General features: G+C 38.9%; 2 protein-coding genes across 2 annotated transcripts; both read right to left on the reverse strand.

The window, feature by feature from the left end:
* Positions 1–4996: 4996 nt before the first annotated feature.
* Positions 4997–10344, reverse strand: ctsla (cathepsin La). Its single transcript, XM_053326091.1, has 8 exons — positions 10257–10344; positions 9106–9240; positions 8858–8980; positions 8219–8371; positions 6706–6930; positions 6179–6347; positions 5930–6047; positions 4997–5467 (listed from the first exon to the last, which is right to left on the reverse strand). Exons 2-8 carry the CDS (start codon positions 9226–9228, stop codon positions 5368–5370), a joined length of 1011 nt encoding a protein of 336 aa, XP_053182066.1. The 5' UTR covers positions 9229–9240; positions 10257–10344; the 3' UTR covers positions 4997–5367.
* Positions 10345–21807: 11463 nt separating this feature from the next.
* Positions 21808–116342, reverse strand: dapk1 (death-associated protein kinase 1). Its single transcript, XM_053326092.1, has 25 exons — positions 116227–116342; positions 81865–82086; positions 73995–74133; positions 69546–69675; positions 68402–68450; positions 68218–68244; positions 61795–61947; positions 57441–57486; positions 56674–56763; positions 55152–55244; positions 51695–51814; positions 50056–50154; positions 48793–48891; positions 46437–46535; positions 46118–46315; positions 45102–45299; positions 41910–42008; positions 35794–35871; positions 31369–31588; positions 26826–27011; positions 26452–26649; positions 25371–25509; positions 24943–25063; positions 23992–24180; positions 21808–23112 (listed from the first exon to the last, which is right to left on the reverse strand). Exons 1-25 carry the CDS (start codon positions 116286–116288, stop codon positions 21817–21819), a joined length of 4350 nt encoding a protein of 1449 aa, XP_053182067.1. The 5' UTR covers positions 116289–116342; the 3' UTR covers positions 21808–21816.
* Positions 116343–125751: the final 9409 nt, after the last annotated feature.

A 125751-nucleotide genomic window follows, 5' to 3' on the forward strand; every position in this document is an offset into this window, starting at 1 on the left:
GTCAGTACATTGAAGCCTCCTCTGAGAAATGTTAATATTTTGCACTGACCACCTTAGTAACAACTGCTAGAGCAAAACCTTTGAATGAGTCCTCCAGCTTTGCATATTTTAAAGAAGGCATGTTGTCCTTCAAAGTATCCTTGCACCTACTGAGTCCTGCCTCCTACTCCTTAGTTGTTTGAGAAGTTACATGATCCTGTTTGTGGCTCCCCAAGCTCCACTATTGGTTCTTTGACCACAGGAATTGAAATCCTAATTTAACCTGCTATGACCATAGAAAACCTCTGTTATTGATTTGACAACGACCACTCCTGGGATCAATTTTTTAAAAATGTCGTCACCTTCTGAGAGACGATTAGCAGCAAACTGCTTGAATCAAGTCAAGCTGCTGCCTAACTAGTCTCCTCCCAGCTGCAGTCCTTCTGGTCTGCTGATACCTGTATGTTAGCTCCTCCTCACCTCACCTGTCTGCTAGCCGTTCTCCTCCTCTGCTAAAAACATCCTCGACAAAGCCCCTGCCTCTCGTTTTGACTAACTGTAGCCTCTTCTATCGTCTCCCAAGTCCACTAAAAGCTGTAGCCTCATGAAACCTTCGAAACGTTTCTTCCACTGCTTGATTATATCTGCAGTCACTGTTCCTGCTTGTAGCCTCATGAAACCATTTAAAAGGTCTACTCCAAGGTAGATCAAGCAGACTATTCCTTTAAAAAATGTATTAAACAAACAAAAAATATTTAATACGTATGTGTCTCCACGGCCCTGACTCTTATTGATCAGTCTTCTGACTGACTGTGGCATCCTCAAGCTCCTCTCCTCCTCTAAAACACTATAGTTGCCTACTGAAATATAACCAAAGCATGGCCTTAACTAGCTCTAAAAGCCCTGATTATCTACTGCTGTGTTCCTCCTTCCAGTCAGTACATTGAAGCCTCCTCTGAGAAATGTTAATATTTTGCACTGACCACCTTAGTAACAACCGCTAGAGCAAAAACTTTGAATGAGTCCTCCAGCTTTGCATATTTTAAAGAAGGCATGTTGTCCTTCAAAGTATCCTTGCACCTACTGAGTCCTGCCTCCCACTCCTTAGTTGTTTGAGAGTGACCCCTCCACCTCTGCATTGTCCATTGATGACATTTTGACCTCCGAAATGTTCCTTCCACTGCTTGATCATATCTGCAGTCACTGTTCCTGCTTGTAGCCTCACGAAACCATTTAAAACTGCTCCTGGACAGCTACTACCCTGCATGTTTTAGGTTTCTCCCCACTCTAACACACCTGATTCTAATAATGAACTCATTATCGGGCAGACGCAGCTTGTCAAAGGCTTAATAATGAGTTTATTATCAGGTCTGTTTAGAGTGGGGAGAAACCTAAAACATGCAGGGTAGTAGCTCTCCAGGAGCGGGGTTGGAGACCACTGTTTTAAATGGTTTCATGAGGCTACAAGCAGGAACAGTGACTGCAGATATGATCTAGCAGTGGAAGGAACATTTCGAAGGTCAAGATGTCATCAATGGACAATGCAGAGGTGGAGGGGCCACTCTCAAACAACCAAGGAGTGGGAGGCAGGACTCAGTAGGTGCAAGGATACTATGAAGGACAACATGCCTTCTTTTAAATATGCAAAGCTGGAGGACGGTTACTAAGGTGGTCAGTGCAAAATATTAACATTTCTCAGAGGAGGCTTCAATGTACTGACTGGAAGGAGGAACACTACAGTAGATAATCAGGGCTTTTAGAGTTAGTCATGCTTTAGTTATGTTTCAGCACGCAACTAGGACTACAGTTTTTTTAGAGGAGGAGAAGAGCTTGAGGATGCCACAGTCAGTCAGAAGACTGCTCATTAGATATATAGTTGCTGCTCGACTACATAGTTATCAGTAGTTCTCCTCCCCTACTGAGCTCAGCCTCGACTAAGAGATGTGTTTTTTTTACTTTACTTTGAGAGGAAACTTTGGATGACTAATGCTGTAATACTCATCTATAGTTCAGTAAATTGAAGCCTCCACAGAGGAATTTGAAGATTTTAAAAACTTTGTGAGGAAAATTGTAATGTTTTGGACTGCAGACTCCTGTATCTTGAGAGTAGTATATTGCTTCTTAGTCCACTTCACTGATGGCCCATTTGATCTAAATCTCACTGCTAACACTAGAAAACAACATCTTGCTTGAGTATTTTTTACTTTGTAATCTGTTGTTGAGGTCAGTTGTTCTCCTGAAATCAGCCTCAGTTGTTTGCTTGAAACTATTTGATCCTTCTCCACTCCAGCGTTTGCAACCATAGTAGCTGCAGATATACAAGTCTTCCAGTCTAAAACCTAAACTAAGCCTCCCTCTATAACATGAAAACGTCCTTTAATGCTGGTGTTGCCCTGCAGGTTCATGGACTGATATGTTGAATGCTGTTATATTGATAAGCGATATGTTAAATAACCTTGTAGCCAAAGATTTTAAGTTACATTATTGAGACCTTATAGCAGAATGTGAACATGGGCTAACTTTGTGTTGAAAATAAGATGTTCCAAAGCCATTTAAGATTACAGGTGACGGCCTGCAGAGAGCAGCGACCATAAGACGATGATGCTAAATGCTGCAGACACACCGCTGTCTTCATCGGGTTTCTGGGTGTCTAAATCTCAGACGAGCTCTCCTGGACATGCAACTCCTCCAAAAAGGCCCGACAGCAGCTCTCCATCCTGAGAAGAGTGGAGGAGAGAGTCTGCCTGTCGTCATGATGTTAATGATTGAAATGATTCTAATTATTAATGATGATAATACAAATAAATCACAACAGAAATTATATTAATGTTTGATGTTCTTCTTCATATTTAATCAGTGTACATTTTATTCCTACTTTTATGGTGTAAGTTAAAAAGATGTTAACATTGCTCATATTTGCATAACTTCAATCAAACTGCTTATAAATAATAAATAGGGACACTTAAAGTAAAATATTATGCTTTTTATAGCAGGAAACATCCATTCAAGTGTCCAAGGAAGACATACTGGTGTACCATTAACACTTAAACCTGCTACATTATAATTTGTTATAAACCATTAACCATCAAGCTAATCTTAAACACTGCATGCATCTATCTCATAGTCTCATACAGATGGGGAATAAATGACTGAACAAACATAATACATGTAGTTTACTGACCCTTAAATATCACCCACTCTCTCTCTCTACCTCGGTCACTCGGTCTCTGTCCTGTTTTTAGGTTGCACAACACATTCCTCTTGCTGCTCAGACTGTTGGCTCTACGTGTCAGTCTGCACTGAGCTGAGAGGCGAAGTAAATATATTACAGGAACACACACACACACACACACACACACATATCAGGTCACGGTCACTTTTTGGCACATTACATAGATTTAAATTAATTTCCAGATAGCTTTTTTCCTAATTGGGGACATCGCTTTTTGTCTTCAGTTGGACAAATCATCTCCAATTAACTGAAATGTGTCCTCAGAAGTAGCCTGAGATAGACCACACACACACACACACACACACACACACACACACACACACACTTTTGGTGTATTTACATAGACTTACATTCATTTCCTGGAGACTAACCCCAAGCCCAACTATAACCACTACTTAACTAAACAGGTTAGTTTAGTTAACCTTAACCCCAAAGTTTACCAATTGGGGCCCCCAATCAACTAGTCTTAAGTCTGGTTGGTGTCCCTGAAAGTGACGTAAGTCATACAGACACACATATACCTTTAACCTGAGCAGCATTACTGTTAATACATGACACTTTAATGCTGTGATGTGGGTCAGTCTGCAAGCCACATCTGACCTACAATAACCTAACACGAAACCATCACTGAGATTTAATCTATTTTCCAATAATTCAGACTCATTTTTATGTACATTAAGTACTTACAGTGTGTTTTCTTGATAGGTAATGCTTTACTCTTTCTATCTCATAAAAAAAGTGAGTTTCTAAACATGCTGGCAACCAAAAGTATTACAAAATTAAATCTGATTACTGCACCATTTTCAAGACTTCCTGCTTTTAAATGTAATTGAATCACATTACGCATGTTCACCTAATTAAAGTGACACCTCTGGACAGAAATGGACTTTTTCATTATTTTACAGACTTAATGATCAACTCTCATCCCAGTTAGTCAACACGTACAGTTTCAGAATGAGGACACTTTCAGTAAACAAGCTTATCTTTCATCTTTATGGTCTTACATACAGTTTGTATTAGGTCATTGACCACTTTTCCCAGCAGCCTCAGTTTCCTTATGAATCAACACCATTGTAAAAGAATCAATAATCCTATAAGATCCCAATGCCACACTTTACTGAGCACGACTGCTTTCTCCTTTCATTTCACAGATCATATGACTCGTCTTTGCTCCGTGTGACTAACAGCAGTTTAACTGAACCCTCATGGAGAGGATATGCTCGGAAAAACTATACTTTGTTTGGATAAAAGTGTGATTAATGTCTTCCAGGAAGAGCTGGAGCTATTAGGTGGTCATATTGATCCATTAAAGTGCTGAGGAGGAAGTTGAAGAGGATGATTTGGTTTTACAAAAACACTCAATGATTAGTGCCGATAGAACTCTGAATGAAACATTGCTTCGATTTACATTGTCTTTAAAAAAAAAAAAAAAAAAGGGAGGAACAAGATAAGGGTTTGGACTTTAAGCTCCTTTTAAAAACTATTATAAACACACAACCAGCATTTGGTAACCACTTTGCCATGAAACATTTGGAAGTTAACTTTAAATCCATATTTGTGTCAATTTCTCTCACTTTTGCTAGAGAAACAGAACTAAATTGGCTTTACTCTGTTTTAAGTGCATATTAACAGTGTTATGTGCATAGAGTCGCTGTTCAGTGAGAGTTTTGACTAATAAAAAGTTATACATTTGGAGATAAGGTTTTCAGTGTGTATGATCCAAAAACGACTGAGACGTGTTCAAAATACTAACGTAAATCTTCACAAAGTCCAAAAAACCCCATGTAGTGTTTCACAACTTTAATTGATCACAGTAAAAATAGAAAAAAAAATCATTTACAATGATGAAGCGTTTTGTAAACGCTTTACTCACCAAGTAGCATACACATATTTACAAAGAATGAACACCAAACTAAAATCTTAAAAAAAACAAAAAAACAAATAAAAGTGGCATAAAACCAGTCAGAACAAAAACGGCGCCATTTTCCCTAAAATCAGTGTTTCTCCATAAAACATTGCAGAATCTCCTGTCAATGAGTCGCAGTGACTGAGGCTTTCTCCTGCTTCTTTTACTCCATCCTCTCCAGCCAAACTATTGCAATAAAAAAACACTATGGTGCTGCAGAGCGGTGCTGCAGGGCGGAGCTGTGCGGCTGTTACACCAAAGGATAACTGGCTGCTGTTGCAATGCCGCAGTGGTTCTTTCTGTCTTTGGCCATGTAGATGTAGCCTTTGTCTCCCCACTTTTCACTCCAGCTGCAAGAAGAAACAGTCAGGAGTTAGTTTATTGGATTAATGAATTAGCTTTTTTGTGTATCTGCAATTTTACGGGATCTTAACTTAAGAGAAATGTCATTGTTGCTCATCATTCAGAGAGGTTCATTCAATTTAAGGAGTTGTAATTTCTCTTGAATTGAAATAAATAAACTTGAAACTCCATGTGAAATAAGCAAAATGGAAAAAAAATCCAGTATGTGACTGAAAATAGAGTCAACCTGTAAATAATTCAACAATCTGGCAAAATTAAATAGATTAAAAGCACTAAAACTCTTTAAATAGTGTTGTACAAACTATAGCTAAGATCCAATGATCCTCTCATAATACTTGACAATTTAATTATAGGCTCAGTTTATCTTTACAGGCTGAAATGTAAACTTATTGTACCTCAAATAAAAACATGTCACCATGTAAGAGCTAAGTTTAACATGTCTGACTGACCTGTTTTTGACAATCCAGTATTTCTTTCCGTCCACGTCTTCTCCCTCGAAGCCATAACCCACCACCAGCACGCCATGGTCCAGCTCCTCACTGCTGCAGTCCTTCTCGTAGTAGATTCCTAAATAAATACAAAACCATCCAAACATTGAGTCAGCCTCATGTAAACTCTTATAAACACAGCTGGTGAAATATAACAAAGGTAAAAAAAACCCCCCAAAAAACTGATTCTTAATAAAACTGAGAGCTGACCTGATTGGTAGAACTGGAAAGACTCGTGACCGGCGTCGATGGCAACGGACACGGGTCCCACAGCGGCCACAGCCTTCATCAGAGCGCGCTCCTTACCGCTGGGGACGTCGACGAAACCGGTGTCGTTGGCAGAGTTGTAGTTGGGGTCGTAGTGACATGGCTGGTCATCCTGGAAGAAGAGGAAGGAGAAAAAGATGATGAGTGGGAAGCCAAGATTTTAATAATTGAATGTGGAAGTTATTTAAAAAACAGCAATAACATCAATGAAGGTGATTTTAAGCTAATTTCATAACTATCCAAGTAAAATTTGACAGTTTCACAGACTTTTTAATCTTCAAAATGAGACTTCATTCTGCCCTTTACGAAGGAAGATAAGTTAAATATCACAACTGGATGCAAAAAGTTGGATAGAAGAATCTTTGGATTTACCAGAATGAATAAAACCTAAACCTAAACCTTTATACTTAAAAGTGGATCCAAATCCATATAAAAGGCCTTTAAATGTGATGAGCCCAAAAGTCACGTACCGTTCCCAGGTAAGGGTAGGAGTCCTCAGAGTCCAGGCCCTGGTTGTCCTTGACGTACTGGAAGGCCTGGTCCATCAGACCGCCGTTGCAGCCCTCGTTGCCCTCGGGTCTGGAGCAGTCCACCAGGTTCTGCTCGCTCAGGGACACCAGCTTGCCGCTCTTCCTGAAGTGCTGACCCTCCAGAGCTCCGGTGGTGCTGAAGGCCCAGCAGGAACCGCACTGACCCTGAAGAAGAACAGAGTGGAGGGGTTACATTAAAAGCTGCTGAATTGCATTTCTGCTTTTTTTTTTGAAGTTGAGGATTATTAGTCAAGATATGACTCAATGTGTCATTTATTTCTGCTTTTTGTGGGTTTCTGACACTGTCTGATGTCATTATATTGCTGTAATTCTGAAGTTAAATACAGTAAGTAGAGTTTAATCTATTTCAAATGCAGATATTTTAAAATTCAGTTCATTTGGGGATCCATTTTTTTTTGTTTAGGCCTTTTAGTTGTTTATGTATCCAGCTGACTTGTTTGTCATTATAGCTGCAGGCTATAAATAGAGTCTACATGTTATTTTTATGCTGTTTTCTTATTGCACTCTGTTTCTTGTTATTGCTCCTTGTTTCACTAGCTCAGGAATGCACATTGCCACTATAAATAAAAGCTGTATTGTATGTTGAGCTCCGCCTCTTTGACCCAATGTATAAGATCCACCCTGGCCTACTTTGAAGCTTTACAGTGAGTATAAGGGCTGGTCGGACCGGTTTCATTTTACAGCCTTAATCTATGCCAGAAAGGGGGAGGAGAGGACAAACTGTGCTGTCACAGAAGAGAAGGAGGAGGAGGTGTATGTGGGGCACACAGATAACAAAAACAAACAACAAGTGGCTCTCTTATCTTTGTGTTCAAGTTAAACATTTACTACAGCAGACCAAGTGGTAATGATGCAGCTGTTCAGAAGCTGCATCATTACGTCAGCGTGTTTACTGCAGTCTGAATGTTAGATCAGCTCACAACAACAACACAGTGATTAAGAAAAGAGCTTCTAACAACCAGCTTGGCTCTTTTACCTTCATTAAAATGTTAATTTGTATGACAGGAGTTAAAAACTTAACTGTTTAAAATAACCCTTACATACTGTTCAGGCTCAAATTTGACTTATTTTTTATGATATGAGTCAGAGTATGAACAGTATGTGAGGATTAAGCTTTATAGAAGTTACCAAACTCCTCCAGTAAGTCTTTAGTTGATACTTATGAAACACTGCAAGAAGAACTACTAAATGTGTTTATAGGTTGCATGTTCACCACAATCCCCCAAAACTCTTCACTTGTGTCTGAACATCCCTGCGATGTTATTGCCACATCATTTCAACACTTTAAAATCACATGACTGCCTCCAAGAATATCAATATGTCATCACACCTTGATATTTCATGTCAGGTGTGGCTGCCAGAGAGAAAGAGCCTCGAGGCAATTTGAGATAACCGTGCACCAGAGGGGAAAAAAAACAAAACAAGTAGTTACCTGGTCCTTAACGGGAGTAACGTATCCCTTATCCCTCCAGTCCAGGGAACGAGGGGCCTCCAGGAAGTTGGGCTCCATGAACAACGATCCCTTGAACTTTCTCTGTGCTTTGAGCTTGTAACCGTTCATGAGCTGCCTGAACTCCTCGTGTGTCTGCAGGAAAAACAAACAAAAGTAAATCAATAAAAAAGGTTAGGGTTTCTAGCATGGCTCAAATACGGGAACAATAAGACTTGAAGATCAAATGGTAACAAGCAGAAGTGAGTAGTGTGTGGTTTCTAAGCTGCAGAGACTCATGGATCAGTAGGTGATTTAGGGAAAATGGACATTTGAGTGCATATGGAAATTTTCTTCTTTGTATTTTGAGTTGACTTATTTAGATGTAATTTCTATTTATAGCAACTATTTGCACAGATATGAAGATTTTAGGTTTTTTTCCTCTCTATTTTCTGCATAATTGTTATATTTGCATGTTGTTATGGTGACAGAATGGACTCAAAACACTGCTAATAACTTCATACATCCCTAATGTATGGTTACACTTAACTATTGTTTTTGCTAAAACTTTCTATACTCTTGATTTTTCCACATGAAACAGGGTGTAACGTGGGTTTGCGTGCTGAAGCTGTGGATCTTTACCATGTCTCCGAAGTGGTTCATGCTCAGGCGGTAAGAGTGCGTGCCCAAGGAGTGCTCCAGGTTGTGCAGCTCGATCTTTCTCAAGTTTTTCTCCCAAACCATTCTCCTCCATCCCTCCTCCTTCTGCAAGAAAAAAAAAAAAAAAAGACAAAACAAGACAGTCAGACCTTTCATAAGGAACTGGCAGAACAGAATAAAAAAGTAGGTTAGCATGAATGAAAGAAGAAAAAAAAAAAACAATACTCTACCTCATGGTACTTTTTACTGTGCCAGCTCTTCCACAGATTCCAGTGATCATCTAGTTGTGGGTCCAAAATTGGAGATGAGAGGCTTGCAGTGAGGCACACTGCCAAAACAGCTAGAGGCAGCATTATGGCTTCCTACTGTTGGAAAAAACAACAACACATACATTAAGTTATGACTCATTCCCTTTAAGTAAGCCTGTTAATCATTTAAAGGAGGCCGGAAGTTCTCCACACAAAAAAACACTGCAGCTGGTGTTTCTGCAGACCAGACTCCATTACATGCACTGGCCTAAAAAACATTTCTTTCATGGGAAAATCGTTCAGTAAGAGTAATTTTCCATCGAAATTCCTTCTCATACGATGTCCTGATCTTGTTACTCATCTTGCACCGCCTTCACCCTGCGTAGTACACTTTGTACACAAGTGCAATGATTCATGCATTAAAAAGCTGCACAGTCATTCCCGATTTACAAGAGAGAGAAAAACACCGGGATTAAACGCCAAATGAGCTGAAATAAAATGCTATTTTGTGGATTACGTGCAAGGAATTGATTGATATTGAGAATTTAAGGTTGTTTTTCGTCGTTTTGGGAGGTGGGAGGTGGAAGCTATAAACTATGCAACAAGGAGAAGAAGAAGAAAGCTGATCCTGTTGTTTTGTTCGGAGTCACGGGATCTGGAGCTGCAGCTGAGCCAAGAAAACAAGGCCAGGAGAGCATCGAAACCACTGACCAGGAAAACGAAAAGAAAACCAAAACTTTAACCAGGCAAGTGCCAAAAATAAATAGCAGCCATATATATCCATCATGATCAACCTAATAGATAAAGATAAACCAATAGAGGTAGCTAAAAAAAAAAAAAAGGACGACGACGACAAAGGGTAGCATGATTTAAACAAGATAGCTAAAAGGTTAGCAGATGAAGAATAAACATCTTGATATATTTTTCACTTTTAAGAAAACACATACAAATGAGATTTAAAGCTAAGTAGATAATTTTAAATCTGACTGTGGTCCATTTAAATGACAAAAAAAACCCACAAACAAAGAGCTATCATCAATATTTCTGCTTTAAATATTACATTTAGGTTTCAAATTCGACTATCCTCGTGTTATAAAGCAAGAAAAACGAGTAATAAATGCAAAACAACTTACTGTATCTTATAAATGTTCGCTAGTGCAGGATGGAGGAGAACATAAAGCACTGAGCGAGCTACACAAAGTTTATAAGGCCTGTCCGCCATATGAGTGACAGCCCACCGAGCTCTCTGATTGGTCCATTCCTTGTTTATGAGCGCTGAAGCCCCGCCCCCTTAGTGTGAGGTCACCATGGATACACGTGATCCACCCTTCCCCCCCCTCCCCCTCCTCCTCTTCTCTATCCAGCAGGACATAGTGTTTGATTCACAGGCTTGTTTGTTGCTAAAACAGCGGAAAAAAAGCCAATTCATTAACTCAGGGTTGTTTTTTTCATCTTATTTCAAATGTAACAATGTGCCAGTAGAGAAAATATATGTTACTGGATTTGTGTTTGGCGATTTCAACCCCCCACCCCCCCCATGTAAACATAAATAAACACATACCAGACATGTGTTGACTTCTATTTAAAGGGGGGGGGGGGGGGCACAACAGTCAGGTGCCAAATGAACACTGGAGCATGTTTTTCTTGCTGTAATCATGTCCTCATAATTCATTCACAATGTAAAGTGATAGAGGACCAAATCCACACTCCTTCTCTGCAAAACATGTATTTAACCCTCACATACTGTTAGAGTATTTCCTCACATTATTAGTCTCTATACCACATTTCTGAACCACAAATCATTCATAAAGAGCTCATCAGTCACAGATAAACATGATTTATCCTTAGTGAAGCGTTCAGCGAGCAGAGAGCGTTTATTCTTTTGTTTTTATGAGAAAAAACCTACATAGCCTATGTGTTAAATGAAACATGAGAGCTATTTCAGGGAATTATATTACATGTGAAGAATGAACATTCTTGAAATTTTGGATGAATATATATTTCCTTTTTTTGTATATTCTGGGTCACAATAGGGGAAGACATCAAAATGCAGGCTAAAAGAAAAAGTATTTTTTACAGCTGTCAGGTGAAAAAATGGGTCAAATTTGACCATGAACATTATGTAAGGGTTAAAAGTTTATCTGAAGCTTCTATGAAGCAAATGCAAGGGAATTATGTATTTTTAGCTCATGGTATATAGGTGTGAAACCACAACAGACATTCATGCCCTTTATACCATCTGTCCTAAAGCAACAGTCAGGTGTTCACATGAACACTGAAACTGGTTTTTCTTGCCATAATAATTCCTGTTCATTCAACCATCCATTCACAATGCACTTATAATGTAAAATGATTAAGGACAAAATCCACAGTCCTCTTTCTGTATAAACATGTATTTCAAAGTTCATCTGAAGCTAATACGAAGCTTCAGTCGTCCAAATGAGTCAAATCAGGTAGCTATATTTATACGTTACAGTCTTTTAGTGCCAAAGTCTCTTTTTGTTACTATACTTCCACCACAGCTCAGCAGGGAAACACACAGAGGGAATTTGATGCTGTAAAGATTGTAAATATGGCAGATATCCACTTATAATGACTAACTCAGACTGCTGAAGCGTCACATGCTTCAGATAAACGTTTTAATGCATTTTTGTATAAATTCTTGTGGATTCTGGCCTCCATCACTTCCACTGAAAGCACATGAAGGCCAGTCTGAACAGGAGGAACACAGTGTTCATATGGACACCTGACTGAAGGTTGTGAACCTGTTGACACATTACAGTCTTTCCTCTGCAGTAATTTGATTTATTTAAGGTTGCTTATATAAGAAATGTGGTTTCCTTACTGGGGTAGGTGATTTTTTCAAGCTTCACCTGAAGAAAGACGATTTTTGGGCCATGCATGAGAGTAACCAAGGTTTGTAATCAGCTTTTTACATTCGCACATGTTCATGACAAAGACTTTAAGACTGTGTAAATATCGCTGTGACAGCAGAGCGAAGGTATGAAGAAAGGAGGAAGAACAACTGCAGCTGAAAGTCACACATACTATAGTAGACTCTATAGGTCCAGATAAGTTAGTTTCCAGCATTTACATTTTTGTCTATTTGTAGATTTTCACACATGGCACAGAAGCCATGTTACTAAAAGCGTCTGAGTAAGCTTGGTTTCCTTGTATGCATCATGTCATGGCTTTTTATGGCAGCTACAGTGTGTTTACACAGCAAACGAACAGCTAAGATACTGTGAGTCAACATTTTTTCAGCATGACATATTTAAACCGTTACAGTTTATGGGCTACAATAATTGAATCTTATCTGATGAAGTTTCAGGTGCAGGATCTGCAGCGATAGTGCTCTACTTCCAGCACTCCTATTAATATCCCCTAATCATCTTTAGTCATCTTAAATAATTTAATCTCTTTGTGGATGGTGTGGTCCTTGCTAGAGAAGAGACATCATTACATGGTTCCTTACACTACTGCCTCTGCATCAAATCAATCCTCAACTCAGTCTTTACTGTAATATTAAGTATTAACCAATATTAAGTTAATTTGTTGTTCATTTTAGATTAATTTATTATAAGTCCTGGCAGGAAGTGTTGCAAATGAGATAGACAACCTCTCTCCATATCTATCTCCAACATGAGAAAAATACAGTTTACATTTAGCGGTATAGTTTTTAACCAAGAGCAAGACTTTTGAGTTCAAATGAATCTGGAAAAAGTTGATAAAAAAGACTCAAACTGACTTCATGAGTGCAAGACTAGCTGTGATTTTTATCCACCGTCAGAGAAACTTAAGTATTTGTCCTCAAGTTCACTCTACTCTGTTTGGATTATGACTGCTGGACTCTAAACAAGGAATTGCTGCAATACTTTCTGACCATTTTGTAACCTTATATATTTAATTATGTGACAATTGTAAAGTCACACACAGACAAAAAAAGAGGAACATTGATCATCTAGTGAATCTTTCTTCTTCACACATTGACAGTTATTGTCTGACTTAACATGTATTTAACATACAGTGTGATCTATAAAGGATAGATAAGATACATAATGCTATCACCGACGGTCAATGTTTTTATTATCACAGCAGTGGAGGAGGATATGAATATGCATCATGGCAGGACTTCCACGAACTGTCGGCACAAAGTCTGAGTTAATCAGGGTCGACGCTCATGTGACTGATAACATTGTGAAACACTGAACAGGCAGAGTTGTATCACAGTTTCAGGAGCAAACCTCTTGTTCTTGTACTTGTATTGCTTCTTGTTATTGACAGTGATGTACTGTAGGAGTGTAAAGGAAACTTAAGTGCAATTTACTTCACTTTAATATGTCCTTTTCTTGGCACTTTATACTTCTACTCTTCTGCATTTCAGAGTGAAATATTGTTTTTTTTTTACTCACCTACATTCATTTGACACCTTAAGTTACTTTGCAGGTTCAGATTCTATATAAAACATATGATCCACAAAAATATGATATGACTCAAGATAATAAAGATTAAAAAGAAGTTAAGAGTAGCTCCATCTCAACCAGCTATGACATTCATTAGTTGTTAATGTAATCATGATGAACTAATATGATAGAAGACTCTGAAAGGAGCTGTTCTGTATTATGAGTTTGCTTTTGATACTTTACATTTTATTTGCTGATAATATTTATGTACTTAAGTAAAACATGTTGGAGTCCAGATCTTCACCTCAGTATTTTGCATCATTTGCATCAGTATCATTGCCTTTTAAAACCAACATGTTAGTGTTTGCATGATGTAATGCTGAAACTCAGTCTTCACTCCTATAAATGGACAGATCTGTTGCTATGTGGGCAAATAGAAATGTATTGTATATTATGTATATTATCTTGCAATCACTAGTCTTTTTCTTTTTCTTGTCATGTTATGTGTTATATGTACTGTAGCAGCCCGTATGGTCCAAGACAAATTTCCTTCGGGACTAAATAAAGAAATCTTGAATCTTGAAAATGGAGCAACCAGAATTTTTTTAACTACTAAAAAATACATGAACAAGTCCCCTTAATGCCACCTCAGTCTCAGAAAAGTCTGACCTGTGAACTTATTTTTTAAATATTTTGATTTTCAGTGTTTCCCTGTTGAGCTGTTGAGGAAGTATTATGACAAAAAGACGGACTTCGGCACTAAAAAGACTGTAACATTGAAATATATCTACTTGATTTGACTCAATTGGACAAAGTTGAAGCTTCATATTAGCGTCAGATGAACTTTTAAATACGTTTTTTGCACAGAATGAGGACACAGAATTTTACATTTACATTGCAAATTCATTATGACGGGATAAATGAATGGGAATGATTATGGCAAGAAAAATCTGCTTCAGTGTTCACAAGAGCACCTGACTGCTGCTTTGGGACAGACTTAATTTAAAACCGACTATGACATACAGGACATGATTCATCTGCGGCTGTTCATCTATTGTCACGTGATGTTGTGGTCAAGTTAACATGGCATCAAACCTATATACAGTAAGCTGAAAATACATCATTTCCTTGCATTTGCAGAAAGCAGAAAGCGTCCCGAGCAGCTGACGTGTGTGACTGGATCCTGTTGCTCAAACACAGCGACACATGACAATGATTGACTGAGCATTTTCTGTATGAGCAAGTCTGCACAATTACCAAACCATCGGAGTCATCTGAAAAACCAGGATGACTGCAGTGGATGTAGTCAGCAGTAGTAGAGGAAGTTCTCACGTTATTAGCTTAAATTAATATATATAAGCAGAAGTGTAAAGTTGTTCAGTCTTAATGGTAAAAGTTATGCAGAATATTCAATTATTAAGTATTTTTTGCTGAATCATCAATATGTAAGGAGAAATATTATGTTGCAGCAAATTGAGTCGGTGTCACGTTTAAGTACTTTGTGTACTGTTGGCTTCTTTAATTCATAATAATGCATCATATTTTATTAACTGATCATGTGTTTTGTAAGTAAAATCATCTACAATGTGACAACTATGGAGAAAAAGAAATGTGTATAAAATATAAAGTAAACTGTAAAAATACAATTACTTAATTTGATCATAACAGGGGTTTCAAACTTTTTAAAGGTCCTTAATTACTCCTTAAATGGACAAATATTGGGTTTTTAATTAATTATTTGCATGTTTTTAAGGGGACACCTTAAGTCAAACATTTAAAGGCCTTAATTTGCTAATTAAGGGGATATTTAGGTTTGCAGCAAATGAATGTGTACATCAAGGGGAAAGTCATGCAACATACTTCATTTGATATGAAGCACTACTAATACGAATCACTCCTTTAATTGATAACTAAGGGATTTTTAATGGATTATGTGCATGGTTTTAAGTGTGTGTGTGTGTGTGTGTGGGGGGGGGGGGGGGGCGCAACACACACCACCCCTTAAATTTGAAGTAAATGAATGTATAAATTAATGGAAAGCCATGCACTCTACTTAATTTGATAAGAACACCTTAATTACTTCTTAAATTGGAAAATAGGAGATTATACGCCCTTTAAATTGTTCTTGGCTTTTTAATGGAGGTGTTATAAGGGCTTTGGGTTTGTAAATTAATGAACAAATTTATTGATACCGGTTTTACCCTAATCTCAGATTAAGGAGCGTTTGGTGTTTTCGGGGTTAATTAAGAAGTAAGGGTCAGACTCATTTCCTGTCCACAGCTATCTGTTTTTTAATGAATATTCACTTTATCTAGCTGTATTGAAGGCCTGGCAGTGTACTCTGTGAACCATTAACACATTTTTAAAAAGGTTTCTCAGATTAGGTCACTGCTTAGCCACCTTAGACAGTAGCTGAGCAAGGTTATCAGCCACTAGTCTGGTCTGTCCATCTCAGACACAAAGGTTAACAGACGGGGGTCTCCATCCCTCCAACATGTTGTTTTCTTACATAACAGCCTCCATTGAGACGTTTCTTAACAGTATTGATCTGGTCACGTAACCCTGTGATGGAGTCCTTTACACAATGATAATAAACATTGTCATACCTCCGCAAATATTAAGGAAAAGCTCCACTTTGTTGTCAACAGACTCTTTTACAGTTCTTGGGCTGATAAGAATGAAACTCAACCGGTTTGTCAATAGATTGAGTCCTCTCCCCCGTCTCCACGTGATGTGACACAAGTTGAACCACAAGCATGTACAGAATATTTACGATGAGGAAGTTTGACACAATAAGCAATACTTTAACTACATTTAGCATTGTGCTGCATCATACTAATATTGACATTTTATTAATATATATATGGATATTATTACACAGATTTATATTAGATGTGCTATATTTTTTTATCGTTCTCACATCATTATCATTTGATTGTAGTAGAGCTTTTAAATGTTCCTGTATCATGTTACTAAGAGACTCCCTCTGGGACAAATAAAGTGGTTTAAATTGAATTATTAAAACTTTTAGCACTTTCACTTTGCTGTATTTGTACTTTTTCCTCAAGTAAAGGATCTAAATACATTTTACAAAACTGGATTTCAGGTTTAATTGTATTTGCTTACATGCACCAGAGTGTATTAAAGGTGTTTCCATATATCCATTAGTGACGTATCACACTGTACTGTGTAATATTTTAGAATTGATTCGAAATGGAGGAAAAGGTTTTTGCATTTTGAAGTGAATTGCTAAGTTTGAAGATAAATAAATCTTGAAAGTGTGATCAAATATAAAAAAAGTTCAGTTTTCAGACTTTCATTGAGGTTATTACACCAATTGTTTGATATAATAATTGTGGTACATGTTAATTTAATCTAGTTTTAAATATACCTTAGACTTTGTACCTAAAGCTGACATTACAAAGTGTTACATGTGGAAGTGGTCTGTAATTAAAGCTTTCATAAAAACTACTAATATTTAAACATTTCACCAGATCTATGATTTCAATTCTGTTGTTTACAGATTGAGACTCCCCCTGTTTCAACCTTCATGACTTCTGCTCCATTAATCTCTCTCTGTACAAATATTTTTGAAACGACACTCAACACAGTCAGCAGTTGCGGGCAAGTTAAGACAAACCCAGCGTGCTTTAGATCATGTGAGTGTGTGAGTGTGTGAGTGCGTGGGTGTGTTTGTGTGTGTCTATGGGTGTCGACGTTCCCACAGCTGAAGCTCCACAATGAAGCCAGAGAAGTGTGAATAACACAGCCTGGAATCTGACAGAGGAAGGACAAGAAAGAGACACCAACGTCTGTCCCTGCTGTCCTCATTTAGATACAACACATGAATGAGTCATTTCAAAATAAAAGCATTCTAAGACAATTTACTGCATTTATGAATGGAGAGGTGTTTATGAGTGAAAAATAGATTTGTGGCTGAAAAGTTCAGTTTAGAGGCTCATTATGAGGGGATATCGTGAAGCATCAGAATATGAACAGTATGTAAAGGTTAAAGTTTCAATGTTTGTCTGTGTAGAATTCCTGTATAGAATTAAAAACTGCTTCTTTATCCTACATTAAAAAAATTGTTGAGTCACCGTTTTTATGTTTTGGGTCATGGGGATGTAATTTATGGAAGAGCAGCTACTACTACATTGAATTCACTGGATTCTGCAAACCACTCAGCTTTGAGGTTTATAACCAACCATCCCTACTGTATCCACCACTGTACTCTCTACCAAACAGTTGGCTGGCCATCCCTGGTAGAGAGGAGAGATCAGTATTGGTTTTTATTCATATTTAAAGCTTTATTACTGTTACTGCCTTCCTATATTCATATTGGTACTCGATCACAGAACTGGTTGTTGCTCTATACTCTATTAGTCAGAACTGAAATAGGATAAATGTCTTTCTGTCAATCTGCAAAAGGCCTTAAAGATGTTTTTTAAACATCAATACAGCTGTTCAAAAGCTTCATCTCAGACCTTGTTTTAATTTATTGCAAAAGTTTTTTTTTACTTTACCGTAATCTTATACGTTTACTTATATTTAGTCATTTTCTTTTCTTTCTTTCTTTCTTTTTTATTCTCTTTTACCAAAGATTCTTTCTCAATGATCCTAATAAAGGGTTAGGGTTCATGTACTCCTTCGACGCTACTTCAGGAACCTTTAAAATGTTCAGTTTTTTTGTGCATCAATTCCAACAGAGACAATAACTTTAGGTAAAGAATTTATTATAAAATGTATTACACTATAAAGTGTCAGAAGTACTAAGAACATGGCATTCCAAGACATGCTGAAAGAAGTAACATAAATAGCGACAAAAAGACTTGTGCAATGCGGCGATTGGACCGGAGTCTCTCAGAGAGAGGAAAGTTTGACTCAAAAATAATGTTGAGCTCATATTTCCTCTTCGAATAGAGACATACAGTGAAGAAAAAAAAAAAAAAGGGTCTGAGATCACCTTTAAAATCCACTCGTTTCAGTCCGAGTCGCAGTTGAAACCATCCGGAGGAAAAAAGACACCAAGATGGAGACAAACTGGATAATATTATAGTATTATAGAGTGATTCCCAGCTTTTCCAAAAAAAAAAAAAGTGCCTCTTCTTGATCCAAGAGAAACATAAAAGTTCACTTCCCTTTCTGAAACGTCACTTTTCAGCTTGTATACTGTACAAGGCAATAAGAGAGGAATGAATGAATGTGTGTGTGTATCTGTGTGTGTGTGTGTGTTTTTTTAGGCACACACAAAATTGGCAATGATTATACAACATCTGCAACAACAGCCTCAATAAAATAAAACAAGAAAAAAAAAAGGACTGAAACTCATATTTTTGGAGAAGTTTGGGACGTTTCATTTCATCACATCTTTTCACACATGTTGTTTTATCACCATACCTTTGATTTTGATTTTCCTTGTCAACATATTCTTAGGAAAGTTTGTGTAGTACATTCATTTTGCCTTGTTGCAACCAACATATTTGGACCCAAAAAAAAAAAAAAAAAGAAAGATAGAAAAAGAAAAAAAGCTTTAAGTGAGCTGGAAATAAACAGAAAAGTGACCATAAAGTCGAGGAAACGGGCCTCGAGTATTTACATCACAGCTCGAAGTTCGCTGTTTGGTTGGCAAGTTCAGGCTTGAGCCAAGAGTAGTGAAGAGAAGTACATCATTTACAAGAGTTTTAAAGTTTAGTTTTTATCTCTGTGAACAGATGGTAACACTGGGGGAAGTAAAGCAGACAGGAAATACTGCGCTCTGGCACTGAGCTTATTTTTTTGACATCGTGCCCTGAAAAAGACTCTTTACACCCAACTTTTTTTCTTTTTTTTTTTTAGGAATGAAATACTCTTTTCCCAACACCAACAACCCACATATTGAAAAGAAAGCATTTTTCTGGTTCAAAGTTCGGACATAAACATTATAAAATATCAGCTTACACAAAGTGAAAATGTCCAAAAATGTCTAAATATGGTTTTTCTCAGGACATTTCTGTCACCAGCAGCCTTTGGCCTTTTTTTCAAACTAACAATATCGACTTCACGCCATCGTTTCCCTGCTTTTGCTGACCGAGCCGGGCTGAGCTTCATGTTATAACACAAAAAGAAAAGAAGACAAACTGAAAGAAGATGTTGTGAAGCCAGGCACGGCCGACAGCGATACTGGGAGAAGCTCAAATTCAACTCTACAGAAGCGGCGTTGATGCCACTGTGCAAAAAAAATCTGACACTGTGGACAGAAACGTGATTGTTTGCGTCCTTCTGCTGGTCAGTAATGCAGAAAACCTGTCGAGGAGGCGTTAAAAAGCTGCAGTGTCAGCGTTTTTTACTGTGACTGACAGCTGTGTGTATCATAAATGACCCTTTAGGTTATTAGAAAATGTTAGAAACCAACCAATTTACAAAATTTACCCTTTTTTTAATCATCTTGGTGGCACTTTCTATTCAAAGTGAGCAGTGTGAGTGCACAGACCGTCTACTGCAAATGCTTTTTGTAGCTGAGAGGATCAAAATCCTTCAATAAGACACTGTACTTCAGGATAAAAACTCTCCTTTTCTCTGTGAAAATGGCTCAAGTTCCCTTTTTTAAATGGAAAATGACTGACAGGCTTCTTAAGAGAAAACATTAATAGTGACACCTCATTTTACAGGTCTCTAAAATCTCCTGGAAAGCATCTTGTGCCCCTGTAAACGTATTTCTAAGAGGGTTTCTGGGAGGGAACAATGTAATGTGATACTAAAAAAGCTGCAATAATAGATCTTATTGGTCACTTGGGGGCTGTTAACACAACATTTGATATATTATCGCCTTATAAAGTTGTTGAAGTAAAACCTTTTAGCAAACCACTGACTATCTACACATCCATTAGACACTGAGGAACATCAGCATTCATATTTAGTCTCCTTTTTGCTCTCTATCAACCGGCTTTTCAGCTGTTAAATGCTCCACTATGTTCACCAGCTTCGTCTTGAACATAGCGCAAACTACTTAAACAGAGCTTTTTAGCTGTAAAAGGGGTCGATGAGGTGAAACTGCACCCTGAAAATATTACATTTGTCTTCAGGCAAGCATACAACTCAGCAAATCTGGAGAATAAAGTTTCGAATAACTACTGAAAGATGGATCTCTGTGGGTTTCTTTAGTCATTATGATTTATTTAGCTATTCTTTCAGAAAAAAGGTCTCTGGATATCAATAACTGCTTATAAACTCAACTGACTAAACTGTCTTTGTACCAAATTACAAAGTTCTCACCAGGAAGTTCTGCGACCTGTAAAATAAAAGCATCACCAAAAAAAATTAGTCTATTAAATAGTTCTGCTGTTGGATAAATGAAGGGCTGATACTTGAAGGGGAAGAGCTGTAATAATTGGCTTTACGTTGACTCTCGTGCTCTGATGTTGAAACACAAAGCAGAACAAGGCAGAAATCTAATCTTTTTTTTTTCTTGCAAAATTCAGAGATTTTCTTTTTGCTTTCCTCATTAATTGTTTCTTGTCTAAAAATGTAAGATAGCCTTTGAGAAACAGACAGCCCGCCTGCTCATTAGGCCTGATTGAAATTCATTTTTTTACCCATTTGTGTCAAAAAGGCACAGTTCTTCAAATGTTTGAAAAAAACGTCGGTTTTATATTAACAAGACTATTTGTGCTCTTGAGGGAGGTAGAAGGCCGCAAAGGCACTCTGAAAAAAAAGAAATGCTGTTATTTTGAACGCCCACATGTCACATCAGTAAAACAGAAGCAAGGATGACGGTATCATTAAATGTAACTGTGACGGACGGACAGCCTCCGACATGTACCCATAATAAAATAATAAAGTCCTCAGTTTCGTACTGGAGGACGGATATGGATGAAGGTCCAAACGTGAGGCCGCCGTCTTTTTAAAACCATGTTCACTCCTGCAAGAAATGACTCTTTTCCAAACTTTCTGACTGCTCGCTGTAAGAAGAGTTAGAGGGGAGGATGAGAGGGAAAGAGGAGAGAGGGATTTTAAAAAAGCAGCACAACAAGATTGAGAACAAAACTCTTTCTTTGGAGCTCGGGACAATCAGCTCTTTCACAACATTCATAGTGGAAGGAAAGATCAGCTGTACAGATGTGGAGAGCACAAACACAACATCTGCTGGTTCGAAAAAAACACCGACTTCATGGAGCGATTAAGAGACGAGCAGCTGGACTCTGGTAGGATTGCACTTCAAGTCTGTGGCTGTTCCTGTGTCGGAGAAAACGCCACATCAGACTAAACTGTTCCGACGGTTTTTGGCGAGGACAGAAAGCCGACCCGGTTTAGTTCAACGGGAAATGACGGAGCTGATGGAGTTGTACGACGTGCCTCCGTTGCAGGTGGGCGGATAGCTGTTGGCAGCCCCCACCACCGCCTCCATGTTGACTCTGAAAACAGGAGAAGCTTTGAGCAGGAAGTCCGCAGCGTCTCGGCGGCCGAGCTCCCTCAGCTTGGCCATCAGGACGCCCACCGTGCTGTCGGGTCGCCCGCTCCACTCCTGCAGCAGCGCCGCTGTCGGGCTGGGCTGCTGCGTGGCCTGCTGGGAGTCCGGGCCTGAGTCCAGCTCAGGGGTGCCGTTGGGAGTCCCGTTGCTGTATTTGGCCACTAAGTCTGTGAGTCCGAGATTCATGGCCAGCAGGCACCAGTCTTTCCCCAGAGCGTCCGGAGGGTCCAGCATGCGGCAGAGCTTCCTACGAGCCAGCAGGGGGACGTCTGATATGTGGATGTCCGTCCCCAGACTCCCCTGCTGGTAAACCTCAGCGCAACCGAACACCAGGATGCTGCTGAAGCTCTCCCGGTAGCCGCCCATGGTGTTGGTGAGCGAGGTTTCCCGCTGGACTTGGGCCCGTAAGAAATCTTTGGGTTGGTAGATCATGATGGGGGCGTGATGTTCCCGCAGCTGCTGAGGACTCAGGTAGTATTTGGCTGTGAGCAGTCCGGGGAGTGTGGAGGCCAGCAGGTTCTCCGTTATACTACAGATGGTGTCCAAGAGAGTGTAGCACTTGGCCCGCTCTGACTCGTGACCACGCACCTGAATCTCCACCCCTTGGCCGTGGTTCACCAGCAGGATCATGGCCTCGACCGCCGCCTGGCTCACCTTGGCTCCGTTGGTCCACAGGTGGATATCTCCGTCGATGTCCTCTCCACCTTCCTCCTCGGGCTTCTGCTGGTGACTCCAGCGACACAGGTTCACCTGCAGCTTGTGGAACAAGCCACAGGGGAAGGGGGTAAGGTGCTCTGCAGGGACGAGTCGGACCCCTCCGTAGATCAGCGATTCTTCCTCTTCCTCTTCGGTCCAGGAGCGGTGGAGGCCGTTAGTCTTGATGAGGGCGGGGACGTCGACCATGGAGGGGTTGGTGGCGTCACGGGCGCAGACGTCCATGGCATCCAGAATCTGCAGCAGCTCATCCACGTCACTTTCGGGTGCCAGTGCTTGCACCTCCTCCAGCCTGTAGCGCCCCCTGTAGTGGTGGATGGCCTTGGGCGTCTCCACGGACAGCAGCTTGCCGAGGACGTTGCTGCAGAGCCAGCGAGGCTCCAGCAGAACCACATCCTGCACGGTCTCGCTCTGCATGATGTTGATCTGCGGAGGGACGGAGGAAGGAGACACAGAGGGAGGAGAAGAAGAAAAAGTGGTGAGAGAGGGAGTAACATCAGGAGAACGTTTGAGAAAGAGTGGAGAAACAATGAGAGAGTAATCAGAAAGGACCAGGAGGATAAATGATAACTGGAAAAAGTGAAGAGGAGTAAATATGGTGAAATATATCGACATTGAAACAAAATTGTGGAAAAACTGATTGAGAGAGTAAAAAAACTAAGATCCTGAAAAAAGAAAGAAAGGATGAAGTGCTGCAATAACTGCACATTTTTTAAGAACAAATTTAGTGACTTTTAAAACCTCTTTAAAGGAAACAAAAAACATTGCTGAGGCATTTAATAATGTAAAAGCAGGATTTAACTGTTGTAGTGGATTGAAATGGAGCTAATTTTGAAGTCTTCCTATTAAGACTTTTTGAATAACACAGCAGCAGTTGTGCTATACAAATATAAATGAATGAAATACAGTGTATAAATAACTTCTTGAAGACAGAAATAGAACAGATATAATTATGTTCATTTACTCTGCCACAGCTCAAATCAAATTTGATGCTTTAACTCCTACATTTCCAGACATTTTAAGACTTTTTAACTGAGACAGTGGAGACCCTGGCAGCAATGTAAAATAGGACACTCAGTATGTTTCATGAGGAGACAACAGCAAATCCATAAAACTTCTTTCAAAACTCGGGTGTGAATTCCTGAGCTGAGTCATTCTGGTAAATAAGCTGCAGAGTAATTCTGAGTGATTGCTTACAGCTGAGAACCAAACGTTGTGTGTTAAGTTTATTCATGAAGAAACAGCGAACCCTGGTGGCCGTCTGCTAAACTCACAGTCTGAATGTAGAGAAAAACCAACTCTCACCTCCCCCATGCTGTGAAGCTGCTGGGCCAGCGTGCGGAGGTGATCCTGGCTGACCAGTGGATTGATGTGCTCCTGAACGTCACTGACAAACTGTTGCCATGACGTCAGCTGGTTGGGTCCGCTCAGCTTCCTCCAGGCCGGCAGGGTGGTTAGCAAACGCTCTGACAGCAGTGTCATCGGACTACACCTCTGCACCGAAGGAGAAAGAGGAGAGGCCATACATCAGTGAATATTATCATTTCTTTAACATTAACTGACAGTTTTAAGCAGCTAAACTGAGTCTAGATTCAGTGATGAAAACTTTAAATGTAGATGAAAAATTTAATTGTAACACTGTGTACACCAGTCTGTATTAGTACCCTCATTGGTTCCTGGGCACTGAAGGTGATGTTCACCCTGCCTTCTGATAATTAACTTATATTCCAACCTCCTCTTCTTCATGTTTAGCCTTTTTACCAAAAGGCTACTTACTTACAGGACATTTTTTGGTGGGCTTTTGGTTACTGCCGGAGCTACATGATATTTTTTCCCACTTCTGCTAATCAATCATCACTTTCTCAGTCATCAAATTGACAAATGAAACAATCAATCAAACAATCAATCACAAAGTTTAGTTTAACTTTCTTGAAAACAACTTTTATTTTATTCCAATTGGATAACGCTGCTGTTGGGTGGAAACCTTGTAACTCCATATTTTGTTTAATTATCAACATTAAGAGAATGAGTAATGCCTTGAATCGCATTTCTGTGGAGCACCCAAATTGTCCATATGGTAGATCCGGACATGCATGCACATATCCTATATGAGGAATATATATTAAAGGTTAATGATGTCAAACACACACAGGAAGTCAGAATGGGAAAGACAAACTCTGTATGAGTGTGTGTGTGTGTGTGTGTGTGTGTGTGTGTGTGTTCGTGAGTGTGTGTTTGTGTGTGTGTGGGGCTCACAGAGATGATGTTGGTGCGAAGTTCTTGAAGATGAATCCTCAGCAGCTTCATGTCTCTGGAGTTTGAAGCTCCAGCGTCCATAACAAACAGTTTGTCGCTGACCTGCAGGTCATTTCCGAACCTGAAGACAAAACACACCATTGTTTTTCACAATAAAAGGCGACACGACTTCACAAGTTCTGTGCGATGAAGAACCATTGACTCTATTAGAATGTATATGATTTAATTAAACCCTGAGGAGGAACTTTTCTCTGCTTCCTTCACTATGAAATGAGAGTTTGTTGAGTAATTTTGTCATGAAAAGCAAACTTTTAAATTTACTGGTTTACTTCCAATCTTAAACAGCCCCAAACCACTCTTAATATTTGTTACACTTGCATCTGCATAACCAAACATTTACTGTATTTGCTATAAACAAAAGTCCCAACCTGTTCCTGACTTCCTTAAGCAGCGCTCTCTCCTTGTCGTAGCAGAATTCTCCAGAGAAAGCTCGGGGCACGTCGGCGAGGTCAGCGTGTGTCGCTACCAGGACGACGATAAGAGGCTGCTGGATTCGACCCCCGAAAGCTGCAGAGACACAGACACACACAGTCAGAACAGGAGTCCTTTGCCTCAGAGCTGGAAACGAACACAACTTATCAAACCATACGGTTATCTTTAAATATGCAGCAATGTGACGCCTGCCAGCAGATTCAGCTGTCAAAACATAATGTATATATAAATTAAAAAACGTATCAATTATATTTCTGAGTATTGTTTAGTGAAATTCTTTGACTCAAAATGACCATATTAAACATGACATAATACAACTTAGGTACGATATTTACATCTGTTTATGTCAGTGAATTGATCCACATGTTGTTCCTGTCTAGTACTACTACCATTATACTTCCAATTTCCTTAATTTTTCTAAAGTTAAAGGCATTTTTTAAGATGGTAAAGATGGTTTAAAGTCTCAACTATGTAGTCCTTTTGCCAGGGGTCTGTCAGGTGGTTCCTGGGGATCCCAAGTAAAAAGGGGAATGATTTATTTTCACTATAATGCCATCTTTAAGTAACATTATGGCAGGTATATATGACTAGTTTGGTCGTGGGTTTCATACACTTTGTGTACTAAAACATCTGAAAGCAAAAATCTTATCAGATGTTGTGTAATTTGTGTTAATTTAGGGGTCTTCGATGTGAAAAGGTTTGCGAAACACTGCTTTAACTGATCTAAAACATGAATAAATAAACTTAGAAATAATCCTTTTTTCATAATTGTACCAGCCATCTATAACTGAGCTCCTGTTTGATTCACTGTAATATAATTAAGATAATAATCAGTGTCTTGCTCAGTTTGTTTGACCTTGATTACATTACAAATCATCTTTTTATGGGTATAAATTACCTCAATTATCTGAGCTAAGTAATTATTATGATACATCCTATCTAAAAATGTAATTACAGATTCATCTATTCATAACTAAGTTGGTGTCATCCTTCCTCTCCTCTCCTGTCTGCCCTCACCGATGTTGTCCTGTGGCAGCGTGAGGGCCTTCAGCAGGTTGAGCCAGTAGGTGATGTGGCCCAGCTGGGTCTCGTACGGCTCCTCCAGGCTGAACAGGACCACGTGGATCGCCGTCACGTCGTTGGCAGCAAAATAATCATAGGAGCAGTAATAAACTGGATTCCCCGAAAACTCCCACACGCTGAAATCTCCAACTCCTACAGGGATGGAAACGCCACAATGTGTTAGCATTGATGTCCAGTTTGTTATTCAAGATGTTCTCCAGCAGGGGAGAATATGTCCTTAAAGTTTTATCTCTTTCTTACAGAGCAATATTTAATTAATCAACAATCATCTGAATTCAGAAGCATCTCCACATATCTTCTTCTCTCACCGTGGATGCTGGCATGCTGGATGTCGACGGCCTTCGTGGCCTGTTCGTCAGCTGCGGACAGAGCGTTGTGGACGGGAGAGAAGACTTCCAGGACGCCTTTGGTCAGACTGGGCTCAAACATCATGCTGCGACTCCTCACGCTCACGTTCTCACAGCCGGGATACAGGTTGGAAATGCTCACAGACACTAAACAAAAGAGGAAGAGAGGGATGAAATTTAGTGAACTTGACTGTATATTTGGATGATATTGACCTTGTGTGAAAAAAATGGCATCAAAAACTGACAATTAGATGTGTTTTTTTAATTAAAATTTAACCTGAAATTGATTTAATGCATCATTTGAGGATAAAACTCAACAATAGCATGAATAAACATTACTTAATATTATTAATGTTTTATTTTCCTCATCTGTGATTACAGTGGACCGATTTTTAAGGCTTTTCCACTGTGTTTAGAAATATAAAAGTCAAACGGTCAAAACTAAAATAGCCATTGGGGATTCATTAAAAGGCTTTCTATGAGCCAGGAGGATGTTGTTTTCTACTCTGTATGGAGGAGAAACTTCACACAGATAACAACACAGCGAACAAAATAGCATCAATCAATAACAGGAAGAATGCTGCTTGGAAAATATGATCAATTCTTAACTGATTAAATATGATGCAAGAGCAAAGATTAACAAATCTAAACTGCAACAAAGGTTTCAATAAATACTCGAATGTAGATATATTTCAGAATATTTTATGGCAGGTCTGTCTATTTTGGATCCACATCTACAGTACAAGCAGGTTTACCCAATAATTACACACTTTCTAACACACGAGGGCGCTGTTTGATACAAAATAAATCCACTGTGCAGACATAACATTTTGGCTTCTTTGACACTCTGAGGAACCACACCTACATTTTGTTTTGTTCTGTTTGAAACCACAGTTCAATTAAATGTCTTTTTTTGGCTGTATATTTGTGTTTGAGTTGTTCAAGTGTGACATAATCATAGCTGCGAGGTAAAAGGTCACAAAAATCCATGAATAGTTTGTTTACAGGTCAGTTTCTGGTAACCTTTCGTCATACAAAGTTTGGTCATTTTGGCAGTACAAAGCTGTTTAAGGAATCTTTGGTTATGCAATATCGAAATCCATCTGCAAAACCTGATGTTCTCAGTATGAACCAATAGCCGTTCAGCTTTCTGAGATAAACAGGCCAGGATTTAAAAAAGACATATTGTTCGAATATTCGAATATTCGAATTGTGAATAATCAATAATGTGTTTAACCCTTACATACTGCTCATATTCTGACTCATAATTAGTCTCGACACCATTTCACATTCATAAATTCCCCCATCAGTCATTAATACATGTTTGATTAATCCTTCGGTTTGATTAATGTCATGGATAAAAGACATTCATAATCACTACTTTATTGTCCAGTAGAACATTTTATAGAATATGATGAATACAACAGGTCAAATTTTGACATATGCATATACAAAAATGTGTATCAGCTGCATTTTATTTCCATGTTTTGTATAATGTGGGAAAAGTAATGTGTATAGCGTGTTGTTACAGCTCTCGAATGGGTTCAATTTGATTCGAAGGTAGCAGCAGACACAATATTACACTGCAGAACTGTTTGGCTGAGATAAGTTAAGATTGTGCTTTAGTTTAAATACCTCCAGCTATGGTGAAAATTAGTTGAGCAAAGTCTCAAACCCTAACCCTAACCCTAACCCTAACCCCTAACCCTAACCCTAACCCCTAACCCTAACATCCTTTTGTGATTAAATGCACAGTAACAACAGTACAATGACTAACTGTTTACTGTAAAGACAGTGAGGAGTGGTCAATCAACGCCTTTTTCCTGCTGATCTGAAAAGGGATGTGAAACTATCTTACAGTGCATGAGAAATGATTTATTGCCTAGTTTTAGGTCACACTAAAGCTTTTTTTAAACTAATAACAGCTGATGTAGGTTTTGACTTCAGGGATGCAAAGCTGCTCATACGTCTGTGTCAACGCTGGTTTCACCTCGTGTCGGGTCTAAACATCTGACAGGAAAGTGTGATTTATCAATGTCAAAAAAAAGAAAGAAGAAAACTCAAGCTTCAACATCGTTCTCTTCTGTGTATTCTACTAATAAATCATGAATGAACAAAAAACTGAATCAAGTAACTGAAGCATAAACAAAATGAAAAGGGCCAAAAATCAATGCAAGAGTACTCAGGTGTCAAGTTGTGTTTTTTTGACCTTAACGTTACAAATATTGATACCAAACTAAAGTAAATTTAAAAAAAGATGTACTTTAGCTTTTGACGTGCATTCAAAAGCAAAGAATTGATGATGTGTCTAGTTTACATGAATAGAAATCTATAAAAAAGGTAGAAGAACGACAGCACTCGTTCCCTCCCCAGCTCTGCTTCTTTTGTGTTTGGCTGTAGACTCTTGTCACGTATCGCTGCAGATATAACACTCAGTCGATAGGCTATCACTGAATTCAGCTAGAGTAGAAAGAACAAGAAAGAAAGAAAGAAAAAAAAGCCACCATCCCTCCCTCACTTCAGCTCTGACAGAGGCCACAGATTTCCAGATAGTATAGAGGCATGGATCGGTAACTCTATACGGATCACGTAACTGACCATTATCAGAGCGAGCATCACGTCTGTCTGGGAAGGTAATGGCTCTGAGCGCCACGAAATAGAGTGTTTAAAGGCACAACAATGGTATGTATGTGTGTGAGTGAGTGACTGAGTGAGGGCAGATAGAGTGCAAACACTGCGAGAGAGAGACTCCAAGTGTGTGTGTGTGTGTGTGTGTGTGTGTGTGTGTTTGTGTGTGTGTGCTCGGCTGTGCTTTTTACACTACGCTGAACACGTCAGGGAGTCTTACCGCAGACCTGTCGCTGTGTGCAGGGGCTGACCTCTTTAAGAACAGCTATTCTAGAGGTTGAAAGCAAAGTAACATATTGACCGCTATTCGTTGTAACACACCAGTTAAGAGTTTATTGGAGTAATGGAGTTAAATAACGAGGTTACTGGAAGTATGTTGAGGAGTTACTGGGATGAGAGGCAAGGCCAGTAGGTGTGTTGTGGTGCTTTTCATTGAGTGGATTTATGGGGTGAATTGTGGTTTAAATATACTCTTAATGTGATCTTTAAATTATTATTATGACTTATGTTTTTATTTTTAGAAAAATGACACAAACTGATCAAAATTAGCGCCATCTTTGCGTTGCTGTCAGCTCATTTATTTTAAGATTTGTGTAATTTGCTGCCTCGTGAAGCACTTAACTAACTTGGATTTTGAGTCCCTTGCTCAGATCTATGGTGGGATTTGGTGTGTATTAGTGCACATTGCTGCCTGCCACAGCGTCTTTTTAGAAACTCCCTCTAGGGGTCACTAAAGTCACAATATTTTAAAATCCTACATATAGGATCTTTAATATATAAGTCTGAAGATATTCTATGTTCTTATAATTACAAAAAAAAATCCCTTAAAAAGACAAAAGAAATCCCCCAGCAATGAACTGATACTCCGAGCCAAAATCCTGATATCCAGAAACTATGAAAACACACAAAGAAGCTGCAGTGTTGCATCGACTAACACGTTCCCTCCATAACCATGAACATAAGCACTGCGGTTTATTTTCAATCAATCCCACATACATGGTCCTGCTGTCATAAATACTCACTGGAGCATCGAATCCACAGCTGAAAATAGACCATAACAATGTCTATTGAATGTAGACAATACAACTAGGAAAAGCAAACAACTGGAAATATGAATCTCTGGATTAACTGCATGAGTTGAAATGCACTATATCATCATATATTGCAATATAAAACAACATATGATAGATCCAGACCAAACTAGCTGTGAGGCTCGATGATTCCCCTGCTTCACACATCAAGAACAAAAAAAAAAAAACATCTTAGATGCGGCGGCTGCTGAACAACTCTGTTATAAAAACTTGATGCTGCGTGTCGTGCTCGGGGGCATTTTGACAGAAGCTGCAGGGGGAAGATGTGAACATGCACCTTCAGGAGTTTTTTCCAGGATGCTGCTGCTGCTGAGAAATGGTGCTAAACAAGCATCTGATTTTCAATTTGGGCTTGACACAAAAATCGGCAGCAGCTAAATATTTACAAATTATCCTGCTGGTTTTAATTTTCCAGTTTTCCTTGAGGATTACTTTAAATGATATTTTTGAGGTTTTTCTAGCATTTTTCATACTGAAATACTGGATTCACCAATTTGCTCCATCTCACATGTGTTTGGCAGTGTTTCACCAACTAATTTAGCTAAAATGATCCCAAATCAAAATCTCTTCAAATTAAACTGATGCATGTCTTAACGAATGTCTCAAAAATAGAAAAAAAAGCACAAAATAAACACCGTCGATCTACTCTGAACAGAGTGACAGATTTATTATTCTAGCCGATTTTTTTGGCAGAATAATTAACTCTAGTTGTCTTTGGCAGGTGAGCTGAAAGCCTAATCTCGTGCAGGATTAGAGCAGCTTCCTCAGAGCCGTCTGTCACTTACCAGCAGGTTTGGAGTTGATGGGGGAGTTCGGGTGGCGGGCCGTGTTCGTCATGCGTGTCGTCCTCCTCCTCCTGAAGAAGCTGCGCAGGATGCCGCATTTCAGAGACTCCAGCAGGGTGCTCTTCCCTGAGGCGGAGTTTCCGAAAAGCTTCAGCTTGATCCTGGGCTGGACGGTCTGGGTGGGGCGCAGCTGCTGGATGTAGTTCAGCTTGTGGTTGTCCTGACCCCACAAAAAAAAACACAACACAGAGGAAGATGAGGATTTATTAAAAAGCACTGACAGTTCAGGTCACATTGAGATACCTGTGTGTCTGACTGTATGGCTTGTTTCATTTCAAAGAGCCCCAAAAATCTAATTACTTGAATTTATCAGATTTTGTCCCATAAACATAAACTGCATCTCTTGTTCTTAGATTTAACGACATATAACACTTTACAGGCCTGTAGGAGGGGAAATAGTGAAGGGAAAGGAACCTATAATTAAAATAACTATTAATTATACTGATTATTAGTGCAGTGTTAAAAAAAACCCTCTACATTTACAAAGTTTGTTCTGGATCGACTGAGGAGACGCAGATGATAAGTAGAGGAATATTACATCTTTTATCTATCATAACTGATCTGAAGTATCTGAAGTTCACTCGATCATGGGATTGTGAGGTTGTGGCTGTAGGTAATGATAATCATGTGCTGGTAACAAACTAGTTCAAAAGCAGTCTCTGGTTGTTTTGGGTCATGAAAGGACAAATTAAGGAAAAGATGCAGCACAGACAAACTGTTTAAAGTTGGATTACGGTCATTATTACAAAAAAACAGCCTATAAAGTTAAAGGGAACCATGAACTCTGTTGTATCTCTCTGCCTGGTTTCCAGTTTCCACTTCTGTCCCTGTTTAAAGAAGGCAGAAAAAGTGTATAATTCTTAAATAGATGTTTTTTCCGTATCATATGCCTCCTCACAGCCTGGTAGCAAATGTTCCGCGTCTCTGTACCGGTCCACACTCCACAGGTTGGGCACGCTGCTGTGTTAGATGGTATATTAATACCAGTGGAGTGCTTTTTTAAAATGTATTAGTCTACAAGGATGATAAGGGTTTTACTTGGAGTAAAGTTGACTATTTAATTCAGTATCTTTAAAGTATATACAGTATATATATATATACACATATATATATATTTTTGTTTTATAAGTAAGATTTTGGGGTATTTTAGCACTTGTAAGTTTCCTGTGCATAGTTAGAGATGTGTTTTATGTTATGTGTGGCTGTTTTAACTGTGGCTGTAGCTGCTGTAACCAAATAATTTCCTATGAAGGATTAATAAAGTATCTATTTATCTATCTATGTTGAAACAATTTGACATTAAAAGTTTAGTAAAAATGCAGTTTTGTTGGCGTACCCCTGCAGCCAGCTGGTTGAGACACATGCCATACTGTTAAAATCTGGCTGCAGACCCTTATTGACTCATCACTCTCCCTTCAATTCCTGTTTAAAGAAGGCAGAAAAAGTGTATAACTCTTAAATAGTCGTTAATCTGAATCATATGCCTCCTCACAACCTGGTAGCATATGTTCCCTGTCTGGTCCACAGTCCACAGGTTGGACACCGCTGGGTTAGATGGTCTCACAGTGGGTTTTTTTTTTTTAAATGTATCAGGCTATAAGGGTGATTTGTGTTTTATTGAGAGTTGAGTATTTTAATTCAGTATCTTTACACTTCAGACTGAAATAATTTGACATTAAGAGTATAATTTAGATTTAATACAGTATATAATTTGACATCTGAGTATGACCACGACATCCACAGTTGAAATCTGGCTGCAGGCCCTTATTGACTCATCTCTTCCTGTCATCTCTCCACTGTCCCTATAATAAAAGCACCTCCCTCCCTTCCCTCCATGGTAGGCACAGAGCACAAACAACACAAGCGACTCACTAGTTGAGTGGTTTATATGTGTGTTATTTGTAATGTTTTGTAGCTTGTGTAACTTAATAATTACAGTGTCATGCTTAAGCACCTGAACTACCTTAAACCATAAAAAGAAAAGTCCACACATAATGGGAATAATGTTCAAGATAACAAAAAAACAAATCCTCTCCAGGATAATGTATTATTTGTGTCCTCAGCTTTAGGTACCAATCATCTTTATAGCATCTTTATAGTAACGACACATCAAACTAATCACACTTAAAAAAAATAAAATAGGGCATGCTGTACACTCAGGCATGTAAACAATAAAAGCCATTTCCAAAGACGGCTGCCTCCTCTTTACCCTGCAGTAAATCTGCCAATTCAACACATAAAGCGTGTTAACATGTAAGACACTCAGATGATTCATACATCAGAAGTGGCCTCGGATACTGCGAGTGGTTGTGTGGGTTGTGAAAGCACTCCATACTCCCACATGGGCTGTGCTAACGGATTTAATAAATAAAGTTTCTAATTCCAATAAGTGTGAATCACATCTAAGCAGAAAACCACATCTCTCGTTTCAATTGAAATTATGCTGAACTTCCAAGTTTTCAGAGAGTTTTTGGTCTTTTTTGGGTTCTTGGAAAGTCAGTCTTTTCTCTAAAACTGGCATCAATGTGTTAATGTGTCTTAAATTAGCTCAGCATATGCAGAGGATGACTGTTTTCACAGTTGCTGCTTTCATGTTTTCACGCTCTGTGCTGAAATCTCAGCAGGTTTTCTGGAAAAATGGATCAGGAGAGACGTCGGTAACATTTAGCTTCAGGTTAAAAAAACTCTGCGTGTGTTCTGGTGGATGTGACTGGATTCAGACTGGGAACACTGGACTCAAATCCTCATGTGCCTCTTAATGAAACCCTATAGAAAGGAACTGCTGGATGTCTTTTAATTTCAGCTTTGATGACTGTTGTATGTCGGGTTGAAGTGCGTTGACACCAAGCTAGTTACTCCAGTACAATCATAAACTGTATAAAAGAAATGGACGTAACATCTGTGACATCACCCATTGGTTTGTGGACTGCTGCTCGGAAGTCAATAGTTTCGATTCTAGGCAGCGCCAACTTGAAAATTCAGGTGCATGCTGGGAAAAATAAAAACACAGATTCTACTTCTTTGGGCATGAGGCGGAGCCTTGGGCGGAGCCTTGGGTGGAGTGGGGAGGTTGCTATGGTTGCGAGGGCTGGATCTCAAGGACATTGATCAATCAACCTGTCAATCAGGACGTAGCCACGCCCTAATGCATACCCTGCTTTATCGTCAAATATAAAATCAGGGAGGCCAAAATGTCCCAAATGAACATCATACTGCATTGAAGAAGGCTTTAAACTAGCGATTGAGACCATAAGCACATTTTGAAAACGTTTACTGAGGTTAGAAATCAAGTGAGAAGTTGGTGAATTCTCCATTGACTTGTATGGAGACGGAAGTCCTTTTGACACCAAAACGGTCGCCCCCTGGTGGCCTTTTGATAGAATGCAGCTCTAAGTTACTTCCCCGTTGGCCTCATTTCAGAGGACCAGAACTCCCCGCCTGAGTACAATGCATGTTTTATGAAGTCTCTGTTTCCTGTTTCCTGTTTGGCAGCTGAATTCAACTGAGCTCCTGACTCTTCAGTCACTTTTTTATAACATTTTTTGATTTGAAAGCTTTTAATGTAATGTGATACTGGACTCTTTAGAACAAGCTACGTCTCTCTTTTGACATTTCTAAAAAATGTTCCTCCCATCAAAATTAGGTCCTATGTTTCCTCAGGCCTACATTCCCACAGCACAGATATGGCCATTCCCTAATGCACATAAGATGTTGTATGAAAATGCCTGAAAGACAGGTAAGATTCTTTATTTTAGTACTAGACTGCGGGAACATAGGCCTGTGGGAAAATAGGGGAGTGGGAACATAGACACGCTCCCATTTTATTCTTTGATTGATGTAACCCTTATATTGAAGAGTGCGTAGATTAAGCCATACTTACATTTGTTATATGTATTTAATCTATATTACTTGTATATGTGTAAACTAATAAAAATCTAAAAATTCAAAAAATGTTGCTTTGAATGAAACTGACTCAAATGCGACATGAATAAAAGCACAAAGCAATTGACTACTGAGTCAAACCTAAAAAAAAAGATTATTAGTGTCTGCTTATTGTTAAACCAGTTAGATAAAAGACCTTCAAATGTTCTTATAGTATTGTACGATGGTGTATTACAATCTATACCTGTGTGTGTATGTGGAGTTACATGCTGCGATAAAGTCTTAAATTGGCAGGATGCTAAAAATGTAACAGTTGGAAACGCGTCTCTCCACACCTCTGCACTGAAATAGACCAAGTGTGAGGAGTGTTTGTGAAACCTGGTTTTCTATCAAACAGAGTTGGTATTTTCTCGGTTATAAATGTAAGTAATGAATCTCATATGATAAGGGTGTGCATGATGTGTGGCCTTTTTTTTGTCTTACCTTTTTGAGCTTGCACAACAATCCAACTATATGTTCGTGTTGATCAGTAGAAGCCAAATCCTCTGCTGTCTTTCCATCCTGAGAGAGAGAGAAAGAGAGAGAGAGAGAGAGAGAGATGTATAAATATATTCATGAGAAATAGTGAGCAAACATAAAATCCCCTTTACATTTCCTTCGGCTGTTTGAATTAAATACGCACTGCAGTGTTTCTGATACACATTTAGTTGACATTTCATTTAGGGAAGCCAAACATGTCATCTTATTTTCTGCCACCGCTCCAGAACAAACAGAAGGATACAGGTAGCAGTGATTAAACTACTCATGCACATCCAGCTATCAATCTCACATCTCTGTATCTGTGAACCAAAAACATCTGATAGTATCTTTTTTTTGTTCAATTACTTATCATGTGGACCATCATTTCAGACTCGCTGCTACACCAAGAAGCTGCAGAGATCATAAATGAATTATCTAAACACACAATACATGAAGTTTCTACATATTTAACCCTCCTGTCATCCTCGAGTCAAGGAAGGAAGTTAGGAAGAAGAAGAAGTAGGAAGGAAAGGAGGGTGGAAGGGAGGAAGAAGGAAGGAAAGGAGGGAGGAGGGAGAAAGAAGGAAGGAAAGGAGCAAGGAAGGAAGGAAAGGAGGGAGGGAGGAAGGAAGGAAGGAGGGAGGGAGGAAGGAAGGAAAGGAGGGAGGGAGGAAGGGAGGGAAGGAAGGAAGGTAGGTGGGGAGGAAAGAAGAAAGGAGGGAGTGAAGGAAGGAATGAAGGAGGGAGGGAGGGAAGGAAGGAAAGAGAGAAGGAGGGAGGGAGGGAGGAAAGAAGGACAGAAGGAAGGAAGGAGGGAAGGAAAGAAGGACAGAAAAAAGGAAGGAAAAGAGGGAGGAAGAAGGAAGGAAAAGAGGGAGGAGGGAGAAAGAAGGAAGGAAAAGAGGAAGGAAGGAAGGAAAGGAGGGAGGGAGGAAGGAAAGAGAGGAGGGAGGAAGGAAGGGAGGAAGAAGGAAGGAAAGTAGGGAGGAGGGAGTGAAGGAAGGAAGGAAAGAGAGAAGGAGGGAGGGAGGGAGGAAAGAAGGACAGAAGGAAGGAAGGAGGGAAGGAAAGAAGGACAGAAGAAAAGAAGGAAGGATGGAAGGAAAGAAGAACAGAAGGAAGGAAGGAAGGAAGGAAGGAAGGAAGGAAAGGAAGAAAAAAGGGACAGTCAAAACAGATGGGGTCAATTTGACCCGGGAGGACGACAGGAGGGTTGAAACCACAGATGCTTTCACACACATCTGACAATATAAAGCTTCTCACAGTGAGCTGTATTTGTACTGAAACAGAAACCCTCATTTTGAATACAACAGTAAACCATTTACATAAATTTGGAAGCAACAGATATGATCAAAGGCTAAATCTTTCCAACAGATGTAGAATAATAAGATGTGGCACTCTGTGTGAAAGAGACACAGCTCAGGCTTGTTTTCATTGGCTTGCTAGTGAAATCCAAGAGCTAGAAACTATTTTCCACAGTAGGAGGTTCTCCAAAAGTCCAGGAACCAAAGAACCTTATTTACATTTCAACAAGAGCAACCAGAGTTTAAATTTAACCCCTCTGACACAAAACTGTCCCTGTATTACTTTCTAAAACTCCAGTACTTAGAATGAAACAATATTATTAGCAGATATTGATATGTTTTAAGGTGATTTAGAAATGAATGTAATGTTACACAACACACTACTCTACATAATGTTTATTATAATGAAGTATTTCAGTACATTTATCATACTTTTGAAGTTTCTCAGTACTGCATTTGTACATATTTGAGCTCAATTTGATATGTATTTTTTATATTTGTGCTGTTCTTTATAGTCTTATACTTTAAACTGGTTTAGTCCCAGCTCAATACATACATTGTTACCATTCTTGAATGACCATATGCAATTTACCCAAAATTGGACAAAAAAGGGTAAAAGACTACACTTATTTGTCTCAAACATTGATAACTGTATGAGTCTCAGAGAGGCTTTAAATGTATCATTATTGAAGTGACCTCTATTTATATATTACACAGTTAAGCTCTGCACTCTCACAGCTGATTCCAGTAGATTACATCCACACACAAACACATACACACACACACACACACACACACACACACACACACAAACACATACACAAACACACACACACACACACACACACACACACACACACACACTCACACACACACACTCTCCTTCTTCATCCTCTCTCTACAGCTACCCTAATTTGTCACTCTCTCCATCTCACCCCCCACCTCTTTCAACACACTGACACAGAAACACTACAGTCGCGACAAGTTTTGTGTCTCTTTCACTAACTCAGCCATCTGTCACTGTCCGCCGCTGCGAGGGTAAAAACTGCCTCGACAGCCTGAAACGCCCACAGAGAGCTTCCTACAGACCTCTACAGGGGACCATGATCCAGCTGGGTTTGCTCCGAAATGATCCTGGTCACTGAAAATCACTAAAAAGGAATTATGGCTTTTAATTTAAAACCTTGCTTATATTGCTTTCGTATACATGCCTCTCCTACAAGCTCATATAATATTACAAGAGCAACAAAACCTCAACCTTTAAGTTGCCTTGATCAGCTAAATCTCAAAAATGTGAATGCAACTGAAGATTGAACACTTTATGTGATTTAACCCTTAAATATTGATTGGGTCAAATTTGACTGATTTTGACATTTGACAGCTGACATTTGATGACTTTTCCTAAAGTGGCCCAACATGCATGAAAATGAAAATATTTTAAAATGTAAAAATTTTGTATAGGTGCTACAAATGTTTGTCCATTGAGGCTGCTCTATTGACATGTCTTCATGTTAAATGAATAGTTCATAGTTTTTCATAGTTATGAGGATTTCTTTTTATTATGTAGCAGTGAAGACCGATGGCTCTAATGGTTTTACAATAAACCTCACAGAGCTCCATAAAGTTCTTGTCATTTTCACTTTCAATAAAATAACATTTAAGTCATTATTGCTATGTTATATTTTCATGTCTTTCTGTAAAATATGACATGATATTTTGTGATAGTAGCTGCTTTTTTCTCTCCAAAAATGACCTAAAACACACTCTCTCTGCTCTCTGAAATATTAATCAAGGTTTAATCAGCCATTTATTGATCAGTCAGATCGACTATTGATGCTTTCTAAACAGATCTGTGGTTCAAATTTTGGTATAGACACTTTTTATGAGGGGAGGGTGTAGTAGAATATGAACAGTATGTAAGGGTTAATATATGTGCAAATTCATGGGCCTCTCTGCTCTTACAGATGGCAGGGTGTTGCAGTTATTACTACTGCCTCTTGGCAACAAACAGATGATGTGAAGGGCTGGAAATGAATATTAGATCATCTACAAATTGCTGCTTTTTAGATAAAATATCTGCTAAAATGCTCTGGGACTGTGTATCCATAAAAACTTACAGCCTTTACCATTTCTATCACAGATTTAAGGTCTGAATTCAAGCCTTGTATTTAAGATTAGTCATTGGACTTGTGCTCTATTTCATGGTCTACAGAGCAGAGCAACAGAGGAAACATTAAAAGCAAAGATGACACATCGTACAACAGAGGCTGAGAATTAAATTCAAAGTCACTATGCTGCGAATGTCTTGCACTAAGCCACACATTTATTCTTTCACTGTCGGATTACTTGAAAAATTAAAAGGCAAATCCTAGAAATTCAGTCGTTTATGGAGACTAGGGTTCACCTCCCCCCATCACCTGCTCCACAACTAACCACTGACCGCAGGGCTCTGACCAATGAATTATACATCTCAATATGAGCTTTCTAGATTAAACATGCATAGCACATCAGTTGTCATACAATATTAACGGCTAGATAATGCAGCAAGAGAAAGAGAAACCTCAGTGTGGGACATGTGGCAGTGGAGCCTCTTAGAAAAATGGGTTTTCATTTTTTAATCTTGCTACTTTCTAGTATGTGAGTAAAGCAGATGGAATACATATTTACTCACCAGATGTCAGTGTAAAAAAAAAAAGATGCTTTGACCATAATCAAGCTGTAAAGTGAAAAAAGATCAACGATTGGTTTGATCATTTTAATCCAAGATTGTGGATGTAAGATCAGTTTTATTATCTTTAGGAAGCCCATTGAATGAAAAAAAATGAAGAAAAGCTTGGAGAATGATCAGCTGACGTCTCTCTTTCTGCAGAGCATGATCAAGTGAAAAAACTATTTAGCGTGAACTCTCTCAAAACTCTTTGGACGTGAACTCCTTTCCCATCCGAGGTCAAACACCGTCACATCCAGATAAAATGACTAAACCTGGTCTCTCCCTCCTCGTATTGAGCCTCCTCTCTCTATTTGATCCTTTGCTCACCGAGGGGGATAAGACGCAGATACATCAGCTCCTGAACGGTTTGATAAAAGCACTTAGCCTGCGGCAGTCGGCGCCCTCGCCACCTCACCTGCTGTGAAATCTCAGTGAAATGATGAAATGAAAGAGTTTCTCTTCGGACATCTGACATTTTTCTATGTGCAGTTAGTAACGAAGCATATACTATTACACTTTATTTGCTCATACTTTACTTTACAGCTCCATCATTTCCTGTAATTCTATATATGTCATTTTGTATTAAATAAATGGAAAACAGAGTCAGTGTTCAGTTGGTTCACTTCTGATTAAAAAACTCAGAGTCTTAAGAGTATTTTAGTCGATGTATGACAGGTCAACCAAACATGGAAAAAAGGTGAAAATACAAATTTGACTCAGATTTAAATGGAGCTGTTCTTTCAAAGTAAAATCTTTGGAAAATCAACAAGTGCTTATAAACTCAATTAACTCAATTTAAACTAGAAATATTACCAAATTATGTATTTTTTTGGAGGAAATAAGAAGGGACTTGTTACTTAAAAAATAAAATAAAGCCTTACTGTTATTTTCAAAATATGACTCCAGCTTTCTATCTTGGGATACAGTTTTCTCTTTGTAAGCATACAGTATCATTTTCATAATATAAATCTTATGTGTAATTCATTTCTAATTAAACATTTACATTTTTTTATTGTTGTATTTTACATTTATTGTTGTTACTGTTGTAACTACTAATGCCCCCCCCCCACATTAACTCTGTAAATCTAGGTGAAATCCCAAACTGCACTCAGCTGATGTTCAGAAACTCATGAAGATGTATTTTACTGAAGATCCAAAACTTGCCAAATAACCATCAAAGACCTTCTGTTCAATGTGGCAGTGAAGTCATTAAAACGGGCACATTAGGTTTGAATATTTGAACCATTATATAAATGATACATTATTTGATAAAGAAGCTGATGGAGTGCAAATGGAACAATGTTGGACTATGAAGCAAATGTAATGTTTAAAATTTAATGCTACTTAAAAGGGAAATTTAAGGTGAGTATCAGGGTTCAAAAGGTTAAATCAATTTCAATAATAAAAGATTAGAATTTTTAAGCTTTAAACTAATAAAGGGCAGGGATTGTAAAAAAAAAAAGAAGAAAAAGCAGTGCAGTGTCTGGTATCAGGAGGCCGGTGCTTATAATGAGTTTTGGCAAGTTAAAGCCAGTTTGATTCAAAAAGCCGCCATCAGCTCTTCTACTTTACTGGACAGAAACTCGCTCTGCAGGCTGCAGCTCAGGCAGAAAATGAACAACTCACCACACATTCAATATCATTTCAGCAAAAACACTTTGTACACCACTGAATATGAGCTATAGCATGTTGTGTATGTTGATCATCCATTTTATTGAAACCTGGCGACGTCCCTCAGAAGATACATACTGTGCAATCTGTCATGGCGGAAGATGCTCTCTGCATGTTAATGTATTCAGCTCTACGGGAGAGCAGCATTGTTCATATATAATCAAGTTTAAACAGTATAATTAATCAAAATGTCAAGACTTCACCAGGCTTCATTCAAGAGCTGTAAAAATAAATCACATTGAGAATAAAGTATTGTTGCTGTCACAATCACCTGCAGCCTGTGAGATCTATTGACTTGATGGATTATGTAACATGTGACGCGTTGGGCTTCTGTTCCTGTAAACTGAAGGGAAACAATGGAAAGAAGAAAGCTGTGTGTGTGTGTGGTGACTTACGTTGGTGACAGCGTCAATGTTTGCACCGGCCAGGCAGAGATGACGGACGACTTCGAGGCTGCCATTGTTAGCCGCCAGGTGGAGCGGAGTCCGGCCGTACTGGATAAACATGAAAAATATGAGTTATTCATTCAGTGAAATGTGATAAATACACCCACAGAGATTTGTGACAAAGTGGAACTTGGACTAAAAAATGCAAGATTGAAAATGTTTTTGGCCCCTCATATAAAAGATTGATATCTTTTAGTAATAAGTTTTATATCAAGGGGAAAATAAGAGGATATAGATGTATGGATCAACCAGGAACGAGCTGCAGGATAAGGCTCATCTACCTAAAGGACTGGTTCTCATTTATAATAAATACTGACATGCTTATATGTACACTGAAAGAGCTATTAGTTGCTGTAATTACTTGTTCTCTCCATATTGAAAACAGCTGAAGTGCGGACATTTTTAAAAGGAAACTCAAACCCACCTGTTCAGCCTGGCATTTAACTAAAGATTTAATATTTATTTTTTTGTCTTTTCGTCTTTAGCTTTAGTCCAGCTTTCATTAAACATCATCTTCTATTTTACTTTTCTTCTGTCTTTTTAAACTATTTTAACCTAATTTTTTACTCTAACTTTTAATAAACCCTTTCTCTCTTATTATTTAACTTATTCATTTAATACATTTTTTATCTATTTTTATCTACACTAGTCTGTATGAAAGGTGCCATATAAATAATGTTTGGTTGATTGTTGATTGATTGATATTGGCTTCAAGTGATATCAATGTAAAAGAGAGCTGAGTTCTGTGTTACAGTAATAATGGTAATAAAAGTTTGTATTGTCATCCTGCAGTAAATCCAGGACACCCCTGCTACAAGTATATTTCTCTTCTATTTGTGCTTAAATATATTCACACATAATAAACAGTTTTCTCTGCTATAAGATAAAAGAAAAGCCTTGAAAAAAATATCATTACCCAACACAAAATAAACAAGTTCAAAGCAGCATTTCAATCATTTCCCTAATGTCACAACTTGAGGAAACATGGAAGCATTCATCCTTTTCTAGTCTGCTGGAAACAAAGTAGAAGACATTTTCAATTCCATCCTCTTATCTTTCTCTACAGCGTCTACAGCCGAGCGTCTCCAGACACAGTCAGCAATGTTAAATATGCTCCTTTTCGATAAGCTATATATCTGTATTTATATATATATATAAAAAAACAAGCACAAACTGAAAATAATGAATAAATCAAAACATATCGGGCGGTGCTGTCTGCTCCTGATTCACATCACATCTTCGAAGAAATACACTGAGGGAAAAAAAAAGAAGAAATGTTTCTGTTTGCTAAAAAAGCTGAGAGGGCTACCAGCGTCTGAGAAGAGCAATCCCATCTCAGAATACATTAAAATAGATGGTGTCAAAATATAGAAATGTGAAATCACCAAAGGCAGAAACATGTGTGGGAAGTCGTGCCTGGCAGAGAGGCAAAGAGAGATGGGATCTTCAAGTCAAATATAAACCAGGTATGGGAGGAGTAGCTCTAATAAAGACAACCTACTTTTTCCATGTTAACAACAGTCGAAAACACACCAAAACTGTTCTTAATGGTCAGCTCAACTGCATTTAACATTATTACAAACAACATGCTGCATGCCAAGGAGCCCAGTATAGATTAGATTGGCTCATACTCCAAGAACCTCCAAGCTGCACGTATTCTGACTTACAGAAATCCCTTTAATCCCAATAATATGTTTGCTTTCTATGTTTATTTATCCCTGTTTGGACTGTGATTAGGCCCACTTTAGCCTGATTGGATTGTATGTGAACACACAAACTTTACGCCCATATGGGATTGTTGAACATCTACCTCTCCAAGCATCCATTAACCTGCTGCAGTAACTGCTGCCTCCTCTCTCCTGGTTTCAGTCTTTCCACCAGAGTTTAGGACCTGGCTGCAGGGATTAGCTCCCATTCAGCCACAGGAGCTTTATACAAGTCAGACACTGATGTTGGGTGATGAGGTTTGGCTCGCAGTTTGTATTCCAGTTCGTGCCAAAGATGTTGGACACAGTTGAGGGTTAGGGCTCCGTGCAGGCCAGTCAAGTTCCTCCAAGCCCCCTGGAACAGCGCTGGGCTTTGAAGCCAATTTGACATAGCGGCCAAACTGTGTGTTACAACATCATATGATGCTATTTGAACCAAAAAAGACTTTTCCCATGGACTCACACTGTGAAAGAGACCCTAACCCTAAATTTAACAAGCACAACCCCTGCGCAAATGACTCGTTTTACTATCAGAATTTAATCCGTTTGGTTCAATCACATTTCGAAAGTCCAGAAGAGTCGAACGATTGGATTGTTTTATCCATCAAGTTAGCCAGAAGTAGCCGGCCCGGGTAGCTGTAGTCCCTAGTGCGCTTGCTCTACGGGCCCAATGCTCTATGCGGAAGAGGAAGAACATTTTTTGGCTTCATGCACTACTGAGCAGCTTTCATAGGCCTCCAACACTGTATCCAGTTCACTTCACATCTATGGTTCCTCCACAGCAAACTGGGAAAAACATGTCTTTATGGACCTGGCTTTGTTTCCAGGGTCACTGTCATGTCAGAACAGGAAAGGGTCTTCCCTAAACTGTTGCCTAAAATAGCATTAACATTAATATCCAGTCCAAACAGGGATGATAATGTAGTCTGACCTGCCAAGTGGCTCATAGCAAAAGGGACAACAGGTGTGTTTTTAGATTAACAGCATTAAAATGTAAAGAATCAGATTTTATACTGATAGTATAGTACTACTTATAATACTAGTATAAACATGTAGATAATAACCCCCCAAAAAACACACTTTAAATGAACTATTCTTTCAATTTCTTGATATTTACTCTTTTCATCTAACAAAAACATCTCAAAAGTAAACGTACTACCTCTGCATCTTACTTCCTTCATTTATAATTCAATGCTTTCATCAGAGCTTCCTCCTGGGAGAAAAGGTTAATATCCACAGATATTGCACTGGGGTGGAGGCTGGAAATGTGAGAGGTGAACATCTCACAATCTGTCTCATTATCTCTAAAAGGTACAGTAAATTATTTTTATGGTGACACATGATGATCTGATATAGAGAAACTATCTTGAAGCCACATTGCTGCTGTTATTCTAAAATAGCAAGAATGGGTGTGGTGGGGAGTTGTTGTCCTCACCTTGTTGGGGAGGTCGAGGTTTGCTTTAGCGCTGCAGATTGCCATGACGATGGGCAAGTTGCCGTCCTTACAAGCGATGTGCAGTGGCGTGTTGCCATGGCGATCCTGTTGGTCCAGGTGGCAGTGGTGTCTGAGAAGGCAGCGAACCACTTCAACCTGACATCTTCGTACGGCCAGGTGGAGGGCTGTGTGGCCGTCCTGGACACACACACGGACACACACACAGACACACACACGGACACACACACACACACACACACACAGAGCACAATATAAATCATCAGTCCCACTTTATTGAATACCATGGCTTTTGATTTGTGTTCAAAGTTAGAGTGCAGACGCTGCCGAAATGCAGGGTTATTTTTTTCAGACTGTGACCTTTGTAGGTGAACGATGCCCTAAGGTTTTGTTTCATATCTATTGTTCTTTTTTATTGGCCTCATTTTTGCTGCATCATTGGTAACTGGGCTTTTATCAGACAGGATCAATTTTGTCTTTTGGCTTCTCGATAATGTTGAGGTCATAGTGTCCTCTTGGAATGAGTGTTAGGACGTGTTTTAGTGTTGCAGTGTTATAGTGACAAAACTAGTTTACCCTGTGGGGGATTTATTAAAACATTAAGATATGTATCGATCTTAAAGATGCACTGGAAATAATCAATTGAGACAATATGGAAAAACTAGCAGAAGTACAGTAAGGCTCAACATCTGAAAGGGTTTGATGGACTCTTGAATGTGCATTTAGCTTTGATCAAGCCATTATTCTGTCTCAACAAGAAAACATGTATGGTTCTTAGAATAAGGCATAATGCAGACAGACTGAATAAAGACATGATGGATGAGTGCAGATTGTCAGTGCAGTAAGAGGAAGATGGAAAAGACAGAAGGTAAAAAGAATGTGGGAAATAAGCTTGAGGAAAATGTGTGTAATATGCCCTTAAACTAATTCCTTGTTGCACTAAAAAGTTTGCTGAGCCACATTAAATCATCTGTGCTGAAGACTTCACAGGTGATCACCTTGTCAGTTGCTTCCAGATTGGCCCCATGCTCCACCAGGCACTCCACAATGTCAACGAAGCCCCGAGCAGACGCAGTAAGCAGTGGACTCTCCCCCTCACGGTTCTTTGCGTCCGCGTGGCAGCCAGCCTGGCAGAGCGCTCGGGCTACGGTGGAGTATCCGTGCCAGGCAGCACAGTGGAGCGGGGTCTCCTGCTCCTGGAGACAGAAACACAAAGAGATGAAAAACCTTTTGGAGTCTTTTGAACCAAAGAAAATTTATCTAATAACATCAATGTCTTCATGTTGCCTCCGTGTATTCATGCGTGTATTAACTTACTCTGTCGGACAGGTCTGGGTTGGCCCGGATGCTGCAGAGGTAGCTCACCACATCCACGTTGCCGTAGCGAGCCGCCACATGAAGAGCAGTCTCCCCAGACTGCAAGAGACAACAACAGAGAATTAACAATAAATATTCTAAATAATAGCTTTCATGCAGAAAATGTTTTAAAGCAGTTTGTGTTTTCTGTATACTTGTTCCCACAGAGCCTTGAAAATCACTTCTTTTAACTAACCAGCGCTACCTACTTAATCTGACTCCAATAAATATTTTTTTATGTTCATATAATAGCTAAGAAACCACAAATTGTTTGTGTTTAACTTTATTTTATTAAAAACTATGTTCTCAGTCTGGCAAATGATGGTGGAGTGTATCCTTGCACTAATTCTTTGAAAGATGTAACCATGTATTTGTAATTTTTCTGCCTGGAGAATATGTCAAGCCTCATCCTGTTATCAGAGAGTCATACTATTTCCCCAGTTAGCAAACTTCCACTTAAAGAAGACAGTCACATTTCACTGTCCCATGTACTCAGACATCAGACTCGTTGGAAATCAATCCATCGGCTCTAACGTTACATCTGCCAGTCAGAGGAGAAGCTGCTCATCTGAAACGACACCCTATACGCCGTGTTTGCTTGTAGGTGGGAGAGTGAACCGAATAAAATCTAATGGATTTACGTAGGAGACCAAAAAAAAAAAAAAGTTTTACAAATGTAATTAGAGAGCCTCTGTATTAAAAGGTTTTGAAAAGATTAATGACTTTCATCTTCCCATAAGACAATTATTTAGTTACACCCATGATTCAAGGTTATAGCATAATGAACTAACTTTAAAGATATTATATGTAGGAACTAGCCACCTGTCGACTTCATACTCCACACTCCAAACAAACTGGGGGCAGCATATCACCAGAAGATCAAGGTGTCTACCCATATCTTAAGAAACCCCCCTCGCCCCCTCCTTTCTTGACTGAAATAACATTAAAAATTAATTAAGCGTCATAGATCAGCTTTTTTTGCCTTTATTGTACAGTTAGTGGCGGAGAGGCTGACAGGAAACAAGGGGAGGGAGAGACATGGGTATGACAGGCAACAAAGGGCCAATGCCGGATTTGAACCAGAGTGTACATGACATGTGCTGTAACCACTCAGCTACAAGGGCACTCCGAATGACTAATTCTTCGTCCTCTCATGTTAGACGACTGACAGTTTTTTTTAAAATATTGATGACATGTCTCCACTTCATACCGCTATGCAAAAGTGAAGCCAAAATATCTCCTTTATGGGAGCTGCCATCTTGCTTGTGTGGCATCATTTGGAGCCAGAGTCTCCTCAGCCTTCCCACCTTAACTGATGGTTTGAGGGCGGCAAATAACTAGTTCAAAACAATAAGCACTTGGACAAACATCAGCGTGATAAGAACTGCCTAAAATGATAGAAATCAAATCAGATTTTTTAGTTTAGCTAACATGGAGAGGGCAGGATTTATGACATATACTGCAGCCAGCCACCAGGGGGCAATCAAGATGTTTTGGCTTCACTTTTGGGGAGCTGTAATGACATCCATCTTTTATACAGTCAATTTGTTAGATGGAGAGCAGACTGGATGCTGCAGTGACTCACTATTGCCTCTGAAGGTACAAAGTGGCACTAGGAGACAGGATGGGCCGGGGCTAGCCGATTAGCATGCTAACATAATACATCCTAGTCTTTGACATAACAGCAAAACTGTTCTTCACATTCAGTTGATCATTTCAGTTCATTTTTTGATCCTTTAAACTAAAATCCATACATATACCAACTCTAATTATCCCTGCAGAGGAACAAGATAATGATCAGGAAAGTGCCTGTGGTGCAGATTAGCTCTGGTCTGGTGGAGGAGGACTGTGTTCTCTGACAGAAGAGGACACCACCAGCAGGTACAGTGATTGAACATATTGGAAAATGCTTTTGGGATTTTGTCTGCCCAGGCACACAGTGATCGAGGCTTTACCAGCATCAAAAGCGGGCACACACACACACGCACAAGCACAACCCATCTTTCTCAGCAAGACCTGTTTCTATAGCAACAGCAAATAAGCTGATAAAATGCCAGAGTAACTGGTTTTCTCCCCAGGTGTGTACTGTGGTGAGAGTGAACATGTGAATCAGTGTGTGTTTGTGTGTGTATTTTTTGAACATTTTGGAAAATCAAAGTAATGCTTGTCCATGGTTTTGATGGGTAGGAGGAGTAATTGCTGATAGATAACTGAGTGTGGTGAGAAGTAGTGTGTGTGTGTGTGTGTGTGTGTGTGTGTGTGTGTGTGTGTGTGTGTGTGTGTGTGTGTGTGTGTGGAAAAGAAGCACTTGATTCACCTTATCTTGGACATCCAGAGGACATTTCTTTTCATGGAGGAATTTCAGGGTCTCGACGTGGCCATGTCTTGCTGAGTAGTAGATAGCGTTGGCTCCACTCTGAAGGTTTCACAGAAAAGAACATGCCAGGATTTATCACTCATCTCTGCTATATAACCAAGCGCTATACAATTGTGTCTACAGCCAGATAATATGAACACATTTTCTAAAATATGGAACAACACACTAACATCAAAGACTAATTTAAGGATGTGCTAGCATCCTGTATTAACAGTTTAGAGCAGCTGAATTAGCTAATTTAGATGTTGTTTATGCTGAATGTCTGCTAAAGGTAAGGGTTAGGGTACTGAACCTGCTAGAAATGTAGTGGCACACTGTCAGTAATTTGTACATAACTATCATTTTTACACTGACTACACTGTGATGATTTATACTAGACCATTATAAGACTAAGCTTTTTCTAACTTGCATTTTAGTAGAAAGTTTGTACTGCATTTAATTTTTTGTATTTTCTGTTTAATCTACAGTATCTCAGTTATTTAGATAGAAAGGCATGCTCATCTCAACAGAAGCTCTACTTTGTGATGTGGGCCAGTAGTCTACACAAAAACTTCAAGTCAAGGTCGATTCCAGCTATGCAACGAAGGAATTAATCAAGCTTAAGATAAAAATGAGAAAATGAGCTCAGACTTTACTTTTAAAAAAGTGTTCATGTTATGCATTACGTTAGATAAGAACTTCCAGTGTGTTCAAACGAGCTTCAAACACTCATTTTTATTATTTTAGAATCTCAAAATCATGAATTTGGACTACATTAATTTGTAAAACATTAAAAAGATACGATTTAATCATCTTGATATGATTCAAATTTTTTATCTCATGTTATTTATGATGACCATAATGCCACTGATAATGATCTGTCACTGTATGTAGATGTAAGATATGGAAATGTTTCTTATTTAAACTAACCCTAACCCTAACCCTCTTATTCCATGCACATATGGATTGATAAGTCAAATATTTATCTGCGACTGTATATCAGTGTAGCTATTCTCTGCAGCACAAAGTACACAGAGTGCAATGAGTTCATGGGTGCATGTATTTATAGTAAAGATAGCCTCCATCATAATCCAAATGACAGTGTCACATTCTTTAGTCTTCAGCCTTCATTACTGCAGCTCTGACGGCTTTAATGCCCGTCTATTAAACTCCACAGCTGGCTGTCAGAGCCACGCTGATTACAACAAACAGACGAGTCTTTACCTTGTCATGAGCCTGGATCTCTGCACCTTTTCTCATCAGCACCTCGATGATCTGAATGTTTCCACAGCCTGCTGCAATCAGGAGAGGGGGAGTCCCGTGCTGTAATATACACAAACATACTCATTTCAGTTTTAAGTGGTGGCGATGTGTTTAAAGCTGCAGCTGTACGCCTCAATCTGACAACATATAATTATACAGATGAGTTGCATCTCAGGTTTTATACAGTAACAATTTCTTCGGTGTCCTGGAGTGTCATGTATTATTGGTGCTAATGGAAATATTGGCCAACTTGAAAAGAAAAGAAGAAGATTAAAAGCACTGACTCTTCAGAAACCTCTCTCAGGCTTTCTGTCACTATCTGTAGTGTTGCAGTGTCCCCCTCCACTCCATATAGCTAATTCTCCCTCTCCTCTTTCCCTTCCCACTTCTCTTTTCTTCTACACCTCACTGAGCTTAATAACATCACGTCCCACACATTGCTCATCAGCTGTCAACAAACAGCGTCTCCGTCAAAACAGCACACAGAATCAAGACGTGGGAGTTATTAATTCTGGATTTTGACTGTGATGTGAATTGGGAACATTTTTATAATTGTTTTTTTTCTTTCTACCTTTACATATAAACACATACTTTAAAAAACTGACAACTTCTATACTTGAACTGATACTTGAACTTCGCTATTTGTTTTTCGTAAAGAGGTTACAGTTCTGACCTCCACTTCAAAACATCCATCTGTGTTTTTCATTTCCACTGCTGGTTTTCTTTTATTTATGACACAGAGAAATACACTTGGATGATAAACTGGTTCTTTTGGGCTGTGGTGATTTGCTCTGTTGTTGCCTTTTAATGAACAGAAAGCTTAAAGATCTTGAAAAACTGTCTTTTCACCTGCTTTCAGGTGAATGTCACTTTCCCCACATGCACATTTGTACACCCTGCAAGTCATAGGCATGTATTTAAATATCTAAAATGTCTGACTGGATTTTTCTCTTCTTCTTTTTTTTGGTCTTGTTTGGGCTGGTGGGTGGGAGATGTCTGGCACACTAGATGTAGCTCTAAATAAAACTGAAAATAATGACAAAAACACACAAAACAACCATATCCTCACCTCTTCAATCTTTCTCTCTCTCTCTCACACACACACACACAGACACACACTCTGGAGAGACAGTAACCAATCTCTATTAGGACCAACCTTCTGTTTCCCCTCTGTTCAATCTTTCCTACACTCATCTAAAATGAAACTCTGACTTCACAGACTACTCAAAGTTCACTGTGTGTGTGTGATCTCGTGATCAAGAACGTTTCCATTCAGTCCGCTAAAAGAGGCAGCCGTGCTCGCTGAAGGGTTGAAACAAGTTGACACCCCTGACAAATGGATGTGAGATCCTTGACCAATCAGCTGTTTTATAGCCATTTACTAAATTTGCATATACAGCAGTGAGATAGAGGGAAGCGGAGTGTAGCTGAAGAAAGAAATTACATTAATGGCTTTTTTTTTCTTCAAACCATGAGGATGTAAATTATGCTAAATCTACTGTGTTTGAACTGTGTGTGTGTGTGTGTGTGTGTGTGTGTGTGAGACTCTTTTTGAGGTTGGATGTCGGAAGACAGGATAGTAGTATTCTCCGTCGGTCACCTTGTTGGGCTGGTTTACGTCGTAACTGTTCAGGGAGCCGAGCAGATGCTGCAGGCCGGGAACGTTGTCATCGTTTATGGCGTGGATGATGGCCTTCATCACAAAGGAGTCTTCCTCATCCTGGATGGGTGGGAAAGACAGTCACTCTTCTACTGTTAACAAGATAGTCTAATCCTATGAAACATTAATCCTGTGAATTCTTTTCTATCACATGCTCCCGTAAGTCTCCCTTTCATCTTTTTTTTCTCAAGCATGAATACACACAGAAACAAACAAGAAGAGGAACATCAGTAGAAGAACCAGCAGGGATTCCTTTGGCAACCACAGTTCAGATTCATCACATAAAGACTTTTTTTTCCCTCTGCGACATGTGACCCAATAACCTTCAACCAGAGTGAGTCTGACGGCACAGAAATCGGCTGCGACGCTCTGCTGCACAAAGAGACGAGGAGGAGGAAGGCAGCGAGGTGAGGAAGGAGAGAGGGAGAGGAGGGAAAGAAGGCGGGGCTGATGTGGCATTTGTTCGGCCATGCGTGACACTCCTGCTACATTCCTCGACATAACCTCCCTGCTGGGGGGGAGCCATGACTAAAACCACCTCGCAGAGCTGCAAAACACAACACAAATATGTACGAGCAGCAAACTGCCTGCTGGGGATCTGCTGTGTGAATGCAGCTGTTTGGGATTTTTAGAGATTTCTGCCCTCTAAAAAAGGAGGAGAGGTACTATTTCTATATGGGTCAATGATGGTTTTTTGTGTCCATGTGGTTTAGTCAAATTTAAAGGGGCTAAAATGTGAAAATAAATGTATGAATAACTTTTAATCCATTTTTAGAGAATATATTAAAGGATTATGGCAAACATGTCTAAGTGGTGTAACCATAAAAACTTCAACTTGCTAAAAAATGCTAAATTCTCAATAAAACACCATAACTACTAGTTTGGCATGATCTTACATTATAACCTTTTATATCAAATTAAGGTAATAGAATGCAATTGTTGTAAATATTAAATTTAATCTGGAGAATCATGGAGATCAGGAAACATTTACATTCTTTAAAAAATTAGAAGATTCACAGAATTATTAGTAAAAGTCCACTTAAATACATTGTAGGTAGATAAAACATTTAATATTTATCATTCTTTTGTGCATTCAGCATTCAGTCTTACTTTTGGTAAAAAAAAATGGTGCAAATGTCATTTCAAACATAAAACCATCAAAATTCAAAATGTACTTGATGCTTTTTTAAAACTATTTTTTCAGATATTTTTGAATGGCTCCTCTTGCCAACTCTTATTTGTCACTGACCCATGTACTATTTTCAGAGTAGGCTTGTAGTGAAAGCCTCCACCAAAAGAAGAAAACATCCACAAGTAAGAAACATCCCAGAATGAATGATTGTCAATGACAGTCACATCAAAAATACTCATAAACAAAAGTAAAGAGTTTGGTATCTGGAAAACTAAGATGTGCTCTTATGACAGAGAGATCAGCAGACTGGGAAAACTTGGACATGCAGAGCGGATGAGTAATGCTCTCCTGTCGTTCAAAAGGTTATTTTTGGAGGTATTTTGCATAGTTGGCTAAACCTTACATGCTTGCCAACAATGTCATCCATTTCTGTGTGTTTCACTTATTGACAAAAAAATCTAAGCTTGGCCAGTGAGTAAAAAAAATGCCAATAATGAATTAGTAACAGCTTCTCGAATGTGAGAATTTGCTGTTTTTCTCTGTTTTATAAAACTGTAAATTAAATGTGTTTTGGTCACCTTGGGATTTGGGAAACAGTGATTGGCATATTTCATTATGGACTTGCAAGGGAGAAGTTACTGTGTGTAGTCAAGGTTGTAAAAGTTAATATCCCCATAATTTCCTGAATAGTCCGCAGGTAGTGATTGCCAGTTGGAGCACGTCTAAGGCTCGGTGGGATATGAAGCTCTACAGGTTGTATTGTCAGTACATACAGTAAGCTGCTGTGTCACAACATACAGTAGTTGTTTATTTCATAGATTAAATAAAAACTGAATCAAAAAATAATGAAAAAAAGTAAACTGTGACTCCCAAGGTGGATTTGATAAGAAACATCTAATTAGGAAGCTTAAACCTCAGTTGGATGCACATTTGAATATAAGCAGACACTAAAGATAAAACTTTCCAATTCTGGTTCATCCAGGAGATCTGTGCTTCTAAATTACAGGAAAAGGAGGAAATGATATAAAAATGTACAGGGTTAAAAACTACTTCTGTAAATAGCTGCTTCCTCCACTTCACAGCTTTATTTTGGCACATTTATAGACTAAACATTCATTCATTCCTTTTCTATACTGTTTATCCTCCAGAGGGTCTCAGGGGCACTGGAGCCAAATAAAAAATGAAAATAAACAATGAAAGATTAAAATAATTTAAATCCTCGTCAGTCGCTGCCCTGATATTTATCATTTCTCAGTCTGATCAATCCCTCCGTCACAGATGTGTACACTTCACTTCCGCCTTCTGACACTCAGCCTTGAAGGCAGAACTCAAACAACTTCTTGGTTGAAAATTTACAGAGCGAGGCAGCTGCAATAAACTAAAACCCACGTCTGTTTAAGCCCTTGAAGTAAGGCACTTAACCCTGAAACGATTCAGCCGATAAAGACGCAGATTCACAGTATTAGAGAGCTTGTACTTGTAAACATTGATCCCTGCTGCTGTTCGGTTTTTGGACTACAGGGGGCGCAGCGGTTTCAGCATGCCTCGATCTACCTGTCATCTCACCTGCGACATGAGAGTTGGTATGTAATCCTTTGATGAGGAAACAGGCCTGGCCTTGGCCTGCTGGCAATGCTTAGTAAATAATTAAGCTCCTCAGCAGCGCTGCTGTGTTTACATCTCTCAGGCTCGTCGACATGAACTTACAGACTGAGACGTTACACACATAAGTCACATAAAAGCCTTCTTTTGTGTCCACAATCACACAAACTGACACGTACATTTACGAGAAATACAAGTGTTTCCTTCACTGGAGGCACATTCCTACAAGCTCAACCTGGTGTTATGGTTGTACACACTCAAATTCCTACAGTGCCAAAAACACCTGACCTGTACTCAAGTAAGGGGGGGGGGTGGGGGGTGACGACGAACAGATCAACGTTGTAATAGCTCAAGATTCTCAGAGAGCTTGTGGAGCTAAGAATACCAGAGCTGTAACTGAGAGCTCAGGGTCTCGGTGAGGAAATGCACTTCAATAAAAGCAATCTGAATTTCATTAAGCTGCCAGACCTGTTAATTACATAGATGTTTTACTCAAGTGCATTCTACATCTCTGATGGTGTTAAACGCTGTGAACCCAATCAACTTAATGAATTTGGATCAAGATCTTTGGCTGTAATAATGAAATAAAGTCTCTCCTGCCTCTGCTGTGTTTTAATGCCCTTTTTGGGGATTCTTCTTTTGAGATGTGGTGCTGAAGCTTACCAATGTGTCGTCACTCCGCGCCACACTTATGTTGCTTCTGGACAGGAAGGAGCGGGACAGGCGGTTGCATAAGGAGATAAGTCGGACGGATTGCTGGAAAAAGAGAAGAATAGCAGTTCAAGGATGAGTATGTAGAAGAAGTTCAGGTCAGGTTACATTGAGGCGACCAACAGGCAGGCATAAAGTAATCTTCTGCTCTACTTCACTTGCTTTACTCAGTGTTATTCAGTCTCTGATAACCAAATGGCCTTCCTATTGTCAGGTGACTTGACTTTTTCCTGCTATGCATTGATAAAATGTTGTAAATGTTCACAGAGCTTGTGCAGAGCCATCTACATCTCTGTTGACCCTTAACCCTGTAATGTCAGGAGAATACATGAGTTTCAAAGAGCTCTGAATCATCAGTGTGATCATATTTTATTCCTGAAAACCTGATGTGCACAGTCAGATACATGTCATACACAGATAAACCAATGCAATGTTGAATGACTAAATATTGTGTATCTTATTTTATGGTAAATTCCTGTTGAAAAAATGTGATACAGCAGGTACGGTAGGTCATTTATCTGTCTTGCATGACATATTATTATCATGCATAAAAAAGTTTGAAGGTGGTGATATGAGCTTTATGCAGGACTGTAAAAATCAAAAATGTTCAAAATTCAATATGTTTTTATGTTTAAAAAAACCATGCTATGAAAAATACATCGCAAAAATCTATTTCATATAATAAAAAACAAAACTCATATACGTAAAGTGTTATTTAATTCATTTAAAAATGATCTGTCAGAGGGTCCAATAAACTCCTGTCTCAAATAATTACAATTTTCTGCCAATTATTTGAGGGTTCAGACTTTACAGGGTTAAGAAACCTCTATATAATGATTTTTACACTAGAAAAAAAAGAGACTCAGGCACACAGGTTTATTGGTATTGAACTGGACTCTATTTGAACTTGAAAGAATTTTGGCTTGACTACAGCTGTATTTTATTTGCCGTCTGACTTTATTTAAGATGGCACGTTTCATCACTTCAACGTCGCCTCAACAATCTGTATTCTTTCCTTTATTATGTTCTGGTGCCAGTTTTATGTGTGGAAATAAATCAACAACAATCAAGCGTCAAATGGAGGTTACTGCAGGGAGCCAGAAGCTGCCACTGTGGCAAAGCTCACAGTGACAACCCGAGCAGAAGACAAGAGACATGGCACGATAGCTCTGCCAAACCACCACCGATAAACAATCCAGCGTTTCTTGAAGGCTACGAGCGATGCTGAGTCACTCTGTCAGTCAGTGAGTCGTGATGAACAGAAACAGACAAGATGACGACCACTAAAGCATCACTGGCAGTAAATTTGATGATTGTGGTGAGCCTGCAGCAACTGGTGGGGACGTTTTGGCAAGAAGCTGCCACAGTGTATTGTTGTAGAGACATGATGAGTTAAAGTAATGTAGTTTTATTTCTATCCTGAGGCCTGAGTGTGTAAAGTCTTTTTTGATGGTATTCAAGAACAACGACTTACTTTCCATTTTCTCCGAGCTGCAAACTTCTTGAATTTTTCCATGTTGACAGCCGACTCCTTCCTGCTCAGTGCTTGTTGAGTGTCTTTTGGCTGGTTTCAAAACACACAAACAAATCGACAGAAAAAACTTATGAGAATATTTATGGGGAGCAAAAAAACAAGCTTCACTGTATTACAAAAAATGTGTATTGTATATGGGTCAGTGATATAGTTTTTATGTTCATGTGGTTTAGTCAAATTTAAAGGGGTTAAAATATGAACATAAATGTATGAATACTTTGCATATGTTCTTTTTTGTGGACCCAGCATCAAATTTCTGCTTTTAATCCTTTTTGAGAGAATATATTAGACGATTATGGCAAAAATGTCTAAGTGGTGTAACCATAAAAACTTTGTACCACATAAATCAATTTGCTAAAAACACTAAATCCTCAATAAAACACCATATCAACTAGTTTGGCATGATCTTACATTATAACTTTTTATATTAAATAAAGCTAATGGAATACAATTGTTATAAATATTTATCATTCTTTTGTGGTTACACCATATGACATTTTCAGGAGCATTCAGTCTTAAATGGTGCAAATGTCATATATAACCAACAAAAATACAAAATGTACATTTGAACAAACCTGATGCTGCTTTATAGACCATTATTTAAAAATATATTTTTGAATTGCTCATCTTGCCAACCCTTATTTGTCACTGACCCAGATTCAATTAAATGTGCACAATTAAATTAAATAGAGGCATCAGAGTCTAACCTTGATCCAGGGGTGCTGAAGACTGTCCTGAATCGTCATTCTCTTTCTGTGAACAGAAGCCGAGAAACATTTAATAAATACATTTTAATAATCAAAGCCTCAACACTCAATGACTATGGATGACCACAGAGACACAGAAGTACGAGCAGAATTCACCTTTAACCAAACTCAGTCAATTATATCTGCAAAAAAGTAGAAGATGAGAAGTGATTGATGGATCCTGTTTATAGTCAGAGATGCTGGTTGTTGTTAATATCTCATGACAGCTGTGGACACGTTGAACCAGGTGTTACTTTATACCGACAGCAAACAGAGCTGTGTGCAGACGGATGTAAGAAAGTGTCACTAATCGCACATGACACACTAATATTTATTTAATCTTGCTATAAAAACATCACAACGCTTCCTGAATGTTAAGAGAAGACACACTACCACATGCATATTTGTTCTGCTAGTACTGTGACTCAAACCTCATTTTAACAAACTGTGGTGAATCTCAAGTCCAGACTGATATTTATGAATATATGAACATACAGCTTCCTTATAATGATGCTACTGCCTTGACACAACACTAGCAAAAAATAAGAAAACCAAAACACCGGGGTCATTTGGCAAAAAAAGTTAAACCTGGCTCCAAATTCTTCACAATACAATGCAGCATCAAACTCACTGATTTATCCATCTAAACTAAACTGTCTCAATTAAATTAAACTGTCTCACTGGTATCTGAAGGAGCTACCAACGCAGCTACATGGGTTTAAAATTTCACATTATTAATGCATTACCAGAAAACTTAATAAATTATAAGCCTAAATAGTACAAATGTCATAATATCGCTGCTTGATCATATGAATGAAAAAGATTCCTACGAATTAAAACCCTATTCGCATTAACGGCCCTGTAACTCATCCCAGCTGAGGACGCAAGCGATGACCTAATGTCTCTTTCTCTGTTGACCTTTGTCGATGTCAAACTTCTTATTTCCTTTGTGAAACTTTTTATACTTCCCCTTCAACCAAACCTCAAATAAGGTTTTGAGACAAACTCTTGGGAACACCGAAGTAAAAAGAGAACAATCTACGTGACAGATGTTGTGTGTTTTTACTCCTCTCCCACAGATATGAAGTATTCAAATGGATATGAGACTCAATTTGGAGAAGAAGACATTCACAAAGAGATTATTATATTAAATGAACATTATTAAAAAAGAAAATAATAAAAGAGGAAATATTTAGAAGCACCTTGTTGTAGAAATAGTGTAAAAAGGAACATTTGTAATGCTGTGTTAAATCTTTGTCAATGACAGTCTGTGATTAATTAACAGATGATAAAAGAGGAAACTGGTGTGGTTGAAAGTACAAACACTTCCCTCAGTCCCTGAATGCCACATCCCAGATCACCAACGCTGTAACCGACAATGAGAACAACAAGACATTGTTCTGAAATAGTTACGGTACGACGTTCAATGTAAGCCAGTATAACCACTGGGGAAACTGCTGTGGTTGAGTACACACAGCATTTCCTCCTATCTACAGTAAGTCAGTTTGTTTCATGTATTACCTGATTCAAAGTTAAAACCACAAACCTTCACTGAACCGACTCAGGTAACAGTAAACTTTAAAAGGTCGTGCAATGATTCTCTAGTCTAGATGAGGAAATATAACCACATGTATTAACATATCACAGTGGAAAATGAACTATAAGTGGTGTAGTTTTATAGTGAATAGTGAATATATAACAAAGGGAGGATCTTCATTAATCTTCCTGTTGAAAAAATGTGTGTATTAAATTAGATACAGCAGGTACGGAAGGTCATTTATCTGTTGTGCATGACGTATTATTATCATGTGTTAGTCTGAACCTGTGTAGATATACGGCAAAGATGAATCAAATCAGAAGTTCTGTCTTAATACATGTTTTAATACGAGCTCCGTTCATGTCTGCATGCCTGAGACACTGACAAAGATTCCCTCCAGAACACAGGAGTCTTATAAAGTCACAGAGTGGGTCAAATATCTTCAGTACACAGTTTGAGCAGAATGTGATATCCTTTGTGAGGCACCTCAAGTTATTCTGGACTATATCAATCATTCTTTGACATGTTTCTTCAGACTTTATGGTGCCCTGCTGAGTAGGGTATGTTAAGAGAAAATACATACAAACAATCATGCATAAAATAGTTTGAAGGTGGTGATATGAGCTATATGCAGGACCGTAAAAATGTTGTATTCAATATGTTTTTATGTTTTAAAAAAACATGCTATGAAAAATACATTGCAAAAATCTACAATACAGGCGCGCAGGTGGTCGAGTGGTTAGAGCGCATGCCATATACGCAGCCGACCCCGGTTCGAATCCCGATCGGAGGTCCTTTGCTGCATGTCACACCCCTCTCTCTCCCATGTTTCCTGTCGTCTACTGATGAATAAAGGCGTCTATGCCAACAAAATCTTAAAAAAAAAAAAAATAAAAAAAAAAATCTACAATACAAAACAAAACTCATATACGTAAAGTGTTATTTAATTAATTTAGAAATTATTAGTCAGAGGGTCCAATAAACTCCTGTTTCAAAGAATGAGGAAATATACCACATGTATTAACATAGCACAGTGGTAAATGAACTATAAGTGGTGTAGTTTTATAGTGAATATATAACAAAAGGGAGGATCTTCATTACTCTTCCTTCCGGCTGAGTGGATCCACGTCCGCTCTCGATGTAGATCAATTAAAAAGTCGTTCCATTCTTACGCTCTCGGTCGGTGATTTCTGAAAGCTCCATTATTTTAAGTTTGTACAGTCTCCTCTCGTCTCGCCCACTGCCTCTTTAAAAACAAGCTGCGCCTCACGTCTTACTTTAGCTCACATCTAATTGAAATAATCTCCACACCTATAATTATTCACCTCTGTTATCCCCCTCTCGCCCTCCTTTGGTTGTTCTAAAGAAAAGAAGGAGCAATTACGTGCGAAGGAAAAAAAAGAGTTTTGATGGTAGTTAGTGTCTTAACGTGTAGCTGCAGCCATTCAGTTGTTGCTACAGCAACTCAGTAATGAGAGAAAGAGACGCCCTCATATTTAAGAGCGAGCGCCAAACAGGCATATTGTCTCTGATGACAAGGGAGTTTTATTTGGAGCAGCTGCAAAGACACTATATTCAATTTTGTTGTCAGCTTTTGAGATTTTTTTTTCTTTTAAATGAAAGCAATAAAAGAGCAAATATTTAGAGGCACAATGTTACAGAAATAATATAAAAAGGACATTTGTAAAGCTGCCTTAAATCTTTACTAAGAAAGGACTTTTTTGGGTGATTTTAGGCCTGAGCTCACTTCTCTGATGAAGTTTAATGTTCTACTTACTGATATTTTTAATAATATTTATGAATGTTGTAATTAGTCAGTTTGAGCGATTACTGCTATGCATGACTGAATTATAATGTTATGTATTATAATGTTTCTTTGTCATTTTACTTACTTATTGGGACCATGTTAGAAATATAGGATTGCGTCTTGCTTTTGTGATTCAACACATAATCATGTAGCATCATCACAAATGAGCAAATATATGTTTTTGTTCTTGATCTCAATTGGACTCTGCTGATAATCTAAGGCTTAACTAACAAACTAAGTAGTTCTTACTGTAGTTACACTAGGAAACAACAGATTTATTCAGAATAAAGACATTTCAGGTAGTGATTCCCCAAAATGGACATGTGACATTTTGTAGGTTAATCTGTCAGTCAGGATCTCCAAGCATCTCCGAACGGGTCCGATTGACTTCATTTTGTTTAATCATTTAAATCAATCTCTTTCAAAAATTCAACACTTAAGGTTTTTGGACTGCTGGTTGGGTAAAACAACCCATGTGAAGTCATTATTTGGTCTCATCTTTATCACTTTCGACACATTTCATAAAATCTTAATAAGTAAAAGATTAATTTACCATTGAGATTGTAGATTATATGTTGTTATCCATGTGTTGTTTCTATATGTAAATTGTATGTACATAGTAATAGTCATATGTATCACTGTTCAGCTTTGTTTTGTTTTGAATGTGGCTGTAAGTCTTTGTGCATCTTTTTAACACAGTGTGTAGAAATACATTGAGAGCCACTAGAAACAGCAGTCAAATTCCTTGTATGTGTAAACATACTTAGCTAATAAAGCTGATTATTATATATGAAATACAAATTAGCTGCAACTCTTCGTGACTCCTTTAAAACAGTCTACAATTGTTTCTCCATTCTGCTCATGCTGTGATGTTAGGGAGCATGACCTCGGTAGCTTCAAAGTCACTGGAAATTATTATTATTAATGGAAATGAAATCAATCAGTGCATCAGTAATGGAGATCATACATACTTTGGGTCTTTGACAAGCAGCCTTGCTATGAAGTCTTTGGCCAGGATGCTGGTGTTGTTGAAGAAGTCCTCGTCAAACGTGTAGTCCACGGCAGACACGTTGGCCAGCGTCTCCTGCTTGTTGTCGCCCAGGAAGGGAGACGCACCGCTCAGACTGCCATATAGAGGATAAGAGGATCTTTAGCATTCAGACAAATACAGCTCAACATTAACCAACATAGCCCATCATTTCTTTTTTGCATTGAAAGTTCAGCTCTACATTTACGCTTTAATCCACTTAAAGTGTAAATGTAGAGCCTTCAGAACAGCGATGCACTCTCGTTATCAAACTCGTCCCTGGGGATTTGTAATCAGCGAGAAAGGGAATAAATTGGATTTCAATCCGAAGACTAATTCAGACGCCGCTGATTAGCTTCAGCCCCTCAAAAACCAAAACAAAGATCTTACTACTCGCCGACGTGGGAATGTGATTACAGAGCTGCGTAGTGACTCATTAGTCAAGCCTCGCTATCAAACTTAAGTATTTGCTGTGTTAGTCAAATACTATCACAGGAGAGCCAGCTGGACTGCTCTCATAGCCAATGTTTAATGTTATCCATGCTGTATTTATGTTATGTGTGTAGAATCAACCAATAGAAGAGAATAAAAAGCTTTATTGTCATTATGCTTTACATATAATAAGATTACAGGTGCCACTCTATATGTGCTTTTTTTTAAAATTGTCTATAAAGCATAAATAAAGTGTTACCTGTAATCTTATTATATGTCAAATATAATGACAATAACGCATCTATAAGCATCTATTGCATGTCTGTCCACTCCAGGTGAAGGACCCCCCTCCTCTGTTGCTCTTCCCGAGAGGTTTATCCCCGTTAAAAGGTGTTTTTTTTTCTCGAATCGAGGGTCTCAGGATAGACAGTGTTATATTGCTGTACAGGTTGTAAAGCCCCAACCCGAGGCAAATTTGTGATTTGTGATAATGGGCTATAAAAATTAAAATTGACTTGACACACAGGAATTTAAACAGGCTTTCACACCTCTCAACTGAGCACAAACATTATAATAAGCAGATGTACAGAGGAGATAATGCACCCAAGAGCATCGTGTTCATATAAACTACGACAATCACACACACACACACACACACACACACACACAGACACACACACACACACACAGGGGCTGAGCAGTCATGCATGTTGATGAGGTCCCAGTCTCCTGGAGCTCAGGCAGTTAAACCGAACACCGGTCCGTGACAAATTGCGGCCTTCCTCTTCTCTACTGAAGCCCGCTCTAGCTCGTCAGCACCAGCCGCTAATTAACATGTCAGCTGGGACAGACATGGAGGTGTTCAGGGTCAAGCTCAAGTTGAGTGGAAATGTATGAATCTATGGATTGTATAAGGTGCAGCTGCTCACAACAAACCGGTAATTAAGCCGATTCTTCACAAGGCCGAGCGGTAAAATCAGCAGGAAGGTGTTAAGTCAGGTTTCCTCGGCAATAATTTATCTGCTGGTTTTTTTCCTCCTGAATTGCTTCTCAAATGAGACTTAAAGATGCAAAATGCGCAATTATTTAATGCTGAAATACGCCCCTTAATAACCTAGAAAATAAATGAGGACTCCAGCAGAGCAGAAAATCTCACCGTAACTCGCTGAGTCACCACATTTACTCAAATGGTAGCTGTCAGAAAATGAAATCCATTTCCTCTCAGTACTACCGGAAGTTGCAGCCTAGTGCAGCTTTTTGAGTAGCTTGCACTACATTGTGGCAATTTGGTCATCACTGGGCAGTGTTGGGGAGTAACTAGTTACATATAACAGCGTTACATATTGATGATTTAAAACTGAACTTTAAGATTTTGCTCAGGAGGGTTTTTTCCTCATTTTTTTATATTTAACATGTTACTGAATCCATATATTGCTGTTTTAACCCTACTGTTGTCCTCGAGTCCAGGAAAGGAGGGAGGAACGAAGGAAGGAAGGAAGGAAGGCAGGAAGGAAAGGAGGAAGGAAAGGAGGAAATGAGGAAGGACGGAAGGATGGAAGGAAGGATGGAAGGACGGAAAGGAGGAAGGAAGGAAGGAAGAAGGAAGGAAAGGAGGAAGGAAGGATGGAAGGGAGGAGGAAGGAAGGAAAGGAGGAAATGAGGAAGGACAGAAGGAAGGATGGATGGATGGATGGAAAGGAGGAAGGAAGGAAGGAAGAATGAAGGAAAGGAGGAAGGAAGGAAGGAAGGAAAGCTGGAAGGATGAAAGGGAGGAAGAAGGAAGGAAAGGAGGAATGAAGGAGGGAAGGAAGGAAGAAGGAAGGACAGAGGAAAGAAGGAAGGAAGGAAGGTAGCAGGGACGAAGGAAGGAAGGAAAGAAGGAATAGTCAAAACAAACGGGGTCAATTTGACCCGGGAGAACGACACAAAGGTTAATTCTTTGAAATCAATATTTTTTTAATATATTGTAAATAAATCATGATGTGGGCTTTTTTTCTCTCTTCTTGGTTTCTGTATTTTTATTTATTTATTTATTTGTTATTGTTGTTGTATTGCCTATTGTATTGTCTACTCTATGCTGGTATGTTGGATCAATGTCTGTTTATATATCTGGACCCCCTCAAAAACGAGATGATGCATCTCAAGGGGTTTATCCAAATAAATATTAAGCTTCATGCCAGACTATTGACCTTTTTCATCAAATATCTTTATTTAATATTCTAAAATCTACATGAACTAATGAATACATTTTCAAATGAGAGATAAATGTTGCTTTATAAGAAATGATCTCCCTTATAAATCATGTCAGTATCCATGAAACACAGCTGAACTTGAACATTAGTTAGAAAAATAGAAAAGTAATAAAAAAGTTACCTAGATTAAGTAATTGAAATAGTTACATTACTTATTACATTTTAAACAAGGTAACTAGTAAAGTGTAACCTATTCCATTTCTAAAGTAGCCTTCCCAACCCTGCTCACTCATGCAGAACACTTCCTTTAAGAAAATAAAGACGTGCCAAAAAAAAATCACCCAAAACTGCTTTAAATAATTCCCAGCATTGTTTTTCCCATCACACGTTTTTTTTTTTTCCTTTCACAATAGGAGATGAACAGTCAGCGCACCTTACTGTTTCTCAGCTGTGATAATAGGCAGCGAACGATCTATTTTCTCTCTGCCAGAGCTGTGAGCTGTGACAGTTGTGTGGGTGGACGGCATGAGCAAATATCGTGTGTGTGTGTGTGTGTATGTGTGTGTGTGTGTGTGTGTGTGTGTGTGTGTGTGTGTGTGTGTGTACAGTATGTTCGTGGATGCATGCGGAAAAAAAGACTACGCTCATGTAATGTAGAGACAAAACTACGCCTCATCTTATTAGCACCTACAAATTACTCTTTTCAAAAAAAATTAAGCTAGTTTGAAGCTAGTTATTATATTATAATGAGATCAAATCTGTATTATTCTGACATTATCTTCCTAAAACAAACATTGTGGCATTTTTACCTTTTATTTCTCTTTTATTTTACCAGCTGTATTTTGGTGAGAGCACTCCATGAGCTTTGTGTGGGCACATGCACTTACAGTAATGTGCCGTTTTGTGTACACCTGTTTTGTTTGGCTTTGTGTAGGTGTCTCTCTGAAAGGAAAAAAAAGGTGTGTGGGAGCTCAGGTAGCCTTTTAGCTGAGTCTGAAGAGAGGACGACATCATCACGAGCCAACAGCAGTTGATCTCTGGGCGGCAGAGGGCGTGAACTTTCCTCCGATACGCCTGCGGAGAACTGCTTCAAGAACACTCGCTAGTTCAATAAAAGCGGCGAGCTCTGGGCCATGAAGTCGATCGTTGTTATGGAGATCAATGGGTTAACTGAATTATAAGTTAAGTATCCTCACAGGTGCCACGTTTAGCATTTTAACACCACTCAGCATTACATTACTATTACATTATTCATTATAATGTTAGTTATTGTGATTTAGAGTAAAACTGGGAATATTTCATCATGACCCAGACTTGTTTTGTGAGGATGATGAAGGCTCATTAAGTGTATGACATGCTGACAAAATCAAACACTTGGACAAGATCTTGGACAAAATCCAGAGTCAGAGAGAGAGACTCTCCTCTAGCGCTCTCAACACTGAATTTTAGAGCTCATTTTTTCAGCTTTTAATAACAAAATAATTTAAAAAATCTGAGAATGTATTTGTGAAACAGGATAAAATACTACACACATCTCTTACACTCCTGATTAATGACATGATCAGGAATGCAACTGCATAATTAAGAAAAGCTCAAAAGTAGTTTCTCTCATTGGCCGTGTGTGTGTTGCCAGGAAGTGCATCGCCATCACATGGAAGTCTGACTCCCAACTTTCTACAGGAAGATGGGTTTCAGAAATGAATCGCTGTGTTCCACTTGAAAAAATGACATATACACTCAAGAAAGACTATAATACTTTTACAGAGATGTGGCAACCCTATCTGGTATATATTGACACATTGTCAGCCTCTATGATGGACGGGTTGTAGATTTACGCCTCTCATTGTTATTATTTATCTTTTTTATTTTATTTTTCCTCTCTCTCTCTCAATTTGTTGGTGGGTGGGTTGGGGGAGGGGTTTGGAGTTCTGTGTTTATGTTTTCATGTATATCTTGAAAAAAGCTGAAAATAAAAAACTAAAGGAATAAAAAGGAATGCAACTTAAATGCTCAGTGATTTAGCCATTTCTCTTCATTTTTCACTTTGCTTTTAATTACAGTCTGCTTTTTTAATTTTTTTTAATTTGAGCTATCGCCATCCAGAAAGGGCAGTATGTTTAGTATCCTTTTGCAATTAGAAATGTAACAAAACTTGATATATGGGAGCTTAAACTCCAGGTATAAATCAGTTCAAACCATTTTCTGCATAAAATTCAGGCATTTTTTGGTAGAAATTAATATAAATGGAGAATGTGAGCCACTATAATCGTACTGGAACTGGCAAATCTGATGAAGCCAAGACTGATACTAGTGCCAGTTTTCAGTGTGTCCTAGACGTTTGACAGTGTTGTTTTTGTGTGATTTTGAGAATAACTCCCCTGCAAATTAAGAACTGAAAAGCTTGATAGAGAAGTGGGTGATGAAAGTTCTTTATGGCTTTAATGGCCCGACTAATACTGCTTTTAAATGAATAAGTTACAAAAGAAAAACAAGTTAAGTATAAAAAGTAATTAAAACTTAATTGTACAACGTTTAAACAACTGCTGGGAGAAATATCACACTTCAATACACACATACAGGACTTTAATACACTCCACAGTCCTTTGCTGCAGGTTGTTACATTATTCACGATAAACAGCGACCACGGCAACGCTGTGAGTCTCGAGTGGCTCAACGAGTTGGACGACAGAAAGGTCAGAGAGCAGCTATTAACCTCTTTACGTCTCGACAAACACTCACACTAAACTGTCACGTGAAGCAAGTGATGACGCCGCGGGGGTTGGTGAAGAAAAGAAAAACAATGTGAACACAAGGAGAGGTCCCCAACTCAAAAGCATTCTTTATAATTATATTTATTCTTGGCCACTAGAAGAGTTGGACTCGACCAGAATTGACTGACTGGGTTAAGCTGATGACGGATAATGCCTCCTATGAACCGATGATAGCAAAGTTGAATGATAACAAAGGGAAGTTTTACTAGGTCTGGGGTCATTTTCTGAATCATATTAGAGGGGAATAGGTTCCTATAAGATGTGAAGGGAGGACGACTCGTGTATTATCATATGTGTTTAGTGTTGGGAGATGTGCTGCTCCGTTTATGAGCTGGGATTTGCGTATGTATATTTATATTTATATGCATATTGTATTTTTGTTTAACCCTCGTGTCGTCCTCCCGGGTCAAATTGACCACATCCATTTTGACTGTTCCTTCTTCCCTCCCTTCCTTCCTTTCGTCTGTCCTTCCTCCCCCCTTCTCTCTTTCTTTCCTCCCTCCTTCCCTCCTTTCCTTAATTCCCTCCTTCTCTCTTTCTTTCCTCCCTCCTTTCTTCTTTCCTCTTTCCTTTCCTTCCTCCCTCCCTCCCTCCCTCCCTCCCTCCTTCCTTCCTCCTTTCCTTCCTTCTTCCTTCCCTCCTTTCCTTCCTTCTTCCTTCCCTCCTTTCCTTCCTTCCTTCTTCCTTCCCTCCTTCCTCCCTCCTTTCCTTCCTTCCTTCTTCCTCCCTCCCTTCCTTCCTTGACTCAAGGACAACAGGAGGGTTAATATGGTTGTTTTGTTTGTGTTGAAGTCTGATGTCTTTTTTATGATGTTTGATAAGAAATGGAATAAAAACTTCAATGACAAAAAACACAAGGAGAGGTGAAGGCGGCTGCTGCTGCTGCTGCTGCTGTGTTCGATTCATACACATTTCATATTTCATGCAATTATCTGTCGTTTGTTTTGTTGTGGTGGCATTTCAGATACTTACAGGATGTATGTTATCACACCAACACTCCTGGAGAGAAGAAGAGAGGGGAAGAAAAAAAAGAGAGTTTAGCATCAACGTGCAAAACATTAATTGACTTGATGTTTTAGAGAAATAAGAAACATTTCAGAAAGCATATGTGCTGTATGCTCATTGCGTGGAGCAGATGGAGTGTTTATTTACTCACCACATGTCTGCCTCCAAGCCCAAAGGTTCATAGTTGACTACTTCAGGGGCTGTAAGGCAAACACACACACACATATATACACACAGATGATTATTATTGTTCAGGTCAACACGCAATTCTCACGCTTAACTTTTACCTTTGAGTTCATTTTCCAAGATTATTTCTTTTTTCCTTTAATAATTCACAGATTTTTGTTTGTGCAGTGCATTTAATAATTTATTTTCTTTAAGCCTGTTCTCACATTCTGTTGCTTTCACAGATTTTTGGTTCTTTTGCTGTTTTTATAAGCTATTGTTTTGTTTTTTTTAATTTGGTCACGCTTGCTAAAAATGTGATAGTTTCTTCTTTTCACTTCTTACATGATCTGAAATGTGTGAATTATTTGATTATTATGAGTTAAAGCAAAATCATTTCTCTGCTGTGGAAATTAAGCTGCAGACAATTGTGGATAACTCTCTAGATCTAAAAAAATAATTTGTTTTCTTCAAAGTAGTTGTTCTAATCATTTTAATTATTTGTACCAAATGAGTTTAGAGCAGCTAGGCATGCCCTCAAGCATCAACTGTCCAACTCATTATTTGGGATTTCTGCCACTTGATCTTTATTTAGAGTATTTGACAGCTGCCATCCTGCTGAACTGGGAACAGGCTCTGGTTTTTTGGCCTGGACGATGCTACACTGGCATCGGGGCGGGGAGACTAAGAGGGTTTGGCGGTTGGCTCCGGACAGAGGGGTAGGTAAGGGGAGATGGACGGAGCCGCTGATTTGTGTGTGTGTGTGTGTGTGTGTGTGTGTGTGTGTTTGTGTTGGCAAGAAGGAGCAGGTTTGATAATCTCCAGTCTATTACCAGGGCAGGGCTCTCTCACAGTCCCTGTGGCACAGTTGGCACCTGCTCTCCCAATACGTAACCCCTGGGTTAAAGCCAGGGAAACAGGGTGTTGAAGTGTGTGTGTGTTTATATATGTGTGTGTGTGTTTATATGTGTGTGTGTGCGTGTAGTACAGTAAGGATAGAGTGTACATTTGTGCAGACTCATCAGAGCAGAATCTACTCAATGAAACATCAAACAAGATCCCGATAAAGACAAAGAGTTGTTGTTTTTTTCTTCGACCAACAAACACATGAACACTCATCTCATACTGACCTACAAATTCTGGAGTTCCAAAAATGTTTTTAAAATCGTTGCCAAAATCAATCTTGTGGGCCAGGCCGAAGTCAATGATCTTGATTCGTGGGTGAGGCACTGAGCGGCTCAGCAGCATGATGTTCTCCGGCTATGGGGAGAGAGAGAGAAAGAGAGAGAAAGAGAGAGAGAGAGAGAGAGAGAGAGAGAGAGAGAGAGAGAGAGAGAGAGAGAGAGAGAGAGGAAAGAGGGAGAGAGAGAGAGAGAGAGAGAGAGAGAGAGAGAGAGAGAGAGAGAGAGAGAGAGAGAGAGAGAGATAGAGATAGAGATTGAGAGATAGAGCGAGAGAGAGAGAGAGAGACAAAGTTAAAAGGATGAGATAAAAGTAGGAATACAGAGAAGACACACAGACAGACTTGTGACATTTTTAATGAACCTTCCTTTTAAAGAAGAACAGTAGCAAAGCTCACAGAGAGATTTAAAGAAACATGTTGAGAGATTTCACCCTTGCTAAAAACTAACAAATTAGCTTCATGGGAAACAAACTAAGCATAAACAAGAGAGCATGCAGTGTGAGTCGTGCACACAAAACCAGGAACAGGCTGGCAGGAAGGAGACTCATCAGCCATGGAAATCCCATGCAAAACATGAGTAAAAACCTCTCGAGGAAGTGGGAGAAAGGAAAGGACGGCAGAGATGCGCTTTGAGCAAAGCTTAAAAGAAGAACAGAAGCCGGGCATTCCTGAGGACACAATGCTTCCTTTAGACGAAGCCATCTTCCCTCCAAACCCTCGTCCTTTCAGCCTGACTATGAGACTAAGTTGAGGATTTAGTCAAGAAAAGAAAGAGTAAGAGCCGATTGGCTGTGGGCTGCAATGAAACAGGAGACACTGAGAAAATACAAAAAGTTTATGTTGGAGGAAAGGAGCGTGATATTAAAATGTGGACAGACTTTATAATTTCAGCACCTTAAATCATGAGGGAAGTGGGAATTTCAATGCAGTCATATGTTCCTTTACATCTCCTTTTTACTGCAGGCTTAATAATCAAACATCATATTGAATCTCAAATAGATGTGATTGTAGAATTTATCATTTTAAAACATATGAATATCTATCTTTCTCTTTTTGTTGTTGAGTATTTGTCCAAGTTACCATTTTTTATTGTTTCATATGCAGAATTATTTTCACATATTTTCCGATCTTTATATTTTGGCTTGTTTTACCTTTTTTTAATTTTACTAACACTGTGATTTTATTTATAGTTTGTTGTTGTTGTTGTTTTTTGAGTGGACCCCAGGAAGACTAGTGACCACTCTGTGGCAGGTAATGGGGATCCTCATAAAGAATAAAGAATAGGGCCTGAATACTGGATTTCAGGGGCTGATGACGATACAGATATTAAGGAGCGAATAAACAAATAAAAATCGGCTGACTCATATATATCAGTTGGGCTCGAATAAAAAATAAGAATCAAATATCATGATATATTTGCCCAAATACCTTGATATTGATATTTTGACAATATTGTAGGGATGACTATCTGTGCTTTCACTAAATATTTACACAATCAATAATCATCAGTAATGTGGATATAATGACTAAGTGGATAAAAGCAGATAATAGAGCAGTCTGTTACTCTATATCACGATATTCAAAATATCAGACGATATCTATAAAATATCACAATATGGATTTATTGCCCAGCTCTAATGTACATCCCTTCCAGACACAATGAAAAGAGTAATAATTAGTTTTAGAAGATAATTGATAAACAGTGAAATTAAAGTGCAAGAACAATTTTTAGATCTCAAAAGCAATTGCCCTTTAAATAATTTTGCCTCTTGTTCAGATACAAACTGCACACGAGGCGACCGATAATGATGTCACATCATTAGTGTGTGCTGCCTGGAGGCTGAGCATAATGAGTGCATTGATTAACAATATTACTGTCTGTTTAGAATTGATTTGAGTTTCAAAATAACAATAATAATGATAATAATTTGCTCAAAGCAGCTTTGTTCAGTGAGCTCAGACACTTTAAAATATGTATTAGTATTTACAAATGGCTCTAAAAGAACATTGCTATTTAATGCTGCAAAATATGCACATAAAATCCATACAACTAGGCTTGAATTCAAATTGACATTTAAAAAAAAACAAACAAAAAAAAAACGGTATGTAACACAAGATGTTATTGAAATATGGGAGAAAATATCAGATGGAGCCACTCTTGGATCCAGCAGCACATTTGTACTCAACTAATTAAATCTTAATCGGAGCCACCGCGAGACAGTGAATAACAGTAGCATATCCAAAGCGGAGGCAGCAGTGGTTGGTAAAAGCTCTGGCATTGATTTGAAGAGGCTGGCTGAGCTCAGTGCTCATTATTTCCTGCAGGCCTGGACGCCAAATGTCATAAACTGCTTATGATTTGTGATTTGTGTTCTGTAAGTGGAGGGAACTGTTTATTCTAAAGACGCCATCTCTGCAGCCGTAAGTGGGAAACTGATCGATGATATTGATCGGAGGTTCAAGTAAAGAAAAAAAAAATACACCAAACATAAAAGTGGTGCATAATGTTCTGGATCCTGAAGTTTGGTGTTTTTCCTGCTCTTCTGATGACTTTTACTCTTTCTGCCTGAGGAGTCAAAACTACCCACACACCACGATAAAAAGAAGAGAATTCAAATAAGCCAAAAGCAGATTAGTCATGGTAATTAGCCTCAGATGTATTAGCCCCAAAAAAACATGGATACAAAGAGACACTGATATAAAAGGAGAGGTACAAAAAAAAAGAGTCCAGTTGATTCACATCACGCTATAAATCCACTTCTTCAATGAGCTGGCATTTAAGGAAGATGGACGTCAACTCCAAACTACTCTGAGGGGGCCGAACAAAAGGCGACACAGCTGTTCTGTGTACGAGCAGCAGAAAATATCCAAGTGGGTTTAAAGTCTATGAAAAGTCGCTGTCATCGCCTTCTGTGTCCAAAGAGTTGTTAAGAAAACTTCACAATCACAACAAAAGCTCATCTTTCGATTTCTGAAATTGTTCACTTCTGTTTTTTGGTTTTCATCGTTAAGACTGAACACTTTAAAAAAAGGCTTTTATTTGTACTTGTTAAAAACCCTGAAACCAAGGATATACAAAGGACACATGCATGATTAATGACTAATAGTGTCCCAATTTCATGCTGCATACTAACAGCACACAGAACATACTATATGCCAATTTTCACAATGTACTGTAGTTAGCGCACTTTTCCAGTTTTTTATAGCACTTGAAATGAAGTCAGCAGATGTCGATCAAAGTGCCACTGCTCATTAAACTCTTGCTTCAACAATGAGATTTAATGTCCTGCAGCTGCGAATGGCTTTTCTTTTATTTCCATTGTTTATTGAAGTCCTCCAACTGCACACTCAGAAATCAAGTGGACTTAGAAATCAAGCAGACTGAGAATACTTGCAACAAAATACTGAAAAAAGGTCCTGTTATAATTTTCCAAAGTCAAAGTGGCATCTTCCGGTTTGATTTGACTGTTTAGATAAAGCATAAATTATCACCCAATTCTGTGTTAGACCCTTTTAAGCCAATTTCATTCCTCAGGTTTTGCACATAGTTTTATGGAAATTATGGTAAATAAGCCTCATTTAAATAAAACTATACATAATTTTTGAGTTAAAGCCTCCTTGGTTATATTTGACCTGAGGACAAAAAGGAAGGATACACACTATCACACCATCATAAGACAAGGAAAAGCAGCATATAATCACATTTAAGCAGCTGGAAGTAGAGAATATTTGGAGCTATTGAAACAAGTCATTGATTATCAGCATAGTAGCCAGTTCATTTTCTCTTTCTCTTAGTTGACTGAATGTTTTATGACTTTTATCGACTTCCCAGGGAAAAAGGTTTCCAAAGATCTTTTGCTTTAACAATTTAAGATTTAATGCTCCGTAACCGCAAGTAGCTTTTTGCAGTCCTTTTATGATTTTCCAGAGCCCAAAGTGGTATTTGCAAATTCCTTGTTTTGGCATGATTTCAAACCCGCAAAGATGTTCAATTCACGGTCATATATATACACTGTCACACTATAATAAGACGAGGAAGAAGTAGCTTATCTTCACACTTAAGAAGCTGAAAGTAGAGAATATTGAAACAAGTCCCTGATTATCAAAATATTTGCCAGGTTCATTTTCCCTTAGTTGACTTTGACGTTGAGGTTTTATTGAGTTTCCAGCGTAAATGCACTACATACTCCACACTTGCTCAGTATTAGTGTGCACAGCAGTATGGATTTAGGGCACAGCTTATGTTTACAGTATGTAATCACTGCATAAAATTCAAGCTGACAAACTGGAAGAAAGCCCAAAACCTTGCTGTACTCCTGTTTAATATATATGAGTGAGAGAAAAGACCCCGACATCGGACAGGAAGGACCTCTACAGTCTTTTATTGTGGCGGTACCTTAAGGTCAAAGTGAGCGATTTGTTTGGAGTGCAGGTAGAAGACTCCGTCCAGGATCTGCTTTAGGAACTGAGTGGCTTCCTCCTCGCTCAGCGACTCCTTCTCTGCCAGAAAGTCGAAGAGCTCACCGCCGGCCACACTAGACGAGGAAAGAGAGAGAGAGAGAAAGAGAGAGAGAGGGAGAATTAAAATGCGAGATCTCTGAGATCAGAGCCAGCTACAAATCCCTGCTTAACGGAGCTGAGCTGATGTAATCTAATCATCCTGGTGCATTAGAGTCTGACCAATTTACACATCCTGAGAACATTTTAACCAGCCCTGGTTTCAATAAAGTGATTTAGGTTGAGTTTACCATCCATTAAAAACAACAAAGAAGATATAGGAAAGGGAACATGCCTGGTGTTTCAACTATTAGGGTATTTGAGTTATTACACCTTTATTTCACCTTGAGTTGACGAAAGAGACGAAAAACCATTCTGATCCAGTTGGAGGTAGTTTTGTGGCAAATGAGATCCAATATTAAACCATATAAAATGAAAATCAATTCAGATCATGTCTATCTTGTCATATTAGAATTTAAATACACTGTTTCTTATTAAGTCTCCTATTTAAGCCGGTTAATATCAGCATCAGCGCTCGCTAATCACTGCAAAGACATGAGCCTTCATTTTTAATCAATCCAAACTTTCAAAAAGGTCTTGTTGGGGCCATTTCACATCAGAACTGAAGATCATTTAATAAAACTGTAGTGTGGCGTGTAGCACATGAAAGAAAAGAGGGAGATAAGAAAGGCAGCGACGGAGGAATGAGAGAGAGTAGAGGATTTATCACAGTTACAGGGCGATAAAGTGAGGGGAAGTGTGACAGAGAGAGCAGAAGAGAGAGGAAGAGTGCAGATAACTGTAATTACAGCCATGCTCATCCAGTCTTTGAGCATTCAATCAGCCATCCACACATACTAACATGTGTTTGTCTTGTAATATATATAAGTGAGGAGATAAAATAACTCTGTAGTCATGATTATTTGAAAAAGAAAAAAGAATTTAGTCACAAATTCCTCTGATTAAAATGTTATATACAGCAGTAGTAGTAGCTTTATTGTCATTATATTGAGGGTAAGATAACAATATAACGAAATTTAGATAGCACTCCCTGAGCCATAAAACAATATATATGCATTATATAAAGCAAACAACAGCAATGCTTGATGTAACAGTCGGCCATATGTAAACAACTGGAACTATTTAAGGCACACTTTTCATAATTGACAAAAAAAAAAAAATTATTTCTTGAAATTCTTTGTCAAATCTGATATTAACGTCTTAAAATATGTTTTTTTTCACATTCTTGTATATGAATTACCAACAATCAATGCTTGGCACATGTTCAGCAGAAACAGAAGCACACAAATACACACACACACACACACACACACACACACACACACACACACACACACACTACTCCGCCCTTCAGGGAGGAAACACCAGCTGCACAGCTGGGACCCCCCTCCCTCCCCTCCGACCCCCACCTCCTCCCTTCCAGCAAACACCCACTCTATATGTAGGATGTTTATTTCATCGTCTGCTTCAGTGGTAAACAGCATCTTAACTCGTATTCACAGACAGTAAAGGAGATTTCTGCCTGCTCATGTGACCTCTGTCTCTTTTGTGACAGGTCACTCAATGCTTCGGGTCAAAGGTCAGAACCTGTGACGGTTGTATTTACACAGAGCACAGGAGGAGGATGTGGAGGACAAAGGGCACAACCTGAAGCCAAACAGTCATATTTTTAGATTGTTGTTTTCTCTGCCTCAGGCTGGAAACATTCAAACACAGCATCATGACAGCGTGCATGCTTTGAATACTAACCAGGTACAACGCTCTGATATCTTAACTCATAACATAAAGTACAAGTGGATTTCAAAGAGAAAAATAAAGCTCTTCCTGTATTCGGTGCTTTGTAAAGTGTCAGACCATCTCACATCTCCCTGTCTCTCCCATTACAGGAATCATAAGTACAATTAACAACTGTGTCTCCTCATTGTCTCCCTTTGTGTGGACTGTCAGCAGCCACGCAGCACTGATGATACAAGCTTGGCATTAACTCTGAGTCACTGTCTGCCTGCAGGCTGAACATAAACACGACAACACAACCACTTCTTAAACAAACAGCATCTACTGTACTTGTACATTAATTCTGTTCATCTAGAATCAGCTAACCCTCATATTTTGAGTTATTATTATGACCGGACCTGTGGAAATCAGATATACAAGGTTTCCTATTCACTTCAGTGCTTTAAGTGCAGTGTGGTTGTCACTGTAAGGAGTAAAATGTTCTCCTGGCTCTGTTTTTTTTCTCTAGTGCTCGATCAATCAAAAACATGCAGGCACCCGCACCAGATCGAATAACTTGTATCACATGTATCATAGTCATCATTTCCTATTTACCTCACAAGCATCGAGGCAGGGGAGACACTTACAGATGTGTATAATCAAAACAATCCAATGTAAGGAGAATAAACTGCTGCATCATGTCTTTATGCATTCAATACATCTTTAAAACTACACTTCCTGGGTTGTTTTTAATAATGCTCTACCACAAACAAACATGTCAGCTAAGTCTACCTGATATAACAATGACAAACATCTCATCATATGATTTATTTTGGGAGGGATTTGTTGGTTGAGTGCATCTTTCTGAAAATATCTGACATGGAAAGTTTAGAAACAACCATGACCACAAGACTGGTCAAGAAAATAAACTAAACTGTGAAACAGGAGCCACATCAATAGATAACAGATCATTTAAAGCTTTTTTAATGCTCCTTAAAAGTTTCCTTTGAACCATCAACCTCTGAGGTATATATATATCACAGCACTGAGTCGTGATTTCCTCCAGACACAAGTTATACAGACTTAAATGTAGGCTCCTTCTCCGCCTGTCGCTTCCTGTCACAGAACCAGCTGAGAGAGTCTGACTTGCGAGAGTTTAATTAAACAAAAATCGGTTATTTAAATATAACTTGACACAGTTAAACAATGCAGTGTGGAAGTGAGCAATATCGTCAGTGGAAGTGTGAGATACAGTATGTGCTGTGAAGGTGTTAAAATGAGTCGAACAACACGCAGGGTGGATGCCAGCTGAAGTGAGAGAGAGAGAGAGAGAGAGAGAGAGAGAGAGAGAGAGAGAGAGAGAGAGAGAGAGAGAGAGAGAGAGAGAGAGAGAGAGAGAGAGAGAGAGAGAGAGAGAGAGAGAGAGAGAGAGAATGGATGAGTATATAAACTTTAGTGCAGGGGAGTCAAACTCATTTTCAATCAAGGGCCACATACAGCCCAATTTGATCTCATGTGGGCCGGACCAATAAAAAGATAGAAGGAAGGAGGGAAGAAATAAAGGAAGGATGGATGAATGGAAGAAAGGAACAAAAGGGAACACAGGAAGGAAAAAATGGAACAAAAGGGATGAAGCAAGGAAGGATGGACAGAATGAAGGAAGGAAAAAAGGATGGAAGGAGAGAAGGAAGGAAAGACAAGGCAGAATGGGAGAAAGGAAAGATGGAAGACAGAGAAGGAAGGAAGAAAGGAATGAAGGACAGATGGAAGGAAGGAAGGATGGACAGAATGAAGGGAGGAAGGAAGGAGGGAAGAAAATAGGGAAGAAAGGGAGGAAGGAAAGATGGAAGGAAGGAGGGAAGAAAATAGGGGAAGAAAGGCCTGATTTACTAAGATCATAAATAAAGGGTAGTAAATTGCATGTGCAGTCCAAAAGATTGCACATTTGGTTAGCGTGAGTTTTGCTGGTGATCTGAAAACAGGGTGCAGACAGCAGTATTTAAATGAGGGGTTTTCGTGTCTTAATGGAGAGTTTGGATGAGCAGAAAGCCCACAAGCACAAAATAAAATTTGATCCCATGGAATTACAGATTCTGGGGTTAAAATGCCCCATATTGCATATTCGTTATGGCGAATGTACTAAATGGACAGCACATATTATCTTGCACATTTGAAAAAACAAAAGCCTCAATGCATAGATCAGCTTGTCTTATACACTCAAACCTTTAGTAAATCAGACCCTATGAGTACCAGGATGGAAATAAATGTTCCAATTTTTATATACTCATCCATTATCTTCAGCCAGACTTGATTGTTGTCTGTGATTTGTCTGTCTTGCTTTTTTTTACATGTGACTGTGTTATATTTTTATATATATTTTTTTACCCTAACCCTAACCCTACTGCAGGGGGGGAGGGACCACTTTTCACAATGGAACTGGTGGCCGAGGATGGTGTAACTACGGTGAACATAGATGCAAATTATACATGTTTTATTGTACTATGCACCACTATCCTGTTGTCACATACTGTATAAGCCATCAGTAGGTTTATTGGGTTAAGTGTAATTGTGTAAAGGATGTGTTGATTTGAAACACTAACATGTCAAGATTTGCGCAATACACAAGTAAACTTAGTGAGCACAGAGTCCTACATCAAAGGTACTAAGAATGATTAGAGACATTGTGCTGGTCAAGGTTTAAAGACTTCTGTTCGAATCCGACATGGAAAAACAGAGACAGAAGTTCATAAATCATTAAATAACTTGCAGAATAATATGTGAAATTTCATGGCTTTATGACATGAAGGCACCTTTATTCTGACTAAGTGGCTCAGCACACTCTCTCTCCAGCAGCTAGTGGTTATAATATAATATATACTTTAGCTGATTACTTGCTGGAAGCAGTAATATTCTCACACATTGAATCAGTAACTATCTAGTCTACCTCTCCATGCTCTGGGCTAACGCTTCCTGTACGAAGACGGATGGATTTGATTATCTCAAAAAGATCAAGAATATCAACAGATCTTCCCAAATAATTCAAATGAGTTTCAGGAAAGGCTGAATGCTCCACAATGACAACTTCCTGCTCTTCAGCAACAGCGTTGATCCACCTTCATTTACATACATCCCCAAGGCTACGAGAACATTTACATCAGCTGTTTCTGTTTTTATATCTTGATGAACTGGACATTCATGGATTTTGTAAAGGTCATACAGCAGTTTAATGTTCAACACCTTTTCATCTGCTTATGAATAATCTTGAGATATTTGGTTTGTTGTCCAATGCCACACGACTCCACTAAAACTTGACTTATTCTTGATATCGCTGCCTTGGACCTTATCGACCGCACTGAAGTATACATCAAGTATGCATCATTGAAAAGCTAATGCACTGTATACTATATTTAGAGTAGTGAGGCTGCTGAGACACTGGATCATTTTTTAAATATTTTAACAGATCCAGACACATCTTAAGAGTGTCCAACTGATTTTGAGCCTTCAGCTGGAAACTGACCAACCTGTGAACTGTTGGAGTGTAAAACTATTTAAACTGGGCACTGAAGATACTTAACCCTCCTGTTGTCCTCGAGTCAAGGAAGGAAGGGAGGAAGAAGGAAAGAAAGGAGGGAGGGAGGAAGGACAGGAAGGATGGAAGGGAAGGGGGAAGGAGGAAGGAAGAAGGAAGGAAAGGAGGAAGAAGGAAGGAAAGGAGGAAGGAAGGGAGGAAGGGAGGAAGGAAAGGAAGGACGGAGGAAAGAAGGGAGGGAAGAAACAAGGAAGGAGGGAGGTAGGAAGGAAAAGAGGAAGGAAAAGAGGAAGGAAGGAAAGGAGGGAAGGAAAGAAGGACAGAGGAAAGAAGGAAGGAAGGGAGGAAGAAGGAAGGAAAGGGGGAAAGAAGGGAGGAAAGGAGGAAGGAAGGAAGGGAGAAAGAAGGAAGGAAAGGAGGAAGAAGGAAGGAAAGGAGGTAGGAAGGGAGGAAGAAGGATGGAAACGAGGGAGGAAGGAAGGAAGGAAAGGAAGGACGGAGGAAAGAAGGGAGGGAAGAAGGAAAAGAGGAAGGGAGAAAGGAAGGAGAGAAGGAACAGTCTGGGTCAATTTGACCCGGGAGGACGACACAAAGATTAAGCATGACTGTGCAACTAAATAATTCATTTTCCTTTTTTTTGAGGTGTTTTTATACCAAAGTGAGATAGGAACGGGGATTGACACGTAACAAAGGTGAGCTGTTGAAATCGAACAGGAGACGTGTCAAGTAATCAGCTGAGAAAAGTATTTGTTGCATGAATAGCCGGTTTCAGTCAACATATTTATTCAGAAGACAGATTTCAGTAGTTTCGCTTGTTCTGTGTTTTGGGAATGAGGAAACACTTGAGATAAAATCTACAAATATGTGAGAGGAAGAAAATAAAATGGTAATAAAAGTTCATACTGTAGTAGATGTGCTTAGTTCAGCCATGGAGCCTGAACTGGATTATTTTCACACTACATCATAAACACTGCTTAATAAAGTTAAATAAAACACATGTTGCACTTGAAAGCAAAGATAAAGGTGTTCATTATTCTCTCTTTTTTTACAAATCTTTATGCAAACCATTTAAATTCCTCATACAGTTGTGTAGAGTAGTGAGCCGCTCAACCAGTGGAGCTGGAAATGAGCCACAGACTTATTATCATTCACACACGCGCTGAGCATTGTACGCCTCGGCTGGTTTCTTTGATCCTTATTTCTTCTTTACGATTCGACGGTATGACATCACCGGTCAGGAATGTTGTCTGACTTTAAGGCGACCGAGTAATTGAGGTGTACTTTCTGTTTAAGCTTCTGACTAAAGCGTGTCGGCTGCATACTTAAACATGTAAACATAAATAATCTTTTTGTGTTAGTTCCATGTGAGCTGGTTGAACTGGTTTAACTGGTGAAAGAAGTGGCTCCGTGCCACATGTCACTTCTAAGGAGTTACAGATACAGTTACAGCTAAGTTAAGTCATGTGATCTACTCGTGTCAAAGGTCTGATGATTTTAGTTAATTTAATGTAGATCTGAGCTTTAAAAGAGACTGTATTCATGACAGACGCTTGTAGAGGTCAAGATTAGATTATTCTCCACTATTTCAATGTTTATGCCTCAACCACATACAGGTAGAAGTTTAGTTTAGTTTGCACAAGTTCAAATGTACACAATAAATGACTGAATAAGTGATAATATACAATACAGGCAGACAATCCGAATGGGCTTACTTAAAGCCTTCACCTAAAAATGTTCATATTCCTACAAAATGTTTTGTGTAAAATCTGCCTTGAATTAACCTTCCTGTCGTCCTCCCGGGTCAAATTGACCCCGTCTGTTTTGACTGTTCCTTCTTTCCTTCCTTCCTTCTGTCTGTCCTTCCTTCCTCCCTACCTTCTTTCCTTCCTCCATCCCCCTTTCTTCCTTCCTTCCTTCTGTCCTTCCTTCCTACCCCCGTCCATCTTTCCTTCCCTCATTCCTTCCTTCTTTCCTCACTCCCTTTCTTCCTTCCTTCCTTCCTTCATCTCTTTTTCTTTCCTCCCCCTTCCTTCTTTCTCCTCTGTCCTTCTTTCCTCTATTCCTTTATCCCTCCCTCCCTCCCTCCTACCTTCCTTCCTTCCTCTCTCCATCCTTCCTTCCTTCCTTCATTCCTTCCTCCCTTCCTTACCTCCTTTCCTACCTCCCTCCCTTGTTTCCTTCCATCTCCCTCCCTCCTTTCCTTCCTCCCTCCCTCTCTCCTTTCCTTCCTCCCTCCCTCCATCCCTTGTTTCCTTCCATCTTCCTCCCTCCCTTCCTTGCTTCACTCAAGGACAACAGGAGGACAAGTGTGATGTGACCTGCTTGTCCAAACTCTTTGTTCCTTACCATTCTTCTGTAGAAACCTCATACTATCATTATTTAACCCTGACCCGAAAATAACCATCGTAAGTAAGCTCATCACCTCACTGAGTAAATCTTAAAACGATGACCTATTAATAAAAATACTGTGGCGAGAACACAAAGAGAAGAAGAGGCAGACACTCACAGCTCCAGGATCAGGATGACCTCGGCCTTGTTCTCAAAGACTTCGTTCAGCGTGATGATGTTGGGGTGCTGGATCTCCTTCAGGATGCTGACCTCACGCTCGATGTCTTCCCTCGTCACCCCCCGTCGACTCGACTTGCTGCGCCGCTTCTTGATGAACTTGGCGGCGTACTCCACGCATGTCTTCCTGTGCCGGCATCGTCTGACCACCGCGAACTGACCGCTGCAGAGAAAGAGAAGGGGAAAGGAAAGAAAGGTGTCAAAGGTGTATCTAGATATTAATTCGGAGTGACACTTTTAGGTTAAAACTCTACTGAATGTTCACTATAATCACGACCATGAACATCAGATCATCACCAACAGCATCCACCATGGTCTCAGTAGTATAACGATACTCTAGACCCGACTTATACTGGAATTTAGGGGCCGATGCTGATATCGATATTGGGAGCAAAAAATTCCGATATCGATATATTGGCCGATTGCAGTGATCTCTCAAATGTGATTATCAAACACAACAAATTTCACTGCATAAAATGTCATTAGTAAAAAACTAAATAAATATATATTAAACTTGAATTAAGGAAACGGATCAAATATAAAATGCTTCCTCCAGAACTTTAAACAATAAAATATCGGACAGCATAAACACCAATACGCATATCTGTAATAAGTCAAAATCAGCTGATAATCACGGCTCTACTGCACACAATACAGATGTGAAACAGAAATAGATGACAGACTTATTTAATCACTAAGCTGCTGACACTTTCCCATAGGATTCACCAATGTTTAAAATATTAAAATACCTAAAACTGTTTATCAAAAACTCAGCTGATAAATCATTGGTGACGCTTCCCGAAAGCAGAAATAGCTACGAACGCAACACAGACACTGATATCATGAGCTCAACCTCTGGAGGCATTAAAGACACCTAATGTACTTCTTAAAACTAATTATTGTGTTTCATGTAGAAATCACCATCTGGGTTATACTGTATATCTTTTTTTCTTCCATTTCCATCTGCAAATGAGTCTCTAATTTACAGCTGGATGACAGTGCTGAGTCATAACTCTAAAATCTGCAGTGGGGAAAAATAAAAAAAAGAGTATGTGTGGATGTGAAATACAGACACACCTGCCTTCGCTCTCAGCAAACCTCTCATAATCAGTTTGGAAACAGAGTGTAAATTATAGGCAGGCAGCGCAGCGCTCGCTGTCAGCAACACACTGATAAGATTCACAGATCAGCACAACATCAACACAGCTGACAAAACATTCAAGCAGCAGTTTAATGCTACACACACACACACACACACACACACTTACTGTACGGAGTCATTTTGAAGGTCAGTATAAGACCTTTACTGTTTGCATCGTTCAACACGTTATACAAGTTATATGAATTCATGTTAGAAGTTGATTTTTTTAGAAGAAAACAAATCTGGGTTAAATTGAATCAATCATTTTTTACAGTGAAGCAGTTTTGCTACAAGCTTTTTGAACCTTTGTCATTCAGGAAAGACATCAGAGCTTGTCTACACAGTTCAAACTCTCGCACATCTGGAAAAGCTTAAATCTTTGGCAGAATTTAGGGATCATAGTTGCTTTTCAATATAATGGATTATATAACTGTGAGTACTGACTGCAAGAGTACCTGTCCTTAGAAGTAAAGGTTAATATTCAGCCACAAATATGATTTAAAAGCATTTAAGCAAGTTTCTTATGAAATGTGTGATTTCCATAATCTGAATAGGATCACACTCCAGCAGACTTTATTCATACTTTTCTGGACACACAAATCCTATGAACTCCTGTTTGACTCTACAGACAAATCAATTAGTCAATTAAGTAATTTAGTCAATTAAAATAAACAATGAATCTGATACAAATCTGCTACTATTTAACCCTCCTGTCGTCCTCCCGGGTCAAATTGTCTCTTTTGACTGTTCCTTCTATCCTTCCTTCCTCTTTCTTTAATTTTTCCTTCCTTCTTCCCCTCCTTCCTTCCTTCTCTTCTTACTTCCTTCCTCCTTCCCTCCCTTCCTTAGTTACTTCCTCCCTTCCTTCTTTCTTCCTTTCCTCCCTTCCTTCATTCCTTCCTCATTTCCTTCTTTCCTTACTTCCTTCCTTCCTCTTTCCTCCCTTACTTCCTCCTTTCCTCCCTCTCTTCGTTCCTTCCTCTTTTCCTCCTTCTTTCCTCCCTTCCTTCATTCCTTCCTCATTTCCTTCTTTCCTTCCTTCCTTCCTTGACCTGAGGACAACAGGAGGGTTAAGTTATCATTTTAAGCCATCTTAGCAACAGATGTAGGTTTTTTCCTCCTTTTGCATCCCACAAAAATAACCCTGTATTTTTTGAGAAAGCTCTAACCTCTCACACCTGCCCAGATGTTATGTTATACATTTTACAGTATTTACAGGCTGCAGCAGAGATGACCTGGAATGAAAACAAGAAAAACCTGATTGCTGAAGTGCACACACAAACACCTTTACTGTTTAGGCAATCCAAAAACGGGGGGTGAGCCTGCGTGACATTTTAGTGTGACAAATAAGTCTATGTATGAACAACACAGGAGCTGTTTTGGAAATTCCAGCGTCGTGTTGCCATGCAGCGTTGTTATTGCACGCTGCGATCTAACTGGATAACGCTGACTGCACTGTCACTCGACCGAAGCACCGCCAGAAAAACCACTCGGGGAAGCAAGGACACTTGGCTGAGGGCTGTTGACGCCTCCGCCGATTGTGCCTCCTCACGGCCCTGGCAATCACGAAGCACTTAGTGTACCAAACACCCACAGAGGGAGGACGGGAACAAGGGAGTAAGAGAGGAAGGAGAGAGGGGGGTGAGAGAAAGAAGAGTGAGAGAATGAAAGAGATTTTTTAGATTTCCATCGCCAGATTTTCACGCACATTTACAGAACAGAGGAAGCTATCTGGCAAAAAAAAGACTCCCTCTGTCTTGGCATTAAAAAAAGAAAAAAAAAGAAAAAGGTGGCTACAATTAAGAGAAGGCCGTGTGCTGTCATCCGACTCCCACAGTCCTGCCAAGTCTGGAGTGCACAGTCGTCAGAAAGCAGTTTTAGTAATTTAGCTATACGTCTCTCGCTTTTATCCTCTCTCTCTGTCAGTGTGTCTTCCAGTGTTTGATGAGTAAATGCAGGATCCAAACTGCAACACTGGCAGCTGCAGAGAAGCTTTAAAAAAAAAAAGAAAAAAGGAAAAGAAATAAGGCCAACAGCAAACTCCTCCAGGAAGTATCAGGAACAAAAATGTCACGTCGTCCTGACCTGGAACTGTAGAGCATCCCTTGGGCTGATCTGTGGAGGCTGAGGCCACGGCCACATTAACGTGAATAAATCGACACTAAAGCATCAGAAAAATATGGATATTAAATGTTTTCTGTCGATTCTTTGATCCTTCTCCACGATGAAGTAGTCAGACTTATCAGAGCAAAGCTTGATCAGGTGGATCTGAGTGTATATGATCAGTTATTTTTATGTTTCTATCAAAGCTGAAACTATTAGTCTAAGTTTAATTAGTTAATTTAAGTAAAATATCAAACATTCATTGTGACCCATGTGAGGACTTGCTGCTTTTAAACTTAAACACCATCTGGCTTTGGACTGTTAGTTGGACATAAAAAGCAATCCTAAGATGTGTGATATGTGTAAAAAAAAATAAAAAATACTGACTGAAAACTGAAAAGTACAATTTGATCTGTTCTTCAACGGCAGGCAAGTCTCTCCAGTGTTACAAAGTGAGACTATGTGACTGCTTGGCAGAATAAAACCTTTTTTCAAGTTTTTTCTCGCAAATTTATGACTGTAATCTCTCAAAATATTACATTACCCCCCTCCTTCAGGTCAGTATTTATTTATTTTGTTACATATATGGCCTTAATAAGCCGTCGTACTAGACTCTGTAAAACTGTAAAACTGAAATCGATGATGAGAGTAATTACTAAGAAGGCAAACTGCTGAACTTGAGACTATTGATCCAACACATTTATGAAGTTGTCTGACAATTAAACTGTGACACTGACTCCTAAAACACAAAGAGGCTACAGAGTGTTCTCGGTAATGCTGCTCAAATGTGTAGAAAACGTCATCAAATATTCATAGACCTGCCAAAAATGGATCTTCTTCATTTACTGGCATCAGTGTTAACAATGGACAATCAAGCCAGCCAGCAAAGCCCTGTGATACCAGACAGATAATAATAAACCCATAATGATTTTTTTTTAATGATCAAAATCTAAATCTGACAGCTATAAAAGTGTTTTCTGAGAAACTGAACAACTGTACAGACTCGTTAAATGGATCGACGGCTCTTTAAAGAAGTGAGGACAGAGGACACGAAGCGGACAATGGTGAAGAGGAAGAGAAGAGAGCTGAGGATGAAGGCTTTTGTCATGCTAACGACACTTCCACCCCTCCCCATCCAGTCTGGTTTCACCCTATTGTGGATCCCACCTCGGTGCAGATAGAAGGGACAGACATCAGGAGCTCATCTGTTTTCTTCTCAGAGAAATTGATGGCGAGGCCTGTTGTTCTCAATGTGCATGTGTAATTTAATACATGGACACACACACACACACACACACACACACACACACACACACACGCAGAGCTACACAATCTGTATTTAAACGAGTGAACACCTGTTACACACATGCCTGGCTGGATGAAGTCACAATAAAGCTGACGACTGAATACTGGATGGTTTCATAATCACTTATAGCTACAAATATGCATCTGTAAAAGTTGATAACAGAGATGAGGATGAAGATGAAGATGAAGGCTGATGATTACTGCTGCAGAAAAGTGCAATAGCTCATATTTTTGCCCTTTAGATAAAAGAAAATATATTGCAAGTTCAGCTGCTACCGAAACCAAGTTATGTAACATCGCATTTCCAACCACACCGAATCTGGAAAAGTAAAGAAAGACAAAATATTTTGGCATGTGATAAAAAATGAAACGCCAATGGCAGCAACAACAAACCATTAAAACATTTTTCAAGTTATTCATGTGCTGTCAAACTTTCCACTGCTGAGAGCTCACACAGAGGAAAAGTCTAATCTGTTAAAAAAAACAAAACTCGATGTGACTCTGTGTGAAAATACTGGTTGAGGATGAGAAATGAAAACATGACTGATTTCCTGTTCCTGATTAAACACCATCTGTGTGATTTAGAGGCCGTCCCGTGACACTCTCCACGTTACTGTTTGTTTAACTTTACCTTGTCCACTACTTGAAGCATAAAAACACACATTTACCAGCGTTTCCTCTGGATTTAACTACATCTAAAGTCATTCTGCAACATCTCCAGTGAGGGAAAGTATCTTAAAGACTGTGTAAAGTGAATTCAGATCTTATCTTCTATTAAATAGGTCATAAATGTATTTCTAAAAAAGCATTTCAACCATTTAGATTTGAATTGTGGAGCTAGGCTTTACAAATTGTGTTTCAAGTTTCTGTGTTCAGGATTTAGTGGGCAGGTCTGAAAATCACTGCCGCGTTAGCATAAACCTGCCCCTGCTGCTGTAGAGGTATAAATACATTCAGCACACACTACTACTACTACAGTCTACAGATAGCCAGTTAGCTGAGTTAGCCGTCAAGCTAGCCACCGAGTTAGCCGGCGAGCTAACCACTGAGTTAGCCACCAAGTTAGCCACTGAGGTAGCCGCAGAAAGCTCTCAGACGTAGCGTCCATGTTTCAGGTAGAAGTGGTGACTTTGATTGACAGGTGACACTTGGTAGGGGGCGGGGTTTCAGCGGACTTGGCGGGTACTCCCACAGCGTTTGGGAGCAGAGAAAGAGGCTGCTTTTTACACAACTTTGAAGCCTAATTTCTCATATTTGGCAATTTTTTTAATCATTCAAATTTGGCAGGGTGGTCAACAACACACTTTTCTGTGGTATGTCAAACTCAGAACACATATTTATTCTTACTTTACACAGACTTTAAAGAACAGCAAAGAGCAATCATGGGTGAAAAATTAAATGTGCAGCAGCTGAACTCAAATGTTCAACACACAAAAAACACTTAAAAAAATAAAATAAAAAGACCTGACTGAGACACTTGAACATATTATGTGTGATATTTTGTGAGAGCTCTTGTGCTGCCTGAGAGATAAATAGGCAGATTCAAACCCTATTCACACTACCCCTTAAAAATGCACTCATACAATACACTGAAAAGTTCACTGTTCAATACAGATATACTCTCCATATCACTTAAAGTTTCCAAAGGTCATGTCAGCCATATTTGATACATACAGCTTTTTTTAAATTGGTGTGACTGATTATAAAATGATTGATGTGTGATTAGGTTTTTACAGCGCAGTTATGTTTATTATGCATCTTCTTTTATTTACTGAGTCATACAGATAAGGGGAACTTGAGTCATTATAAAGGGAAATGAAGGAAAATACCTTGAAAAGTGAATAATCGAAGACTGTAAATTAAAGATGACCTCTTTCTTTTTTCCCTTGTAAACAAGGTTTCTTTATATTCAGCGTTCGTCACCCAAAGCACATTATGCGCGTCCTTGAGGTTTAACAAATTCAATGAATGAATTTCCTTCCTTATAAAACATTTCCAAGCCATTTTATATAATATCAAACTCAGCTATATTATCACCACCAATATTACTCTTGTACATAATGTTACTCTATTTTATCTACTATTGTATTATTCTATTTTCTTTCTATTGTTGCTCTTTTTGTATTTTGCTATCCACTTGCTGCTGCGATAATTTCCCCACTGTGGGACTAATAAAGGAATATCTTATCTTATTTAGTCTTCAAAGTTTGACACATGCATTATATACATCCATGTTTATGAGCAAGTAATCTTCTTCTTTAATGCCCCTGTTGGTGCATTGCTGATATCTTGGTGCATTACTAAAACCTGAAGGGTGTGAAACCATTTACTGGACTGTGTATTGTATGTGTGAGAGTGCAGGAGACTAAAAAAAGGGACATAATCTTTCAAATAAATGCTCTATAGCACTACAAGTGGTCAAGAACTCCACAGTACCTTTAAGGCATCAGTATGTTCAATACTGCAAGATGATATTTACAACGCTATCAGCTTCAACATAGTTTTTTGTTAACGTATGTCATGGTTGAAAAAATGTGTCTTCTGTGCCGCAGAACATAGAGTTGTCCAAAGGCTATTAGAAATATGTCAATAAGCACCACCATATCACTGCGTGACACATTCCTTCACCTCTAAGAGTTTGGGTGTGTTAGTTTGTTTAGAAATTGCACAGAAGAGTAATAAATGCAATCATGTTTTGGGCCTCTGGAGCCCAATCTATTTAAAAATGGATGTTATGCAAACAGAATAATAAGAGTTAAAAGTTGCATTAAAAAAAACAATAACTGCATGTTTTGAAATATGTGGAAACCACCGCTTTCCACATCCTCTGCTTTTATTTCCAAAGCTTTCCCACTGTCCGCACATAAAGAGAGAGAGGAAAGTGAGCCCACCCTTAGTTAACAACACCAGCTGCACACACATACAAACAAGGGGAAAATGGCAGCGGTTCAAAATGAGCTCTCTCTCTTCCTTAGTGAGGTAGTGGAGAGAAACAAACACCCCATTCCCCTGGATGAGTTTCTCTTTCTGGGAAGGAGGCTTAGACTTACCCCCTCACAAAATCTGGCTAAGAGCTAAGTTAACCTGGGTCACCGTTAATGTGGTGGATTCTCCTTGTAGGATAGACCTCCTTCTTATGTTTACTTACTAGGCAGAGGCTAGCTGGGAAATCCCTCTCATCCCTCTGGGGGATGTTCAGGGAGAGCAGTGACTTGCACGAACGCTGCTGAATAAGCGTAAAGACGGAGCAGAAATAATGAGCGGGTGTGAAGTAAAAAAAAGAACCTTCCTGGGAATCACTGACAAACACAAGCTGTTTTTCAAGAGCAGCTCCACTCTCCAACTCTGTGCAGTGAAACAAAAAAATAAAAAAAACAGCCCAGATAGTCTGCCGGATCAAATTGCTCTGTTCTCTTTGTTGTGCTTAAAGCATAGACAAGGCTTCCCACTTTCTGGCCTATTTGTTTCCATAAAGCAACTAGAGGGGGGGGGGGGACAGGACAAGAAAGGAGCAGGTTGGGAAAGCAGAGGAGAGGCTTGTTTGTGTCTATCAGGGCTGCCTCGCATTACTTCACACCGCCGGCTCCTCCAGTGTTTATCTCTGCAAAGATACTGCGGCAGTTAACAGATTTACTGCCGCGTGCTTTTCTTCTTCCTTTCACCTGGCAGCTCCTGGGTGAGAGGAGTAAGTTCAAGTATTACACATTAATCAAAATATTACCTCCTGTTTGCGATACGCTGACTTGCCTTGTTGAACGTACACACATGGAGACACACGTTTGGGTATACAAAGTACAAAGTGAGTGACGCTCCTGGAGCCGCAACAGACCTGCTTTCAGTCAATTTACATGCAAACAGCAACACAGAGGCCAGGCTCAGAGCATCTGTTCAGCCTGCGCAAACACACCAAATTTGATTTCATATCTGCTAAAGTGTTGATTTAAAGCTGTAGCTGAAGACAAACCTCAGTGTTAAAAGCACCACGAGAGACTTGCTCACGCTGCAGATATTAAATTAAATACTTACTGCAAGATGTTTTAGACAAAAGCATCTGTTAAATGAATGTAATGTGAGAGCTGAACTCGTAAGATACTTTAATGTCCTCGTGGGGGAAACTCTATTTCAGTGTCCCCAATGGAAGTCAATAAATCAATTAGTTAATCAACAGAAAATGAATTGGTATTGATAGCTGATAATCAATTGTAATCGTTTAAATCATTTTTCAAACCAGAAATGTCAAAATTTCCTAGATCCAGTTTCTTAAAGTGCTTTAAATGGTAAAAACCAACAAAAAATAAATAATGACTCATAAAAACAGGAAGTGAGGTATCATAACTCATCAATCTGCAACGAGGAAACGTCAGGTAGGATAAAATCTAAAAATTCAGAATACCCAAATAAAACAAAAGATAATACATATATAAAGATTTAAATAAAATATAATAAACAAATAATCAAATTTTGGACTCTTGTGACTTGGGCTTAAGAATACGACGCACATTTTTCACTATTTTCTGATATTTTATATATGACTAAATATTTCGCTGATTCATTGAAATTATAATCAGCATTGATAATGACAATAACTACAAGTTGCAGCCCTAAAAGTAAATGGTAAATGGACTGTACTTATATAGCGCCTTTCTAGTCTTTGCGACCACTCAAAGCGCTTTACATTACATGTCATTCACCCATTCACACACATTCATACACTGATGGCAGGAGCTAACACGCAGGGTACCAACCTGCACATCAGGAGGAAGTTAACCATTCATTCTCATTCAATTTGGGGTTAAGTGTCTTGCCCAAGGACACATCGACATGTGGACTGGAGGAGCCGAGAATCAAACCGCCAATCTTCCAATTGGATGACGATTGCTCTACCTCCTGAGCCACAGCCGCCCCCAATAATAAAAATATAACTCATATTTCAGCAACATAGTTCAATAATATGTTACTGTAGCAAGAGTAATATTTAATTCCTTATAAAACATATTTTCTGACTAATATTTGATGTTTTTTAAGAGCTTCCATCAGGAAATCAACTTGTCCTGCTCACATAGTAATAATGAAATATAACTAAAGAATAGAGTGAGTATTTCATGGTGTAGTAAAGTGTTAAAGCTATAAAGTCAAAGAGATGCGCTGCACTGTGAGTCCTACTCTGCTCTGTGAGACTGACCAGCTGACGTTTGTAAGCTGTCAAATCAGTGCAGTCTCGCCCCGGATGACTGGTTGATCTTCGTTAGAGCTCTCTGCTCTGACCGGGAGTCTGTCTGGTCTCGTGGAGATGAGGCGGTGGCGCTGGAATGATCAATGTTCAGCGGTAATGAGCAACAGACAGGACTTGTAAACAAAAATCAGTGAAGTGGGAGCGATCGGGGTGAGGTGAGGGATACAATCGACAGAAACAAGCACGCGGCTCAAAGTAGGGGTGGGTTTATAATATGCAGTGAATGAATCAGTCTGAACAGAGCGAGGAGCTGTAGATGCTTTCTACATTTCCTTACATTATACTTTATCTTCCTGTGTCACCTCGTAAATAGTTTAATAGTTTAAACCCGTACACACACAGAAGCAGAAGCTCTTTTATAGTATGTAATAACTGCTGATGTACAACTTCATGATGAAAGATAAAGAATAGGAAAAGGATGCATCAGATGGTAACAAGCGAGGGGGAAGCCAAGATTCACACCAATGCACATTATACAGCATCGGCCAGTTAATAAGTTGCAGAGAGGAATTTTATCTTCTTCTGAGTTCATAAAGTATCGCTTTATAACCACACTTTTTCTTATCACTTCCTTTAACCATCAAGTATTGAGGAAGTATTTGCTGACTACACCAGGTACACTACACTGACTATCATTAGTGGATATGAGCGGTTCCTCAGGTCTCTACACTGAAAGCCCTGAGGTACAAGGAGCAGGAGAGTATAGCACAAAAGTAAAATTAGTCACACTAGAAATAAATAAATACATAAACCACAAGTGTGTTGTTCTTTTTGTGTATTTATGTGATAAAGGATTTGTGCAGTTTACTTTTATTATTGTGTTTTTTTAAATTAGCAATAAGTTGTAATTCATGACAATTTGATTCTTTAATTTATATTTATATACTACAACTATTTCTATTCTTCATATAATTTTGGTATTAATGGTTGTTATTTATATGAATCTCTCTTGCTCTCTCTCTTGCCCTACATACATACATATGTATATATATATATATACATATATATGTATATATATATATATACATACAGTACTGTCCGAACATCTTAGGATAAAGTTTTAATGACCATCCATATTTCATTGTAGGTCCCTTTATTAATGTATAAACAGAAAATACAAGAAATATGTACATAAAATTTTATCATATTATTTATTAATCATTATTATTAATTAAGGTTCCACTCAATCTAAGTTTAACAGATCCAGGTTACTGCTATTGCTCAAGTGTAAGTGGAGGTCACACTAAATACTTGCCCATAGAAGCAGTTTTTTTAATACTTCATACAGATTTCCTGTATTTTCTGATTGTATTCTAATAAAGAGACTAATAAGTAATTATATATGGTTATTATAGCATTGATGAAACAACAAATCTAATGGTGGCCTGAGACTGTTTGCACAGTACTGTATATAGTGGGGGTGGGGGTGGGGGTGGGGGAGTCGCCCATGGCGCCGTACAAGCTAGAACTGCCACTGCTGATTATGACACTTAAAGTAGATAGTGGGAAGTAACTGACCCATAAAACCTGACAGACTCTCTGAGGTTCAACTGTCATACATGAGTTCAGTTGTTATGGCTTGTTCATTCAGCCGTCCAATAAAAACACAATATTATATGGAAAAAGTTGCTTAACCTTTGTGTCGTCCTTCATCCCTCCTTTTCTTCATTCCTCCTCTACCTTCCTCCCTTCTGTCTTTCCACTGTCCTTCTTTCCTTCCTTCCTTCCTTCAACCCCCTTTCTTCCATCCTTCTGTCCTTCCTTCCTTCCTTCCTTCCTTCCTTCCCTCTCTCTCTTTCTTTCTCCCCCTACCTTTCTCCCTTCCTTCTTTCCTCTGTCCTTCTTTCCTTCCTTCCTCTTTACCTTTCTCCCTCCCGCTCTCCTTCTTTCCTCCCTTCCTTCGTTCCATTCCTTCCTTCCTCCCTACTTTCCTTCCTTCTTTCCTCCCTCCCTCCTTCTCTCTTTCTTTTTCTCTCTCTTTCCTCCCTTCCTCCATCCCCTTTCAACCATCCTTTCTTCCTCCCTCCCTCCCTCCCTCCCTCCTTTCTTTCCTTCCTTCCTTCCTTGACTTGAGAACAACAGGAGGGTTAAATGAACTATGTCATATTTTTCTACAGGTGCATGATGATGTAATTCATCAATCAGCAATAAGAAATGTTGGTTCTTGGTTTTCGAAGCAGACACGGGGCTTTGCTGAAAAGGCAGCTTCCTCTAGTGAGAATGAGGTGATAACAAGCTCAGTCTGAAGCTGAAGTCATCGACGCAGGGTGTCTGGCACAGCTTGGGCTGACAGCAGCTGAAGATGACACACGTACAGCTACTTTCCTAAGAAACACACACGCACGCACACACACGCACACACACCACTACCTGCCGGGAGAATCTGTATTTTCCCTGCTGGAGAGACATTTTCAGCACATGCTCCTTGTGGCTCTAAGATCTCGACGGCAGGGAGAAATCACCTTGATATCTTAATTCATCATAATCCTGGTGTTTTACCAACAGAAGCATGTTTTCTTCCAGGCAGACAGTGCATGACTGAACCTTCTCTAATGGCGCCTACAGACTCAGATTTTGGCAATCTTATATATGTTTATTGCAAGTCACGCTAAGCAACATGAATCTATTAAACTTGGGTTTGATGTGTGTGGACTGTACGATGATCACACTTGCTGAATCGTAGGCTACAACTCATGTGAATATGCAAGAAAACATCATCATCAGCGTGCATCATCCATCATCCAAAGCAATAATAGCATTTATGTGTGTGGACAATAATCCAAAGAAGAAGAAGAGGAGGCGGAGGATGTAGACCTGGTCCTGGCTCAGGAAAAGACGCCAACTTGGCATACCAATTTTACAAAGAGGAGCTTGAGGTATTGTGAGGTAATGTGCAAAACTGCCCTCTTTGAACCTCTCTCACAGTGCAAAGTAGGAACACTATTTGAGAGCCAGCGTGCATCATCATCTATCTGCACCCCTATAGTGGTCAACAATGAAACTAAGCAAGAATTGAACCCTTGCAATATAATAGTGGCATTTATGTGTGTGGAAAATAATCCACAGAAGAAGAAGAAGAGGAAGAGGTGGAGAATATGGACCAGATCCTGACTGAGGGATGCCAAATTTGCAAAGAGAGCTTGAGGTTTTGTGAGGTAATGTGAAAAACTGCCTCATCTTTGAACCTCTTTCACAGTGAGAGTAGACCTTTAAAGGTATCGACCTAAAAAAATCGTTACCGAGCAGTATGGAGACGTCTCCCTCGATCTCGATCCCTTTTTCTACCAAGGCTCACAGCCAATCAACGCAAGCTTTAAATATTAATAATTTGAAGACTCAGTTGTGTAAAAATCAAATAATTTAAATGTGGAGGAGTGGTGACATTTACAGTTTAATACTTCTATTCACATGATGGATATCAAATGAAGTACTCAATTGGTATCTGTATCACTTTAAGGGTACTTGGATTGGTACTGGTATCATCATTTTTTTTAAAAGATACTGACCACTATTTGGGAGCCATGACCAAAGATATCGCCATGTTTCTTTCACATTGGTCGTCTTTTGTCTGGGAAAAGCAAAAAAAAAAAAAGCAGAGTGCACCCCCTGCTTAAGACCGGGCTCATGCTGGTTTGGGTGGTATTAAGATTTAAATCATTTACTGCAGGGCCACTGCGCTGAAAAAGGAGAGTGAAATATTCTCCCCCTCTAATCTTTGGCCTCAATCCCGCCATAATCCATCTATACATTACAGTCTTTTGAACTGAGCCTACACTCACAGGAGTATAATGCTATGTATATCATGACATCTTTACACCCCTTAAACACACATAACTCACAATGTAAAAGGATAAGAGAACAAAAAGCAGTCTGACCTCACAGTGCAACATGATGTATAAAGACTGTGCTACACACTGATTGCTTGTGATAAAGGTTTAAAACACATATTTCAAATGATTTCCAGAGCAGTATCTGACCCCCAATGTGAGCTTTGACTAACTGTCTGCCTTTAGTTAGCCGCTGCCAACCCAGAACCATCACATCAATGATTTGTCAAAGCATAATAAAGGAACTGTGCTAGCGGCGACATCAACATGCAGCTGTCATTTCATCAATTACAGCTGACTCACTGCTGCCTCCAATGATGGACGCTATAGGAACAATATTGTGTAACTGGCTGCTGATGAGCCGTCCACGAGCTTCCCAAAACCTTCATCATTTCATCTCCAGATTTTGTATCGTCTTTTGTTTTGCATAATAAAATCAAACAAAAAGACTCAGAGACACTCTTTATGTTCAAAGGAGTGATTTAAATTTGATTTCAGAGAAACAAAAGTTTGAGAGACAAACAAAAAACTAGCCTGAACAAAATACTAGGCTGGAAAATCAAACTAGACAAATAAAACATCCCAATCAAACTTTTAATAATACAGTTGTTTAATTGTGTATCATTTTAACTATTTTAACTTATAAGTATGTGCATCTTCCTTGTGTTTTCCTATATGCTTCTATTAGCGATGGGTTAAACCTCCCTCGTTATACTATACTAGACTATAAAGCATAAAAGGTATAAATTATGATCCCATTTTGTGTTAAACCTTTTCACCCTACTAGATTTCATCCTATTGCCACAGGTTTTACACATATTTTTTGGTATTCATGGTCATTAGGCCTCATTTAAATGAAATTACACTTCATTTTTGAGTTTAAAAAAGCAGAAGTTATGAATTATTTTAACTTGATCAGACAAACATATGTTGATGGATGATCACAGACTGGTATATTAGTATAAGTTTAGTCATGATATGGGTTTTGAAATAATTCCAATCCAATTATTTTTTTTAAATGGCAGCAGATAATCACACTTGGCCTGTTGTCCTCCTGGGTCAACATTGATCAGAGGACAACAGGAGGGTTAATCATTAGCCTGTAATCAACGACTATGCAGCCTGAGGTATATTTGAGGTAAAAATGCCCATCACAAGCCCAATGTGACATCTCCAAATTGCTCATTTTCACATTTTTTTTACTTAATGACTCCATCAATCATAAAAATAACAGAAGGACAGAAGGAAAGTCCTAAACTGAGCAGCTTCATTTGAAACGCCGTCTCTGTGCTGCACCGGCCAGAACTACTCGGCGTATCATCTCCTTCCACCGCTGTGAGCCAGCTATTGATTGGCTCTGTGTACTACTCCTGTGAAATAAGAGAGGCTGCTGAAAAGCCGCAAACGTGGAAAGTACAATAGCAGGCAGAGCTAGCAGAGCTTCAAGATGACACACACACACACACACACACACACACACACACACACACACACACACACACACACAAGTCTATCTCTCTGTCAGATCCAATACTGATGCATATGGACTTGACGGAGGATGACGCACCAGCTGCAACACATTGAGTGCAAGTTTGGTTTTTCCTTTGGCGTGAACTGCAGTGGAAGCGTGCTTTCTTGCATTTTTTTCAGTATTTTCTTCATTAGTAAAGTAAACCCTTTAACCCTTACATACTGCTCATATTGTACACCCTTGCAGTATGTTCCCCTCATGTGACCAAATTTTGAACCCCAGATCTGTTTAGAAAGCATCAATAGTCGATCTGACTGATCAATAAATGGCTGATTAAACCTTAATTCAGCAGAGAGAGTGTATTTTTTAGGTTTTACATCACTCATTTTCAGAGAAGAAACTGCTACTATCAGACAATATCACGTCCTATTTTACCTAAGACATGAAAATATAACATAGCAATAATGACTTAAATGTATATTATTGAAACTGAAGTGTGGTGTTTATTGTATAACCATTAGAGCCACCAGTCTTCACTGCTACATCATAACTACTATCTTATTAAAACTATAAAGTAGTAATTTAATAAAAAAGCCAACATTTTTAAGCCCCTTTACAAAAGTATGACATTTTAAAATATTCTTATTTTTGTGCATTTTGGGCCACTTTAGGAAAAGTCAAATTTGACCCAAACAGTATGTAAGGGTTAAAACACCTCATATTCTGATTATATTATATTTCTCACCTCATTCAACCACCAATAGTAATAAGCTACTATTAGATTATTATGTATTTATATGTATATATATATGTATGTTTGTATTTAACATCTGCTCATTTGGCTTTTCCTACCAATGTCATCTCTTGCATCCTGAGTGGTTATTCCTGCTGTAATCTCAGCAAATACCTAATCTACACTGCTGCCTCACATCTGCCTGTTAAGTCTACTCTATACGGACTGACATACTTTCTGGAGATAGTGCACTGAAAGGGATTTGATGTCATTAAATACAGGTCTACATTTCAGGTTGGCTATCACAGCCGTCTGATAAAAGCGAGGTGCTGTGCCCTGGCATGAGTCTCTATCCCCGGCAGCTTTGTGACAAAGCAGCTTTTATGCAGCCTGATGATTGGCTGATGGGATCAGTCATCACCATGTCAGCCTGTTGGTAAAGAGTGGCAGGTTTGATGTCTCCACACAAACCAAACTATCACACAGTCACCTCTGGTTAAGTGACTGGAAGAGACATTTTAAAATCTGATCCAAATCCATTACAACATCCTGCGGTGCTGTTTCATAACATCTAAAAAAGGATCTTATGGGATTAAAGCAAAGTGTACACAACATGATTTAAGGCCTGATTTTAAGTCACAGACAAAAACCCAGACTCTTTTTCCAGTCACTTTATGATCTTGAGAAAATCCAGAGTCAGTTAGCTTGAACAGTCCTATAATGTCAGACGGGATCATTTCTAACAGTCCTATAATGTCAGGAGCCTGTGTGACATTTCAGTGACGCAGCAGCCAATGAATGAGTTTACAATAATAAACATCAAAGTCTGATGTGTTGTCATTTAGCCGAGACTTTCCAATAAGAAGATACGCCCCATTAAAATACACAGGCACGGCACAACCCTTCTATAACATTGACAGTTAAAAAAAGTAAAAGTATCAAATCAGCAATATAAAAATTCTCCATTGCAATTAGTATGAAAAATGCTGCTAAAGTGAAAGTACCTAAATATGGTTTGGTCCCTCTGACTGATACATTATAATGTATGACATCATTAGATTATTAATACTAAAGCATCAGTGTTAGAGTAGAGTTATAGCTGCTGGAGGTGGAGCTAGTTTCAACTACTTTATATACAGTTAGATCATAAATTAGCATAAAACAGCTGTCAGCAGATATCCCTGCAGACTCCCTGCAAGAAACAGGAAGGGTTTCCTTTTCATCTGCAGCACAGTTGAACAGTTTCAGTAATAGTTACGGCCAATAATTTACACTTGGATGTTTCTAAATGTTTTCCATGACCCCCAAAACTGAGTTACATACCAAACCATATATTTCATGTACTGTTATACCCCTAAATGTTAAGTGCTTACTGATAAACGTTGGATGTGCAATGACAGCTCTTGCCTTTTCAAATCAGACATTAATATTTTATGGGGATAAAAATCATCCTTGCTGCTTTGCTTCAAAATTGCTTTGCACTTAAGAAAGAAAAAAAAAAGAGAGAGACAAAGTGAGAGTGAGAGAAAAAGAGCAGTGTGTGAAAGTGGGAAATGGCTCATATGCTTATATACATGCGTCATATTTTACCAGTTACCCTGTTGGACTTACTGGTTCCTCATAGAAATGTTTGCTATGGCTTTTAGTTGTGATATCTGGTTCCTGCTTTGTTTTTTAAATCTAAATTCCTTCCACCCTAATTTAACAACCACAGGACAATTTTTTCCCCCAACAGTGAGAAGAATCTGGGTCATGCTTATTTTCCGTGCACGTCTTTCCCACATGAAAGGAAGAATCTGTGTTTTTTGTGTGTGAAGTGTCACTTTAGCCGTGCCTGGTCACTGCAATTACAGTCCTGCTTCTCTAGTTAATTGAATTGTCTTTGGCTCATGTGGGCTGAATAAAGTCTCGGGGCTCTGCAAACCCGCCTTTTGTCAGTGTCCAGATTCACCACATCAGTCTGTTTCTCTGGCAGTTAAAAACTAGGGATGACACACCCCTGAGCACTTCCTCTGTATTTGACACTTGTCGGGTGTTTATGTAGTGAAGGAAATGAGAAGTGTAGATGACAAAGAAGATAAAAACCAGAAGAGAAGCTACATACTGCTGACAAATTAAGAACAGCACTACTTTCCTGAGAGACTGTGCTCTGAAAAGTAGGCCTTTTTAACTTATTGAAGTCATATGCATCATTGCGGTGCACTCTGAGAGCGAAATTAAGAGGCTATATCTATAAAAAAAATGTTCTTTTAAAATTCAATTTGGTGCTTTAGTAATTAAACTACTGGTTGTTTAGGTATGAATGATGATGACACACCCAAAAAGCATGGGGAAAGACATTTTACCAGTTCATAAATGTTCCAAAGAAACCATCACACAAAAGACTAATGTCCATATTTCTGCTCTGAAACAAAGAAAGCAGAAGTGATTATCCAAGTTTATCTAGTTTATTATTTAGGAACATAAAACATACTGTTAGTTGAGTTTCTTCAAATAACTAAACATTAACTAACAGCACAAATTAGACTATAGTGGGCCGGCATAATCTATATAATCAAAGGGGAAATGCTGCATATTTTGTACTGTTTTTATACAGCAAACAAATAATCCAGAAAACAATTGCCAGATTAAACAATAATCAAGATAACTCTTCGTTGCAGACTGATGTATTTCACTCTACATGATGTTCAAATTCAGTTAAACCATTAAGCCGTCATTCTTCTGCTGATACTAAATATTACTGCTAAAATGTTTTCAAAGCAATTTCAACCTACACTGATTTTTACACATTTTTATTGCATCATGTCTGGTTTAGTTTAAATAGTACGTAATGGATATAATATATAATTACAAATTATGATTTTAAGGGGTTTTTTTTTTAAATATGTTGTAAAACGTTGCCTACTGAAGTATCTTTCTAAATGAAAAATTCAACCTCAAATTCAGTCTTTGGTGCTGCTGATAGAAAAAAAAGACTGATTTCCACCTGTTTCACTCACCTTTCACATCAGGTTTATTCTACTCTTTTCTCTACAGTTGTTTCCGACCACATTCGGGCCGGACTGCCAAAACTCTAAAACGCTGCTACCTTGGGGCAGATCAACCACTGACCAGCAAAGCCAAAAGGATGCTGCCTCTCTGCTGTCCGATATGATTCACAGCGTGTAAACTCCCCGGTGAGGCCGAGCTTTTCATTAGCATGGAGCGAAGTGTGGGAGGTTCAGCTAAGAGTGCTCCCTGCCCACCCAGCTCTAGTGTGGGCCACAAAACTGCACCGGCAGAAAAAAAAAAAAAAAAAGAAAACATTATGCAACCGCCGTGCCATTGTGTACAGCGGAAGAGTAACCATGGCAACAGGATTCAGAGACTGAGCAGAGGAACCTGCACTGGTCGGAGGAAGGAAGAGTGTGGTAGATAATCCTGTGTTGGTGTAAAAAGAGTGTGCCTGTGTGTGTGTGTGTGTGTGTGTGTGTGTGTGTGTGTGCAAATATGATATTTTGTCAAGATGTCCCAACTGAGTCATTTTTAGTTTCCCAGGCTAAGCTACTACGCATGAATAATGCCATGGCCACAGGTGTTACTTCTGACTAGCGTGACAAAACTATGATGAAAACTATGAACTATGTATAGAAGGAAAACTCAAAATCAGTGCCGAGGTCTGGTGTATGAGCCATTCTATCGAACTGGTGCAAGCTTATGTCCCCCAATGAAAAAACTAATTTAAAAAGCTTAAATGTATAAAAAGATCCTACTATTACGTACTGAAACCCTAAATAATATTTGGGATAGCAGTAAGCTTAATATATATAAAATCATCATTTTTAGGGTACTTTATATTGTTTTTATTATATTATATATTTATTATACACAGTATACCAGTACAGTTGAGAAGCTGTCAATGGGGAACATTATTTGACAAATCCATCAGCCAACCACATCACAGAAACAAAGATAATTTGGGTCATTTGACTAAACGGAGCCTTCAGGAGCAGTGCTGGGCTGGGGGTGATTTGGGCATAGTGGCCATATTTGGTATTGCAAGATCACATGATGCACGCAGTCCAAAAATAGTTTACTTACTTTATTTTCTCATGCATTTCTTTGGGATTTTAAATGTATAATCATTATTATAAAATTGAACTTTAAAAGAAAATGACTGTGAAAACTGTTTTCCAATAATGCCTCACCTTAGTTCAATGTATTATAAGATAAGATATTCCTTTATTAGTCCGATGATGGGGAAATTTACATTCACATAATATTTTTGGGGCATTTTTGTTAAAGATATGATGAGAAAGAAAGGGGGGAGCCACAAAGGTGGGAAGACTCTCTCAACTGGTAGCCAAAAAACTTGAGCTTATCTACAGAACTGATCAGATTAACAGAAATGAAATCATATAATAGTAATAAAAACAGGTTTTTAATCAAATTTACACCAACTATTTAAATATCTGAGTCATAAATAATCTAATTAGCCACCTTGACAAGACCCTTTAACATGCCTGAAACTTTCTTACACTTGTCTGCAGGTGTATGGACTTTTTTTTCTCACACCGAGCTGATTTACAGTCCAGCTGTAGGGAGGAGTCATATACATATAGACACAATGGCAGGTTTAAAATCTATAAGCAACAGCACTGACAGACAGATTACTGACAGAAACCAAAATGTGAGGCATGCAGTGTTTGCCCTTGTCTAGTAGCCACAGTGAAAAGCTATTCAACGTGTCAGAAGAATGTCATTCACCTCCCCCAGCTTTGGGGTTTTAAGGCAGCGCCAACAATGGATACATTGTGCTACGAGGTAAAGAGAGGTGAAAGGTTTCCTTTACCATCTTCAGACTTGTTATGATCTACAGTCACCATGGTTCCCAAACATTTTCATTGTCAAGAGCTCCTGAATCGACTCCTACAACCAAAAAGAAACTGTAATTATAGTCATTAAAAGAAATTCTTGACTGATATATGTGTATAAATTGTCCTGCTACGCTCCAGGAATCTCTGTGCTGATTGTAGAAAGATTGATCTGGACAACTGCCCCGCCTCCTCTGACAGTTCACTGAGATAATTAATTAATCATGCAGAGATAATTGGGAAAGCCTGCTGAAAACATTCAATGTGAAACAATGGAATTAGTTGATGAAGTATGAAGCTCTCACTGCTCCTCTGTGGTTGTGATTTTTAAGGGCTGACAATAGTTACATGTGCAAATACTCAGTCGATCTGACCAATACCACGTCACAACAGTCCCTGCATTAATGACCAGGATTTGGTAATGGTCTCCGATTTATATTACTGAGACACACATTACAGCACATTTCACAGACAATGATGCCACTGAGTAAAATCATAGTTACCTTTTCTCACATGTGGACAACACTTAAGTCCACAGTGTTAAAGTCCAGGCGAATATCCCAACATTTCTGGGTATAATACTGGTGTTAATATTTGAGACCAGTCCCAAAACTAGAGATATACCGAGCCAAACTACAAGACCAGGTATTGGACTTATTTATCACTCCCTGATACCCTGAATTTAGGTATCGTAGTCGGTATTGGAAGAGCAACAATTTTAACATGAATAAATAAAACAATGCCTTTTTGTAAAAACACATTTGAAATGTCTCCTAAAGGTAAAATCTAAAGCTTTGGTACTTCAGTTGTCCTCTTGTTTCTATTATTGGTAATACCAATTGTCACTTCCCTCCTCCCTAGACGATTTTGGGTCGTAACAATAGACAATATGATGTTGATTATTACGTTATTGTACAATAAATCAATAATTATTGTGACAGTCCCTAGCAACAATATGCTTTTGGTTTAACAATGTCACTCTGCTTAGTAAGTTGATGCCCTTAAAACAAATCTGAGCACGTTTAACACAGACGTTCCCTCAGCTCCCAAACCCCCGACCCCCCCTGAGATTCATTACATTATATCAGACAAAAGAGCAGTGAGGACACAGAGCTCAGAGTTGTCGCATACAGACTGAATCAGTGCCAAATGTTTAAATGTACAGCTGATTGTGAGCGAGGGGTCGTGGACATGATCGATGTAAATATGTGTCACGGTGACACTTCGGAACAAGGAGAGGCTCTGCTGCACCTGTCTGCTGTACTAATGTGCTCATTAGTTTAACAGCAGGACGGAGAAAGTCAGAGACAAACAACAGAAGCCAACTTGATGTCACAGGCTCTGCATACAAAATGAGAGGAGCGCAAGACCGTTGTTCTGACAACCGAGGGGGAGGTGGTAGAAAAGGAGGTGAAAAAAGGGGAGGACTGCTGGTGCTTCAGCTGGTCCGTCTATCATCTCCTGTTTTATTTATTTTTTTGGTGCTTGCACTTTAAAGAAAAAAAACGGGGGGCCCCTATATGTCTGGTGAAACTGACATTTAGCAGGTTTCGAGGTGGGTAAGTCTGTCATGACTCAGGGGAAAGTGAGGAAGCACACAGACTGGTTTTGTAGGTTTGTGCTTAGGTGACCCTGTTGTTATCAGGATCAATGACTAAAATGAAAAGTAGGCAAGAGACGACATCCAACAGCTAAATAACTGCACTTTACACTTTGTTGTAATGACAGCGAGAGATTAACAGAACTGCATTTCCTCACCTCCGTTCTGACCTCGCTGACATGAATTAAAACCCGAGCAGAGTTTTCAAAGCAGTTGCCGCTCCTTTTCATTATCTCAAAGCGGCAAAACACCCAAGAGAACACACAAAAGGTTGAGATCTTTAAGGATAGGATCTACTAGGAAACCAAACATAACAGAGTGAGGGAACATGAATACAGTCAAGGCAACTCAGAGTGACAACAAACCATCCACCTGGAAACAAGCGATGCAAAAAGTTTGGGGCTTATCATTCTTCTTATTCATACACCATTTGACATTTTCGGGAGCATTCAGTCTTGCTTTTGGAAATGAAATAAAACCAACAAAAATACAGAATGTACATTTTAACAAACTTGATGCTGCTTTTATAACTATCTCAAAGATGTTTTGGATTGCTCATCTTGCCAACCCTGATTTGTCATGATCCATACGTCAACCTTAATGTTGTCCTTTGTTCATATAATAACTTTGCTAATAAAGCCCATTGAATTAAATTGAACTGAATTGAAATGAATTAAATTGCTAAATTTCACTCAGCAGGTGGGGAGCTCCCTCAGTTAACGTCTAGCCAACTGCCTTTACATCGGTACGGGTGGTCTCTCTCTCTCTCTCTCTCTCTCTCTCACTGTCTCTCTTCTTCCAACAAGCGTGCAAATCCTCGCTTAGATCAGATACTTGAAGACGGCGCTCATCGTCAGCTTCGACACCAAAGGCTACTGCATTCAGTTTGAGCAGTGCTTTTGATGTTGTCCAGGAGGAGACTTGCACTAGTAGCCGCTTATAAAGTCCCCTCACTAGTTTAGGCTGTAAAATGAAAGCTACAAATTACAGTATAAATTACAGTTATTATTTTATTATCTGTGTTTTTCATTTTATCATATGTATATATATTTTTTTACTATAGTCACAGGGATCTGAGTGTGGGTATTTCATCTCTTTCATGTACCTACATGGCTGGACAATAACAATCTTTGAATCCTTGAATTTTTACTGCAATTTTACATCTTTTACCTGTAACTGTAACTCCTTCACTCTGATGAGAAACACAAACGGCTCTTGATACTAGCTAATATTCAAGTTTTAGCTAATATACCTTCTGTTACGCACTCCCCTCTCCCTCCTTTCATTTTCCCGTCTTACCTGGAGGTGATCCCCATGACCTGATTAGTGGGTGGACCTGCGGTTCCTTTACAGGAGAACAGGAGCTCTCACTCTCTCTGCCTCCTGCCATGCTGCCTGATCATCTTTCTTTTGAGTTTTTCTTTTGTTGCTTTTTGTTCTTTTTTTGAGGATGGGGTCCTGCTAGTTCAGTTTTCGTGGCTTTGTTCCTGTAGTTTAGGTTTTTCTGAATTATTCCTTTAGATTGGAAGGGAAGTCCTGGGTCCTATGCCCGGCTGCTGGGCTGGCCCATGGGCTTCCTCTTATTTCCAGGCCATAACACCTTCACTTACAATAATCATACTTTTAGTCTTTTAAAGATTTTTTTTTGATCCTTTTAAAGACTAAAAACACGAACAAGTCATGTGTCATAGATGGTGGAGGTAGCATATTTGGTGTTTAATGTGGAAGCTGCGTGTGTGTCCCGTTACACGAATGCCTGCATGTTTTAAAAGTGCTGACAGCCGACCACAGCACTGATATTTTGTCTTCAACATCCTATTAAAAAACCCAACAAACCCACATAGATATTCTGATGTATACAGGCGAGCACCCGTAGTGTTAACATGTGACATCCTGCAGACAGCTGCTGCCACTATTAGTTTAACTTGTTGTATTTCTCTTCTCTTTGTCTGCTAAGCTACTGTGACTATCCAACTCAAATTTAAATAAGCTCTGTTGGTTTTACTGGATCAGAAATCTACAATACCAAAGCAGTACAGAAGATTACTAACATTGACAGATGATTAAAAATAAATATACAATGTGCAAATGTCAACAAATATTTCAAATACAATATAGTAAAAGGCTTATGCTGACTACACAGGTTTTCTTTGGTTGATCCAGTATTTTAAAGTCATACGAATACCAACCTGGAAGTACAGTATATACAGTTTAGCCTGATATTGAATGACTTTAGTGGGCAAGCGTGTGTGATAATAGATATTCCTAAAAAAGGAACGAATTGGAAGAAGTGTTGCGTAACTTTTCAACCATGTGATATAAAATGTTACTGCAAGCCCTTTCTGATTTCTACTATTCTGGTCTATAATACTAAAAAAGCTCTGTAAACATGCAGTAGGCAAAGTTTAGTTAAAATATTATTGTTAGCAGTGGGGGATAAGAATCACGGTGCAAAAGTAATACGAGATGGATGAAAGACAGAAAAGTGGAAAGTTGTCTTTCCCCCCTGACGATTACAGCCCTTCAGTTTTCCACGCTCGACTTGGTGCAGTCGTCTCCTAATTGACCACAAAGGGTTGTAGCTACCCCTCCACCCTCAGCGCGCACACACACACACACACACACACACACACACACACACACACACACACACACATACTGTATACACACAGAGCGTGACACGCCTGCCATTTACCCGCTAACACAGTTGGCAGGGATCCAATTACCCTCCATTGACTGGAGAGAGATTAATTGAAAATAAATCATCACGCTCCTCGAGGACGTTTCAAATGAGCTCAGATTTCAATTTGACTGATAAAGCTGACCGCAATTTGAGGAATCCGACTGTGGAACGATCTCGAGGCCTCAAGTCACTCAGGCAAAGATGGATAGACTGGCCTTCGGGACAAAGGCGAAGAACAAGACAAGAAAGACAAAAATCTGACTGAACTACACTTGCAACTTGCACCATTTTGGATGATTTACTTCTCCAACAGCTGTCAAGCAGAATAACCCCTGGCAGTCTTTAGCTCTTACTTTTCTTATTCATATTTTTCAAGCACTTCTCCTTTACGGTACATGACGATCCTGAGGTCACAGGAATTTTATCACGCCTCTCTGACTCATTCACTCCTTACTACTGCTGGATAATGTTGGCAACAAACAGACTGAAGCTCAGTGTGCATTTGCTGTGAGTTGCTATAGATAAGAGTGTCAGCTAAATGACTGAAATGTAAATACACATGGGACAGTGGAAAAACAGTGAGAGGGATGTTATCCATCAGAGGCTCTATCAATGGCGCCGTTCCACGTGGAAAAATTCTTAGTTTAACCTCTTGACCCCAGCTGTCATTTCACTTTGAAACAGTTCTCAGTGAAAAATATTCAGATTTTTGGAAAGTTACAGAAGGTTGAAGCATTTTCCCCTGTTTTTATAATACTTTTACGTCCTCATACAATTGACAGAGGGAGACTGATCACTGCAGTTTACAGTAAATGAAGTCCTCTTGCAGCACAGACCACAGACAGCTCAGATAAGGCTTTTGGTTTTACAAAGCAAAGAGGAAAATGGGCAGTAAAAATGCTGACAATGCTCAATGCGTGGTGTTTTTGCACAGCGCCATCCAGAGATCACGTGTCAATCAAACTTTATTGGTGTTCAAAGACGTCTCTGTTCACTGAGCTCTATGATGAAGTAAAGTTTGAGCTCTGGCCTTTCTCTGTCCATCCACCCACAGTGGCTATTACTAGTCATGGCTTATAATTTCACATGCATTAAGGCAAAAATCCAAAAGGTCATATAGTACACAAAATTCACTTTTTCTTTTCAACATTAAAATGTGTCCCAGGTTTGTCTAGAGACTTCCAAACTATGAGAAAAGACAAATCGGCTCTCTTTCTCCCGCTCCATCTTCCAGTTATTGAAAAGCTGTTCAAATTCGTCTCCCATCTCGATCTCATGACATCATAAAGGTCCTTTTTGACCATAGACCTCCTCCAGTCCTTGGCCTGATCTAAAACTTGGAAGCTGTAAATTAAGCCATGTTTTAAACTCTTATACTGTTTATTTAGTTAGCATGTTGAACCTGGTGTTAGCATGTTGTGCAGCTAATATGGCTAACGATGTTGGACTAGTTTTGTGATATTGAGGTTCATTCAAGAGAAACTGTTAAACCTCGTCTTTCGAAGCCAACTAAATAACACATTTAATAGGTTGGATGGTTGTAACTGTTGTCTTTTAATGTTGCTTACACTGCAGTGCTCACTCAGATAGCTTTATTATTACATGAAAGTCGGTAAGTGTGTGTGTTGCTGCTGTAATATTAACTAAATGTACTTGATAGACTCAAAACAAGTGTGAAAAAGAAACGGTCAAATGTGGGAATTCCTTTGCTCGTCAATGTTGTGTAACTTGGATTAGCAACTGGCAGCTAACTTGCTAAAACCATAAAGCTATAGTTGCTCACTGGGCTCAGTGTGTGTAAAGTCAAGCCGAAGCTAATGTGATCATTCTGATCCACAGATCGACTTAACGTTACTGTGACACACCAGTATTAATGATGCCGCAGCAGCTCTGTAGCAGTTCCAGTATATGACTATGAATACTGCCAACAGCCGTCAGGTCTCTCCTGTTGCGGTCATATAATCTCGCTTTGTGTCACAGCTGGAAAGATACAACCAGTCTCAGAGAGGGGCGTGGGGAGCAGCAGCTCATTTGCATAGACATAGAAACAGCCCATCAAGCACAGGACTGAAACAGAGGGGTACAGAGAGACATGCTAGAATACAAAATCTCAATATTTGATCGAGGCTTGTTGGATGTTATGGATTCAACAGCAGCTTATGGTAGGAGTGTTATAGTAGGAAAATTAACGAGAGAGACGGTTTGCATATGACTCAGAGTTTAAGCAAGGTGTGTATGACCCAATAAATAAAGAATGGGCAATAAAAGGTATAACGGCTATGTGCACAGTTTCAGAAAATTGAAAGTTTTAGTGCTTCCAAGATTTAAAGGCAAATGGTCATGAAAATAAAGATATTTTAGGTACTTGCACTAAAAAACTACTTTACAAAAGAGACAGGCCTAAGGTTGGAACCACATGAAACTTGCACATGCATACAAACAGAAGTGAACTCAGGTCATCTCTGCTTTCAACCAAACTTTTGGGGGGAATCCACACTCTAGCCTCCATAAAAGCAAAATGGGAAGCAGAGTTAAAGATTAACAGATAACAGAAGGAGAATGGAGACATCTGTTAGACGTAATGTACATCTACAAAATCACTAGTACGGAGGGAAATGTGTTGGAAGAATTCAACTCGCTTTTTTTCCCGTAACACCCAAAATAAAAAAAATCATCAGGCAACTTGCTGCACAACAACACTGCTGGAGGCTGTGTGGGAGCATGGAGGTTCACCACTCGTTGAATATTTTCTAGGATTGTACAAAGATAAAGCTGTAATGGGCAGAAATGTTAATGCAGGTGTTACATAAAAATATTGGTGTATGAAATCCCAAATTACCTGCTCTGATGTGATGTGATGTATCTTGGGAACGTTGAAGAAATTGTGATAAGAGAAGATCTCTACTTGACTAAAGTTTTACTAGCAGCAATAAAGAAAGACGTTACCAGACGTTGGTTCAATGCAAACACTCGAAAAACAACAACAGTGGCTGGAAATCATCTTTTTTACCCTCTGAGATTCAAAGAGAATATTTAACATGTATATGAGACATGACCCAGACTAAATGATTGCCTAATTTACATATATTTGTATGAATATTAACATATTTCCAGGAAACTACTCTACTTTTAACATCTTTGTGCATCTCATTATATTATTTATTGTGTTGATGTTGATCTGCTCAACTCGATTCAATAAAATCTTAAAATGAGAAAAAAATAATTATCTCAGTGGTATTTTTAGCAAAAGCATAAACCCTTAAAAGTCATGTTATGGGGACCTCAGAGACCTGTATTAACTTGTTGAAAGGGAGAAAAATATGTGACCTTTAAAAGCTCATCACCTTCTGTGAGCCATGGGATTTTAACTGAGAGTGACCTAATACACATGATGAAGTAGAAAAAAGGGGTCACTATGAATCACTGTTGTGTATTATCAAGCTGCATTAGCTTTCACCACAACAAGCAGAGACTTATGAGAATGTGAGAAGCATATAAATGACAGCTTGGAGTCAATAATTCAGTCCTTACATCTGCATTTTTGTCTTTGCTTGTCTATCAATATGTAACATGAACACTACACCAGCAAATCTTTGAAGTCAGTGTTGCTAATAGGTTAAAAAACTGGTGTTGTTGCATTCATCCACGAGCGCTGCAGCTCCTAGGGGTCGAGGAGGGGTGTGGAGGGGGGTGTGGAGGTTGGGGAGGTTGGGGAGGTTGGTGTGGTTGAGTGGCAGCTCTCATCAAGGCCACTCCTGCTACCCAGACTGCCCCTCCACCCAATAATGCAATGGAGGGTATGGGGGATAAATCTAGGTCAGTAGCTGGGGTACAGTCTGCATTGTGTAAGTGTGTGTGTGGTATTAGCTGGTGTTGGTATGTTAAAAAAGGATGTCACAGTTTGCTGTAGTGAATATTCTGTAGATGTATCTTTAATAATCTGCATATAAAGATTAGCTGTTTCCTAAGGGGGTGGAAGATATTCTAAATTATTTCAGCATTTAATACAGGAACCAACGTGGATGTTTTATAATCCCATTTTGTATTCATAGAACTTTTTGTCTTTGAGGTGATTTTTTTTTTTGCAGAGGAATAACCCAAATGCATAGTCCCAGTTTTATGCATTTTGTGTTCATTTGCATTTCAGAATCCCTTTTTCCCTCCTCCTCCTCCTCCTCCTGATCCACAAATGGCAATCACACACCCAGACACACACACACACACACACACACACGCACGCACACACACCATAGACACAAAAGAAGTGCCAGTTGGTGGAGAGCGACAAAGCGGTCAGATTAATGCAGACTAATGATAGACACAGAGCACTGCAGAAATATGCAAAGTCTGAAACTGCCCTGTGGACCAGATGAAAGGTACACACCGAATGTCTTCTCTCTCTCTCTTTCTCTCTGTCTCTCTCTCTTTTTTTCCATGTCGGCCGGAAAGTGGCTGAGTCAGTGTGTGTCTCTGAAGAAATGAAACTGAAGAAAAACAAAACAACACCCTGAAATCAGCTCACATGAGCCAACATTAAATTCTGCTCCACCAGTTTTCTTGCACATTCTGATCCTGCTACGCTTTGCAAAATGAAAATGCAGCTGAGGCGTTCCGAATGATTGAGTGCAACTGTTCGACTGACGTAGAGATGCACGGATATCCTCGACTGATACCGACCTCTTATGAAAGATCAGATATCAGCCAGTCAGTGTCGTCTACTGCTAACATGATGGGGATTCCTCTTCTGCTGGCAGCCGTGGAGAAATAGACTTTTTTTTATTTTCTTTGCATGCGTTGTTAGGGCTTTCATATTTTATTCCAAATTCAAGCCTTTGTTCAAACGTTTGTATAGGTTTACACACTGTATAATCATATTTTTTATTGCAGGTTTAAAATTCTATTATTTTGCATTTCACAACAGCTTTAAGTCCATATTAACAACGTAAAGCAATTCTTCCCAGTGTATCTTGATTGGGAATCAAATGAATGCAAGTTACTTTATGAACTCAAGAAGTGCAATGAGCCTGAGGTAACACAATGACGACGTCGAAACTAAAGCTTCCCTTAAAACAGAAAAGTAATGTGGTTTTGAGGTAGAAGACAACTTCAAAGTGCTTATTCTATGACATTTTTTGGAAGTATTAAACTGTTCCACATTGAGAAATATGCAGAAGTGCACGAAACAAACAGCACGTTATAATAAAGTGCATAACAAACACAAAATACTCCACAGCTCCTTTATCTTTGAGTTCAGTTGAAAACTGAGGAACTTGACACATTGAAAAGTGCACAAGACGCTGGACAATGTGTAGAAACATGTTTCCAGCACTTTTCCGAAGTTGCAGAGCGATGGGACATTGCAAGACAATCAGCGCAGACAGTGACAGCAGCAGCAAGATACCACATGAACACATGCTGTGCATTGCGCAAGGTTGACAGAGGTCGATTGCGTGACAGTGGTTTTGAGTGAGTCAGTGAGCAGCACGGTTAAAGTGATAGAAAAACACGTTACGCTCGGCCCTTAATCACGTTTCGATTAAGGCGTTAATGCTGATCTGTTTTAAAGTAGTTTACCATGTTTACCAGTTTACCAAATGCATAAATTCACATCATTTTGCATTTCGCTCTTTCTTTCAGTAAAGATAACTCATGTGTCTGTGGGCAAGTATGTTGAATTGGAAAGGCTGTTTGCTAACGTAATAAAAATGCCGCTGAACACTGAACTCTCCAACGACAACAAATCTGAGGACTCACCAGCTAGCTCACCACACGAGTGAAGCAGCGGTGACATCAAACTTGCGATCTCAATACACATAATGCAGCCGTATCACACTACACGGAAAAATATAAAGACGTTACTGACCATCAGAGTTTCTTTGGCACATTACAGTTTACTGGTTGTGTTCAAAGTAATCAAAAGAAAACTAGGTATTATTTTGAATTTGTGACAGCTCCATACTCCCATTTATCCATTTTATACTGCTTCTTAAGAACTTAACTCTTGATTGTAAAGGCAGTGTCCCAGATTTCCCGAAACTCCAATATTTTCAGTACTGATTAGCATTTTTTTGATAAATTAATTATTCAGTTTGTAAAAAAGTCCTATTTTTTGCCTGACAAACCTCAAATCCAAAAGTCTATCCAAAAAAATCCCTGTAACAATTTATTGAAATAGTTACAGCTATTGAACAACACAAAAATAACAAGTTAGGGAACCCCCCCGGAGTAAAAAAGGCCTACCGTTCAGTGTGCTATTATTCCCATAATGCCAGCTACAGAAACCCTGTGTGCTTTAATAGTGTTTTTATCACTGCAGTCATGATAGTCACACATCACATCACCACAGGAGGCATCAAACAGGAGATCCTTTTAGATGCCAGTGGCTATAATACTTTCAGTAATTCCCCAAAGACCACAGGCAGAAAGTGACAATTTTTCAGGCGATCTCTGAAGCAATTAGAGGGATCAGCTGAGTACAGATGCGGTCAGTGCTTGACTTGTTAGAGAAAGAGGTTTGAAGGGCAGCAGCAGCGGCGGTGGCGGCAGTGGGCGCTTTGAAACACAGCCGAGATACTGACTAACTGACCATTTTTTTGGACACAGGTCAAAAGGGAGTATTTGACCACTGATGCATTTGCTCGGGATTATCACACTTTTTTTTTTCCTTTTTACAATTCAGCTCCAAAAGTAACAACTTGATGCCTCCGCCTGCCTGCCTGCCTGCCTGCCTGCCTGCCTGCCTGTCTGGAGGCTTGACGGCTAACCTGCTGTTACAACGACATTTATTTCTCTTGAATGGCGGTTCGTTTTACACCTCTAATACTTCCAGTTCTCCGAGTTGACTTCTACAAACCCCTCCCCCCTCCCTTCCCCCCCAATTTAAAACACACTGTGCTGTCAAGCCTGAGAAAGCCAGATCCAAGTCATAAGGCGGTAACATCACGGTCGGGTGAATCAATCATTTTGGATAATGGAGAACTTTTTGAGAGCCTTTAAGTGGGGCAGTCATGTCTCAAAAGTGACTCCACACACTTGAGACAAGAGTTTAGAGGATCAGCCTGCACCCTTCACATCTTCTTCTTTTTCACCCTCCTCCTCCTCCTCCTCATTATATTGCTTACATGTGCTCATTGTGACCATGGAGTAATGATGACTTAGATGCCAAAAAACAGGCAGCATCAGTGTCAGTGACTGTGCTTGGGTGATTTCCCATTTTCCACATTTTGCCAAACCGAACCGGCCTCCATCCAGTTCCGGCCAGAGTCAGGCCTGGTGTACAGTCGGATCAAAAGCCTCTCTGTCTTTAAGAGTGCATGGCATTATAGTGCAGGTCATGCTGCTGTAATTTAGCCAATGAATAGAGAAAGTCACCAGCTTTCAACACAAGCTAACCTCGGTTTATCCAAAGTTCATCCGAGGTGACGCACTTGAATAAACACTGGGTGAAAACCATGATTTGAAGTATCAATTATACTGCAGATTATTTGTTTTGCCTGTAAAAACAGTAAAGAGAAATTCCCAGAGTCAAAGGTGATGGCTGTGTCATTTAACCAACAACTCAAAAAGACAAAAATATTCAATTTATGGTGACATGAAACAGAAAAATGCTGCAAATCCTCACTTGTCGAGCTGCAACCAGAGAATATTTTGAAGGGTTTTACTTGAAAAAAGAACTGGCATAATTAGTGATATTTGAAATGATATTTGTCCCTGTTATGTATGTAGCCTTGAGCTCCCTCCAAGCCATATGTAATGTGTCATAAAGAAACTAAATGCCTCAAAAAAGATATCTGGCTGCCTTTAGTAGAGGATTGAGATATATTTTTTACAAGAAAAGCAAAAGTTCACCTTATTTTCAACACTTCAAGATGATGTAAAGTGACGATTCTTTATGATTATCACACTTACAAAAGCAGAAGACCCCCCACCTATTTCAAATCTCTACTATCTTAATCAAAACCACACTGAATAATGGATCCTGGTGCTGGAGTGACAACCAAATGAGACTATCACACTCTTACACAGCCGTGTCTTTACCTCCGAGCCAGAAATTCAATCCCATTAGACAAAGCTCCCCAATCTTCTCCATTACCAAAGTAGCATAGTAAAGCAGCCACGGCAACTTCAGCTTCTCCCCCCACAGTGCGGGAAGGTGAGCTCTTTAAAAAAAAAAAAAAAAAAAAGGCGAAGCAAGCCCTGCCAGATAGGCCTTAGAGAGCAGAAAACAATTGGTTGATTATTAGCAACACAAAGTACATGTGTCACTTCTTTGATAACCAGAAACTCACGGAGATCCATTTCCTTGTTTCTGACCTGAGCAGACGTCTGCAAGTTACTATGGGGATGCATGCACCTTTGCTTGTGTTATTTCCACCTTTACATGAGTGTTTTCTTGATTAATAGATTCATTTTTTAGTCAATAAAATGCAAGAAAATGCAATCATTGTTTCCCAAAGCTTGACCAACAGTCCACAACTCAAAGATACTCAGTTTCCTGCCATAGAAGACTAAAAAAAGACAGAAAATGCTCAATTTAAGAAGCTAGAACCAGATAATTTTCTTAAGATATTACTAAAAACACATACTTGATTAACAAAACAGTTGCTGATACATCGCAGCTCTAAATATGATGTAGATTTTGATCAGTGCAACAAACACAGAACCTGAAAACAACCCAGTTTTAACTCCATGGTTTCATATTCAGCAGGACAGGACACCAATCTCACTCTTCAACCTTTATATAACCACTCAGCTTTGTCATTTCATAAGCTTTTCTAACCAAAAAAAAAGATCCTGCAGAAGCAAAAAGAAGTGAAGAAAATATATCTATATAGGCTACAACTTCTCTACTCTCCCTATTGTCAGCCAGACGTGATAAAGTGGACACATGCCAAGCTGAGATGTAAATCCTCTCCTAGTAAAAAGATGCACTGTGATATCATCCTGCAATAAATCTCTAGGAACAGGCAGTTTCAGTAACATAGGCTCACCTCTTCATCACTGACAACGATGCATTATGGACTGCATTAATCAGAGTCTATCAGGCACACTCAGGCACACAGTAGAGAGGGGGCAGAGGGGAGGGGGGGGGGGGGGTTGCATTGCATGTCCTGGAGACTATTTACAGTCATTGTATGCATGTGTGAAAGCATGCTTGCATGAGTGATTGTGTGCAATGGATTAAACCTATATGTATGAGCAGAAACACATCTAAATCAAATGTGTATTTAAAGGTGGAAAATAATATGTCTCTTCCACCCCCTCCCCTGTCAAAGCTCATCCATGAGAAAAAAGAGGAAGTTCATACGCATTAGAAATAAGAATAAATAAAACACTCCAAGTTACTCAACTTACCTTCCCAGCTCGTCTCCGATTTCATAAAATTCCTCAACATTTTCCTGGTTGAAAATAGTCATGTTGTGTGTATCCAGGCACTTCCACAGGCTTGTCCTCCGAAACGGCACACACACACACACACACACACACACACACAGACACACCAGCACCACCAGGCTCTTCACAGTGGCACCATCCCTTCCAAGCAGCCTCCAGTCTGGGCAGGGTTACAGCCAGCGATCCTCCTCATGTTAGGGCTTCAAGAGACACAACAAAAACAAGCATTAGACCTCAGTTAAAGATCCTGGAGTGAGTTTTTCTGCAAGAAGGTGGGCGTTCAGAGTCAACAAAAGGGAGACCAAACTGACTGACTGACTGACTGACTGAGTGGTGAACCTGCACCTCCAAAGGGGGCGACGCCACGACTCCTGAGGCTGATCTCTCCTCTCTCTCTCTCTCTCTCTCTCTCTCTCTTGTTATCCCCTTCTCAATTATTTGGGGCTTTATAACAGCTGATTCAAGACAATATGGGTATAACTATGCCACCAATAGCTGGTTAGGAATCCAAATAACCCCCCCTAAAAAAAATAAAAGCTTGGTGTAGCCATGGGAAACACGGTTTTGGCAGCAGCTACTCCTCCTCCTCCTCCTCTTTTCAGTCCTGCAAGGAAAAATGACTGCTGAGTAAAGTCATAACGCTAGCGATATCTTCTTTTAAAATAATAACCCGAGAGATAGCCGGACAGGTGTTTTAACCCAGTTTAAACCACACAAACCGCAGACAAGCTACATAAAAGCCAAAAAACCATTCAAGCTTTTCCTTCAATTATAACCCACGACTCGCCCTTCTTGGTTTATTCCTCTGCAGGCTGAAATATTCCCATTAACATAGTAACATTGTAGCGTTTTTTTTTTTTTGCCTATCGCTAATGTTAAGTGAAATGGTACGAAATGCACTGTGAAGTATCTTACAGTATGCCGGTCTGTGTCCCGTAGATACACGTAGAGGAGATTTCATGCGTTTTTGTGGGAGCCTGTGACCCAGGTTTGGCTCACGGAAGACAAAATGCTGGCGTGAAAGAGAGAAATCAACCTTAACAATGTAAGGCAGTCTGGTCCCGGCGCTGCGTTCAGGCTCTGTGGGGAAATTGTGGTTTACGCGTTAGAAAGACTCGGGGAGACACGGAGACAACAAAACGCTGATTTCTACTAATCATACATTTAAAACCCATAAGATTAGTTTTCTGCCATTATCAAAAGCAAATAAAATCAGATTAATCGCCAAGTATTAATGTTTTCCACTATAATTCTGTATCTTTCAAGAAGGAGTCTGTAATTTCCGAGTTTTTACGTGACATGAAGGCAGCGCCAGTGTGTGTCAATTGGAGGAGCAGCTTCGGTCGCAGGAGGGCAGCAAAGCTTTCACTTTTTTATTTTAATCACAGTTTAACAGATGGTGTAACATTTTTTGACAGGCTATTTAAATCATTAAAATGTAAACATTATTATTGGAATATATTGAAAATATGCTGGTAAAAGGCACAAATCCTTTAAACCAGACTCTCAAAACAAACAAACCATACAGCAAAACAATAACATGAGATGATGATATAAATAGCAGTAATTCCACAAATAATCAAAAATCTACTTTATAATTATATAAAATATCCTTTGTTGACCAGAATGTATCCATTCATACTTTTTTTTAAGTACGGTCTAGACTTGCTCTATGTAAAAACTGTCCTAACAATATCTTCTGTTTTAATTTGGCAATATATTAATAAAACTGACTTGACATGACTCAGGGAACTTAAACTACATCTTCTAAAAGCTCATTTACAACAACAATAAGATGCATTAAGGTTCTTTTCTCTTTATAGATAAACTTTTGGGGTATAATTTATAAGAGTTCCCCCTTAAATCATACCTATTATTCCACAAGTGAACAGGTTTATGGACCTCAATCCTGTCTACTGGTAATTGTATTTTTTTAACCTCTCCTCATATGACATCTCTTTCAGATCTGAAATTAGTTTAGTAGCCCCCCTCTGAACTCAGTTTTTTCTGTTTATTTGAATTCATAATGACACCAGAACATATTTGCAAATCCAGAATGAGATCTCACCAAAGATTTATAATGTTATAAATAAATATGTTTAGGAAACCTCATATTAACCACTTAACACACGCCCCTGTTTTTTATGCTGTTAGCCTAAACGACATGCCCAAGTTGTGAGCAGCACAGATCCCACATAGAGACTCAGAGATGTGTCTGGTATAATTGGAAAGGAAACACTCTCATGATTTTTGTAAAAGTGTCTGTGTGATTCTGTGACTTACTGACAAAGAGTGGCAGAGGTTACAATGATGGGGTTGTTTACTCGCCCATAGGTTTGCCTTTACAATGACGTGTACAGACATTCAGGGACCTCTCAGCAGGATATAGACACAATGAGGCCACAGCCACAGGTCTTGGCTTCATGCAGTCCAAATTTGGAGTCAAAAGACCAAAAGATGAATTTTTCAGAGTTATTTTTCAACAGGTATGTCCATGCGTTTTCCTCAGGTCCTTTTTGGAGACTCCAAATGGACACTTGGTTACCAAAGCTGTATAACCGCAATCAAACACCTATAACTTCACAACCCCTTTGCCTACAATCAAAATCTTGGTCTCTAATGAAAGCTGACGCCATATTATTATTATTATTATTATTATTATTATTATTATTATTACATATAACCATATTTTTTTGTTTGGCCATATCTATCTATCTATCAGTTTATTTTGGTATAAGTCATATGTTAAGTCGAAGAAGAACCAACCGTGTACCAAAATGCCGAGTGCGTAATGATATATGGTTCAACTCTTTTACGCACCGGGCGCACGCCGGTTACGCTTGGAGTTTGTTTATGGACAGCCAAACTAATAGCTTAGTGTCATACACCGTTGGAAACCTCAGACTATTGGCTAAAAGGTTATCAACTTCATTTCACCGAATATTTCCATAGGCTAGAACAGCAGTCAATCAAAGCCGTGTCGTCATTGTTGTCGGTCACATGTCCTCATTGGCTTTGGAGACATGTACTGCCTAATCCTAAACACCGATTGGCTTGTGTGTGGTGTCGTCAGAAGCAGAAGAGGCTCACGGTCGTAAACATCTAGTCACGTGTACTCTGAGATGGACGTGCAGGTCAGGAAATGACGTAAACGGACCGTCTATGGTTTGTTATTTGTGTTATTACATTACGTGTTGGACTAAATACATGGACATATTGAGGAAAGTATTTCGGTTTTATGGAAACGGATTTCATATTTCAGCAGAATGGATATTTGGCGAGCTGTACAGAAAGTGCTGAGTCATAAGATGATCGTTGTGGATAAAGGGAAGACTTTGAAGGTATGTAGGCATTATAGCTTTTCTTACTTAGCTCAGGGGCTAGCCAAGCTAATCGCTAATACTATTACGGCTGTGAGCAACCATATAAGTCGTGAGTAGTCTTGAATGAATCAGGACAATCTAAGCTTTCCAAAGATGTACGGCATGAATATATATGTTTAAGGGTTGGTGTTTAAAACATCCAGAAGAACTTGTGGCTACCTCCTAACATCCGTCCCGTCCCGTAGACGGAACAGCGTGCATTAAGAGGATAATAAAGTAATACTGCCAAAATTCCACTTCATTCTTCTACTCACTCAAAAAACTCCTTATCATCCCCAAAGATCCCATGATAATGCTCTGAGAAATCATCCATCCATCCCTCCATCAGGACATTTTCTTGACTGCCTGTCCAGTTCAGAGCTGCGGGGGGGGCGGAGGGATTTCCCAGCATGCACTGGGCAAGAGGCAGGTTACACCCTAGATGAGTTACCGAGAAAAAAAACAACTTCACAAATTGGAGCAGGAGAGGCCCATGTTGACCTTTCACTCTGTGGTGCTCATTATGATTTGTATTGTACGTGTTCAGTCAAGATGAAGTGTCGGTCTGATCTAGTCCTCTTTACACTTTAAAAGCAGGAGACCAATTAAGAAGAAAGAAAACTTGAAATCCCAATTATATGTTAGAGTATTTTGATTTGGTTTCATCTGTCAATTATTTTTGAAATTCTGTATATATTCTGTATATAACGATGTCAGAAACTTATGAAAATTGCATATCACAAGTTCCCAGAGTCGCCCAATGTGACACCCAATGTGACACCCAGAGGTGTGGGAAGTTCAGATGTGAGGAGCAAGATCAAAATATTTCATCACAAGCAAAAGTCCTGTACTGACAATGTCACTGTAGTAAAAGCATTATTGGAAATATATGTAGAAAAAAAGTTTAAACATTTCAGAAAAATGGTCACTGTGAATGTTGCAATATATATAATATTATTGGATTCTTATTATTATGGGTGCATTAATGTGTGAGTAGTATTTACATGAAAAGTGCTGGTACTACACACACTATAGACAATAAGTAGAGAAATAAAGATAAAGAAAAATGAAGTACAAAGCTGTGTGTGATAGTTTATAATGTATTAGAATTAAAAGCACTCACTGTAGCTCTCGATAGAGGGCAAGAGGCCAGATTCCTACATTAGAGGATGTAGTTCAAGTAATCAAGGTGAATTTGAAGTATTTTATGTACTGTTGGATAATTTAATTCATAACAATGAGGCGTATTGTACAAGCTCATAATATGTTTTGAATGTAAAATCTTTATTTGAAGCGGTCATGTAGTGCACTATAAAGTATAATATTTCCCTATCATATGAAGTAGAGTGGAAGTTATAGAGTTGCAGAAAAATTGACATGAAGTGTAAGTGCTTTAACTTTGTATTTTGGTTTGATACTTATATAAATAAATGTACTTAATTCCACTAATGAAAAACAACAGTCCAAAAAAAACCCCAAGTACTCAATTCACTATGATGTAAAGCTGAAAGAAAGCTACAAGTTCTCATATTTACAATTAGAAAACACAATTTAGCGTTGTTGCTTGTTTTAACCTTCATGTCGTCCTACCGGGTCAAATTGACCCCATCTCTTTTGACTGTTCCTTCTTTCCTCTTTCTTTAATTTTTCCTTCCTTCTTCCCCTCCTCCCATCTTTCTTTGCTCCCTCCTCCTTCCTTCCTTCCTCCTTTCCTCCCTCCCTCCCTCTTTACTCCTTTCTTTCCTTCCTTCCTTCCTTCCTCTTTTCGTCCTTACTCCTTTCCTTCCTTCCTTCCTTCCTTCCTTCCTTCCTTCCTTCCTCTATTCGTCCTTACTCCTTTCCTTCTTTCCTTCCTTCCTCCTTCCTCCCTTCCTTCCTTCCTTCCTTTCTTCCTTCCTTCCTTCCTTCCTTCCTTTATTCCTTCCTTCCTTCCTTCCTTCCTTCCTTCCTTCCTTCCTTCCTTCCTTCCTTCCTTCCTCCTTTCCTCCCTCCCTCCCTCTTTACTCCTTTCTTTCCTTCCTTCCTTCCTTCCTTCCTTCCTCTTTTGTCCTTACTCCTGTCCTTCCTTCTTTCCTTCTGTTCTTCTTTGACCTGAGGACAACAGGAGGGTTAAGACATTTAATAAGTTAGAAGAACTATTGCGACACAACCCAAATGTGGTATTCTTACCAGACAACATGATATAACGGCATGTTTTAACTGTGATGCTATACTGTCAGTGTGTGGGACTGAACACACTCGGCTCTGTTGATGTTGAGATTCACAGTGCTTTTAAAGTTGGAATAATTTGTCAGTCCTCTTTATTGGAGCAGCTGAGCCACGTAATGATGCACTTAGTGAAGAAAGCAGCAAAAACTGACATGTGCCAGCTGAAGAGGAGGCGAATGAAATGATTTCTGCCATTACACACGTTGCTTACAAACAAAGGGACAGATGGTTTTTATTATACTGTAAATGAGAAACATACAAAGAGGCTGAGCTCTGTACATCTTGTTTGTGCTTTTAAAGGTATGTGTCTGTGTCATTGTGCAAAGACTCAATATGTAAGTGTGGAAATACTGAAGATGGAGATGAAAGAAGGAACCTCACTTTGCTTTCGATGCACATCTAAACCTTTTCTTTAACTGATAAAACCTTTTCTGCCTTCATCACTGACAAAAAAACGTATTTGTTGGATTTTCTGTTCTTCTCTGGATGCTCAAATTTTTGGGATATTAAAGTGTATAATCCTTTGTGTTGTGATGATATAAACACCTTTGATAATGAGAGATATACTGTATATCTTAATATTGAAGGCTAATAACTATACTATTATTCTGTAAGCAGCATTTTAATGTTGCTGCTTATCAACATGCAGAACCCTTTATACACTGTTGGCCATTTTCATCTGTAATAATTCATCATATTTCATGAGATGATAATATATTTTAAATGAAAAAAGCTGACTGCAACTAAAGCTGTTCAATAAATGTAGAGATATTATAAAAATCTGTCTGAATCATAAGTATAAATAGGATAAAATGGAAATACTTAAACAACAAACTACATTAAAATTGTACTTGAGTAAATGTATTTACTATAGTTATCTTTCAACACTGGGTGGTAATGTGTAGTCATATACAACTTTTATATAAATACACATACTTTAATAAAAGTCTATTTCCAAAATTTGATCCAAAAATCAAATGAAGGGTAAATTTACACTTTTTAAAGCATTAAAAAGAATGAATCTACGCTTTTACCATAAAAACTGCCCAAATGTACAATCACAGGTTTATTGAGTGGACTCTAAATGTTTGGCCCCTCCACCCGAACCTCACTAAAATCATAAAACGACTAGGCTATTTGACTAACAGGGTGGTGTGAAAGATGCAGCCTCACAAAACATTGGTCAACATGAGGTTAATAAAAAAATCTGTTGCTCGGGGAGCTTTTGCCAGACTCAGAAGAAGCTCTGCAGGGACTCGAAATCAAAACATTAGAAGAACAGATGATTCATATGAAAGCTCTGCATAAATACCAAGCCTTAATTGAATTCACACACAGATCAAACACATTGTGCTCTGAGTAGCTTCATTCTCATGTATTTTATCCTTTAAATGTTGGACTCAAGTGGCTTTTAATTGCCTTATATTATTAATTTTGTCAGAGTTATAATATTTTAGCTTTATCCTAGAAAGCACAATCCAACAACAAGAACATGAAACTACACTTTTTATACACTGAATTTCCTTTCATTTCCATTTTCTTCATGATGATAAACATGTTCAGAGCTTTCTAGTAACATATGATGCTCATGCTCAGCTGCATAAAGACCCACTTTGCACCTGACTGTCAACGTAATGATCAGTGCAGTGCAGTCTCATAAATCATTTTATATTGCAAGCTTCACATATTACTGCTTATGAACGTTAATGATAAATGGAGCCATGTATTGTTTCTATTGTTTTGAGTGTGTCGCTATAATAAATCTTTGTCCTCTGCAGTTTATGTGTTTCAATATACAAAAAGATTCTTTCAGTGTTGCGTCTTAATTGGAAACATGAGGGAGGTGTCTGTGTGGTTTGGCAGCGACGCTCCAGCTGTGGTGAAAGGATTACACCGCCATCTGGTGGTGAAGAGCTGTACACACATAAAACAGCCAGAGTCTAGAGTTCTACCTGATTTCCTGCTTTTATTAGGCAAAGATTGTGCTTATGAACATTATTACACATACTGTATGCATGAGACACTATATACTATATTATATGCACATGCAACATTACTTATTAAATCTTCTGTTATTTGTGCAGACTATATCATATCTAACAATTAATGGCTAATTAGCTTTTGTAATTTAAGTACATAATAAATGTTCAACTTCACTTCTACCAGTATATATCTTTATTTAAATAATTGTCCTTAAATCAGATTTAATCCTAACAATATTACCTCTACTTGAGCAGTATAGTTTGTTGCTTAGCTGTGTTAGATATGAACGAAGGCTCTAAAAATGAACAGATATCTTAACAGCTGAGGTTTCTGAAGGGGAATAAAGAGGAAACGTTAAACCTGATGTATCTTTGAAGCATTATCAAAACATAAAACATGCACCTGGACCTCCTTATATGACAAAACCCTCCGATTTGTCAAAACTTGGAGAAGACTATCATGGCATATGAACTATAATCACATTTTTATTTTTTGGAAAATTGCACAGCTTGTTCTTCATGGAAAGAAATACACTAGTATAAAAACAACACGTCTTTTTATGATATTTTTATTGCAGTAAAAACTTTTAAACATATAAAATTATACAAAAATGGTTATCGGAATGAGCAGTGCTTGTAATCCCTAGATTTTTTTAGTCCTGTTTAGAGAATTAGTCTTCCAGAAATGCTAAATCCTTAATGTCTTCAGGGCTGGAGATAAAATGATAGCAATAGATTGATACATACTAAAATTTATCATTATAGCTGCAAATTATTCAGGAAAGTTCCCCAGAAATATTAAACTTTAAATACAGTGATAGATGAGCCGGTGGCCCCGTTTAATGACTTTATTTAATGCAGACAAAGCAGAATGTGATTCAGTTTAATTAAATTGATCAAATTTAACAGCAACTTCTTGATTGCTTGGTTTTAAAAACGGGGCCAATTACAGAAACATGCCATAAATGTTCCTTCTGCATATTTGAGTGTTTCATCTCCATAAAGATCACATTAGAGTAAATGTGTCCCTGTGTTGTCGGTGCTGTAAAGCAGCTTCGCCACAAAAATATCTCCAGCATTAGATTCTGTTTCAAGAGCAACAGTTTTACTTTAAAGTAAACTAAGACGCAGTAAGTCATCAAAAATCTTTAGTTCAACGCCGACAATCAATACATTCACTTCTGGGCAACAGTTGTCTGAATCACATTGTAGTAACAGATGATCCAAACTTAATAACGTCAAGACATCCATAACCTTTCTTACTGATTTAAAGTCAGCTGTAGATTAAAGAACTGACCATTGAATAAAACTAGTAATTGCATATTCATCCATACCATCTGATATGTAGAAGAAAACAGAGCAACAGTCAGGTGATAGCTATAAGATATATAACATTTTACAAGCCTGTTGAGAGAAAGCAAATACATGGTTTTGTAATAATTACTAAGCTTGTAGTTATGCAATATCTGATTAACTGACATAAAAAATGAGGTATGAATTATTAGGATTTATTCGGGGCAATTAAGAATCCATAAGAATTGTCTAAGCAGTGTTTTTGGGCCGTGTTCACACACATAGCACATGTGGTCAGCTCTGAATCCAAGTGTGAACGCACCAAAAGCTGAAGAGGATGAACTGTGATCAGATTGTTCAAGACACAATAAAAGACAATGTGACACAAAGCAGTGAATGATCTCCCAGTCAGTTCTGTAGCGTGTGGACAAGTACGATAAACTACCCAGACACAGAAAGATATGGTTGGTTTTCCTTTACCCAACAACCTGGATTCAAGATTAGTCACTAGACAGCGCAGTTTACCTCTTTTAGGTGAAAAGGGTGAAAAATCAAGCAATTATAGAAAAAATCAAACTGCTAAATGCTATAAATCTGGTCTGAAGTGGGCAAGAAGAGTTTGAGACACATTCCGTTGTCAA

Source organism: Scomber japonicus, chromosome 9, assembly GCF_027409825.1.
Source record: "Scomber japonicus isolate fScoJap1 chromosome 9, fScoJap1.pri, whole genome shotgun sequence".
Lineage (NCBI taxonomy): Eukaryota > Metazoa > Chordata > Actinopteri > Scombriformes > Scombridae > Scomber > Scomber japonicus.

Bases quoted from the DNA above. Each gene is read 5' to 3' on its own strand.
- ctsla (XM_053326091.1), bottom strand. From the start codon at position 9,228: ATGCTGCCTCTAGCTGTTTTGGCAGTGTGCCTCACTGCAAGCCTCTCA. The intron at 8,372-8,857 runs GTAAAGATCCAC...TTTTTCCTGCAG, and splicing joins TGAACCACTTCGGAGACATG to ACACACGAGGAGTTCAGGCA. The intron at 5,468-5,929 runs GTCAGTCAGACA...TTCTTCTTGCAG, and splicing joins TACTGGATTGTCAAAAACAG to CTGGAGTGAAAAGTGGGGAG.
- dapk1 (XM_053326092.1), bottom strand. From the start codon at position 116,288: ATGACTATTTTCAACCAGGAAAATGTTGAGGAATTTTATGAAATCGGA. The intron at 68,451-69,545 runs GTCAGTATGAGA...TTTGCCTTACAG, and splicing joins TGGAACTCCAGAATTTGTAG to CCCCTGAAGTAGTCAACTAT. The intron at 61,948-68,217 runs GTAAGTATCTGA...TCTATATGGCAG, and splicing joins GGTGTGATAACATACATCCT to TCTGAGCGGTGCGTCTCCCT.